Genomic DNA, 144,179 nt, shown 5'->3' with positions numbered 1-144,179 from the left:
TAAGACACGGGGCAGGGGCCAATGCATATATGTAAACAACAGCTGGTGCACGATATCTAAGGAAGTCTCTAGGTCTCTAGTCCCTAGATTTAATACCAAAGAGTATCTCATGATAAGCTGTGAACCACACTATCTACCTAGAGAGATTTCATCTGTATTTTTCATTGCTGTCGACATACCTCAACAGACCGATGCTGGCACTAAAACCATGCTCAAAGAGCTGTATATTTAAGCAAACAGGAATCTACTCACCCAGAGGCGGCGCTCCAAGTAGCCGGGGACTTTAATGCAAGGAAACTTAAATCAGTTTTACCTCATTTTCACATGTGCGATCAGAGTGAAAACAAATTCTAGACAACCATTACTCCACACACAGAGATGCGTCCCTCACCAGTGTACTGTTCCAACCCTGCTGTTGTTTCTGTTCTGGAGGCAGAATGTTTGTGGTGTTACTAAGCAACGGGCCTTCAAAGCTCTCCCTCGACCCTCCATCTGGCAAATCTGATCATAATTGTATCATCCTGATTCTGCGGACAAGCAACAATTAATCAAGGAACCACCAGTGACCCACATCTATAAAAAAAAAAGAGATCTGATGAGGCAGATGCTAAACTACAGGACTGCTTTGCTATCACAGACTGGAATATGTTCCGGGTCCTCTGATGACATTGAGGAGTACACCACATCCGTCATTGGCTTTATCAATAAGTACATCGACGTCATCCCCTCAGTGACCATACGTACATACCCCAATCCGAAGCCATGGATTACAGGCAACATCCGCACTGAACTAAAGGCTAGAGCTGCCGCTTCAAGTAGCATCACTCTAACCGGGGAGCTTAAAATAAATCCCACTATGCCCTCTGACGAACAATCAAACAGGCAAAGTATCAATACAGGACTAAGATCGAATCATATCATACTACACCAGCTCCAATGCTCTTTGAATGTGGCAGGGCTTGCAAACTATTACACACTACAAAGGGAAGCAAAGATGATAGCTGCCCAGCGACATGAGCCTACCAGATGAGCTAAATAACTTCTATGCTCGCTTCGAAGCAAGTAACACTGAAACATGCATGAGAGTATCAGATGTTCTGGAATACTGTGTGATCACGCTCTCCACAGCCGACGAGTGTAAGACCTTCAAACAGGTCAACATTCACAAGCCGCAGGGCCAGACGGATTACCAAGATGTGTACTCCGAGCATGCGCTGACCAACTAGCAAGTGTCTTCACTGACATTTTCAACCTTTCCCTGTCTGAGTCTGTAATACCAACATGTTTCAAGCAGACCACCATAGACCCTGTGCCCAAGAACACTCATGTAACCTGCCTTAAAGACTACCGACCCGTAGCACTCACATCGATATCAATGAAATGCTTTTAAAGGCTGGTCATGGCTCACACCAACACAATTATCCCAGAAACCCTAGACCCACTCCAATTTGCATACCGCCCCAACAGATCCACAGATAATTAAATCTCTATTGCACTCCACACTGCCCTTTCCCACCTGGACAAAAGGAACACCTATGTGAGAAAGCTATTCATTCAGGAAGTCAGAGACCTAACCGTGTGGTGCAAGGACAACAACCTCTCCCTCAACGTGATCAAGCCAAAGGAGACGATTGTGGACTACAGGAAAAGGAGAACCAAGCATGCCCCCATTCTCATTGACGGGGCTGTAGTTGAGCAGGTCGAGAGCTTCAAATTCAAAAAACTAACATGGTCCAAGCACACCAAGACAGTCATGAAGAGGACACGAAAAAACCTATTCCCCCTCAGGAGACTGAAAATATTGTGCCTGTGTCCTCAGAACCTCAAAAGGTTGTCATGATGTTGTATTGATTAATGTGACGACTATTGCTCATCGAATGATTATACATTTCTAATTACGTGATTAACTGAATGTATCAAGTTTCTATTTCCCAAATTAAGTCAAAGAATATCAGAATATCGATTTTACAACAGCCGCTAATTAACCAGTTGCCTCTATCAGTCTCATAATCTGAACGTCGTATAGCCCTTGAATCTGCACGGACCCGGGTCTCAACACACTATGGCGAATCTTACCCACAATGGGAATTTCAGAAGAGAGAGAAAAAGTACACGAGAAATATACATTTGGGTGAATTTGTCAGCTATGCTAATCTAAACCTAGCCTTGCCTCAAACTGCCGCCCTCATGGGTCAGAATATATAATGATGTAATTACGTGGGAGGTGATCTCCCGGGATTCCCTGCGTGGACCATTCTGTTGTTTGATGACGTACTTCTCCTGCGCAACTCGTCCCGGTATCCATGTCCTTTGTGGCTTAGGAGTCTGTTCCCTCATCCCTTTCTCTGGAAGGGGTTTTCTGAGGACAGACAGCTCTGTAGCTCAGAGCTCACAGCATAGGAATGAAACCCTTTAGAAACCACGATTTGATGGGAGATGGAGGCTAGGTGGTTCGACTTGAATTCACCCGTTTAGACACAGCTACTCATTCGTAGCTTGGGTAGAAAAGGATTTCTTTGTCCTCAAACTTGCGTTGCGTTCTGGGTTATTTGACTTTTCAGACCCTGCTGCAGCTGGGGTCACATAGTCTTGTCGTAAATTCTATACTCACAGGTTTTGTACCCTTTGGTCAGAAGTGGGCGTAACCTCCTTTAGGGCAATTCTCTGGGCGAACCAAGTTAATGAGGCAAGGTCTAGATTTTATTCAAATCCAATTTTAGACAACTAACTTAACATTTCATCTTCCCAAAACATTCTCTTTGATTTGGATATTTTCCATACAACGTACAATGTGTAAACATCAAACATATATTAGGAAAACCCTTCACATTACAATGTTTTTGTAATAACGTCATCTATTAACCTTTAATAACAGAAAAAAATGACATACATTTTCATATTCCATCTATCATCATGACCACCATTGTGGCTGACGGAAACCATTGTTCCAAAGTCCCTTTATTTCATGTTTAATGTTCTGAGGCTGGTTCTCCATAGTAACAGGACAAAGGAATTTGTCTGTGGCCTGAGATTTACCAGGGGCGTGAGGGGTCATAAAACCCCCACATCTTCAGACCCCTAGATCTCTCCTCCTCTGTTGAGGTTGAGAGATAATCTGTAGGGTTGTGGTCTCCTGTAACCTGACCTGATCAAGACAGTCATGACAAGCTTCTACAGCTGCACCATCGAGAGCATCCTGACAGGTTGCATCACTGCCTGGTATGGCAACTGCTCGGCCTCTGACCGCAAGGCACTACAGAGGGTAGTGCGTACAGCCCAGTACACCACCGGGGCCAAGCTTCCTGCCATCCAGGACCTCTATACCAGGTGTTGTCAGAGGAAGGCCTCCAGTCAAAGAGTGTTCTCTCTGCTACTGCAGGGCAAGCGGTACCAGGGCGCCAATTCTAGGTCCAAGAGGCTCTTAAATAGCTTTTACCCCTAAGCCATAAGACTCCTGAACAGCTAATCAAATGGCTACCCAGACCATTTGCATTGCCCCCCCCCTCACTTTAGAACGCGGCTGCTACTCTCTGTTATTATACATGGACAGTCACTTTAATAACTCTACCTACATGTACATATTACCTCAATTACCTCGACACCGGTGGCCACGACCCCCTGTATATAGCCCCGCTATTGTTATTTACTGCTGCTCTTTAATAATTCTTATCTCTTTATTTTATTTGTAATTTTGTATATTTTATTTAATTTTTCTGAAAAAAACTTCATTGTTGGTTATGGGCTTGTAAGTAAGCATTTTTTCACTGTAAAATCTACTACACATGTTGTATTCGGGCGCATGTGACAAATAGAATTGGATTTGATTCGGGTGCAGGATATCCTCATGGAGAAGGATGAGTTAGCGTTAGCGATGAAGGCAGACATGGTGACCAAGTTGTCGGAGGGAAAAGGCCCAGTGATAGATGGTAGATAAAGAAAGTCCAGTATGAGGACAGTGTACTTGGTGCTGATAGGATGGACTGGGACGTGAAGGGGCGGGAAAGGTCATCACAGAGGGACTAGGGGTTGGTAGGGGGTCTGACTACGGCCTGAATCTCACATAAGGTTGCCGGAATGGATGAGTATGGCCCTTCTGGACCATTCAACTAGAAGAGCTGCAACTCATACAGGGCGAAGGAGGGGGGCTGTAGGATAGGAGGCAAGTTCGGGAGGCAATCTGGCAGCAAACCACCGACTGCTGTAGAAACCCCCAATACCCGATGGAAGGTGCAACATCGGTAAGCAGCTGAAAGTCTTCAGGACAAGAGACACATTCATCATAGAGAAAGCTGTTTCAATGACAGAAGAGAAGGTGCCAGGCCTGAGCTCGGAGACATGAGGAAGGTGCCAGGCCTGAGCTCGGAAACATGAGGAAGGTGCCAGGCCTGAGCTCGGAGACATGAGGAGTTGAACCAGCCTTCCCAGCAGACTCAGAAGAGATGCCATATGTGAATATATATTTTTTATATTCTGATTCACATGTGATCCCAGTCCCACAGAGTTGTGTGTGTGAGCATGTGTGTGTGCCGATCTGTGTGTGTGTGTGCCGATCTGTAAGTGTATGTGCGAGAGTGTGTGTGTGTATGTGCGAGAGTGTTTGTGTGTGTGTGTGTGTGTGTGTGTGTGGGAGAGTGTGTGTGTGTGTATGTCTCTCTCTATGTGTGTGTGTGTGTGTGTGTGTGTGTCTGCAGCTGCTGAATATTATCTCTCTCTCCCTCACTCTCCCCCATCTCATGTGCCCAATTACCCAGCATGCCCCAGCAGCCCACGCCCAACTCCACTGCTCAACCTGATTACCAGGTTAATACCAATATTCCACATTTAGCCTGCTCTACCCTACAGAACTCTGTTGAAATTGTATTTGTAATCTTTCAAACACTTTAGATGTGTTTTGATGCAGATAGCCTGATGCAATAGACACAATGGAATAGTCCCAAAAGTGCAACATTCCAACGTGTCCTATCTTGCAATCCATTGAACCCATCGTTCCCTCTAATATATGAAGCTAGAGCAAGATACAGTGCATCTGTCTCCCTGCTACTCTGTCCTCTAATGTACATCGTTGGAGCTTCTCTCTCTCTCTCTCTCTCTCTCGCTCTCCGTCCCTCCCTTCTCTCTCTCTCTCCCCCCTCTCTCTCTCCCTCTCCGTCCCTCCCTTCTCACTCTCTCTCCATCACTCCCTTCTCTCTCTCTCTCTTCCCCCCCTCTCTCTCTCTCCATCACTCCCTTCTCTCTCTCTCTCTCCATTACTCCCTTCTCTCTCTCTCTCTCTCTCTCTCTCTCGCTCTCTTCCCCCCCTATCTCTATCTCTTTCTCTCTCTCTCTCTCTTCCCCCTCTCTCTATCGCTCACTCTCCGTCCCTCCCTTCTCTCTCTCTCTTCCCCTCTCTCTCTCTCTCTCTCTCGATATCTCTCTCTCTCTCCGTCCCTCCCTTCTCTCTCTCTCTCTCCCTTCCCCCGTCTCTCTCTCCCTCTCCGTCCCTCCCTTCTCAATCTCTCTCTCTATCACTCCCTTCTCTCTCTCTCTCTTCCCCTCTCTCTCTCTATCACTCCCTTCTCTCTCTCTCTCTTCCCCTCTCTCTCTCTCTCTCTCTCGGTCTCTCTCTCTCTCTCCGTCCCTCCCTTCTCTCTCTCTCTCTCTCCCTCCCCCCGTCTCTCTCTCCCTCTCCGTCCCTCCCTTCTCACTCTCTCTCTCTATCACTCCCTTCTCTCTCTCTCTCTTCCCCTCTCTCTCTCTCTCTCTCTCGGTCTCTCTCTCTCTCTCCGTCCCTCCCTTCTCTCTCTCTCTCTCTCCCTCCCCCCGTCTCTCTCTCCCTCTCCGTCCCTCCCATCTCACTCTCTCTCTCTATCACTCCCTTCTCTCTCTCTCTCTTCCCCTCTCTCTCTCTCTCTCTCTCGGTCTCTCTCTCTCTCTCTCTCCGTCCCTCCCTTCTCTCTCTCTCTCTCTCCCTCCCCCCGTCTCTCTCTCCCTCTCAGTCCCTCCCTTCTCACTCTCTCTCTCTCCATCACTCCCTCTCTCTCCCTCTCTGTCCCTCCCTTCTCACTCTCTCTCTCTCTCTCTCTCCCTCACTCTCCCCCATCTCATGTGCCCAGTCCCTCCCTTCTCTCTCTCTCCCTCTCTCTCTTCCCCTCTCTCTCTCTCTCTTCCCCTCTCTCTCTCTCTCTCTTCCCCTCTCCCTTCCCCTCTCTCTCTCTCTCTCTCTCTCTCCCCCCCTCTCTCTCTCTCTCTCTCTCTCTCCCTCTCCCTCTCTCTCTCTCCCTCTCTCTCCCTCTCGCTCTCTCTCTCTTCCTCTCTATATCGCTCTCTCCCTCTCTCTCTCTTCCCCCTCTCTCTCTTCCCCTCTCTCTCTCTTCCTTCCCTCTCTCTTCCCCCTCTCTCTCTCTCTTCCCCTCTCTCTCTCTCTCCCCCTCTCTCTTCCCACCCACCCTCTCTCTCTCTCTCTCTCTCTCTCTCTCTCTCTTCCCCCTCTCTCTCTCTCTCTCTCTCTCTCTCTCTCCCTCTCTCTCTCTCTCTCTCTCTCGCTCCCTCTCCCTCTCTCTCTCTCTCTCTCTCTCCCTCTCTCTCTTCCCCTCTCTCTCTCTCTCTTCCCCTCTCTCTTCCCCCTCTCTCTCTCTCTTCCCCTCTCTCTCTCTCTTCCCCTCTCTCCCCCCTCTCTCTCTCTCTCTTCCCCTCTCTCTCTCTTCCCCTCTCTCTTCTCTCTCTTCCTCTCTCTCTCTCTCTTCCCCTCTCTCTCTCTCTTCCCCTCTCTCTCTCTCTTCCCCTCTCTCTCTCTTGCTCTCTCTCTCTCTCTCTCTCTTTCTCCCTCCCTCACTCTCCCCCATCTCATGTGCCCAGTGGAAAACATCCTTATCATTGATGTGCCATGGGATGAGAGAGAATATTGGCTCTGCTACACATCACTTCACAATATAATGACTTCTCTTTCTGTCCTTTACTTTTTTTCTAGCTGCTTTCTTGTCATTGGGCCAGTTTTCACACCTGTCTGGTTAAGGGGATGTGGTCTGTACCCTTTTTAATGACAACCATAACCACTCTTAGACAGTTATTTTTTGTTGTTATTGCTTTGGTACCATTTTCACAAGTATGTGTTGCTTTTCAAACTTCTCAGTACAAAAAACAAAACCTCTAAACTGGTAACACAGCAAGTCTTACATTTAAAATATTTCACCACAACACTATTCATTGGAAAATAGAAGTTAACTGTGAAATACAAGTATGTTGGTTTAAATCCCCGAAACACAACGAAGTAATACCATATTTATCACTGCATTGTTGCAATAAAGGCATTACATTGTATTACATGTGATCGTGATATGTGAACTCGAAAAAGACCACAGATACTTCATTTTGAATAGATGTTTACTGTATAAAGCAGGGTTCTCCAACATGGCGGCCCACGGGCCGGAGGAATGGGACAGGGAGAGAGAAGGGACAAACCATGTGACTCTGAGGACCTTCAGGATCATTTTAACTATCGCGGTGTGCTCTGGTTGTCAATTACCTAACTCCCATTGAGGGTGACGATGTCTTTTGTTATTTTGTTCGGGGAAAACTTTCATTTTTGAATCTATCTATTACTTTCTCCAGTCTGTATCAATGGTCCCTGAACAGAGAGGTCCTGGGTTTTACCATGGTAGTCGCCTGCTCCACTGGGCTGGGAAACTGCCCTGTATCAATGGTCCCTGAATAGAGAGGTACTAATTTTCACCATGGTAGTCCCCTGCTCCACTGGGCTGGGAAACTGCCCTGTATCAATGGTCCCTGAACTGAGAGGTCCTGGCTTTTACCACTGTAGTCCCCTGCTAGAGGTCCTGGGTTTTACCATGGTAGTCCCCTGCTCCACTGGGATGGGAAACTGCCCTGTATCAATGGTCCCTGAACAGAGAGGTCCTGGGTTTTACCATGGTAGTCGCCTGCTCCACTGGGCTGGGAAACTGCCCTGTATCAATGGTCCCTGAACAGAGGGGTCCTGGCTTTTACCACTGGTCAAAACTGGCTTCAATGTTGACAAATAATAGTTGATGTCTGTGCTCCGGAATCTAATTAGCAAAATACAACAATCCCCATAAAATGGCATGTATTCAAAGATGCCAAGGGAATCCAGGCTTCCCTAAATATTGTATTTAAACAATATATATAGTGAGGCCAGTAATGAGGCCAGTAATGAGGCCAGTAATGAGGCCATGTTGTGAGGCCAGTAGTGAGGCCAGTAGTGAGGCCATGTTGTGAGTCCATTAGTGACGCCATGTTTTGAGGCCAGTAGTGAGGCCATGTTGTGAGGCATGTTATGAGGCCATGTTGTGAGGCCAGTAGTGAGTCTATTAGTGAGGCCAGTAGTGAGGCCAGTAGTGAGGCCAGTAGTGAGGCCATGTTGTGAGGCCAGCTGTGAGGCCAGTAGTGAGTCCATTAGTGACGCCATGTTTTGAGGCCAGTAGTGAGGCCAGTAGTGAGGCCATGTTGTGAGGCCATGTTATGAGGCCATGTTTTGAGGCCAGTAGTGAGTCTATTAGTGAGGCCAGTAGTGAGTCCATTAGTGAGTCCATTAGTGAGGCCAGTAGTGAGCCCATGTTGTGAGGCCAGTAGTGAGGCCATGTTGTGAGGCCATGTTGTGAGGCCATGTTGTGAGGCCAGTAGTGAGGCCATGTTGTCAGGCCATGTTATGAGGCCATGTTGTCAGGCCATGTTTTGAGGCCAGTAGTGAGGCCAGTAGTGAGGCCATGTTGTGAGGCCATGTTATGAGGCCATGTTGTGAGGCCAGTAGTGAGTCCAGTAGTGAGGCCAGTAGTGAGGCCAGTAGTGAGGCCAGTAGTGAGGCCAGTAGTGAGTCCATTAGTGAGGCCAGTAGTGAGACCATGTTGTGAGGCCAGTAGTGAGGCCATGTTGTGAGGCCATGTTGTGAGGCCATGTTGTGAGGCCAGTAGTGAGACCATGTTGTCAGGCCATGTTATGAGGCCATGTTGTCAGGCCATGTTATGGTGCTATGTTGTGAGGCCAGTAGTGAGTCCATTAGTGAGGCCAGTAGTGAGACCATGTTGTGAGGCCATGTTATGAGGCCATGTTGTAAGGCCATGTTGTGAGGCCAGTAGTGAGGCCATGTTATGAGGCCATGTTGTGAGGCCAGTAGTGAGTCCAGTAGTGAGGCCAGTAGTGAGGCCAGTAGTGAGGCCATGTTGTGAGGCAAGCTGTGAGGCCAGTAGTGAATCCATTAGTGACGCCATGTTTTGAGGCCAGTAGTGAGGCCAGTAGTGAGGCCATGTTGTGAGGCCATGTTATGAGGCCATGTTGTGAGGCCAGTAGTGAGTCTATTAGTGAGGCCAGTAGTGAGGCCAGTAGTGAGGCCAGTAGTGAGGCCATGTTATGAGGCCAGTAGTGAGGCCATGTTGTGAGGCCATGTTGTGAGGCCATGTTGTGAGGCCAGTAGTGAGGCAAATGTTGTCAGGCCATGTTATGAGGCCATGTTGTCAGGCCATGTTATGAGGCTATGTTGTGAGGCCAGTAGTGAGTCCATTAATGAGGCCAGTAGTGAGACAATGTTGTGAGGCCAGTAGTGAGGCCAGTAGTGAGGTCAGTAGTGAGGCCATGTTGTGAGGACAGTAGTGAGGCCATGTTGTGAGGACAGTAGTGAGGCCATGTTGTGAGGACAGTAGTGAGGCTATGTTGTGAGGCCAGTAGTGAGGACAGTAGTGAGGGCAGTAGTGAGGCCATGTTGTGAGGACAGTAGTGAGGCCAGTAGTGAGGCAAGTAGTGAGGTCAGTAGTGAGGCCATGTTGTGAGGCCAGTAGTGAGGCCAGTAGTGAGGGCAGTAGTGAGGCCATGTTGTGAGGACAGTAGTGAGGCCAGTAGTGAGGCAAGTAGTGAGGTCAGTAGTGAGGCCATGTTGTGAGGCCAGTAGTGAGGCCATGTTGTGAGGCCAGTAGTGAGGACAGTAGTGAGTCCAGTAGTGAGGCCGTGTTGTGAAATTGTTAGATATTACTTGTTAGATATTACTTGTTAGATATTGTTAGATATTACTGCACTGTTGGAGCCAGAAACACATCTGCTAAACTCGTGTTTGTGACCAATATCATTTGACTTGATTTCATTTGAGTTTGGTTTTGGCTTCATACCAATCAAATCACATCCTAAGCAAAACTTCATAATTGTCAGACAAACGTGTCTGTTTCTGGTCTGCTTGTATGGATGTCCTGCAGTAGATAGCTTTCTAAATCAGAATCAAATCAAATCAAATGTATTTATATATATTTATTTATATAGCCCTTCGTACATCAGCTGATGTCTCAAAGTGCTGTACAGAAACCCAGCCTAAAACCCCAAACAGCAAGCAATGCAGTGCAGCCCTTTACCATGAATGGAGATGAGGATTTGGACTTGTGGCATTGACTTTTTTATTTAATTTTAATTTATCCTTTATTTGACTAGGCAAGTCAGTTAAGAACAAATTCTTATTTACAATGACGATCTACTCCGGCCAAACATGGACGACGCTGGGCCAATTGTGCGCCGCCCTATAGGACTCTCAATCATGGCTGGATGTGATACAGCGTGTATGAAATTAAAAATTTGTTCTTAATTGACTTGCCCAGTTAAATAAAGGTTTAAAAAAAAGACTGATGTTCAGGTCTCTCTAGTAGCAGACTAATGTTCAGGTCTCTCTAGTAGCAGACTAATGTTCAGGTCTCTCTAGTAGCAGACTAATGTTCAGGTCTCTCTAGTAGCAGACTAATGTTCAGGTCTCTCTAGTAGCAGACTAATGTTCAGGTCTCTCTAGTAGCAGACTAATATTCAGATCTCTCTCTAGTAGCAGACTAATGTCCAGGTCTCTCTAGTAGCAGACTAATGTTCAGATCTCTCTAGTAGCAGACTAATGTTGAGGTATCTCTAGTAGCAGAATAATGTTCAGGTCTCTCTAGTAGCAGACTAATGTTCAGATCTCTCTCTAGTAGCAGACTAATGTTCAGCTCTCTCTCTAGTAGCAGACTAATGTTCAGATCTCTCTCTAGTAGCAGACTAATGTTCAGATCTCTCTCTAGTAGCAGACTAATGTTCAGATCTCTCTCTAGTAGCAAACTAATGTTTGGACTTGCCGATGGGTGTGGTTTACAGTTTTGGGACTATTCTATAGGTCCATTAAAAGCCAGGCAAGATCAAGCACATCTAAAGAATTAGAAATGATTTCGAATAGTATTTGAACCCAGGTCTGAATGCTATTTCCCAGGCAGGCAGGATGGAGAGCTTTCACCATTTATTTATAATTATTATTATTATTATTCAAGAAATTACTTTTCCCCCTCTTTCCCCTTATCTAGAAAGCAAGGTGTCACACATGTTTATAGTCAAAGTCATATGATAAACGTTATTATAAATGTTAGAACTTTGTAAGCTAACATTAGCTAGCTAAACAGAAAAAAGCTAGTCTACTTTAACCAAGGTAATGTGCTGTAAGTGCTGGTTCCAATATGGAGGGATGTTATATAACACAATAAGATGCATCTCCAACAACACACTCACATATCACACTCTCAGAAAATACCTCCTCTCAGTCAACAACAGTCCCCTTAATTGACTTCACACTGAAATACTGAAAGTAACAATTAGAGTAATTGTCAATGTCATTCTGGGTCTTCTGGGCACTATTTGGGCATATCCTATATTAAATAAATGTATATATTTAATATAGGATATGCCCAAATAGTGTGTGTGTATAAAGCTAGGCATCTTTAATTTGACACTTTACAAGCTAGCCAGGTAACTCTTTCATATATATATATATATATGCTTGTAAAGTGTCAAATTAAAGTAGCCTAGCTTCTTTCTGTTTAGCTAGCTAATGTTAGCTTACAAAGTTGAACCATTTCTAATCACATTTATCTTATGACTTTGACTATAAACATGTGTGACACCTTGATGAGATGCATCTTATTGTGTTATATAACATTCCTCCATATTGGAACCAGCACTTACAGCACATTACCTTGGTCAAAGTAGACTAGCTTCTTTCTGTTTAGCTAGCTAATGTTAGCTTACAAAGTTGCACCATTTCCAATAACGTTGAAACTGTATTTATTTAGTTTATCATTTGACTTTGACTTCATATATTTGAATTAAACCTGTTGTGTTCGTTTCAAGTAATTTAATTCTGTGTTCCCGGTCCAACATGGCCGCCCCATTATAGCTGATTATATAGCCATAATAATACATTTATTCTCACCTAATGTTGTGTTAGATCTTTATATTAACTTAGGTTCTTGTGAACACTACACGATTTGATATTAACTTCTATTTGCTATTTCTGGCCTGTAGGCCTCATTGACCTAAGCTCATACAACTTGTTTTTGAGTAAAAAGACTATATCAAATACTCAGATGAAAAATATTGTGCTATTTACCACAGACGACTTTGTGTCAAAGTTTAACAAGGACTCTCTCCTCCTCACCAGTGTCATGATCAAAGATTTGATCAAGAGCCTCACATACAGTATATTGTTTGGTCATTGTGCTGCCACAGAATGAATTGTGAGCAAGGCCTCAAAAAAAGCTTTTACATACCAGAGCTGTGAGAAGAGTTCTATATATTTTTGAAACAATGTTGCGATATTTTTTAAGAATGCCAACAGGGGGGGTTCCTGTGGGGGAACGATTCTATTGGGGAAACGTTCCGGTGGGGGAAAGATTCTATTGGGGAAAGGTTCCGGTGGGGGAAAGATTCTATTGGGGAAAGGTTCCCGTGGGGGTTTCCATGGAAGCCAAAAAGGAGTGAGGTGTGTGTGTGTGTGTGTGCTCAAACACACATGCATGTGGGGGCCTGGGAGAGGAAGTGTGTCCATCTGATGAATGGGCATGTGCCTGAACCCATTTTTATACACTAATTGTAGTCTCACCCATGTATTTCTAATGACACCACAGGTGTACTAACGTTAAATAAAACACCCAAAATGTTATGTAAAATCATCAACATGTATTTTGTGTGTTTAGATAGCCTGTGTGGACAAAGTCATGGAAACGTATGAACATCAGATTAAATTAACTGCATATTTCAGAGAAAACTTGTAAATCAGTCCAATTCGACCGGAACACAGCAGGAGGGTTAAATAATCAACTTTGCTTACCTTAGTACATTGAATGGCTTAAGGCTACTTGCAAGCTGGTTCAGTCACAGTCATTTTGCATTGTCATGCTGGAATGGTAATTAGTTTTGAATCGGAATGGCAGTTAAAAACCTCTTACTTCTACCCCCTCCTTTTTCGAACATTCTGTTAAGAATCGCGCAACTTTTCAGCGTCCTGCTACTCATGCCAGGAATATAGTATATGCATATGATTAGTATGTGTGGATAGAAAACACTCTGAAGTTTCTAAAACTGGTTAAATCACGGCTGTGACTATAACAGATTGTGTGTTTCATTGAAAAACGCAAGAAAAACTGCTCTCTGAAAGCTAAAAATAATTTCCATAAGTCACTTTCATGGGCTGTTAAAAGGGGACAAAATTTAATATTGACCTGCATGCAATTCATACAAATTCCACACGATGTCGCCATTGTCGTCATTTTCAATTGAATTTTTTGTTGGAAAATCCAACTATCTGGATTCCGTTTCTTCCGGTCTCCAACAGGATGGTTTGAATGTGGACATTGGCAGCCATTGATTTGCAGACGAGGAGCTATTGAATATACATCGCCCTGTAATCATTTTGATAGATTATAAACGTTTACTAATACCTAAAGTTGGATTACAAAAGGATTTCGAAGTGTTTTGTGAAAGTTTATCGTCAACTTTTTTAATTTTAAAAAATGACGCAGCGTTTAAAAACAATGTTTTTTTCTGAATGACACAGCTTCCATAGAAAGCTATTTTGGGTATATATGGACCGATTTAAACAAAAAAAAGACCCAATAGTGATGTTTATGGGGCATATAGGAGTGCCAAGAAAGAAGCTCGTCAAAGGTAATGAATGTTTTATATTTTATTTCTGCGTTTTGTGTTGCGCCGGCTAAGCTATATCTTTGTTTACATCGCATTCAGGCATTTTGAGGTGTTGCATGCTATCAGATAATAGCTTCTCATGATTTCGCCGAAAAGCATTTTCAAAATCTGACTTGTTGGCTAGGTTCACAACGAGTGTAGCTTTAATTCAATACCCTGCTTGTGAATTTTGATCAAGGTTTGAGTTTTAACGAGTACATTTAGCATTTAGCGTAGCGCATTTGCATTTCCTGGTGCCTAGTTGAGACATTTGCGTCTCAAGTAGAATCAAGAAGTTAAATTTGAATTGACCAAAAGGTTCTATATACAGTAGAACCACCTTTTTTTATCTAATATTTATGCTTTTCTCTCGCTCTCTGGTTCCCATCCAAACAACCAAAAGGTTATATACGGAACCCCAAACAACCAAAAGGTTCTATACAGAACCGCAAACAACCAAAATGTTCTATAAGGAACCCCAAACAACCAAAATATTATATGCGGAACCCCAAACAACCAAAATGTTCTATATAGAACCCCAAACAAACAAAATATTATATGCGGAACCCCAAACAACCAAAAGGTTCTATGTGGAACCCCAAACAACCAAAAGGTTCTATATGGAACACCAAACAACCAACATTTTCTATAAGGAAACCCAAATAACCAAAAGGTTCTATATGGAACCCCAAACAACCAAAAGGTTCTATGTGGAACCCCAAACTACCAAAAGGTTGTATACATGGAACCCCGAACAACCAACATGTTCTATTTGGAATCTCAAACAAACAAAAGGTTCTATGTGGAACCCCAAACAACCAAAATGTTCTATACGGAACCCCAAACAAACAAAAGGTTCTATATGGAATCCCAAACAACCAAAAGGTTCTATATGGAACCCCAAACAACCAAAAGGTTCTATACGGAACCCCAAACAACCAAACGGTTATATATTGAACCCCAAAAAACCAAAATGTTCTATACGGAACCTCAAACAACCAAAAGGTTATATATGGAACTACAAACAACCAAAATGTTCTATACGGAACCCCAAACAACCAAAATGTTATATATGGAACCCCAAAAAAACAAAATGTTCTATACGGAACCCCAAACAACCAAAAGGTTTTATATGGAACCCCAAACAACCAAAAGGTTATATATGGAACCCCAAACAACCAAAATGTTCTATACGGAAACCCAAACAACCAAAATGTTCTATATGGAAGCCCAAACAAGAAACATTTTCTGGAATCCCAAACAACCTTTTTTTCTAAGAGTGTACATAGAGGACTGTGAAGGACAGGAACCATAGAACAGCATTTTGTCGTGGAAATGACCAGGGACACTCGAAGTCAAACTTAAATGAATCATTGTTTATTGTCAGCTTGCTGGAGAGGTTCCAACCAACTCAATGTACCATATGTACACAAAAAAGCTTCTATCTCAAGGCCAAGGTGACTGTTAAACAGCCACCACTAACATTGAGTGGCTGCTGCCAACATACTGACTCAAATCTCTAGCCACTTTAATAATTAAAAATTGGATGTAATAAATGTATCACTAGTCACTTTAAACAATGCCCCTTTATATAATGTTCACATACACTACATTACTCATCTCATGTGTACATACTGTACTCTATACCATATACTGCATCTTGCCTATGCCATTTGGCCATCGCTCATCCATATATTTATATGTACATATAAATATATTGATGAGCGTGTACATAGGCCTTGTGTGTATAAGGTAATTGTTGTGCAATTGTTAGATCACTTGTTAGATATTACTGCATGGTCGGAACTAGAAGCACAAGCATTTCGCTACACTCACATTAACATCTGCTAACCATGTGTAGGTGACAAATACAATTTGATTTGATTTGTTTAGAGAGCTCCAATGTACTTACACATGAAGTAATATTGGCAAAATTTAGCTTATTCATCATTCATAATTAATTCATCATTAACGTTTGCTATAATTCATTTGACAGACCAATACCTCACAAGGTTTCTTCTCTCCAAGCTGAGATCTTGAAACTGAAATATCGTTCTCAAAACAAGATTCAAGGCCATACTGCCAAATTGCACAAACTACAGTGAGGATTTCTCCCAGGTATTTAAATCAGTCCCTTGCATGAACACAGCAACTGGTTATTAGAAAAGCACAAACATACACATTTCTGTAACAATTTATTTTGGTGTTTATGAATAAAACCTATTTGTAGATAATTCTGGCCTGCTTATTCCCATGGGTGTAGATCGGAAACATAAGGTATGTTGAGCTATGGTTAAATCCCCCGACTTTACATTTATTTAATCTTAATGAACATGAACAGTTACAGTGCATAGCATATAGGCTGAAGCCTTACAGATCACTGGAGCCTTACAGATCGCTGAAGCCTTACAGATCGCTGAAGCCTTAAAGATCGCTGAAGCCTTACAGATGGGTGAAGCCTTACAGATGGCTGAAGCCTTACAGATCGCTGGAGCCTTACAGATTGCTGAAGCCTTACAGAACGCTGAAGCGTTACAGATCGCTGAAGCCTTACAGATCGCTGAAGCCTTAAAGATCGCTGAAGCCTTACAGATCGCTGAAGCCTTACAGATCACTGAAGCCTTACAGATCACTGAAGCCTTACAGATCGCTGAAGCCCTAAAGATCGCTGAAGCCTTACAGATGGCTGAAGCCTTACAGATGGCTGAAGCCTTACAGATGGCCGAAGCCTTATAGATGGCTGAAGCCTTACAGATGGCTGAAGCCTTACAGATGGCTGAAGTCTTACAGATGGCTGAAGCCTTACAGATGGCTGAAGCCTTATAGATGGCTGAAGCCTTACAGATGGCTGAAGCCTTACAGATGGGTGAAGTCTTACAGATGGCTGAAGCCTTACAGATTGCTGAAGCCCTAAAGATCGCTGAAGCCTTACAGATCGATGAAGCCTTACAGATGGCTGAAGCCTTACCGATGGCTGAAGCCTTACAGATGGCTGAAGCCTTATAGATGGCTGAAGCCTTACAGATGGCTGAAGCCTTACAGATGGCTGAAGTCTTACAGATGGCTGAAGCCTTACAGATGGCTGAAGCCTTACAGATGGCTGAAGCCTTACAGATGGCTGAAGCCTTACAGTTCGCTGAAGCCTTACAGATCGCTGGAGCCTTACAGATCGCTGAAGCCTTACAGAACGCTGAAGCGTTACAGATCGCTGAAGCCTTACAGATCGCTGAAGGCTTAAAGATCGCTGAAGCCTTACAGATCGCTGAAGCCTTACAGATCGCTGAAGCCTTACAGATCACTGAAGCCTTACAGATCACTGAAGCCTTACAGATGGCTGAAGCCTTACAGATGGCTGAAGCCCTTACAGATGGCTGAAGCCTTACAGATCGCTGAAGCCTTACAGATCGCTGAAGCCTTGCAGATGGCTGAAGTCTTACAGATGGCTGAAGCCTTACAGATCGCTGAAGCCTTACAGATCGCTGAAGCCTTACAGATCGCTGAAGCCTTACAGATTACGTGACAGAAATGTAAATGTAATTTCTCATCGATCCGACATACGCAGCATTTACGGTGAATGCAGTCTCTGAGAACACCAAGATTTTTGCATTTAAATTTATGTTTAAGAAACTGAGTCTATAATTTTGAGTCGATTTTTGGTGGTATTTATTTTTTCATTCTGTATGCCATCTGATTCAGATTATTCTCAACAACTTTGCCCTGCCTTGTCTCTACAAGCAGAGTTGTGCTAAATAACAAAGTCCGTGGTGTTCATTTGTATTCATCTATACCAACAGGTGTGTGTGCTCGTGTGCGTGGTCATGTGTTCTGTGTGCGTGTGCGTGCTGTGTGTGTGTGTGTTAGTATTATGCCGGTGAGCAGCTTGCAGTAATACTGATGCAGTAATCAACGGGTAAACCTGTGTGCGACCCTGAAGATCAGCAGTGAAGCACTTAGAAAAGCCAGCAAGCATCCGGATAGCTAGGGCACAAAGCTACATCCCAAAATGGTGGTGTCCCGTTAAATTCAAAATCTGCACCTGAAACTAAACAGCCTAATTGATTTACACACAGCATGTGCTCTGCACGCCTTGAGGCCTAATATATTCACAGTGTTAATTCCCGGGTCTGCGTACAAAATAGCACACTATTCCCTACATGGTGCATTACTTTAGACCAGGGTCCATCTAATGTAGTGCACCACATAGGGAATAGAATGCCATTTGGGACGTGTTAATACTGACTTTAGACCTCATGAATAGAACATGTGTTTAGTGTAGAGCCTGAGATGGGATCGGAGGGAATATTCATTCTCAAATTCTTTCAGCCTTATGCGTGTCATGTACTGTTCCACGATGATGTGGGGGGGGGGGGGGGGGGGGGAATGAGGCTGATTGTTTTTGACCCTACTCACTCATGATGTTATGATCGCCATGACGTCTTCTATGTTCCCCTGTAGTCTTTAACTTATTTTATTTAACTAGACAAGTCAGTTATTAAAATAACAAATTCTTATTTTACAATGACGGCCTACACCAGCCCAACTCTAACCTGGACGACGCTGGGCCAATTGTGCGCCACCCTATCGGACTCCCAATTATGGCCGGATGTGATACAGTCTGGATTTGAACCAGGGACTGTCGTAACACCTCTTGCATTGACATGCAGTGCCTTGAGAGCCCTTTGATATTCTGTTTCATCCATCCTATCTCATCCCCATATTGTTATTTATTTTTTTGCTCCTTTGCACACCAGGATCTCTACTTGCACATTCCTCTTCTGCACATCTTTCACTCCAGTGTTTAATTGCTAAATTGTAATTACTTCACCACTACGGCCTATTTATTGCCTTACCTCCCTAATCTTATTTCATTTGCACACACTGTACATAGATGTTTCTATTGTGTTATTGACTGTACGTTTGTTTACTCCATGTGTAACTCTGTGTTGTTGTTTGTGTCAAACTGCTTTGCTTTATCTTGGGCAGGTCGCAGTTGTAAATGACAACTTGTTCTCAGCTGGCCTACCTGGTTAAATAAAGGTGAAATATATATATATATTTTTTTTAAATGTTATGGGTTCATGGGTTAAAGGTCATGTGCTTCTGTATGACTCACATCCTAGAATAACACAGAGACAAGATGACAGGTAACATACTCACTTTATGATATTTTATGGTTGTCTGTCATGAATACAAAATATTTGTGTAGGTAGCCTGCTATATTCATAAGTCCACCATCTTGCTTTCCAAACATGCTTCATTCCTTTCATCTGGAGGTCAAATACATTCCCCAGATCTAAACAGGATACACTCTGGATGATTCGTTATTTTCCCCTTTTCTTGTTGTTGTTAATACCTGCCCAAATCTAATTGAGTTGTTTCTTCGATGTCAAACCTTGTAGGAAGATGCTTTTGGTATGGAGGTAATAAATATCAGATTTCTCCATCCAGCAGACCTGATCGATTTCAGAGGAGTGGAGAGTAAAGTAGAGGAGGGGATGAAAGGAAGAGAGGTGAGGTGTGGAGAGGATGGAGGAGAAGAGGAAGAGAGGAGAGGAGAAAAGAGGTGAGGATGATAAGAGGAAGAGAGGAGAGGAGAGGTGAGGAGGAGAAGAGGAATAGGGGAGAGGGAGAAGAGGAGAGGAGAGGAAAAAGATGAGAGGATGGAGTTGAGGAGGAGAAGAGGAAGAGAGGAGAGGAGAGGAGGAAAAGAGGAAAAGATGACATGAGAGGTGAGGGGGAGAAGAGAAATAGAGGAGAGGAGAGGAGAGGAGAGGAGAGGAGAGGAGAGGAGAAGAGAAATAGAGGAGAGGAGAGGAGAGGAGAGGAGAGGAGAGGAGAGGAGAGGAGAGGAGAGGAGAGGAGATGAGAGGAGAGGAGAGGAGAGGAGAAGAGAAATAGAGGAGAGGAGAGGAGAGGAGAGGAGAGGAGAGGAGAGGAGAGGAGAGGAGAAGAGAAATAGAGGAGAGGAGAGGGAGGAGAGGAGAGGAGAGGAGAGGAGAGGAGAGGAGAGGAGAGGAGAGGAGAGGAGAGGAGAGGAGAGGAGAGGAGAGGAGAGGAGTAAAATAGCAGAGGAGAGGAGGAAGGAGAGGAAAGAGAGGAGAGGAGAGGAGGTGAGGGGACAAGGGATGGGAGAAGAGGTGGATTACAAGACAGAGGAGAGAGGGAAGGAAAGTCCTGTGAAAAGAAGAGAGAAAAAACAGGTGGAAAATAAACAAGAAGAGAGGAAGAAAGATTCCCATCCCGTCTCTGGAGGGACATGTTTTAAGTCATATACAGCAGGTGTACTGCACCATAATATACAGCAACAGCCTTGAACGAGTTCCCACTTTTCTGGTGGATTGCAATGAAATTGCAACTCAATTTCTACGTCTTGTTTTGAAAGTAGCAATATTTTAAGAGATGATTTTCATTTTGAAATAATAGAAATGGAGAAGTACTCTGAATGAAGGGAAAAAAGGCCATTCTTGAACACGTGGTAATCTGCTAGAGAACCAGTTTTGATTGAAGTTTAGTTTTTGTATGCCTGAAGCCTGCAGTGAGAGATACAATCAAGTCAAATTGTATTGGTCAAATACACATTTTTTTAGCAGATGTTATTGCGGGTGTAGCGAAATTCTTGTGTTTTCTACACTGCAGTAATATTTAACAATTCACAGCAATACACACAATTCTAAAAGTAAAAGAATGGAATTTTGAAAAATACATTCGGAAAGTATTCAGACCCCTGACTCTTTCCACATTTTGTTACGTTAGAGCCTTATTCAAAAAGTGATTCAATTGTTTATTTTCCAGTCATCTACACACAATACCACATAACGACAAAGCAAAAACGGGTTTTTCGAATTTTTTGCAAATTTATTCAACATAAAAAACTGAAGTTCTCAGACCCTTTACTCAGTACTTGGTTGAAGCACCTTTGGTAGCGATTACAGCCTTGAATCTTCTTTAGTGATGGCTATCTAACTGTCTGGCTATCTAACTGTCTGGCTATCTAACTGTCTGGCTATCTAACTGTCTGGCTATCTAACTGTCTGATGGCCTTGATATAGAAGTTGTTTTTCACTCTCTCGGCCCCACCTTTGATGCAACTATACTGACCCCGCCTTCTGGATGAACAGGTCGGGTGAACAGGTCGTGGCTCGGGTTGTTGATGTGCTTGATGATCTTTTTGGCTTTCTTGTGACATTGGGTACTGTAGGTGTCCTGGAGGGAAGGTAGTTTTCCCCCGGTGATGCGCTGTGCAGAACTCACTACCCTCTGGAGAGCCCTGCGGTTGCGTGGGGTGCAGTTTCTGTACCAGGCGGTGATACAGCCGGACAGGATGCTCTCAAATGTGCATCTGTAAAAGAGGGTCTTAGGTGACAAGCCAAATGTCTTCAGCTTCCTGAGGTTGAAGAAGCATTGCTGCGCCTTCTTCACCACAATGTTTGTATGGGTGGACCATTTCAGATGTGTGATGTGTACGCCAAGTAACTTGAACCTTTCAACCTTCTCCACTGTGGTCACTTCGAGGACCCAGTTACACAGGGCGGGGTTCATACCCAGGGCCCCAGAGCTTCATGATGAGCTCGGAGAGTACGATGGTGTTGAAGGCTGAGCTATAGTCAATTAACAACATTCTAACATGGGTATTATTCTTGTCCAGATTGGATAGGGCAGTGTGTAGAGCGATTGCATCATCTGTGGATCTATTGGGGCGGTAAGTCAATTGGAGTGGGTCTAGGGTGTCAGGTAAGGTAGAGGTGATATGATCCTTGACTAGTCTCTCAAAGCACTTCAAGTGAGTGCTATGGGGCGATAGTCATTTAGTTCGGTTACCTTTGCTTTCTTGGGTACAGGAACAATGGTGGACATCTTGAAGCAAGTGGGAACAGGCAGACTGGGATAGGGAGAGATTGAATATGTCCGTAAACACACCAGCCAGCCGGTCTGCGCATGCTCTGAGGACGCGACTAGGGATGCCGTCCTTTTCCAGCAGCCATGCGAGGGTTTACACGCATACAAGTCTTACTCACGTCGGCCACAGAGAAGGAGAACCCACAGTGCTTTGGAGTGGGCCGCTTCGGTGGCACTGGGTTTTCCTCAAAGCGGGCGAAGAAGGTGTTTAGCTTGCCCTGGGGGAAGTCATCGGTGTCCGCGCCGTGACTGGTTTTCCCTTTGTAACCCATGATGTTTGTAGACCCTGCCACATATGTCTCGTGTCTGAGCCATTGAATTGTGACTCCACTTTTTCTCTATACTGATGTTTTGCCTGTTTGATTGCCTTTTGGAGGGAATAACCTAACTGTTTGTATTGAACCATATTCCCAGTCACCTTGCCATGATTAAATGCGATGGTTCACGCTTTCAGTTTTGCATGAATACTGCCATCTACGGTGTCTGGTTTGGGTAGGTTTTAATAGTCACAGTGGGAACAACATCCCATATACACTTCCTGATGAACTCAGTCACTGTGTCCGTGTATACGTCATTGTTATTCTCAGAGGCCACATCCCAGTCCACCCCAGTGCCAGTCCACATTATCAAAACAGTCTTTAAGCATAGTTTCCAATTGGTCAGACCAGTGTTGAATAGACCTTAGTGCGGGTACTTCCTTCTTGAGTTTCTGCCTATAAGAAGGGAGGAGCAAAATGGAGTCGTGATCTGATTTGCTGAAGGGAGGGTGGGGGAGGGCCTTGTAGGCATTTCGAAAAGGGGAGTAGCAGTGGTTGAGTGTTCTACCAGCGTGAATACGCAGACAGACACAGATATGCAGACAGACACAGATATGCAGAGAGACCCAGATATGCAGAGAGACACAGATATGCAGTCAGACACAGGTATGCAGACAGACACAGTCTGCATACCTGTGTCTGTCTGCATACCCGTGTCTGTCTGCATACCAGTGTCTGTCCGCATACCTGTGTCTGTCTGCATAGCTCCGTCTGTCTGCATACCTGTGTCTGTCTGCATACCAGTGTATGTCTGCATACCAGTGTCTGACTGCATACCTGTGTCTGTCTGCATAGCTGTGTCTGTCTGCATATATGTGTCAGTCTGCAAACCTGTGTCTGTCTGCATAAACGGGTCTGTCTGCATATCTGTGTCTGTCTGCATATCTGTGTCTGTCTGCACATCCGTGTCAGTCTGCACACCTGTGTCTGTCTGAACACCTGTATCAGTCTGCATATATGTGTGTGTCTGTATATCTCTGTCTGTCTGTCTGTTTATATGTGTCTGTCTGTATATATGTGTCTGTCTGTATATATGTGTCTGTCTGGATATATGTGTCTGTCTGTATATCTCTGTCTGTCTGCATATCTCTGTCTGTCTGTATATCTATGTCTGTCTGTATATATGTGTCTGTCTGTATATCTCTGTCTGTCTGGATATATGTGTCAGTCTGCACACCTGTGTCTGTCTGTATATCTCTGTCTGTCTGCATATCTCTGTCTGTCTGCACACCTGTGTCAGTCTGCAAATATGTGTCTGTCTGTATATATGTGTCTGTCTGCATAGCTGTGTCTGTCTGCATATCCGTGTCAGTCTGCACACCTGTGTCTGTCTGCACACCTGTGTCAGTCTGCATATATGTGTCTGTCTGTATATCTCTGTCTGTCTGTATATCTATGTATGTCTGTATATATGTGTCTGTCTGTATATCTCTGTCTGTCTGGATATATGTGTCAGTCTGCACACCTGTGTCTGTCTGTATATCTCTGTCTGTCTGCATATCTCTTTCTGTCTGTATATCTCTGTCTGTCTGTATATATGTGTCTGTCTGTATATCTCTGTCTGTCTGCATATCTCTGTCTGTCTGTATATCTCTGTCTGTCTGTATATATGCGTCTGTCTGCATATTTGTGTCTGTCTGCATACCAGTGTCTGTCTGCATATCTGTGTCAGTCTGCACACCTGTGTCTGTCTGCATATATGTGTCTGTCTGTATATCTCTGTCTGTCTGTATATATGTGTCTGTCTGTATATATGTGTCTGTCTGCATATCTATGTCAGTCTGCACACCTGTGTCTGTCTGCATATCTGTGTCAGTCTGCACACCTGTGTCTGTCTGCATATCTGTGTCTGTCTGTATATCTCTGTCTGTCTGTATATCTCTGTTTCTCTCTATATCTCTGTTTGTCTGTAGATATGCGCCTGTCTGCATATCTGTGTCTGTCTGCATACCAGTGCCTGTCTGTAAATCTGTATCTGTCTGCATATCTGTGTCTGTCTGCATACCTGTGTCTGTCTGTATATATGTGTCTGTCTGCATATCTATGTCAGTCTGCACACCTGTGTCTGTCTGCATATCTGTGTCAGTCTGCACACCTGTGTCTGTCTGCATATCTGTGTCTGTCTGTATATCTGTGTCTGTCTGTATATATGTGTCAGTCTGCATTACAAATGATAGCAAATTATATACATCCTGTGAGATATCATGCGATTCGTTCTGAACACAGCGAATTAATGCATAGATCAGACCGTTTGAAGGCAGCTAGGAAACGATGCTATTCAGATGTAGCTACAGAGTTCGCATGCCAAATATCAGCCTTTTCCCTATGCATTCCCTATGGGACCTGGTCTAAAGTAGTGCACTATATAGGGAATAGGGTGCCATTTGTGATGCTTACCCTAGCGTGCATAGCAGACATCTCGTCTTGACAAAGTAAAACTGCAATTTGGTTCAATAAAAGCACTAATGAGATCTGTGCTAGCATTGGGTTTGATGGATGAATTCTTTCTATCATTGATTGGTTTTCTCACTGCAACACTGGGTTTTAGCATCCCAAATGGCATCCTATTCCCTTATATAGTGCACTACTTTAGACCAGGGTCCATAAGTGCTCTGTTCAAATGTAGTGCACTGTGAAGGGATTAGGGATGCCATCTGTGACACAGCCCTAGGCATCGCTAGCTGTTATGGTATCAGGTCTTCTTGTCATTGATAGCTAGCTGTCTCAATCGTTCAGAAAAATATATATATATCTTGATACATATATCAAATCTGCGGGAATAAGATTACATTTATGTACTGTGAAATACCATATTTTTTTTTCAGTAATGGTTGACAGTTTTGCATAGTTCTCTCTCCATCACCCTCTCTCTTTCTCTCTCCATCTCCCTCTCTCTCTCTACCCCTCTCTTCCCTCTCCTTTTCTATCTCTCTCGCTCCATCTCCCACTCTCTCCCCACCCCTCTCCCTCTCTCTCTCCCTCTCTCTCCATCTCTCTCTCCACCCCTCTCTCTCTCTCTCTTTCACTTTCTCTCCACACCTCCCTCCTCTCTGTCCTAAGTGACTGTAATGCGTTTAATGTTCTTGTTCTCTGCGTGAGTGCAGCTCTAGCTAGGGCCTCTGACTGTGAATGAAGAACTGTGTGTGTGTGTGTGTGTGTGTGTGTGTGCGTGTGTGTGTGTGTGTGTGTGTGTGTGTGTGTGTGTGCGTGTGTGTGTGTGTGTGTGTGTGTGTGTGTGCGTGTGTGTGTGTGTGTGTGCTTAGCAGCAGTACAGGAAATGGGACATGCTGTCGTCACAGCAGCCGTAGAGGGCACTGCTGGGCTGACACCTACAAGGCACACACATGATCTGGGGCAAGAGAAATCAGATTGTCATCCCAAAGACACACATTTTTAGGCAACCAACATGTAGTAAGTTAACCCAGAAACCAGTAAGGTAAACTATTTACCTAGTAACCAGTAAGGTAACCCAGATACCTAGCAACCAGTAAGGTAACCTAGATACATAGTAACCAGTAAGGTAACCCTGATGCCACGTAACCATCGAGGTAACCCAGATACCTAGTAACCAGTGAGGTAACCTAAAGTAGATGCATACTGGTAAAGCAACCAAGATAACCAGACATCAGTAAGGTAACCAAGACAACCAGACATCAGTAAGGTAACCTAGCCAACCAGACATCAGTAAGGTAACCTAGATAACCAGACATCAGTAAGGAAACCTAGCCAACCAGACATCAGTAAGGTAACCTAGACAACCAGACATCAGTAAGGTAACCTAGCCAACCAGACATCAGTAAGGTAACCTAGATACCTAGTAACCAGTAAGGTAACCTAGATAACCAGACATCAGTAAGGTAACCTAGATAACCAGACATCAGTAAGGTAACCTAGACAACCAGACATCAGTAAGGTAACCTAGCCAACCAGACATCAGTAAGGTAACCTAGCCAACCAGACATCAGTAAGGTAACCTAGACACCTAGTAACTAGTAAGGTAACCTAGATAACCAGACATCAGTAAGGTAACCTAGATAACCAGACATCAGTAAGGTAACCTAGCCAACCAGACATCAGTAAGGTAACCTAGCCAACCAGACATCAGTAAGGTAACCTAGACAACCAGACATCAGTAAGGTAACCTAGACAACCAGACATCAGTAAGGTAACCTAGACAACCAGACATCAGTAAGGTAACCTAGACAACCAGACATCAGTAAGGTAACCTAGACAACCAGACATCAGTAAGGTAACCTAGATAACCAGACATCAGTAAGGTAGCCAAATGTCTGTAATGTTTTGTGTTGTTATTAACACAAGTGTTTCAGGTGTTGAACTCTGATGAAACACACACATTCACATCAACTCAAAATGTTCAGTTAGGCTGAAGTACTGCCTGGCCTGCCATCCTGTGATGTACTGCCTGGCCTGCCATCCTGTGAATTACTGCCTGGCCTGCCATCCTGTGAAGTTCTGCCTGACCTGCCATCCTGTGAAGTACTGCCTGGCCTGCCATCCTGTGATGTACTGCCTGACCTGCCATCCTGTGAAGTACTGCCTGGCCTGCCATCTTGTGATGTACTGCCTGGCCTGCCATCGTGTGAAGTACTGCCTGGCCTGCCATCCTGTGATGTATTGCCTGGCCTGCCATCCTGTGAAGTACTGCCTGGCCTGACATCCTGTGATGTACTGCCTGACCTGCCATCCTGTGAAGTACTGCATGACCTGCCATCCTGTGAAGTACTGCATGGCCTGCCATCCTGTGAAGTACTGCATGGCCTGCCATCCTGTGAAGTACTGCATGGCCTGCCATCCTGTGAAGTACTGCATGGCCTGCCATCCTGTGAAGGACTGCCTGACATGCCATCCTGTGAAGTACTGCCTGGCCTGCCATCCTGTGAAGTACTACATGGCCTGCCATCCTGTATTTCTGCGTGGCCTGCGATCCTATATTTCTGCGTGGCCTGCCATCCCATATTTCTGCGTGGCCTGCCATCCTATATTTCTGCGTGGCCTGCCATCCTATATTTCTGCGTGGCCTGCCATCCTATATTTCTGCGTGGCCTGCCATCCTGTATTTCTGCGCGGCCTGCCGTCCTATATTTCTGCATGGCCTGCCATCCTGTATTTCTGCGTGGCCTGCCTTCCTATATTTCTGCGTGGCCTACCATCCTATATTTCTGCGTGTCCTGCCATCCTATATTTCTGCATGGCCTGCCATCCTATATTTCTGCGTGGCCTGCCATCCTGTATTTCTGCGTGGCCTGCCATCCTATATTTCTGCATGGCCTGCCATCCATTATTTCTGCGTGGCCTGCCATCCTGTATTTCTGTGTGGCCTGCCATCCTATATTTCTGCGTGGCCTGCCATACTATATTTCTGCGTGGCCTGCCATCCTATATTTCTGCATGGCCTGCCATCCTATATTTCTGCATGGCCTGCCATCCATTATTTCTGCGTGGCCTGCCATCCTATATTTCTGCGTGGCCTGCCATCCTATATTTCTGCGTGGCCTGCCATCCTATATTTCTGCGTGGCCTGCCATCCCATATTTCTGCATGGCCTGCCCATCCTATGATTCCAAAACTTTAAATCCCAAATAATCATTTCTCAGTCTAAAGCAAGAAATGAACAAAAATGATTCTAAAGCACCCAAAATATATTTTCAAATATTTGTTGTTCTTGTCACAGACCGCTTTCCAATCATGGGAGATCTAAAGTCTGATAAAATACAAAATGTACACTTCAGCATTATCTACAGGATATTAGGCCGGCATTAGCAGCAGAAACAGGTCTGTTTCTGTGATTAATCAATTGATTCCTGTTTTTCCTTCCTCGCAAGCCTGAAGATTGACATCAACCTAATCAATACCAAGTTTGTAACTACACCCTCAAATACAACCGTTTGTAAAAAAACAACAATACATTTAAACCAGTGCATTAACAAGGTCTAACCCTTTTCCTTAACGCTGAACTCAATACTCTGGCTTTACCTAAGATGTTACATATTACGCTCAGAACAACTGACCCTATTCTCTCACTTCTGCCATCATGAAGTGCTTTGAGAGGCTGGTCAAGGACCATATTACCTCCACCTTGTCCGACACCATAGACCCACTACACCGCCCTGTTCCACCTGGATATGATGAATACCTACGTGAGAATGATGTTCATCGACTACAGCTCTGGTTTCAACGACATCACTAAACTCAGAGCCCCGGGGTCTGAACCCCTCCCTGTAAAACTGCATCCTGTACTTCCTGATGGACCATCAGACTGTTGAGCAGCTTCTAATACCAGACCATCAGACTGTTGAACAGCTTCTATTACCATCAGACTGTTGAACAGCTTCTATTACCATCAGACTGTTGAACAGCTTCTATCACCATCAGACTGTTGAACAGCTTCTATTACCATCAGACTGTTGAACAGCTTCTATCACCATCTGACTGTTGAACAGCTTCTATTACTATCAGACTGTTGAACAGCTTCTATCACCATCAGACTGTTGAACAGCTTCTATCACCATCAGACTGTTGAACAGCTTCTATCACCATCTGACTGTTGAACAGCTTCTATCACCATCAGACTGTTGAACAGCTTCTATCACCATCAGACTGTTGAACAGCTTCTATCACCATCAGACTGTTGAACAGCTTCTATCACCATCAGACTGTTGAAGAGCTTCTATCACTCAGACTGTTAACTTGGGTCAAATGTTTCAGCCTTCCACAAGCTTCAAAAAATCAGTTGGGAAATTATTTTTACGTCCAAAATACCTCCATTTGTTTGGCGCGTTATGTTCAGAAATCCATAGGCTCGAGCGGTAACGACATCGCAGACAAAAATTAGTATCCGTAATGTCCACGGAAATTTGTCAAACTTTTTTAAATAATAAATCATCAGGTTGTTTTAAAATATATAATCGATAATATATCAACCGGGACTGTTGCTTTTTCAAGAGAGGGAGACACAATGGCTGCCACACTCCCCCACCAACTGTTAAGGAAGGAAAACTCTGCGAACACCCAGCTATCCACTAACGCAATGTTATCTTTCTCGCTCATTTCCAAAACAAAAGCCTGAAACTATGTCTAAAGACTTGACACCTTGAAGAAGGCATAGGAAAAGGAATCTGGTTGATATCCCGTTAAATGGAGGCAAGGCATCCAATGGAACAGAGAGGTTTCAGGAAAAACAGCACTTCCTGTTTGGATTTTCCTCAGTTTTCCGCCTGCAATATCAGTTTTGTTATACTCACAGACAATATTTTGACAGTTTTGGAGACTTTATGTCACGTTCTGACCTTTATTTCCTTTGTTTTGTATTTAGTTAGTATGGTCAGGGCGTGAGTTGGGTGGGCAGTCTATGTTTGTTTTTCTATGATTTGGGTATTTCTATGTTTCGGCCTAGTATGGTTCTCAATCAGAGGCAGGTGTCATTAGTTGTCTCTGATTGAAAATCATACTTAGGTAGCCTGGGTTTCACTGTGTTTGTGGGTGATTGTTCCTGTCTCTGTGTTTGCACCAGATAGGACTGGTTTGGGTTTTCACGGTTCTTGTTTTTGTTAGTTTGTTCATGTGAAGTGCTTTATTAAACATGAACCAAAATAACCACGCTGCGCTTTGGTCCGCCTCTCCTTCAAGTCAAGAAAATCGTTACACTTTAGAGTGTTTTTTATCCTAATCTGACAATTATAAGCATATTCTAGTTTCTGGGGCTGAGTAATAGGCAGTTTCAAATGGGTACGTTTTTTAGCCAAAAACGAAAATCCTGCCCCCTACACTCAAGAATTTAACATACATACTGTACTGGACTTCCATCCGTCCTGGAAGCAAGACATCTATTCAAGACATATCAGACAATACAGTGTTCCATTAAGTGGAATCGACCACCTTTTAAAATAAACAATCCCAGAATCCCTTTCCAGTAACCCTATCAGTTTAACCTGTTGCATTAGTTTAGTAAAATACAAAATTGTTGTTTAACAAATGTAGAACCTTCAAAATGTTGGTGCTGTCTAATGAGCTTGATAGTCAATACTTATTTCATTCTGCTTGTATTCCTGGACACTGTTCCACGTAACAGAAACAGAATATAATTACTAGAATACATTAACTTCCCGCTCAAATTCACTGGTGACATAAAACTATAAAACCGAGGTAACGTTTCTCAAATCTCTACTTCAAATATCCCACTACCTGCTTGCTGTCAACCACAGCGAATCTTTCTTTAACAAGCTCAAGGCTCAATCCGTCTACTCATCCTATAACCTCGTATAGAAAACTCAGCTTTTCAAAATTACTAAAATATTGCATCGTTAGAGTGTTATAAAAATACACTAATAATATATTAGCATTCACATACTGTCAACACTCATTACGTTTACATCAATCCTCCTATATTAGTATCACTAATCACTGCTTCACACTCATTAAAATGTTCACCATTCCAAGATGAACCTGTAATGAGCCAAATGTAGAAAATACATCAGCCAATTCTTAATCAATCCAAACAATTCAAATTCGAAATCCATACCTTCCAATTGATTAACTCATGTGTGTTACCTTCCTTAGTCCACATCTCTTCCCCTTAAACTCAGAAAGCTACAATCTCAACCAGTACAATCTACAATCTCAACCAGTACAATCTACAATCTTAACCAGTACAATCTACAATCTCAACCAGTACAATCTACAATCTCAACCAGTACAATCTACAATCTCAACCAGTACATTCTACAATCTCAACCAGTACAATCTACAATCTCAACCAGTACAATCTACAATCTCAACCAGTACACCTCTCTTTTCGGACGTTTATGTTACCAGGTGAATTTATATTTCAATTATAGTCAAAACAAACCTAATTCTACTTTTTAATTCTACTATTATCTCTTCCTCCCTTATGTAAATTCAATAAATCTATTTAGAATAACAAAACAAAGACTCACGAGTTTCAAACTACTAGGATTTTCTTCTTGAGTAGCATTGGTCCTCAAAACCCCCCAAAATATGTTCTCGTTTCATCAGTAGTACTTTACCACAGCTATAATTCCTTGTGTCCCTGCTCTACCACATAGTTTACATAATGAATCAACATAGAACCTCCAAATTTAAAACCTTTAGCGATTGTTTGATACAAAGTTAGACTATTCGTAAACATTATTTGTGCTCTCGCCCCATATATACTGCCCATTTAAATATGTTTCCTAATATCCACTGTCCTTGATTCTCACAAGGATTATTCATCCCCAAAACCTGCTAAGAACAGGGTTGATCCAAACTTTCTGAATCAGAATACCTAATATTAATAATAATAATATTAATATTATACCTATAATTACCACAAGGCAGTTAAGCACCCAAGCTAACTGGCTAAAGTTGGCTAGATAATTTAGCTAACACCACTTCCAGATATAAACAAGAGAATACATCTTCACCCTCCATTCTACTCACCTCGAAGAGCGAGTTAGGCTCTTTACTTGTTGTTAAAAATGATGGTGACAAACTGTGCTACTGGCAATAATTCAAATTACATTATAAACCTCAATTTTTTACTGACATCGGCAATATTCAATCCGACTTTAAGCATTTGTAAATTCATCAGTTATTCTGCACTCTGGCACATCCAAACTAGTGCTTTGAAATCTGAATAAAATTGTCTGAATGACTTTACTGTGTACCCCATTTTACACATTCTTAAAATAGTCCGGTTAGTGCAATTACGCTGATAGAACTCTAACATCAACACGCTGTTATATTGAGCTTATGATTTCTGGTTATATGTGATTGTTCCAATTCATAATTGCCTCCCTGAATTTTTCATTTGAAAATGAATCTCCATTATAAACTTCTTATGTCTGCAGCGGCAGTATTGAGTAGCTTGGATGAAAGGTGCCCAGAGCTGCCCAGAGTAAACAGCCTGCTCCTCAGTCCCAGTTGCTAATATATGCATATTAGTATTGGATAGAAAACACTCTGGAGTTTCTAAAACTGTTTGAATGATGTCTGTGAGTATAACAGAACTCATATGGCAGGCAAAAAACCAGAGAAGAAGTCCAAACAGGAAGTGGGAAATCTGAGGTTTTGTCGATTTTCAACCCCGCCCCTATTGAATACACAGTAGGATATTGGTTATGTTGTACTTCGTAAGGCTTCCACTAGATGTCAACCGTCCTTAGAAACTTGAATGAGGCTTCTACTGTGATGTGGGGCCGGATGGGAGCTGTTTGAGTCAGTGGTCTGGCGGAGAACAAGGTCCTGGTCACGCGCATTTCACATGATAGCGACCTGCGTTCTATGGCTTTTCTACAGACAATGGAATTCTCTGGTTGGAACGTTATTTAAGATTTATGATAACAACTTCCTAAAGGTTGATTCTATACTTAGTTTGACAAGTTTCGTCGACCTGTAATATAACTTTTTGAAGTTTTTGTCCGAAGTTCGGCTGGACTTGCACGAGCAATTGGATATGTGTACTAACGACCCTAACAAAAGTAGCTACTTGGACATAAATAATGGACATTATCGAACAAATCAAACATTTAATGTGGAACTAGGATGCCTGGGAGTGCATTCGGATGAAGATCATCAAAGGTTAGTGATTAATTGTAACATAATCGTTTGTGGTGCTTTCGCTGTAAAGCCTATTTGAAATCTGACACTGTGGTGGGATTAACAACAAGATTACCGTTAAAACGATATAAGATACATGTATATTTTCCAAACCTCTCCTGTGTTATTCTTATTTATTCTTTGCTCCCTAGTTTTGTTTTATTGTGCTATTCACTTCATTAAAACCACTTCATCGTATTCTTATATTACTCCCTACAGATCCAGGGCTGAAAATCTTTAATGATCTGTTCACGCCCCAAATACTTTGACCACATCCTATTCTCTCCTATTTGTATCCACATTATTTTTATTTCTCTGATTATTGTACTTGGTCTATTGGTTATTGCCCCTGTTTCTAAGTTTTTATAATTGTTCTCTCTTTTTGAGTATATTCTTTCTTCAAATGTTACAATTTCTATATACTGTATACAGTGGGGCAAAAAAAGTATTTAGTCAGCCACCAATTGTTCAACTTCTCCCACTTAAAAAGATGAGAGAGGCCTGTAATTTTCATCATAGGTACACTTCAACTATGACAGACAAAATGAGAAAAAAAATCCAGAAAATCACATTGTAGGATTTTTTATGAATTTATTTGCAAGCAGCCCCATAAACATACAAATCCCCTAGACAAGGCTACACACATACATCACCCATGTCACACCCTGACCTAACCAAAATAACAAGGAAAACAAAGAACACTAAGGTCAGGGCGTGACAGTATATTCTTCCACCTTGCAGTACGGTATGCAATTTTCAATGGCCTTACCGAGCAATCGCTGATGTCATCTTGACATTCATTACTAAGTTACTGTAATGTTTATGTATTTTACAATTTATCCTAACTGCTCAATCTTTTAGTATCATATTCCTTTAATGGGTATTTATGTACCAATCACATTCACCTAGGGCAGGACTGGATGCGTCCCCTCCATCAGATCACACTCAAGTGACGGTTCAGGGGAGGCGCTCAACCTTTTTATCCCACAACAGCAGAGAACCTTTCACACTCACTTTTATAAACTTTTCACACTTTTCCTAAGCAACCTGATTATACAGTACTCCTCTGATTGACTTCATCGACGCAGAAAAGGCAATATTATACAGGATTTTCACCTATTTAAATAACAATATCGATAAACTTCCTCACCATGATAGGCATTCTTATTGGATTTCTATTTAATTTTATTTGACCATGCAGATAGCCAGTTGCCACTCCAAACTAGATTGAACAGAACAGTCAACAGGATCAGACAGATTCGAGACTGAACATCCATTCCAACTGAGCGGCTCAGTGAGCCGGATGAATTGAATGAACCACCTGACTCGGACTGACTGAATAAGATAAATGGCCTGCGTTTTGAGCGCAAACTAAAACAGGTCTAAACAAACAAGTCCAGCCAAACTGAATCAGACAACATGGTCACAACTCAAACAGACTGAACAAACTGGTCAGGTGAACCACCGGAAAAAAAATCAGATGAGCCAGTCAAGACAGATGAAGCACATTACATCTCCCTCTGCCATTGGTCACACACACCAATTACTCTATTTTCACTGTTGCAACCCTCAAAAGGTTGAAATTCCCCCTATATTTTCGCATTTCATTGAACTCAAAAGCTCCCACTATTTCTTTGGTTCGTCAATTTTGGAGAGACGCACTCGGTGACATACCGCTGAGACAGATTCCTAGATTCCACATCCTATTCTCATATACATCAATTCCGTTAAGCCCTGCACAACTAGCGTGCTGTTTCCCATTTAACAACAGCAACAGAAATAAATGATGCTCAACTGGGACCACTGGCTGATGTGATTTACTTGGAGAAAACACAACGCGAGGAGAGTACGATATACATCTGTTATCTGTTCCTAGAGGACCACACAAAATGCAGCAATCGGCTTACCGTCTTTGTTGTTGTTGTTGTTGTTGTTGTGCAGTCTGTCCAAGAAGCTCGTCTGCAGCTGTAGATTTTCACCGTCTTTGGTCCCTCTTTGTCACTGCTGGCAATCTCATCATTTACGACACGGGAAATAGTCAGTCAATAATAATTTTTCAAAATACCGGAGCCTGTGAGTTCAAATAGACTTGTATTACAATATAATACAAGCCGAGCTGGTTCTACCTTTCCAGTCTTGGTACACACTCTTTAGACAAGTTACATCTTCTTAAGTACCCCGACACACACAGTAACTTCTCTTTGTGCTTAATCTCCTCTGGCATCTAGCCACCGTTGTCCTTTGTCCGTTGTCCTTTGTCCGTTGTCCTTTGTCCGTTGTCCTTTGTTGCTTGCACTAATTTGAATTTGGTTTCACAATGGGTCATGGAAACTTTATAGCTATTGCAATAGTTCAAAAAATAAACAGTCATGTCCACTCCCCAGACAGTGTCACGTCCACTCCCCAGACAGTGTCATGTCCACTCCCCAGACAGTGTCATGTCCACTCCCCAGACAGTGTCATGTCCAGTCCCCAGACAGTGTCATGTCCAGTCCCCAGACAGTGTCATGTCCACTCCCCAGACAGTGTCATATCCACTCCCCAGACAGGGTCATGTCCAGTCCCCAGACAGGGTCATGTCCAGTCCCCAGACAGTGTCATGTCCAGTCCCCAGACAGTGTCACGTCCACTCCCCAGACAGTGTCATATCCACTCCCCAGACAGTGTCATGTCCAGTCCCCAGACAGTGTCATGTCCACTCCCCAGACAGTGTCATATCCACTCCCCAGACAGTGTCATATCCACTCCCCAGACAGTGTCATATCCACTCCCCAGACAGTGTCATATCCACTCCCCAGACAGTGTCACGTCCACTCCCCAGACAGTGTCATGTCCACTCCCCAGACAGTGTCATATCCACTCCCTAGACAGTGTCATGTCCACTCCCCAGACAGTGTCACGTCCACTCCCCAGACAGTGTCATGTCCTGTCCCCAGACAGTGTCATATCCACTCCCCAGACAGTGTCATATCCACTCCCCAGACAGTGTCATGTCCACTCCCCAGACAGTGTGATGTCCACTCCCCAGACAGTGTCATGTCCAATCCCCAGACAGTGTCATGTCCTGTCCCCAGACAGTGTCATGTCCAGTCCCCAGACAGTGTCATGTCCACTCCCCAGACAGTGTCATGTCCACTCCCCAGACAGTGTGATGTCCACTCCCCAGACAGTGTCATGTCCACTCCCCAGACAGTGTCATGTCCACTCCCCAGACAGTGTCATGTCCACTCCCCAGACAGTGTCACGTCCACTCCCCAGACAGTGTGATGTCCACTCCCCAGACAGTGTGATGTCCACTCCCCAGACAGTGTCATGTCCACTCCCCAGACAGTGTCATATCCACTCCCCAGACAGTGTCATGTCCACTCCCCAGACAGTGTCATGTCCACTCCCCAGACAGTGTCATGTCCACTCCCCAGACAGTGTGATGTCCACTCCCCAGACAGTGTCATGTCCACTCCCCAGACAGTGTCATGTCCACTCCCCAGACAGTGTCATGTCCACTCCCCAGACAGTGTCACGTCCACTCCCCAGACAGTGTGATGTCCACTCCCCAGACAGTGTGATGTCCACTCCCCAGACAGTGTCATGTCCACTCCCCAGACAGTGTCATATCCACTCCCCAGACAGTGTCATGTCCACTCCCCAGACAGTGTCATGTCCACTCCCCAGACAGTGTCATGTCCACTCCCCAGACAGTGTGATGTCCACTCCCCAGACAGTGTCATGTCCACTCCCCAGACAGTGTCATGTCCACTCCCCAGACAGTGTGATGTCCACTCCCCAGACAGTGTCATGTCCAGTCCCCAGACAGTGTCATGTTCACTCCCCAGACAGTGTCATGTCCACTCCCCAGACAGTGTCATATCCACTCCCCAGACAGTGTCATATCCACTCCCCAGACAGTGTCATGTCCACTCCCCAGACAGTGTCATGTCCAGTCCCCAGACAGTGTCATGTCCACTCCCCAGACAGTGTCATATCCACTCCCCAGACAGTGTCATGTCCAGTCCCCAGACAGTGTCATGTCCACTCCCCAGACAGTGTCATATCCACTCCCCAGACAGTGTCACGTCCACTCCCCAGACAGTGTGATGTCCACTCCCCAGACAGTGTCATATCCACTCCCCAGACAGTGTCACGTCCACTCCCCAGACAGTGTGATGTCCACTCCCCAGACAGTGTCATATCCACTCCCCAGACAGTGTCATGTCCAGTCCTGAGACAGTGTCATGTCCAATCCCCAGACAGTGTCATGTCCACTCCCCAGACAGTGTCATGTCCACTCCCCAGACAGTGTCATGTCCACTCCCCAGACAGTGTCATGTCCACTCCCCAGACAGTGTCATGTCCACTCCCCAGACAGTGTCGTGTCCAGTCCAAAGACAGTGTCATGTCCACTCCCCAGACAGTGTCATGTCCAGTCCCCAGACAGTGTCACTTCCACTCCCCAGACAGTGTCATATCCACTCCCCAGACAGTGTCATGTCCAGTCCCCAGACAGTGTCATGTCCACTCCCCAGACAGTGTCATGTCCAGTCCCCAGACAGTGTCATGTCCACTCCCCAGACAGGGTCATGTCCACTCCCCAGACAGTGTCATGTCCACTCCCCAGACAGTGTCATGTCCACTCCCCAGGCAGGGTCATGTCCACTCCCCAGACAGTGTCATGTCCACTCCCCAGACAGTGTCATATCCACTCCCCAGACAGTGTCATGTCCACTCCCCAGACAGTGTCACGTCCACTCCCCAGACAGTGTGATGTCCACTCCCCAGACAGTGTCATGTCCACTCCCCAGACAGTGTCATGTCCACTCCCCAGACAGTGTCATGTCCACTCCCCAGACAGTGTCATGTCCACTCCCCAGACAGTGTCATGTCCACTCCCCAGACAGTGTCATGTCCACTCCCCAGACAGTGTCATGTCCACTCCCCAGACAGTGTCATGTCCAGTCCCCAGACAGTGTCATGTCCACTCCCCAGACAGTGTCATGTCCAGTCCCCAGACAGTGTCACGTCCACTCCCCAGACAGTGTCATGTCCAGTCCCCAGACAGTGTCACGTCCACTCCCCAGACAGTGTCATGTCCACTCCCCAGACAGTGTCATGTCCACTCCCCAGACAGTGTCATGTCCACTCCCCAGACAGTGTCATGTCCAGTCCCCAGACAGTGTCATGTCCACTCACCAGACAGTGTCATGTCCACTCCCCAGACAGTGTCATATCCACTCCCCAGACAGTGTCATGTCCACTCCCCAGACAGTGTCATGTCCACTCCCCAGACAGTGTCTCGTCCACTCCCCAGACAGTGTCATGTCCACTCCCCAGACAGTGTGATGTCCACTCCCCAGACAGTGTCATATCCACTCCCCAGACAGTGTCATGTCCACTCCCCAGACAGTGTCATGTCCAGTCCCCAGACAGTGTCACGTCCACTCCCCAGACAGTGTCATGTCCAGTCCCCAGACAGTGTCACGTCCACTCCCCAGACAGTGTCATGTCCACTCCCCAGACAGTGTCATGTCCACTCCCCAGACAGTGTCATGTCCACTCCCCAGACAGTGTCATGTCCAGTCCCCAGACAGTGTCATGTCCACTCCCCAGACAGTGTCATGTCCACTCCCCAGACAGTGTCATATCCACTCCCCAGACAGTGTCATGTCCACTCCCCAGACAGTGTCATGTCCACTCCCCAGACAGTGTCATGTCCAGTCCCCAGACAGTGTCATGTCCACTCCCCAGACAGTGTCATGTCCACTCCCCAGACAGTGTCATGTCCACTCCCCAGACAGTGTCATATCCACTCCCCAGACAGTGTCATGTCCACTCCCCAGACAGTGTCATGTCCACTCCCCAGACAGTGTCACGTCCACTCCCCAGACAGTGTCATGTCCACTCCCCAGACAGTGTGATGTCCACTCCCCAGACAGTGTCATATCCACTCCCCAGACAGTGTCACGTCCACTCCCCAGACAGTGTCATGTCCAGTCCCCAGACAGTGTCACGTCCACTCCCCAGACAGTGTCATGTCCAGTCCCCAGACAGTGTCATGTCCAGTCCCCAGACAGTGTCATGTCCAGTCCCCAGACAGTGTCATGTCCAGTCCCCAGACAGTGTCATGTCCAGTCCCCAGACAGTGTCACGTCCACTCCCCAGATAGTGTCACGTCCACTCCCCAGACAGTGTCATGTCCACTCCCCAGACAGTGTCATATCCACTCCCCAGACAGTGTCATGTCCACTCCCCAGACAGTGTCATGTCCACTCCCCAGACAGTGTCACGTCCACTCCCCAGACAGTGTCATGTCCACTCCCCAGACAGTGTGATGTCCACTCCCCAGACAGTGTCATATCCACTCCCCAGACAGTGTCACGTCCACTCCCCAGACAGTGTCATGTCCAGTCCCCAGACAGTGTCACGTCCACTCCCCAGACAGTGTCATGTCCAGTCCCCAGACAGTGTCACGTCCACTCCCCAGACAGTGTCATGTCCACTCCCCAGACAGTGTCATGTCCACTCCCCAGACAGTGTCATGTCCACTCCCCAGACAGTGTCATGTCCACTCCCCAGACAGTGTCATGTCCACTCCCCAGACAGTGTCTTGTCCACTCCCCAGACAGTGTGATGTCCACTCCCCAGACAGTGTCATGTCCACTCCCCAGACAGTGTCTTGTCCAGTCCCCAGACAGTGTCATGTCCAGTCCCCAGACAGTGTCATGTCCAGTCCCCAGACAGTGTCACGTCCACTCCCCAGACAGTGTCACGTCCACTCCCCAGACAGTGTCATATCCAGTCCCCAGACAGAGTCATGTCCACTTCCCAGACAGTGTCGTGTATGATGGTGTCTCATTACCCAGCGAACATATAGAAAGCATTATTCTTTCTGGCTCCTCTGGAATGCTTAATGGCCACACATTTTCTGGAATATCCCCCAAAAGATCTGTCTGTATATCTGACTGTAGATCTGACTGTAGATCTGACTGTCGATCTGTCTGTAGATCTGACTGTAGATCTGTCTGTAGATCTGTCTGTAGATCTGACTGTAGATCTGTCTGTAGATCTGACTGTAGATCTGTCTGTAGACCTGTCTGTAGATCTGACTGTAGATCTGTCTGTAGATCTGACTGTAGATCTGTCTGTAGATCTGACTGTAGATCTGTCTGTAGACCTGTCTGTAGATCTGACTGTAGATCTGTCTGTAGATCTGTCTGTAGACCTGTCTGTAGATCTGACTGTAGATCTGACTGTAGACCTGTCTGTAGATCTGACTGTAGATCTGACTGTAGATCTGTCTGTATATCTGTCTGTAGATCTGTCTGTAGATCTGTCTGTAGATATGTCTGTAGATCTGACTGTAGACCTGACTGTAGACCTGACTGTAGACCTGACTGTAGACCTGACTGTATATCTGTCTGTAGATCTGATTGTAGACCTGACTGTAGATCAGTCTGTACATCTGTCTGTAGATCTGACTGTATATCTGACTGTAGACCTGTTTGTAGACCTGACTGTAAATATGTCTGTATATCTGTCTGTATATCTGTCTGTTGATCTGACTGTAGATCTGTCTGTAGATCTGAATCTAGATCTGACTGTAGACCTGTTTGTAGACTTGACTGTAGATCTGACTGTAGATCTGTCTTTATGTCTGTCTGTAGATATGTCTGTAGATCTTACTGTAGATCTGAATCTAGCGTTGTATGTAGATTTGACTGTAGACCTGCCTGTAGATCTGAATCTAGATCTGACTGTAGATCTGTCTCTAGCTTTGTCTGTAGATTTGACTGTAGATGTGTGTGTATATCTGTCTGTAAATCTGTCTGTAGATCTGACTGTAGATCTGAATCTAGATCTGACTGTAGATCTGTCTCTAGCTTTGTCTGTAGATCTGTCTGTAGACGTAGGTGTAGATCTGAATGTAGATCTGTCTGTAGCTCTGACTCTATATCTGACTGTAGATCTGTCTGTAGATTTGTCTGTATATCTGTCTGTAGATCTGACTGTAGATCTGTCTCTAGATCTGTCTGTAGATCTGACTGTAGATCTGTCTGTAGATCTGACTGTAGACCTGTTTGTAGACCTGACTGTAGATCTGACTGTAGATCTGTCTTTATGTCTGTCTGTAGATATGTCTGTAGATCTTACTGTAGATCTGAATCTAGCGTTGTATATAGATTTGACTGTAGACCTGCCTGTAGATCTGAATCTAGATCTGACTGTAGATCTGTCTCTAGCTTTGTCTGTAGATTTGACTGTAGATGTGTGTGTATATCTGTCTGTAAATCTGTCTGTAGATCTGACTGTATCTCTGTCTGTAGACCTGCCTGTAGATCTGAATCTAGATCTGACTGTAGATCTGTCTCTAGCTTTGTCTGTAGATCTGTCTGTAGACGTAGGTGTAGATCTGTCTGTAGATCTGTCTGTAGATTTGTCTGTATATCTGTCCTTAGATCCGACTGTAGACCTGACTGTAGATCTGTCTCTACCTTTGTCTGTAGATCTGTCTGTAGATGTGTCTGTAGAACTGACTGTATATCTGTCTGTAGAACTGTCTGTTGGTCTGTCTGTAGATCTGATTTGTTTATCTGTCTGTATATCTGTCTGTAGAACTGACTGTAGATCTGTCTATAGGTCTGACTGTATATCTGTCTGTATATCTGTCTGTATATCTGTCTGTAGATCCCTCTGTAGAACTGTCTGTAGATCTGTCTGTATATCTGTGAATCTAAGATGATACGAATGTCTTTTACTAGCTGATGTCTTCCCTGATAGTGGAGAGATGCTTGTAATAACCTCAACTCTTGGCTTTCAGAGAAGATATCAATTAATAAAATACATTTCTATTGTCCTAGAGTGATTTTGTTTTCCACCAATTGATTGTCAGCAGCATAATCATATTGCATAGACACATACACAGAGCACACACACGCACGAGTGCACACACACAACTGTATGAAAGCACACGCACACATGCACACAAACACACACACACAGACACAGACAGAATATTTCTTTACAGATACAGATATCCGTATATCAAACGAACGCGGAGAAGAATCGGTGTAGAGACGAGGGAATAAACATCCCCTCAGCGTCTCAAAGCAGAAAGCCTTCAGATTCTCAAAGCAGAAAGCCTTCAACGTCTCAAAGCAGAAAGCCTTGATAACAAACAACATACAGAAACAGAGGACATTTAAAAATTATTTACAATGACCATCAAAGCAGCATGTTCCGCTCTCTCTCCTTCTGTCTTTCTGTCTGTCTCTCTCTCTCTTAATTTCTCCATCTCCTCTCCTCTCCTCTCCTCTCCTCTCCTCTCCTCTCCTCTCCTCTCCTCTCCTCTCCTTTCCTCTCCTCTCCCCCTGCTCTTGTCCCCTCCTCTCCTCTCTTCTCCTCTCCCCCTGCTCTTGTCCCCTCCTCTCCTCTCTTCTCCTCTCTTCTCCTCTCCCTTTCTCTCTTCTCCTCCCCTCCCCTCTCCTCTCCTCTCCCCTTTTCTCCTCTCCTCTCCCCTTCTCCCCTCTCCTCTCTCCTTTTCTCCTCTCCTCTCCCATTTTCTCCTCTCTCATTTTCGCCCCTCCTCTCCCCTTCTCTCCTCTCACCCCCTCCCCTCTCCCCTTTTCTCCTCTCCTCTCCTCTCCTCTTCTCCTCTCCCCTTTTCTCCTCTCCTCCCCTCTCCTCTCCTCTTTTCTCCTCTCCACTCCTCTTCTCTTCTCTCCTCTCATCTCCTCTCCTCTCCCCTTTTCTCCTCTCCACTCCCCTTCTCTCCTCTCCTACCCACTAATTTCCTCTCCTATCCCCTTTTCTCCTCTCCTCTTCTCTCCTCCCTTCGCCCCTTCTCTCTTCTCCTCTCCTCCCCTCTCATTTCCTCTCTTCTCCTCTTCTCTCCTCTCCTTTCATTTCCTCTCTTCTCCCCTTCTCTTCTCTCCCCTTCTCTCACCTTCTGTCCCTTGCTCTCCTCTCCTCTCCCCTGCTCTCCTCTCCTCCCCCCTCCTCTCCTCTCCTCTTCCCTTCTCTCCTCTCCTCTGACCTTTTCCATTTCTTCTGGCTGAAATGAAATGTTCAATTAAAGAATCAAGAGAAATGTCGAGTGCTTGGCGCTCCATTCATTCATTACCGCTTTAGTCCTGTCATAGTGAGGCATGATGAGGCCCTTTCTTTCTCCTAGGGTTCTGTCCCAAATGGCACCCTGTTCCCTTTAATTGCACTACTTTAGACCAGGACCCTATAGATCTCTGGTCAACAGTCGTTCACTGTGTACGGAATAGAGTGCCGTTTGGAACTCGTATTTACTGTAATTATGTGTTACAGGTAATAGAGATAATACAGATAACCCCTGGAGTCCATTGATGCGCCGGAGCTTCCATCTAATTTACATAACAAACAAAAAAAATCCCCATCAAAATGTATCAAAATGTGGGAATAAAAATATAGAGATCTGAATTCTTTCCGAATGCATTGCTGTAGGCCATATCTATTGGTTATATAGATATATAGGATATACAGTACAGTGCAAAAGGTTTTAGGCTGGTGTGAAACAAATGCTGTAAAGTAAGAATGATTTCAGAAATAGACATGTTAATAGATTATATTTATCAATGAACAAAATGCACAATGAGTGAATAGAAGACAAATCTACATCAAATCAATAATTGGTGTGACCACACTTTGCATTAAATACAGCATCAATTCTTCTAGGTACACTCGCACAAAGTCAGGGATTTTGTAAGGCATACAGTCAAGGTGTATTATTAAACAATTATACCAAACAGGTGCTACTTTTCCTCATTCCATTAAATAGGTTGAAACACAAATCTTTAACTGAAACAGAAACGGCTGTGTAGGAGGAATACAACTGGGTGAGGGAACAGCCAAACTCAGCTAACAAGGTGAAGACAGTTCACTGTCAAAAGTCATACACCATGGCAAGACTGAGCACAGCAGCAAGACAGAAGGTATTTATACTGCATCAGCAAGGTCTCTCCCAGGCAGACATGTCAAGGCAGACGGGGGTTTCCAGATGTGCTGTCCAAGCTCTTTTTGAAGAAGCACAAAGAAACGGACAATGTTGAGGACCGTAGACGCAGTGGTCGGCCAAGGAAACTTAATGCAGCAGATGAAAGACACATCATGTTTACTTCTCTTCACAATCAGAAGCCATCAGCTCAGAATTGGCAGAAAACAGTAGGACCTAGTATACCAATCTACTGTCTGGAGAAGTCTGGTCAGAAGTTGGCTTCATGCAAGACTCGCTGCACAAAAAAAAAACATACTGTACCTCCGATGTGGAGACAAGGCCAAGCGCCTCAACTATGCACGAAAACACAGGAACTGAGGTGCAGAAAAATGGCAGCAGGTGCTCTAGACTGATGAGTTAACATTTGAAACATTTGGCTGCAGCAGAAGGCAGTTTGTAGGCGAAGGGCTGGAGAAGGGATGAAACCTTCGCCACAGGGCTGGAGAAGGGCTGGAACCTTCGCCACAGGGTTGGAGAAAGGCTGGAGAAGAGCTGTAGAAGGGCTGGAACATTCGCCACAGGGCTGGAGAAGGGCTGGAACCTTCGCCGAAGGGCTGGAGAAGGGCTGGAACCTTCGCCAAAGGGCTGGAGAAGGGCTGGAACCTTCGCTGAAGGGCTGAAGAATGGCTGGAACCTTCGCCACAGGGCTGGAGAAAGGCTGGAACCTTCACCACAGGGCTGGAGAAGGGCTGGAACCTTCGCCAAAGGGCTGGAGAAGGGCTGGAACCTTCGCCGAAGGGCTGGAGAAGGGCTGGAACCTTCGCCACAGGACTGGAGAAGGGCTGGAACCTTCACCGAAGGGCTGAAGAAGGGCTGGAACCTTCGCCACAGGGCTGGAGAAGGGCTGGAACCTTCACCGAAGGGCTGAAGAAGGGCTGGAACCTTCGCCACAGGGCTGGAGAAGGGCTGGAACCTTCACCAAAGGGCTGGAGAAGGGCTGGAACCTTCGCCAAAGGGCTGGAGAAGGCCTGGAACCGTCGCCACAGGGCTGGAGACGGGCCGGAACCTTTGCCACAGGGCTGGAGAAGGGATGGAACCTTCGCCAAGGGGCTGGAGACGGGCCGGAACCTTTGCCACAGGGCTGGAGAAGGGATGGAACCTTCGCCAAGGGGCTGGAGACAGGCTGGAACCTTCGCCACAGGGCTGTAGAAGGGCTGGAACCGTCGCCACAGGGCTGGAGACGGGCTGGAACCATCGCCACAGGGCTGGAGATGGGCTGGAACCTTCGCCAAAGGGCAGGAACACAAATGACTGTCTGCATGCATCAGTGAAGCATGGTGGAGGTTCCTTGCAAGTTTGGGGCTGCCTTTCTGCAAATGAAGTTGGGGATTTGGTCAGAATGAATGGTCTCCTTGTCACGTTCTGACCCTAGATATTGTGTTAATTGTTTGTTTTAGTTGGTCAGGACGTGAGTTGGGTGGGCATTCTATGTTTTGTGTGTCTAGGTTGTTTTTCTGTTCGGCCTAGTATGGTTCTCAATCAGATGCCGGTGTCGTTAGATGTCGCAGATTGAGAATCATACTTAGGTAGCCTGGGTTTCACTGTTGTTTTGTGGGTAATTGTTTCCTGTCTTTGTGTCTATGCACCAGACGGTACTGTTTTCAGTTTTCGTTATTCACGTTACGTTCATTGTTTTGTATGGAGTGTTCAGTTTATGTGTTTAATAAAAAAAACATGGACACTTACCACGCCGCATATTGGTCCTCCGAAGAGGAGGACGAAAACCCTTACACTCCTCAATGCTGAAAAGTACAGACAAATACTTATCCATCACGCAATACTATTAGGGAGGCATCTGACTGGCCCCAAATGTATTCTGCAACATGACAACGACCCCAAACGTACATTAAGAACTATATTTAGCGTAAATTAGAACAAAGAGTCCTGGAAGTGATGGCATTGCCCTAATCTCAACATCATGGGAGTCTGTCTGGGATTACATGAAGAGGGAGAAGCATCTGAGGCTGCCTAAGGAACTGTGGTTAGTTCTCCAAGATGTTTGGGCCTACCTACCTGCAGATTTCCTTCAAAACCGGTGTGCAAGTGTACCTAGAAGAATTTATGCTGTTTTTAATGCAAAGGGTGGTCACACCAATTATGGATTTGATGTAGATTTTTCTTCTGTTCACTCGCTTTGCATTTTTATCACTGATGAATATAAACTATTAAAATGTCTAATTCTGAAAGGGTAGCATTTGAAAACATTCTTACTTTACAGCATTTTTCACACCTGCCTAAAACCTTTGCACATAACTCAATATCTATTGCCTATATATATATATATATATATATATATATATATATATATATATATATATATATATATATATATATATATATATATATCTACAGGCTATATCTATGTCAATAGGCTATATCTATATATGTAGGCTATATCTACATCTATAGGCAATATCTATATCTACAGGATATATCTATATATTCGGTCTATATCTATATCTATAGGCTGTACCTATAGGCTATATCTATATGTATAGGCTATATCTACATCTATAGGCAATATCTATATCTACAGGATATATCTATATATATAGTCTATATCTATATCTATAGGATATATATATATATATATATACATATATATATATATATATATATATATATATATATATATATATATATATATATATATATATATATATATATATATATATATAGGCTATATCTAAATCTATAGGCTGTACCTATATCGAAAGGTTATATATATATATATATGTATATATAGGCTATGTATATAGGCTATGTCTAAATGTATATATAGGCTATATTTATATATCTAGGTTATATATATTGTCGATATCTGTTGGCTATATCTATATGTATAGGTTATATCTTTAGGCTATATCTATATCTCTAGGACATATCTGTAGGCTATATATAGACTATATCTATATCTATAAGATATATATCTGTCATGTACTGTCATGTTGTCTTGTCTCTGTCCTTTCCCTTCACCCTGTCTCCCTCTGCTGGTCGTGTTAGGTTACCTTTTCTCCCCCGCTTTCCCCCAGCTGTCCCTTGTCTCCTCTAACTACCCATTCACCCCGTTCCCCACCTGTTCCCTTTTTCCCTCTGATTAGGTCCCTATATCTCTCTCTGTTTCTGCTCCTGTCCTTGTCGGATTCTTGTTTGTTTGTGTCATTCATGCCTGAACCAGACTGCCGTCATGTTTGCTGTAACCTTGTCCTGTCCTGTCGGAATCTGCCGGTCCATCTGAGCCTACCTATGTTTGGTAATTAAAGAAGCTCTGTTTAAGTTGATTCGCTTTTGGGTCCTCATTCACGCACCGTAACAGAAGAATCCGACCAAGAATGGACCCAGCGACTTCGGATCCTCTCCACTCAGCCGTCGAGATCCAGGGAGCGATGCTAGGCAGACACAAGCAGGAATTGTCTGCTGCTCGACATGCCGTTGAGACCCTGGCCACCCAAGTCTCCAACCTCACAGAACAGGTTCACCATCTCCGCCTCGATCCACCGGCCACTTCCAGGGCTTTCGAATCTCCGGAGCCCAGAATCAATAACCCGCCGTGTTACTCTGGGGAGCCCACTGAATGCCGCTCGTTCCTCACCCAGTGTGATATTGTGTTTTCTCTCCAGCCCAACACTTACTCCAGGAGCACTGCTCGTGTCGCCTACGTCATATCTCTCCTTATTGGACGGGCTCGTGAGTGGGGCACGGCAATCTGGGAGGCAAGGGCTGAGTGTACTAACCAGTATCAAGACTTTAAGGAGGAGATGATACGGGTTTTCGATCGATCTGTTTTTGGGGAGGAGGCTTCCAGGGCCCTGTCTTCCCTATGTCAAGGCAATCGATCCATAACAGACTACTCTATTGAGTTTCGCACTCTTGCTGTCTCCAGTGGCTGGAACGAGCCGGCCTTGCTCGCTCGTCTTCTGGAGGGTTTCCGCGCAGAGGTAAAGGATGAGATTCTCTCCCGGGAGGTTCCTTCCAGCGTGGATTCCTTGATTGAACTCGCTATTCGCATTGAGCGACGGGTTGATCTTCGTCACCGAGCTCGTGGAAAGGAGCTCGCGCTCTCCGTCGCCTCCCTCTCCGCATCACTACCATCTTCCTCTGCCGGCTCGGGTGCTGAGCCCATGCAGCTGGGAGGTATCCGCATCTCGACTAAGGAGAGGGAACGGAGAATCACCAACCGCCTCTGTCTCTATTGCGGTGCCGCTGGTCATTTTGTCACTTCATGTCCAGTAAAAGGCCAGAGCTCGTCAGTAAGCGGAGGGCTACTGGTGAGCGCTACTACTCCTGTCTCTCCTTCAAGATCCTGCACTACCTTGTCGGTCCATCTACGCTGGACCGGTTCGTCAGCTTCCTGCAGTGCCTTAATAGACTCTGGGGCGGAGGGCTGTTTTATGGACGAGACCTGGGCTCGGGAACATGACATTCCTCTCAGACAGTTAAAGGAGCCCACGGCCTTGTTCGCCCTGGATGGTAGTCCTCTCCCCAGGATTCAGCGTGAGACGCTACCTTTAACCCTCACTGTTTCTGGTAATCATAGTGAAACCATTTCTTTTTTAATTTTTCGTTCACCTTTTACACCTGTTGTTTTGGGCCATCCCTGGCTAGTTTGTCATAATCCTTCCATTAATTGGTCTAGTAATTCTATCCTCTCCTGGAACGTCTCTTGTCATGTGAAATGTTTAATGTCTGCTATCCCTCCTGTTTCCTCTGTCTCTTCTTCACAGGAGGAGCCTGGTGATTTGACAGGGGTGCCGGAGGAATATCACGATCTGCGCACGGTGTTCAGTCGGTCCAGGGCCACCTCTCTTCCTCCACACCGGTCGTATGATTGTAGTATTGATCTCCTTCCGGGAACCACCCCCCCCCGGGGTAGACTATACTCTCTGTCGGCTCCCGAACGTAAGGCTCTCGAGGATTATTTGTCTGTAGCTCTTGACGCCGGTACCATAGTCCCCTCCTCCTCTCCCGCCGGAGCGGGGTTTTTTTTTGTCAAGAAGAAGGACGGGTCTCTGCGCCCCTGCATAGATTATCGAGGGCTGAATGACATAACAGTGAAGAATCGTTATCCGCTTCCTCTTATGTCTTCAGCCTTCGAGATCCTGCAGGGAGCCAGGTTTTTCACTAAGTTGGACCTTCGTAACGCTTACCATCTCGTGCGCATCAGGGAGGGGGACGAGTGGAAGACGGCGTTTAACACTCCGTTAGGGCACTTTGAATACCGGGTTCTTCCTTTCGGCCTCGCTAACGCTCCAGCTGTCTTTCAGGCATTAGTCAATGATGTCCTGAGAGACATGCTGAACATCTTTGTTTTCGTTTACCTTGACGATATCCTGATTTTTTCACCGTCACTCCAGATTCATGTTCAGCACGTTCGACGTGTCCTCCAGCGCCTTTTAGAGAATTGTCTTTTTGTGAAGGCTGAGAAGTGCACTTTTCATGCCTCCTCCGTCACATTTCTCGGTTCTGTTATTTCCGCTGAAGGCATTAAGATGGATCCCGCTAAGGTCCAAGCTGTCATTGATTGGCCCGTCCCTAAGTCACGCGTCGAGCTGCAGCGCTTTCTCGGCTTCGCGAACTTCTATCGTCGTTTCATCCGTAATTTCGGTCAGGTGGCAGCTCCTCTCACAGCCCTTACTTCTGTCAAGACGTGCTTTAAGTGGTCCGTTTCCGCCCAGGGAGCTTTTGATCTCCTCAAGAATCGTTTTACATCCGCTCCTATCCTTGTTACACCTGACGTCTCTAGACAGTTCGTTGTCGAGGTTGACGCGTCAGAGGTGGGAGTGGGAGCCATCCTTTCTCAGCGCTCCCTCTCTGACGACAAGGTCCACCCATGCGCGTATTTTTCTCATCGCCTGTCGCCGTCGGAACGTAACTATGATGTGGGTAACCGCGAACTGCTCGCCATCCGGTTAGCCCTAGGCGAATGGCGACAGTGGTTGGAGGGGGCGACCGTTCCTTTTGTCGTTTGGACTGACCATAGGAACCTTGAGTACATCCGTTCTGCCAAACGACTTAATGCGCGTCAGGCGCGTTGGGCGCTGTTTTTCGCTCGTTTCGAGTTCGTGATTTCTTATCGTCCGGGCTCTAAGAACACCAAGCCTGATGCTTTGTCTCGTCTCTTCAGTTCTTCAGTAGCCTCCACTGACCCCGAGGGGATTCTCCCTGAGGGGCGTGTTGTCGGGTTGACTGTCTGGGGAATTGAGAGGCAGGTAAAGCAAGCACTCACTCAAACTCCGTCGCCGCGCGCTTGTCCTAGGAACCTTCTTTTCGTTCCCGTTCCTACTCGTCTGGCCGTTCTTCAGTGGGCTCACTCTGCCAAGTTAGCCGGCCACCCTGGCGTTCGGGGTACGCTTGCTTCCATTCGCCAGCGTTTCTGGTGGCCCACCCGGGAGCATGACACGCGTCGTTTCGTGGCTGCTTGTTCGGTCTGCGCGCAGACTAAGTCCGGTAACTCTCCTCCTGCCGGCCGTCTCAGGCCGCTTCCTATTCCCTCTCGACCGTGGTCTCACATCGCCTTAGATTTTGTCACCGGACTGCCTTCGTCAGCGGGGAAGACTGTTATTCTTACGGTTGTCGATAGGTTCTCTAAGGCGGCTCATTTCATTCCCCTTGCTAAGCTTCCTTCTGCTAAAGAGACGGCACAAATCATCATCGAGAATGTTTTCAGAATTCATGGCCTTCCGTCAGACGTCGTTTCGGACAGAGGTCCGCAATTCACGTCTCAATTTTGGAGGGAGTTTTGCCGTTTGATTGGGGCTTCCGTCAGTCTCTCTTCCGGCTTTCACCCCCAGTCTAACGGTCAAGCAGAACGGGCCAATCAGACTATTGGTCGCATCTTACGCAGTCTTTCTTTTCGCAACCCTGCGTCTTGGTCAGAACAGCTCCCCTGGGCAGAATACGCCCACAACTCGCTTCCTTCGTCTGCGACCGGGCTATCTCCTTTTCAGAGTAGCCTCGGGTACCAGCCTCCGTTGTTCTCATCTCAGTTCGCCGAGTCCAGCGTCCCCTCCGCTCAGGCTTTTGTCCAACGTTGCGAGCGCACCTGGAAGAGGGTCAGGTCTGCACTTTGCCGTTATAGGGCGCAGACTGTGAGAGCTGCTAATAAGCGTAGAACGAAGAGCCCTAGATATTGTCGCGGTCAGAGAGTTTGGCTCTCCACTCAGAACCTTCCCCTTAAGACGGCTTCTCGCAAGTTGACCCCGCGGTTCATTGGTCCATTCCGTATCTCTCAGGTCATTAATCCTGTCGCAGTGCGACTTCTTCTTCCGCGATATCTTCGTCGCGTCCACCCGGTCTTCCATGTCTCCTGTGTTAAGCCCGTTCTTCGCGCCCCCGCTCGTCTTCCCCCCCCCCCCCCCCATCCTTGTCGAGGGCGCACCTATCTACAGGGTCCGTAAAATCTTGGACATGCGTCCTCGGGGCCGTGGTCATCAGTACCTAGTTGACTGGGAGGGGTACGGTCCTGAGGAGAGGAGTTGGGTTCCCTCTCGGGACGTGCTGGACCGTGCGCTGATTGATGATTTCCTCCGTTGCCGCCAGGTTTCCTCCTCGAGTGCGCCAGGAGGCGCTCGGTGAGTGGGGGGGTACTGTCATGTACTGTCATGTTGTCTTGTCTCTGTCCTTTCCCTTCACCCTGTCTCCCTCTGCTGGTCGTGTTAGGTTACCTTTTCTCCCCCGCTTTCCCCCAGCTGTCCCTTGTCTCCTCTAACTACCCATTCACCCCGTTCCCCACCTGTTCCCTTTTTCCCTCTGATTAGGTCCCTATATCTCTCTCTGTTTCTGCTCCTGTCCTTGTCGGATTCTTGTTTGTTTGTGTCATTCATGCCTGAACCAGACTGCCGTCATGTTTGCTGTAACCTTGTCCTGTCCTGTCGGAATCTGCCGGTCCATCTGAGCCTACCTATGTTTGGTAATTAAAGAAGCTCTGTTTAAGTTGATTCGCTTTTGGGTCCTCATTCACGCACCGTAACATATATCTATATCTAAAGGCTATATCTATAGGCTACATCTATATGTATAGGCTATATATCTATATCTATAGGCTATATATCTACACTACCATTCAGTAGTTTGGGGTCACTTAGAAATGTCAATGTTTTTGAAAGAAAACCCATTTTTTTTGTCCATTAAAATAACATAAATTTAATCAGAAATACAGTGTAGACATTGTTAATGTTGTAAATGACTGTTGTAGCTGGAAAAGGCTGATTCTTTATGGAATATCTACATAGGCGTACAGAGGCCATTATCAGCAACCATCACTCCTGTGTTACAATGGCATACTAGATAACCCTTCTGCAATTACGTTAGCACAGCTGAAAACTGTTGTCCTGTTAAAGAAGCAATAAAACTGGCCTTCTATAGACTATATGAGTATCTGGAGGGCTCGATTACATGCTCAAAATAGCCAGAAACAAAGATCTTTCTTCTGAAAGTTGTCAGTCTATTCTTGATTTTAGCTATTCATGAAATTGTTATTCAATGCGTTTCTACAGTGTGGGCTTTCATTTTTCTATATATCTTTTGAAAGCTAAAGTTGTCTTAAAATTCCAAATCAAATAGCAGAATGATCCTTAGTATGACCTTCTTAAAACAATTCCATACGTTAGCTTTGTATCCCCCTCCCCCAATGTCGTAGACTCTCATTTTCAGATAATGCAGAAAATGCAGATTATGCAGCTAAAACAGGAATTGAAATAAAAGGAGAAAGAGAGAGAGAGGTCCTGCATGAGAGAAGGGTGATTTGTGTTTGTCATTTTAGTGTATTTTCATTAGAGGGAACGGTATTGTCATCTGGCTTGTTTTAAGATGTCCCCTCAGAGAACCCTTTTTGAAAATGTGGGTTAAGACACTACCTGTACTTGTTTTCCCTTCCCACTGCCAAGTCAACCATAGACTCCAACTACAGAGTGCTCAAAGCTAAAGCTCTGAGAGAGATATGGAACACAGTGACATGCTTTAGACATTCTAGCGTTCCAGCATGCCACCTCAAAGCTCTAGAACTCTGCAGTGGAAACAGTCGACTCATGAGAGTGATCAACCAACCAGATGGATACATTTGAAATTCAAACAATTCTAAAAATATGTTGCTTTGCGTCACCCGCTTCTCTCCTGGGCTCAGAATCAGACGATGGACCCATCTACATAGACGATGTTATGTACAGCCCCAGCTAGCCCCGCAGGAGCAGAGCAGAGATATTTAAGGTTAATTTAAATTAATTTATATTTAAATTAATTTGTAGACAAACTGGATATTGAATTGTCAAGACGGGAAAAGGGGGTGAGGGGATGTGGGGAAGAGAGGATGAGGGGAAGAGAGGATGAGGGGAAGAGGAGAAGAGGAGAAGAGGGGAAGAGGGGAAGAGGGGAAGAGGAGAAGAGGAGAAGAGGGGATGAGGAGAAGAGGGATAGAGGAGAAGAGGAGAAGAGGAGAGGAGGGGAAGAGGAGAAGAGGAGAAGAGGAGAAGAGGAAAAGAGGGGAAGAGGGGAAGAGGGGAAGAGGGGATGAGGGGATGAGGAGAAGAGGAGAAGAGGGGAAGAGGGGATGAGGGGATGAAGAGAAGAGGAGAAGAGGGGATGAGGAGAAGAGGGGATGAGGGGATGAGGAGAAGAGGAGAAGAGGGGATGAGGAGAAGAGGGATAGAGGAGAAGAGGAGAAGAGGAGAGGAGGGGAAGAGGAGAAGAGGAGAAGAGGGGATGAGGAGAAGAGGGATAGAGGAGAAGAGGAGAAGAGGAGAGGAGGGGAAGAGGAGAAGAGGAGAAGAGGGGATGAGGAGAAGAGGGATAGAGGAGAAGAGGAGAAGAGGAGAGGAGGGGAAGAGGAGAAGAGGAGAAGAGGAGAAGAGGAGAAGAGGAGAAGAGGGGAAGAGGGGAAGAGGAGAAGAGGAGAAGAGGGGATGAGGAGAAGAGGGATAGAGGAGAAGAGGAGAAGAGGAGAGGAGAGGAAGAGGGGAAGAGGGGAAGAGGAGAAGAGGAGAAGAGGAAAAGAGGAAAAGAGGAAAAGAGGAAAAGAGGGGAAGAGGGGAAGAGGAGATGAGGGGATGAGTGGATGAGGAGAAGAGGGGATGAAGGGATGAGGAGAAGAGGGGATGAGGGGTAGATGGGTGATGGGAAGAGGGTGTGTGTTGCCGTCTCTCTCCTTTGTTTGTCTTGTTAGGGAGGCTCACATCAAACATGTCAACCAATCAATGCTCCAATTAGACTGGTCTGAGGTTGGTTTTCAGGCCTCAGAAGTGAGACAGGCCAGGTGTGTGTGTGTGTGTGTCTGTGTCGTGTCCCTCAGGCTGTGCATCAAATGCTACCCTATTGCGTATTATACCCTGGTCAAGAGTAGTGCACTATGTAGGGAATAAGGTTCTGTTTGGGATGCAGAGGTTAGTCCACTTTTATCAGTTAACAAGGTCATCCAGCTAGCCACACAATGGCACCCGGTGTGAGAGAGGAGCAGAACAGAGAGAAGGAGCCCAGCATCTAGGATAAACTGTATACCGGCAGCACCAGCCACAGAACACACAACAAAAGTTTTTGGCCATTTCTTCCTTTGAAAAAACTCAGAAATAAAACATGTAGCGTAAGCTAACCCCATTCTGATCAAAAGTGCGCAACCGCGACATTCAAACGAGGCTTCAAAGAAAACGAATGGCGACTGTGTTGACATCGAACATCTGGGGTGTGAACTACGTTTCTATTCAAGCTTTGATTGACATGGTAAACGGCTCTATAGTATTGGAGAAAACTGACCCCTCCGACGCTGTACGTTACATCTTGACGTGTCACGGCATTAAGCAACTCATTCTGTCTTACAGCATCTATCCACCAGGTGTAGCACTTCTCTACCCGTTTAAAAACAAGAAAAGGGGCGGGGACAGGGTAAGGGGGCGGGGACAGGGTAAGGGGGCGGGGACAGGGTAAGGGGGTGGGGACAAGGTAAGGGGATGGGACAGGGTAAGGGTAAGGGGAGGGGGACAGGGTAAGGGGAGGGGGAGGGGGACAGAGTAAGGGGGCGTGGACAATGTAAGGGGGTGGGGACAGGGTAAGGGGGTGGGGACAGGGTAAGGGGGTGGGGACAGGGTAAGGGGAGGGGGACAGGGTAAGGGGTGGGGACAATGTAAGGGGGCAGGGACAGGGTAAGGGGGTGGGGATAGGGTAAGGGTAGGGGGACAGGGTAAGGGGAAGGGGACAGAGTAAGGGGGCAGGGACAGGGTAAGGGGCCGGGGACATGGTAAGGGGCGGGGACAGGGTAAGGGGGCGGGGACAGAGTAAGGGGAGGGGGACAGGGTAAGGGGGGAGGATACCTAGTCATTTTTGGGCGTCATCACTGCATGCGATCATGACTCTCAAAAGTTTACTCCTGAAGATCTCTTTAGACACCGCTCTAAAAACCCGATTCAAATTCGACACAAACCTTCAAATAGGTCTGTAATGACACATTATATAAACTATTTATATTGTTTTATTTACATTTTAGAGGTGATAAGGTGATAAGTTGGACAGATCGAGTGAATAAAAGCTGTTTCCCCACATCTCACTATCACGCAATAGGTTCCGCCCCCCCTCCCACCATTTTTAAAAAGACCAGACGGAGCTCATTGCCTTCTTGACTCATACAGAGATGGGTATCATGAAGGTCTCATCATTGATTTTGTTGGACAGGGGAGAAAGTGTGTTTTACAAATGGTATTGATATTACAGTTGATCTGGAATAAGGTCAATTGTATGGACCAGGGCGATGTACAACGTGAGTTTACGTCATGTCTTCTTAAAGTTGAAATTAAAGTTTCAAGTTATATTAGTTGTATGTACAGGATACAGCAGCATTGAATGGAAGAATTTTGACAAAAAACAATGGATATATGTTTCCCTAAGAGTTGGACAACGTTGATAGGAGTCCAAGCGAACCACAGATGCTTCTCTGCGGGTGAAGACTTGTCCAATTATTCATATTTCAATTATGTTATATTTTTTTCTCCAACATTTTGGAAATATTCAAAACTTTCTTTGGTTTTGAAAATGTGGAATAGGTTGTATAGATTTGCAGGGTGTAATCCCTTTTTAGATTGAATTTTAAAGTGTGTGTGTGTGTGTGTATACAGTCTGACGGACTGGTAATAGAAGCTGTTCAACAGTCTGATGGTGATAGAAGCTGTTCAACAGTCTGATGGTGATAGAAGCTGTTCAACAGTCTGATGGTAATAGAAGCTGTTCAACAGTCTGATGGTGATAGAAGCTGTTCAACAGTCTGATGGTAATAGAAGCTGTTCAACAGTCTGATGGTGATAGAAGCTGTTCAACAGTCTGATGGTAATAGAAGCTGTTCAACAGTCTGATGGTGATAGAAGCTGTTCAACAGTCTGATGGTAATAGAAGCTGTTCAACAGTCTGATGGTGATAGAAGCTGTTCAACAGTCTGATGGTAATAGAAGCTGTTCAACAGTCTGATGGTGATAGAAGCTGTTCAACAGTCTGATGGTAATAGAAGCTGTTCAACAGTCTGATGGTAATAGAAGCTGTTCAACATTCTGATGGTGATAGAAGCTGTTCAACAGTCTGATGGTAATAGAAGCTGTTCAACAGTCTGATGGTAATAGAAGCTGTTCAACAGTCTGATGGTAATAGAAGCTGTTCAACAGTCTGATGGTGATAGAAGCTGTTCAACAGTCTGATGGTAATAGAAGCTGTTTAAACAATTTAAAGGCAATGCTACCAAATACTAATTGAGTGTATGTAAACTTCTGACCCACTGGGATTGTGATGAAAGTAATACAAGCTGAAATAAATCATTCTCTCTACTATTATTCTGACATTTCATATTATTAAAATAATGTGGTCATCCTAACTGACCTTAGACAGGGAATTTCTACTAGGACTAAATGTCAGGAATTCTGAAAAATGGAATTTAAATGTATTTGGCTAAGTTGTATGTAAACTTCCGACTTCAACTGTACCTGAATTGTGTAAATGTATCATTGGCAGGAGGCGAGATGTTTGAGACAGAATGTTTACATAGGGCTGTTTTTTAAATATTATGAATTAGTGATCTTGCCATAAGAATAGAGTCTGTTGTCAGGAAATGACCCATGTCTCTCAGTGTGTATGTCCTCAGGTGAAAGCAGCACATTAGGAGCCAGAGATAATCAAGGACATGGGCTGAATTCTGGAGATTGAGTGTACATCAAGAGATACCAGGCGGTGGGTGCTGGGACACTGTTGGTCTGGTCCACACATAGTACTCCTTACTGCACCTACAGCAGTAAAGATCATCATGTCTCTTCTCTGTGGGTGCATAGTTCAAATCAAATCAAATCAAATTGTATTTGTCACATACACATGGTTAGCAGATGTTAATGCGAGTGTAGCGAAATGCGTGTGCTTCTAGTTCACGACAATGCAGTAATAACCAACGAGTAATCTAACATAACAATTTCACAACAACTAACTTATTCACACAAGTGTAAAGGGATGAAGAATATGTACATAAAGATATATGAATGGGTGATGGTAATGAACGCATAGGCAAGATGCAGTAGATGGTATAGAGTACAGTATACACATGAGGTGAGTAATGTAGGGTATGTAAACATTTTAAAGTGGCTAGTGATACAATTTTACATCAATGTTTCCATTATTAAAGTGGCTGGAGTTGAGTCAGTATGTTGGCAGCAGCCACTCAATGTTAGTGGTGGCTGTTTAACAGTCTTATGGCCTTGAGATAGAAGCTGTTTTTCAGTCTCTCGGTCCCTGCTTTGATGCACCTGTACGGACCTCGCCTTCTAGATGATAGCGGGGTGAACAGGCAGTGGCTCGGGTGGTTGATGTCCTTGATGATCTTTATGGCCTTCCTGTGACATCGGGTGGTGTAGGTGTCCTGGAGGGCAGGTAGTTTGCCCCCGGTGATGCGTTGTGCAGACCTCACTACCCTCTGGAGAGCCTTACGGTTGTGGGCGGAGCAGTTGCCGTACCAGGCGGTGATACAGCCCGACAGGATGCTCTCGATTGTGCATCTGTAAAAGTTTGTGAGTGCTTTTGGTGACAAGCCGAATTTCTTCAGCCTCCTGAGGTTGAAGAGGCGATGCTGCGCCTTCTTCACGATGCTGTCTGTGTGGGTGGACCATTTCAGTTTGTCCGTGATGTGTACGCCGAGGAACTTAAAACTTACTACCCTCTCCACTACTGTTCCATCGATGTGATAGGGGGGTGCTCCCTCTGCTGTTTCCTGAAGTCCACAATCATCACCTTTGTTTTGTTGACGTTGAGTTCTCACAAAAAGTAAGGTCAGCTGCACAATGGGTGAGCTTGGAGACACCATGACAGAGGAAGAGGAGCTAAAGCAAAAGAGAAAGAGACTAGATTCCACTGTAGACATACATGCAGATGGGTTGGGTCTTGTAGGTACAATCACATCACATCTGGGTTAGCTGTTTTATTGCTTAATGCATCATTGGGGAGGCAGGTAGCCTAGAGGTTAGAGCGTTGGACTAGTAACCGGAAGGTTGCAAGATTGGAGCTGACAAGGTAATAATCTGTGGTTCTGCCCCTGAACAAGGCAGTTAACCCACTGTTCCCCTGAACAAGGCAGTTAACCCACTGTTCCTGGGTTGATTTTCCTGGGTTGATTCCTGGGTTGATTTTCTGTTCCTGGGTTGATATTGATTAGGGATACGCACTTGCCTATCAGGTGATGTGGCAATAAAGGAGATGGGGGAACAAAGTGAAAATGACATGGGTTGGGAACAACTCTTGGAACCTGGAGCCAAGAAAGGGGAAGATTGGGTGAAAGTATGAAGAAGCTTTTTAGGGCCATTATTATTTTGAGTCCAGCAAAAAAAGTGTCCTGGAGGCATAGAGTCAGGTGAAGAGAGAGTGGGCATTGTCATGATCTCAAACTTTGGTTTTCATGCATACATAAATATGCATATCTTACCACATTGTTAATACTGTTATGTTTTGTGATTTTCGTTGCTATTCAAGTCTTGTGCTATCACTCTCTTAGGAACCAGGAGAAAGTGGAGGTGTGATGAGATATGGAAATAAGATTGTGTAATCATAAAACAGACGCCATAAGTCTCTGAGTTTGAAAGCCTCACGGAAAGAAGGCAAAAGCCTGAACCAGGACCAGAGGTTCCACGTCCGGTAATCCCAGGGGAACAGGTCCGAGTTTTCCGGAGGAAGTGGAACAAGCCAAGGCGTAAGGGTACTGACAAAGAGGTCCTAGCCAACACCAAAAGCCGTCCAAATGAAAGGAAGAACTACGTGGTACCATCTAAACCACTGTACCAGAATTCCGGAGGAGATCGGCGAGCAGCCATAGAGCCATGAGGTAGCAGAGGATATTGATACACTAGGCAGGAGCCTGGAGGAAACAGAAGGAGAAAAGGATCACGGCACAAATCCCAGTAGTCAACAGATCGTCTGAAGATTCAGAGAGTCCAGAGTCCAGAGTTACAGCCAAGCTGGTAACATCATACCCAAGAAGACTCAAGGCTGTAACCAAAGGCGCTTCAAATCTAATTTTATTGGTCACATACACATCTTTAGCAGATGTTATTGCGGGTGTAGTGAAATGCTTGTGTTCCTAGCTCCAACAGTGCAGTAGTATCTAACAATTCACAACAATACATACTCATCTAAAAGTAAAAAAATGGAATTGAGAAACATATAAATATTAGGACAAGCCATGTCTGAGTGGCATTGACTAAAACACAGTAGAATACAATATATACATATACATACATATATACATACACATATGAAATGAGTAGAACCGTATGTAAACATCATTAATGAGACTAGTGTTCCATTTAAAGTGGCCAATGATTCCATGTCTATGCATACAGGGCAGCCTCTAAGGTGCTCATGACAAACCTACTCTGTCAGATTCCCCTGACAGAGGCGCTGTCAAAGGGGATGGAGAAACAACGACAGGAGAATGGGAAGGAAAGTTTCCTACCATCGAGACAGTGGAAATATAGAACGGTAGAATGGCCTTGACAGCAACAGAGGCAAACCTGGAAGACTGTGAAAACACCTGGCACTTGTACACCAACGGAGACAATGGTCAAAACCACAAGAAAGTGGGTTGATGCAGAAAAATCTGGACATCTGGTACCAAAATGAAGAAACTACCCCAGAATCTGACATTGATCATAATTTAGACATGAAAAAATGGCTGATATAAGTGGGCTCAGTGGGGCAGCAGGAACAAATGGACAGAATGGACATTTTTTTCCTGTGCAGCAAATCCCCAGGTATAGTAATAGCACCTAAACCAGCAAAGTTTAACGTTTGTGCAACTAGTGCAAACTAGATGATGTAAATCCTGGACATTTTTTCATTGTGCCATGTGTAAAAAAGGGGGACTGTCATTTATGATTATGTTTAGAGTATACAGAAATTATAACAGCATAAACCATGTACTCAATGTAACAGTTGCTGAATGACAAATTATGTTAGACCTTCTGAATATCAGTTTGCTTAGACTTGTAAGTAAGATAGGGTTTTCCGTTTACAAGAGTCCACAGACCACAGTCTTAGAGGATTAACAGGTTTTTTCATTAATGACCAAATAGTTGTTGGAGAGGTGTCTGTGAGGGAGGGCCATGTGTTTAGGTGTCATATTGAGAACGACGTTTTAAGGGTTTCTGAGGTTTAGTTTCATAGTTTTGATGTTTCTGTTGTTTCTCTTTTCTCATACATAACTAAAAATCCCTGGCAAGGCTAAGATATGCTTTTACACTGTATGTTGAAGGATGATTGGCTTGAGGATCTTATACTTCTTTCTAGCTATGTGAGGGGATATGTTTGGTTCTGCCTCCTATGTACGAATGGGAAAGGGGGGGAGCAGAGGTGCTTCGCTTCTCACGAGTACTGGGTTGAATTTTGAGGTGTGTGGCTTTTTAGCCCCAGAGTAGGGATATATTGAGATTTTTCCAGAACATATGTGGCAATTCTTTATATCAGAAGGAGCCGGCAAAACTAGTGCTCTCTATATGTGCTCTGGTTCATTAGACACCATTAGACATGCACCTGTCTGGAGGTTGGACACAACTGGTTATTCCTGTAACTGTGTTATGGCCTGATATGTACTGTTGCTATGGTTATACCTCTTGGGTCTTTTCCAGAACATGGGTGTTCCTTTTCAGAGGAGTTAGCAGGATGACATGTCTTGTTATTTCTGTAAAGTGCCAAGGACTGTTGCTATGGTCCTACATGCATGAAGCTGTCTTAAGCTGAGTAGATGTCTGAACTAATGGTGTGGCTCTACAGTTTCCATGCCCTCTTACAAAACAAAACTAAACTTAGTGCAAGGCAATAAGATAACGGTGGCTAAATGCCAGAGGGGATGAGCCATTTAAGAGGAGTTACTATGGGTGTGCCGTAAGTTGGAAACATGTATAAAAAGTGCAGAATGTGCCAAGACTGGAAAGGAGTTGCTTCATGAACCAGCACAGCTTTTATCATGCTGTAAAAAAGTATATTTGAACTCACAGGCTCTGTTATTTGAGAAATATGTTTGAATGAATATTTCCACCAAGTCTACAGTCAGATCTACAGACAGATCTACAGACAGATATACAGTCAGATCTACAGACAGATCTACAGTCAGATCTACAGTCAGATCTACAGACAGATCTACAGTCAGATCTACAGACAGATATACAGTCAGATCTACAGACAGATCTACAGTCAGATCTACAGTCAGATCTACAGACAGATCTACAGACAGATCTACAGTCAGATCTACAGACAGATACACAGGCAGATCTACAATCAGATATACAGACAGATCTACAGACAGATCTACAGTCAGATACACAGACAGATACACAGACAGATCTACAGACAGATCTACAGACAGACCAACAGACAGATATACAGACAGACCTACAGACAGATCTACAGACAGATCTAAAGCATTGACAGATTGTCTCTGTCTTTGTCTCTCTCTCTCTCGCTATCACTCATTCTCTCACTCTGTCTGTCTCACAATGCTTTCTCCTGTTCTGTTTCGCTCCCTTGCTACTCTCCTCGCCCGATGCACTGCACACCTCCCGAAATGCTGCACGACAGTGTTTACACCAGCCAGCCATCTGTCTACAGAGAGCAGAGTTGCTAGCTCCTTATCCACCAGATATTAAATTACACATTTAAAGCTAGAGTCCTTCATTGAAACGATAGCAAAGCGCTCAACCCACCTCAGTTTTGGAGAAACGTAACCACTCTCAGATTCATAGACAGAGCCACAGATGCAAGAACTAAGCATCCATGATATCAACATTGTAGTTTTAACCTTATTTTTTTCAGTTTATTTACATTTACATTGTTGACAAAAATTGGAGCATCTTGGCTTCTGATGGGGTAAAACAGAAGGAACTCAATTCATGAGGCTTTTCTAAGTTATATTTGTTAAATGATTCAGTGGGTATACTGTATATAATTAATTTACAAGCCCAAAAATGGATGTAGCAAACTCAGGATTCTAGCTTTAATCCATCACAACAAACCACAAGCCTCCTCAGCCTCCCACAATAAACTGTCATTAAACCTTTACAATGGATTAAGAAGAACGGTTGGAAGGAGGAATACAGGGAGGGAGAACAAACTGCATACCTGCAGAAGAAGAGAGAACAACTCAAGACATCCCCATACTGGAGCAATACCAGTATGGACAGATTGATACCAGCCCTCATACTGAAGCCATCACAGTACAGACAGATTAATACCAGCCCTCATACTGGAGCCATCCCAGTACAGACAGATTAATACCAGCCCCTCATACTGGAGCCATCCTAGTACAGACATATTAATACCAGCCCTCATACTGAAGCCATCCCAGTACAGACAGATTAAATCCAGCCCTCATACTGAAGCCATCCCAGTACAGACAGATTAATACCAGCCCCTATACTGGAGCCATCCTAGTACAGACAGATTAATACCAGCCCCTCATACTGAAGCCATCCCAGTACAGACAGATTAATACCAGCCCCTATACTGGAGCCATCCTAGTACAGACATATTAATACCAGCCCCTCATACTGGAGCCATCCCAGTACAGACAGATTAATACCAGCCCCTGTACTGGAGCCATCCTGGTACAGACATATTAATACCAGCCCCTCATACTGGAGCCATCCCAGTACAGACAGATTAATACCAGCCCCTGTACTGGAGCCATCCTGGTACAGACATATTAATACCAGCCCTCATACTGAAGCCATCCCAGTACAGACAGATTAAATCCAGCCCTCATACTGGAGCCATCCCAGTACAGACAGATTGATACCAGCCCTCATACTGGAGCAATACCAGTACGGACAGATTAATACCAGCCCTCATACTGGAGCCATCCCAGTACAGACAGATTGATACCAGCCCTCATACTGGAGCAATACCAGTACGGACATATTAATACCAGCCCTCATACTGGAGCCATCCCAGTACAGACAGATTGATACCAAACCTCATACTGAAGCCATCCCAGTACAGACAGATCAATACCACCCCTCATACTGGAGCCATCACAGTACAGACAGATTAAATCCAGCCCTCATACTGAAGCCATCCCAGTACATATAGATCAATACCAGCCCTCATACTGGAGCCATCACAGTACAGACAGATTAAATCCAGCCCTCATACTGAAGCCATCCCAGTACATATAGATCAATACCAGCCCTCATACTGGAGCCATCCCAGTACAGACAGATTAATTCCATCCCTCATACTGAGGGGAGAGAAGGAGGGGGATATGTATGGGGTTCAGAAAACACACTTATGCTGTAATAACCAGGGGAATTGACCACCTGAGATGAACAGGAGATTGCAGAAGTTATTACTAATATCTATTTTATAGACAACCACAAAACAATATAGCCAGCATGTGTCCTTAATTGACACCCTATTCCCTATATAATGCACTGTTTTGACCACGAACTATAGGGCCCTGGTCAAAAGTAGTGCACTAGGCAATGAATCCGGTGCTTTTGAGACATAGCCCAAGACAATACAATCATATCAGTGGGTAATGGTTCTGTTTGAGAATCCCTAAACAGTTCTTTATGAGAGTCATAGATCATTGTGTAAAAAAATAAACAAAATAAAATGAAACAACTAGACAACATTACACACAGCTAGCTGTAAAAAGAGAGGAAGAAAGAAATGAATTGACAATCTGAAATATTTTAACTGTATATTAAATTGTGATGTACTCCCCACTGAGAGTCAATGACTACATCATTAAATGGTTTGTCTTCCTGTGTGTGTTTGTTTTATAGACTGTATTTTTCTTCAATATACTGTGGTTGTTGGGAGGTTTGCGTAGTGGGGGGGGGTGGGGGGAGGGGGGTTATTCCAGGTTATACCGTCATGGAACACAAACCATGGAAGGACACTAACTCATTCTTCTATTAATTTTTTGAGGGTCATCACTTTAAAAGCATTGGGGTCAGCCAATAATATGGATTTAATTAGACCATTAAAAACAGATAAGTTGGATGATGTCAGGTTGGAGGACGCCAGTCTTGGCCCTGCATTCCCAAGGGGACCCTATTCCCTATATAGTGTACTACTTTTGAGCAGAGAAGGGTACCATTTGGGAGACATCCTGTAGGTTGGAGGATGCCCGGTGGGGGGGGGGGGGGGGGGGGGTAAAACAAGATAAAAGGTACTAATAATTTACAGCTTATTTTCCCAACGCTGTGGGATAGTTTTTTGCATAGCAACCGGCTCGAAGGATGAGATCACAACTACAGGAGGAAGGAGTTCAGCATAATGCTGATTTTCAACATAGCCCACAAATAAAATATGACACCTCCGCTTCCACTGTTCTCACCTCTCACTCATAGTGCTCATTAATCTGGATACCTGTTGATTTGGTCTCATTAATCTGGATACCTGTTGATTTGGTCTCATTAATCTGGATACCTGTGGATTTGGTCTCATTAATCTGGATACCTGTGGATTTGGTCTCATTATTCTGGATACCTGTTGATTTGGTCTCATTAATCTGGATACCTGTTGATTTGGTCTCATTAATCTAGATACCTGTTGATTTGGGCTCATTAATCTGGATACCTGTTGATTTGGTCTCATTAATCTGGATACCTGTTGATTTGGTCTCATTGACCTGGGTTCCTGTTGATTTGGTCTCATTGATCTGGATACCTGTTGATTTGGTCTCATTGATCTGGGTACCTGTGGATTTGGTCTCATTATTCTGGATACCTGTTGATTTGGTCTCATTAATCTGGATACCTGTTGATTTGGTCTCATTAATCTGGATACCTGTTGATTTGGTGTCATTAATCTGGATACCTGTTGATTTGGTCTCATTAACCTCTCTGATCTCCCCATCCAGGATCCGGTATCGTGAATACAGACTCAAGCTCATTACCATAACGCAACGTTAACTATTCATGAAAATCGCAAATGAAATGAAATAAATATGCCATCTCTCAAGCTTAGCCTTTTGTAAACAACACTGTCATCTCAGATTTTCAAAATATGCTTCTCAACCATAGGAAAACAATCATTTGTGTAAAAGTAGCTAGCTAGCGTAGCATTTAGCGTTAGCATTAGCGTTAGCATCCAGCACGCAACATTTCAACAAAAACATAAAAGCCTTAAAATAAAATAATTTACCTTTGAAGAACTTCGGATGTTTTCAATGAGGAGACTCTCAGTTAGATAGCAAATGCTCAGTTTTTTCCAAAAAGATTCTTTGTGTATTAGAAATAGCTCCGTTTTGTACATCACATTTGGCTACAAAAAAACCCCGAAAATTCAGTCCTCAAAACGCGAACTTTTTTCCAAATTAACTCCATAATATCGACTGAAAACATGGCAAACGTGGTTTAGAATCAATCCTCAAGGTGTTTTTCACATATCTCTTCGATGATATATCGTTCGTGGAAGCATGGTTTCTCCTCTCAATCAAATGGAAAAATACTTGCACCTGGCTTTGCGCACCAATTTCGACGCAGGACACCAGGCGGACACTTGGAAAATGTAGTCTCTTATGGTCAATCTTCCAATGATATACCTACAAATACGTCACAATGCTGCCGACATCTTGGGGAAACGGCAGAAGGTCTAAGCTTATTCCTGTCGCATTCACAGCCATATAAGGAGACATTAGAAAACAGAGCTTCAGAAATTCTGCTCATTTCCTGTTTGACGTTTCATCTTGGTTTCGCCTGTAGAATGAGTTCTGGGGCACTTACAGACAATATCTTTGCAGATTCTGAAACTTCAGAGTGTTTTCTTTCAAAAACTGTCAAGAATATGCATAGTCGAGCATCTTTTCGTGAAAAAATATCACGCTTAAAACGGGAACGTTTTTTATCCAAAAATGAAATAGCGCCCCTAGAGATCCAACAGGTTAATCTGGATACCTGTTGATTTGGTCTCATTAATCTGGATACCTGTTGATTTGGTCTCATTGACCTGGGTACCTGTTGATTTGGTCTCATTGATCTTGGTACCTGTGGATTTGGTCTCATTGACCTGGGTACCTGTTGATTTGGTCTCATTGACCTAGGTACCTGTTGATTTGGTCTCATTGACCTGGGTACCTGCTGATTTGGTCTCATTGATCTGGGAACCTGTGGATTTGGTCTCATTGATCTGGATACCTGTGGATTTGGTCTCATTGACCTGGGTACCTGTTGATTTGGTCTCAATGACCTGGGTACCTGTTGATTTGGTCTCATTGATCTGGGTACCTGTTGATTTGGTGTCATTGACCTGGGTACCTGTTGGTTTGGTCTCATTGATCTGGGTACCTTTTGATTTGGTCTCATCAAATATATATAGTTTTTAATTGTATATATCACATGCTGGGCTTCCGACTATCTCAGCGGTCTAAGGCACTGCATCTCAGTGCTAGAGGCGTCATTACAGACCTTGGTTCGCTTTCAGGCTGTATCACAACCGGCCGTTGTTGGTAGTCCCATAGCGTGGTGCACAATTGGCCCAGCGTAGTTAGAGTTTGTCGGGGTAGACGGTCATTGTAAATACAAATGTAATCCTAATTGACTTGCATAGTTAAATAAAGTTTAAATAATATAAATGTTTTAACCTCTAGCGTCGAGCAATCCCGTATCCGGGAGCGTAATCATAGCCTCAAGCTCATTACCATAACGCAACGTTTCCTATTCATGAAAATCGCAAATTAAATGAAATAAATATATTCAAACACAAGCTTAGCCTTTTGTTAATGTTTTATCGTGCGATCGATAAATTTACACAAACGCTTGGGATCACTTTTGTTGTAAAGCATAATTTAAAAATCTGACACGACAGTTGGATTAACAAAAGGCTAAACTCTGTTTTCCTATATTGCACTTGTGATTTCATGAATATAAATATTTATAGTAATATTTATTGTATGTAGCGCTATGCTATTCAGCGGGTGTTGATGACACTTATCCCGATATCGGGATTGCAGCCATAACAAGTTAAATAAGACCTAGTTAAATAAGACCTATTCACCCCCCCCCCCCCCCCAAAATCATTACTTTGCAGAGTCACATTTCGCAGCAATTACAGCTACAAGCCTCTTGGGGTTTGTTTCTATAAGCTTGGCACATCTAGCCACTGGGATTTTTGCCCATTCTTCAAGGAAAAACTGCTCCAGCTCCATCAAGTTGGATGGGTTCGGCTGATGTACAGCAATCTTTAAGTCACACCACAGATTCTCAATTTGATTAAGGTCTGGGCTTTGACTAGGCCATTCCAGGACATTTAAATGTTTCCCCTTCAACCACTCGGGTGTTGCTATAGCAGTATGCTTATTGTCATTGTCCTGCTGGAAGGTGAACCTCTGTCCCAGTCTCAAATCACTGAAACAGGTTTCCCTCAAGAATTTCCCTGCATTTAGCGCCATCCACCACTCCTTCAATTCTGACCAGTTTCCCAGTCCCTGCCGATGAATAACATAACCACAGCATGATGCTGCCACCACCATGCTTCACTGTGGGGATGCTGCCACCACCATGCTTCACTGTGGGGATGTGTTCTCGGGGTGATGAGAGGTGTTGGGATTGTGCCAGACACAGCATTTTCCTTGATGGCCAAAACTCTACATTTTAGTCTCATCTGACCAGGGTACCATCTTCCATATGTTTGGAGAGTCTCCCACATGCCTTTTGGCGAACACCAAATGTGTTTACTTATTTTTTTTGTTTAAGCAATGGCTTTATTCTGGCCACTCTTCCGTAAAGCTCAGCTCTGTGGAGTGTACAGCTTAAAGTGGTCCTATGCACAGATACTCCAATCTCAGCTTTGGAGCTCCTTCAGGGTTAGCTTTGGTCTCCTTGTTGCCTCTCTAAACACGCATCCCCTACACAGTAAATATGCATCCCCTACAAATTAAATATGCATCCCCTATATTCATTTTATTTTTTAATTTACCTTTATTTTACCAGGCAAGTCAATTAAGAACAAATTCTTATTTTCAATGACGGTCTAGGAACAGTGGGTTTAACTGCCTGTTCAGGGGCAGAATGGCATATGTGTACCTTGTCAGCTTGGGGTTTTGAACTTGCAACCTTCCGGTTACTAGTACAACACTCTAACCACTAGGCTACCCTGCCTATAGTAAACATGCATCCCTATATAGTAAACATGCATCCCCTATACAGTAAACCTGCATCCCTATATAGTAAACATGCATCCCTATACAGTAAACATGCATCCCTATATAGTAAACATGCATCCCTATATAGTAAACATCCATCCCTATATAGTAAACACGCATCCCTATATAGTAAACACGCATCCCTATATAGTAAACACGCATCCCTATATAGTAAACACGCATCCCTATATAGGAAACACGCATCCCTATATAGTAAACACGCATCCCTATATAGTAAACATCCATCCAAAATGAAGTTGCGGTGTCAGTTAATCCGTAATTTATTTTTTGTGACCACAGTGGGAATCGAACCCACAACTCATGTGTTGCTAGTGCCATGTGCTTATGATCTGAGCCACATATAGGACCACTACAATACATACATACAATATGAATACTGCAAAACACAATGCATGATTACAATAAAGGTGGAAGATGTATGATTGCCATCCCCATGATAAGTCCACTCTCCTTCAGGCCATGGATGAAGCATGCAATGATTTCAATCCAGACCTATGTCAGGTTTGGATTCGCCGTGCGAAAAGGTTTTTCCCCAGGGACATGAATAATGATGACATTGACTGCAATTGGAGATGAGAACCTGTGGCCAAATGCTCAAGAGAGGTTTGATGCAAATTAGCACCTGTTAAAAGTTATGTTCCTTTCATTAATCCAATTTGTTTCATTTTTTGAAAAATGTATCGTGCATGTTGTGACCATATAATTAAGTTGTGTTTTGGTGATTAAATCAATGTTCTTATGGGTTTTAGGGATTGGGTTCATTTTTGGTTTATAATTTTGTGCCTGCTCGTCATTATTGGTGAGAAATAACAGCATTTTTGATTTGGTGCCCATACCCTGTGCTGCGTCAGCACAGACTGACGGGGTACAGAGACAAGGGACACCCTTTGTGTGAGAGGTTTACCAATGGTTTGCCAACCAGGTTTGCCAATGATGTCCGATCATCATTATTGGTGGGTAATAACAGCTCTGATCATCATTATTGGTGGGTAATACAGCTCTGATCATCATGATTGGTGGGGAACAACAGCTCTGATCATCATGATTGGTGGGTAATAACAGCTCTGATCATCATGATTGGTGGGTAATAACAGCTCTGATCATCATGATTGGTGGGTAATAACAGCTCTGATCATCATTATTGGTGGGTAATAACAGCTCTGATCATCATTATTGGTGGGTAATAACAGCTCTGATCATCATTATTGGTGGGTAATAACAGCTCTGATCATCATTATTGGTAGGTAATAACAGCTCTGATCATCATGATTGGTGGGTAATAACAGCTCTGATCATCATGATTGGTGGGTAATAACAGCTCTGATCATCATGATTGGTGGGTAATAACAGCTCTGATCATCATGATTGGTGGGTAATAACAGCTCTGATCATCATGATTGGTGGGTTATCTAAACTGAACGGACACGGCTTCGAGATGTTCTGTCTAGCGTCTGACAGCGCAACGACGATGTCTGCATATTTTTTTATTTATTTTTATTTTTATACTTTATTCTAATGATAATGCCAATATACTGATATCACTTCATTCTAATGATAATGCCAATATACTGACATCACTTCATTCTAATGATAATGCCAATATACTGACATCACTTCATTCTAATAATAATGCCAATATACTGACATCACTTCATTCTAATGATAATGCCAATATACTGACATCACTTCATTCTAATGATAATGCCAATATAACGACATCACTTCATTCTAATGATAATGCCAATATACTGACATCACTTCATTCTAATGATAATGCCAATATACTGACATCACTTCATTCTAATGATAATGCCAATATACTGACATCACTTCATTCTAATGATAATGCCAATATAACGACATCACTTCATTCTAATGATAATGCCAATATACTGACATCACTTCATTCTAATGATAATGCCAATATACTGTCATCACTTTATTCTAATGATAATGCCAATATACTGATATCACTTCAATCTAATGATAATGCCAATATACTGACATCACTTCATTCTAATGATAATGCCAATATAACGACATCACTTCATTCTAATGATAATGCCAATCTACTGACATCACTTCATTCTAATGATAATGCCAATATACTGACATCACTTTATTCTAATGATAATGCCAATATACTGATATCACTTCATTCTAATGATAATGCCAATATACTGATATCACTTCATTCTAATGATCATGCCAATATACTTACATCACTTCATTCTAATGATAATGCCAATATACTGATATCACTTCATTCTAATGATAATGCCAATATACTGATATCACTTCATTCTAATGATAATGCCAATATACTGATATCACTTCATTCTAATGATAATGCCAATATACTGACATCACTTCATTCTAATGATAATGCCAATATACTGACATCACTTCATTCTAATGATAATGCCAATATACTGACATCACTTCATTCTAATGATAATGCCAATATACTGACATCACTTCATTCTAATGATAATGCCAATATACTGACATCACTTCATTCTAATGATAATGCCAATATACTGACATCACTTCATTCTAATGATAATGCCAATATACTGACATCACTTCATTCTAATGATAATGCCAATATACTGACATCACTTAATTCTAATGATAATGCCAATATAACGACATCACTTCATTCTAATGATAATGCCAATATACTGACATCACTTCATTCTAATGATAATGCCAATATACTGACATAACTTCATTCTAATGATAATGCCAATATACTGACATCACTTCATTCTAATGATAATGCCAATATACTGACATCACTTCATTCTAATGATAATGCCAATATACCGATATCACTTCATTCTAATGATAATGCCAATATACTGATATCACTTCATTCTAATGATAATGCCAATATACTGATATCACTTCATTCTAATGATAATGCCAATATACTGACATCACTTCATTCTAATGATAATGCCAATATACTGACATCACTTCATTCTAATGATAATGCCAATATACTGACATCACTTCATTCTAATGATAATGCCAATATACTGACATCACTTCATTCTAATGATAATGCCAATATACTGACATCACTTCATACTAATGATAATGCCAATCTACTGACATCACTTCATTCTAATGATAATGCCAATATACTGACATCACTTCATTCTAATGATAATGCCAATATACTGACATCACTTCATTCTAATGATAATGCCAATATAACGACATCACTTCATTCTAATGATAATGCCAATATACTGACATCACTTCATTCTAATGATAATGCCAATATACTGACATAACTTCATTCTAATGATAATGCCAATATACTGACATCACTTCATTCTAATGATAATGCCAATATACTGACATCACTTCATTCTAATGATAATGCCAATATACTGACATCACTTCATTCTAATGATAATGCCAATATACTGACATCACTTCATTCTAATGATAATGCCAATATACTGACATCACTTCATTCTAATGATAATGCCAATATAATGACATCACTTCATTCTAATGATAATGCCAATATACTGACATCACTTCATTCTAATGATAATGCCAATATACTGACATGACTTCATTCTAATGATAATGCCAATATACTGACATCACTTCATTCTAATGATAATGCCAATATACTGACATCACTTCATTCTAATGATAATGCCAATATAACGACATCACTTCATTCTAATGATAATGCCAATCTACTGACATCACTTCATTCTAATGATAATGCCAATATAATGACATCACTTCAATCTAATGATAATGCCAATATTCTGACATCACTTCAATCTAATAATAATGCCAATCTACTGATATCACTTCATCCTAATGGTAATTCCAATATACTGACATCACTTCATTCTAATGATAATGCCAATATACTGACATCACTTCATTCTAATGATAATGCCAATATACTGACATCACTTCATTCTAATGATAATGCCAATATACTGACATCACTTCATTCTAATGATAATGCCAATATACTGACATCACCTCAATCTAATGATAATGCCAATATACTGACATCACTTCATCCTAATGGTAATGCCAATATACTGACATCACTTCATCCTAATGGTAATGCCAATATACTGTCATCACTTCATTCTAATGGTAATGCCAATATACTGTCATCACTTCATTCTAATGATAATGCCAATATACTGACATCACCTCAATCTAATGATAATGCCAATATACTGACATCACTTCATCCTAATGGTAATGCCAATATACTGACATCACTTCATCCTAATGGTAATGCCAATATACTGTCATCACTTCATTCTAATGGTAATGCCAATATACTGTCATCACTTCATTCTAATGATCATGCCAATATACCGACATCACTTCATTCTAATGATAATGCCAATCTACTGACATCACTTCATCCTAATGGTAATTCCAATATACTGTCATCACTTCATTCTAATGATAATGCCAATATACTGACATCACTTCATTCTAATGATAATGCCAATCTACTGACATCACTTCATTCTAATGATAATGCCAATCTACTGACATCACTTCATTCTAATGATAATGCCAATATACAGCATTTCAAGTTAAGCCTAGCCGAACACAAAGGTTTGCAACTCTGTGCTACCAAGCTGGTTTTGGCAATCCTGTCTGCTTCTCAAACAGCATCTTGTTCCCTATATAGTGCACTATTTTCGACTAGGCCCTTGTCAGAAGTAGTGTGCTTTATAGGGGATAGGGTGCCATCTGGGACTTAAACCTCCATTCTTACTGGGGACTGAAACCTGATTGATCCTGTATCTCTGAGGGCTTTCTTTAGAAGGGGTTAGGGGTGGGGGGGGGGGGGGGGGTTGAGCTCTCTGGACCGTGTAATAGAAGCTGAAGAATTTCACGGCTTAGATACTTTGAGATACTTCTCTTGTCTTCTCTCCGTGTCCTTTTCCCTTTTCTTCCAGGGCAGCCAGACTGAGTTAGTGATCTCACAGTATAGCATTGTATCCCAAATGGCACCCTACATAGTTTTCCAAATGACATTGGAAAATGACATGATTTCAGGTCTTTTCAAGTGATTTCATGTGTTTTGGGAGCACTTCACAGGTGAAATTCATATGGTTTTTCTGTGTGGGTCCAGGGTCCTCTTGTTGACAAAAGGATCGGCCCCCTTTTTTTTTTCTTCTAAAATGACATACCCAAATCAAACTGCCTGTAGCTCAGGACCTGAAGTAAGGATATGCATATTCTTGATACCATTTGAAAGGAAACACTTTGAAGTTTGTGAAAATGTGAAAGGAATGTAGGAGACCAACCGTTTGTTTGTATTTTCTTTGTACTATCATCTTTGAAATGAAAGAGAAAGGCCATAATGTATTATTCCAGCCCAGGTGCAATTTAGATATCAGCCACTAGATTGCAAAAGTGTGTGTGCAAAGTTTTAGTCTGATCCAATGAACCATTGCATTTATGTTAAAAATGTTGTGTCACGACCACCCAAATGTGCCTAATTTGTTTATTAATAACTTTTCGTGTTCAAAACTGTGCTCTCTCCTCAAACAATGGCATGGTATTATTTCACTGTAATAGCTACTGTAAATTGGACAGTGCAGTTAGATTAACAATAATTTAAGCTTTCTGCCAATATCAGATATGTCTATGTCCTGGGAAATGTTCTTGTTACTTACAACCTCATGCTAATCGCATTAGCCTATGTTAGCTCAACCGTCCCACAGGGCACCCACCAATCCTGAAGAATTAAAAGTAACGCTGTGTTTAGGGAATAAGGTGGCACTTTCTATGGAGCCTGTTGTAAGAAAATGAAGAATGGTAGCAGCTTATGATTTTAGGGATCTGTAATTTAGTATCCAGCGTATTACACTACTGTGCAATGGGTCTTCATCATATTGAACAATAAACATTTTCAATGACTAACATCAGGCCTTCGAACAGTGCTTTGGTCAAAAGTAGTGTACTATGTGGCATTGTATTTTGTGACAAATCTTCACATTTTACAGTGGCCTTTTATTGTCCCCAGCACAAGGTGCACCTGTGTAATGATCATGCTGTTTTATTTTCTTCTTAACATGCCACACCTGTCAGATGGATCGACTATCTTTGCAACGGAGAAATGTTCACTAACAGGGAGGGGTATCCAGATCAATGACACCAAATCAACAGGTATTGCCGGAGAGGATGGCTGGCGTTTTATGGGCTGATAATCAACTGTACTTTGTTGTTTGTTTTATCATGTTGTTTGTAACATTTTGGGGGACTTATTTGGTACATAATGTTGCCGCTACCATCTCCTATGACCGAAAAGAGCTTCTGGACATCAGAACAGCAATTACTCACCTCGAAGTGGACAAAGATTTTTTATTTAACGAGTCCAACACTGCTTTCATGAGACCAGGCCCATACCCCTGTCATTTGCGTGAAGGATAAACAAAAAAGGGTGCATAGGTCAAGCTGCCTTCTGAGAATTCGTAGGCGGGTGTGTAAACTTCCACTACCATCCATCCATACTATTGGCCAACGTGCAAATACTGAAAAATAAAATGGATGATCTACGATTAAGAATATCCTACAAACGGGACATACAAACAGTAATATCTTAATTTTCACAGAGTCGTGGTAGAACGACGACACAGATACTATAATGCTGGCTGGGTATTCCGTGCATCAGCAGGACAGAGAAGCTACGTTTGGTAAGACGAGGGGCAGACTATCATGGTCCAACCACACCAAGACAGTCGTGAAGAGGGCACTGCAACACATTTTCCACTTCAGGAGAAAGAATAGATTTGGTCCCCAGATCCTCAAAAAGTTGTACAACTACACCATCGAGAGCATCCTGAACGGTTGCATCACCGCCTGGTATGGCAACTGCTTGGCATCGGACCGTAAGGCGTTCAGATGTTGGTTAAGGGCTTGTAAGTAAGCATTTCACAGTAAGGTTGTATTTAACCTCTTCGATATAGGGGGCGCTCTTTTCATTTTTGGATAAAAAACGTTCCCGTTTTAAACAAGATATTTTGTCACGAAAAGATGCTCGACTATGCATATAATTGACAGCTTTGGAAAGAAAACACTCGGACGTTTCCAAAACTGCAAAGATATTGTCTGTGAGTGCCACAGAACTGATGTTACAGGCGAAACCCAGATAAAAATCCAATCAGGAAGTGCTGCATTTTTTTAAACCGCCTCATGCCAATGACTCCTTATATGGCTGTGAAGGAGCTAGGAGTCAGCTTACGTTTTCCACGTTTTCCCCAAGGTGTCTACAGCATTGTGACGTATTTGTAATTATATCATTGGAAGATTGACCATAAGAGACTACATCCACCAGGTGGTCGCTTGGTGTCCTCCGTTGCAATTATTGCGTAATCTCCAGCTGCAGTATTTTCCGTTTGCTTTTGATGAGAAGCCAGCTGCCACCACTGATAGATTATCAAATAGATATGTGAAAAACACCTTGAGGATTGATTCTAAACAATGTTTGCCATGTTTCTGTCGATATTATGGAGCTAATTTGGAAAAAAGTTTGGCATTGTAAGTGACTGCATTTTTCGGTCTTTTTCTTTCCGGTCTTTCTTGATGAACAAAACGGAGCTATTTCATCTATACAAATAATATTTTTGGAAAAAATGAACATTTGCTATCTAACTAAGAGTCTCGTCATTGAAAACATCCGAAGTTCTTCAAAGGTAAATTATTTTATTTGACTGCTTTCCTTGTTTTTGTGAAAATGTTGCCTGCTTAATGCTACGCTAAATGCTATGCTAGGCTATCAATACTCTTACACAAATGCTTGTGTAGCTTTGGTTGAAAAGCATATTTTGAAAATCTGAGATGACAGTTTTGTTAAGTACACTTAGCATCAGGTAGCTCGGTCACGAAAATCAGAAAAGCAATCAAATTAATCGTTTGCCTTTGATGATCTTCGGATGTTTTCAATTAAGAGACTCCCAGTTACACAACAAATGTTCCTTTTGTTCCATAAAGATAATTTTTAGATCCAAAATACCTCCGTTTGTTTGTCGAGTTATATTGATATCTCAACCCCATCACTGATATCTCAACCCCATCAGTGATATCCCAACCCCATCACTGATATCACATCCCCATCAGCGATATCCCAACCCCATCACTGATATCCCACCCTATCAGTGATATCTCAACCCTATCACTGATATCTCAACCCCATCAGTGATATCCCAACCCCATCAGTGATATCCCAACCCCATCAGTGATATCCCAACTCCATCAGTGATATCCCAACCCTATCAGTGATATCCCAACCCACATCAGTGATATCCCAACCCTGACACTGATATCTCAACCCCAATACTGATATCCCACCTCGTCACTGATATCTTAACCCTTTCACTGACACTGATATCCCAACCCCTATTAGTGATATCCCAACCCTTTCACTGACACTGATATCACAACCCAGTCAGCAATATCCCAACCCCATCACTGATATCTCAACCCCAACACTGATGTCTCAACCCTATCACTGATATCCCAACCCTGTCAGTGATATCCCAGCCCTGACACTGATATCTCAACCCCAATACTGATATCCCACCTCATCACTGATATCTCAACCCCAACACTGATATCCCAACTCGTCACTGATATCTCAACCCTTACACTGACACTGATATCCCTACCACGTCACTGGTATCCCAACCCCATCACTGATATCTCAACCCTAACACTGATATCCCACCTCGTCACTGATATCTCAATCCTTTCACTGACACTGATATCTCAACCCCATCACTGATATCCCAACCCCATCACTGATATCCCAACCCCAACACTGATATCCCAACCCCATCACTGATATCCCAACCCCATTACTGATATCACAACCCCATCACTGATATCCCAACCCCATCACTGATATCCCAACCCCATCACTGATATCTCAACCCCAACACTGATATCCCAATCCTGTCACTGAAATCCCAATCCAATTCCTGATATCCCAACCCCATCAGACAAACTGTTATTCATAGCTCAACGATAGTATAATAATATATATACTTTATATCATACTACTATAAAACCCTGGAGGAATAGTTTTAAAACAATCTGTTTTTAAGCAGACCAGTCTCATTTTTTGTTCATGTCCGCAGCCTGCGCTTAACCAGAGTACTATTGATCTATGGTCTAACATGAGTCATGTTCTCCTGTAGAGCAGAAAGAGATAGCCTTCATCTTGTACACAGTGCACACAGGGTGTACAGTATAATATTACTGAACCTTCACACAGCGTTGGATTTATTTTGAAGGCAAAAGAGGCACAAGAATCAACTCACTTTGAAGGCTAGAAAACTCTACTGAAGGTTATTCAATTGAGCCATAGAATTTTAACAACAGAAACGGGTGTCTAAGAGAAAATATTCTTCACTGGGGAGCGGCTGGTGCAACAGGCAGGAAAGAAGAGAGATGAGGAGGAGATTAGGAGGAGGAGATGATAAGGTTGAGGAGTTGAGGAGGAGGAGGGAGAGATGAGGAGGAGGAGAGATGAGGAGGAGGAGGAGGAGGAGGAGGAGGGAGAGATGAGGAGGAGGAGGAGAGAAGAGGAGGAGGGTGAGCCCATGGTCATGGAAGGGAGGAACAAGAGGAGTGCAGGGCGATATTGCTAACGGGAAATAACCCTGGATAATCGTTATTCTGTTGTCCCTGGATCCACAACTCCACCAATCAGTGTACTACTTACTATTCACAGACAAACTAACAGGGGGAACTAACAGGGGGACACTGACGTAGCCATGGCCAAGGCCCAAAATCCTCCAGATACAATGAAAATCTCTATGTAAGACAGTCTCATAGTCTCCAGCACTGACGGGCTTCATCTCCCTCTACCAATTACTGAGCCATCAACTGCAGAAAATAACAATGAATTGTTAATGGGAGAGAAATACCAAATATAAACTCATGATCAGCAGACACAAATATGGACACCCCAATTAGCAGATTCACAAAAGTCATTATAAAAGGGAAAATGGAGGCGATCGACTGTTAGTGACAGTGAGTTTGTTGTAGCTGATTATTTGGCTTGCTGTGTGTGTGTGTGTGTGCGTGTGTGTGTGTTTCTGTGTGTGTGGGTGTTTCTGTGTGTGTGTGTGTGTGTGTGTTTCTGTGTGTGTATGTGTGTGTGTGTGTGTGTGTGTGTGTGTGTGTGTGTGTGTGTGTGTGTGTGTGTGTGTGTGTGTGTGTGTGTAGTCAAAGGCCCAGCTGCAGTTCACTATTACTGCTGCTGGCATCTCCCCTGCTGTTTAGTAGGCAACCACAATGATTACACACCTGATTAATATGGGGAGATTGGACGTCCTAGGCACACACACACACACTCGTGCACACACGCACGCACACAGCCTAACACGGACTTCTCAGCATCCCCACCATCACCAACACATACTGCACACACAAACTCACACCCAAACACACACACACACACACACACACAGAAACACACACACAAACAAATACACACCACCTCACACATATCCTAACACAGACACACACAGCATAACACAGACAATTCTCAAGTCTGAACTGGTACACAGAAGGCTACAAATCTAATTACATAGTTTACTTCTAACGTAGGCCTACTCCTGAGCTGGGTTAAGTTGGGTTGATATGTCACTCTGGTGACGGGAGGACCCGTTTTCAGCCAATAGGTGGCCTAGGCTAGACGAGACAGAGTGCGCTGCCTGCTAGCCAGCTGCACAGAAAGATAGATTGGGACACGTTTACAATGCACTGGTATTTACCTACGTTATGTATCGATTGTAGGACTCTAGCCACTGAATTCTGATAGTTTTTACTTGAAAGAATAAAACCATCAATCATAATATTGTGCAACTGGCACATTACAGCCAATGCAATGGCTGCCTCTCGCCTGGCTCGCTGACTCAGCAAACTGTCAGGCATTTCTACCCAGCTAGCAAGCTAACACTCGTCATGGAAATGTGGGCGGTGACAATTTGGGTTTCATTCCCTGACAACCCATATATCAAAAAGTAACTATGAAGCTCTACTCTGCTACGTTTTTCTATTTTTTGTGAAATCATCTGAATGACAGAAGCAAGGGGTGGGGAAACCATGTTTTCATTCAAAAGGCGTCTGAAGAAAACAGCCAAGCTAACTCTCACCGCCCAGACATTTACCAGGCCCTCCAGCTTTCCTGCTGCACTAAACATTAGGATTATCAAGGTAATAGAGCACGTCTCTTTTTACTGATAGACAATCTCTTTATTTGTTTATCTATCCGGGTAGACTGGAGACATGGACCTTTCTAGAAGCTAGGGCACCAGGGAGGAGTCATTGATAATAATCTGCTAATGTTTTAAGATTTAAGATATTCATGAGTTGATTTAAAAACCTATGTTAAACCCTTTATCGTGGTTGGCGTCTTGACGGATATGTCCAAAATCGTTTATATCTACATTGAGTACTCTCTAGGGTTTTAGGCTGAGTTTCTGTATAAGCACTTTGTGACATCTGCTTATGTAAAAAATAATTTATAAAATACATTTGATTGATTGATTGATGGCAGTGTAATACGTTCTTATATCACATGTTAAGCATTAGTCAGTTAAATTAGACCTTGAACCCTGTAAGAATCCTGGATCTAGCTGTCAGGCATTTTTTTTTATTTTTTATAATAGAGATCTCAGAAATGTCGTGTAACTAGATAACATTTCGTGTCGCATTATGTGACGGGGCGAAAATAGTTTTCATGGGCACACAAATGCTAAATATTATATGCACTACAGAATTGAATGCTTTTAATTGTAAGAGTCACCTTACCTTGATACTTAAAACCTAAATCAATACTGTAATTAACGTGTGTATAAGACTTGGATGCGTACTTCTTTTGATTAGTTAAGATATTTTCACACATCATCATCTGATCCAGGAAGGAATGTTTCCTTATTAATGACAGCCAAGTGACAAACAGCTGTTGTGATAAAGCATGCGATACAACAATGGCTCAAAAAAAGGCAAACGCGAGGAATGTCCACAATATTTTGGTGTCTCATATAAAACAGTTGTTCATGGATCCATGTTAAATCTAATATCCCTAGTGAATTGATGTTGATTATCTGTTGTTTTCTGATTGATTCACAGCAAGGTCTTATTAGATTTAACCGAGAAAGCATCAAGGTAATGAGCTAATGTTTTTAGATGTTTTTGTGATGGTCACGATAATAATTGCCATTCACATAGAAGTAAATCCTGTAGGATCAGTGTAGTAAAGTCCATGAAAATAATTTTAAAAAGTGTATGCTGCCATCTTGTCAATTGGCTTCAACTAAGGGGGATCAACAACAGAACAAAAGGCAAGTCTGCTCTCATTGGTCGAGACAGGTGGGTGTTTACCCCAAAGTGTTTATCCCAAAGTGCTGCATGTCATTATGACAGACCCCTGTCCCGATCAATGAGAGCAGAAATGAAATAGACAAGATGACATCATACACATTCTTGTATTCCTTCATAGAGGAAAACATACATATATTGTATTAGTGAATACTTTTCTAAATTCAAACTGACCCCTGCAACTGGACACAGACATTTTATGAGACTCCTGTTTCCACAAATTTGAGGACAAAAACAGAGACAAGATAAGGTTGGTTGAACATTTTCTGTGCTACACCAACAGTACCTATCCTGTAACTCCCAGTAACGGATACCAAAAATATTTGGTTAAATCACATTATCTGGGTTAACAATCTGTAACTAAGAAAACTGGTGATAAGGATTGGAGAGGTGGTCATGATGCATTTGCCATTCACAAATAAACATACAGTAAGAAAATACGGCATGATCAGTATAGTAAAGTTCAGGTACAGCTGTGGGAGGAATGTTGTCATGAACAAACTACCATTCAGCCCCTCTTGAGTCATTTTCTGCTTGAAATGCAGCATAATGTCCAATCCATTTACAGGGATACAGTTCTGCTACAATGACACATGCAGGCAAAATTATTCTGTTTCTCTCATTCTCTATAGAATACATTTCAGGAAGAAGCCCAGGCACCAAACGGCATTGTCTGTAAGACAAAAAAAAGATAATAAGTTATACTCTATTGTAAAGTTTGAACAACAGTTGAACTAGTGCCAGCATAACATCAACATTAGGGACGAATAATTGAACATGCATACATTTGCACAGGCACAGAGATTACATTTAGAACAATTTCCAGTCTAATATCAATAAATATGCCGTAACCCTCAACCTCTGCACAGTGACCAGACCGTACAAATGTACCTAGGTAGGTAGACAGACAGCATCTAGCTTGAGCCATGTCTATCAGGCGTGCGGCAGTTGGTGATCATTGTTGTTTTCATCTGTTTGGAATCCTATCTTGCATCATGGGATCATAATCATAACCAATGTCAACCCTACATAGCTAGCTAGTAAACTGATATACAGTTTCTCATGTTACACGTTTGTTAACAAGTTACAAATGCGAGAAGTGGCACATAACAAGTTACCGACCGTAATCGTCAACTGCCCTCTTGATGCTGTCATCGGCTGTAGCTTTAGCTTCTAGTTAAATCCAACTCTTTGTTCAAATCCTCTTTGCTATATTTCAGTTGAAATATGTATGGTTGAATTTCATGTGGCTAAAAGAACATCAAAGAATATTCCATTGTCGAATTTGTGTTGATGAGAGGTATCACTTCAAGCCATTGTGGTTGGGCAGTTCTTTCAGCTTTCCCCAAAGGATAGTGTTCCCCGTACTTAAAAAAAAAAAAACTATTTTGGGGAGGGACGGGACCAGAGCATGAAGCACCTCCCCAAATGAGTTGTAGTGTTTCAGAGATTGAAAACATTTTGTCAGCTTGTGTATTCAGCAATGAATCTGCCTATAGGAACATCGCTGAAATACGTCCAATGACTCTATCGAAAAAGGACAACCATATCAACACTCACAAAATCATATACTGCGAACAATATAACATAGAACCTTCACGAAAACCCAGAAAGCAGGACTACATTTATTTTCAGACCCCCATTCAATACGCCACAAGCCATTACAGGGTATAACATCTCACTGACCTATAATTCCCTCTGACATGATGATACAATCCCAGAATCCACCAGGGTGAAATTCCCCTTTAAAGTGGTAATTGCCTACCTTTTTGACAGTTTCACATGCTTTTTTGGGGGAAAGGGGGTTTCAAATTAGACCTTAAATATACAATTATATAAATTCTACAATTGCGTAACATTGATGTCCATGTAAATTACAATAAAGTGCTTCAAAAAGTCCCTGAAAGTCCTTGAATTTGTTCAACAGTCTGATGGTCTGGTGATAGAAGCTGTTCAACAGTCTGAAGGTGATAGAAGCTGTTCAACAGTCTGATGGTGTGAAGATAGAAGCTGTTCAACAGTCCGATGGCCTGGTGATAGAAGCTGTTCAACAGTCTGATGGCCTGAAGATAGAAGCTGTTCAACAGTCTGATGGCCTGAAGATAGAAGCTGTTCAACAGTCTGATGGTAATAGAAGCTGTTCAACAGTCTGATGGTCTGGAGATAGAAGCTGTTCAACCATCTGATGGCCTGGATATAGAAGCTGTTCAACCGTCTGATGGCCTGGAGATAGAAGCTGTTCAACCGTCTGATGGCCTGGAGATAGAAGCTGTTCAACAGTCTGATGGTCTGGAGATAGAAGCTGTTCAACAGTCTGATGGTCTGGAGATAGAAGCTGTTCAACAGTCTGATGGTCTGATAATAGAATCCTTTCAACAGTCTGATGGTGATAGAAGCTGTTCAACAGTCTGATGGTGATAGAAGCTGTTCAAGAGTCTGATGGCATGAAGATAGAAGCTGTTCAACAGTCTGATGGTAATAGAAGCTGTTCAACCGTCTGATGGTAATAGAAGCTGTTCAACAGTCCGATGGCCTAGAGATAGAAGCTGTTCAACAGTCCGATGGTAATAGAAGCTGTTCAACAGTCTGATGGCCTAGAGATAGAAGCTGTTCAACCGTCTGATGGCCTAGAGATAGAAGCTGTTCAACCGTCTGATGGTAATAGAAGCTGTTCAACAGTCTGATGGCCTAGAGATAGAAGCTGTTCAACAGTCCGATGGCCTGGAGATAGAAGCTGTTCAACAGTCTGATGGCCTGAAGATAGAAGCTGTTCAACAGTCTGATGGTAATAGAAGCTGTTCAACAGTCTGATGGTCTGGAGATAGAAGCTGTTCAACCGTCTGATGGCCTGGAGATAGAAGCTGTTCAACCGTCTGATGGCCTGGAGATAGAAGCTGTTCAACCGTCTGATGGCCTGGAGATAGAAGCTGTTCAAGTCTGATGGTCTGGAGATAGAAGCTGTTCAACAGTCTGATGGTCTGATAATAGAATATGTTCAACAGTCTGATGGTGATAGAAGCTCTTCAAAAGTCTGATGGTGATAGAAGCTGTTCAACAGTCTGATGGTAATAGAAGCTGTTCAACAGTCTGATGGTGATAGAAGCTGTTCAACAGTCTGATGGTAATAGAAGCTGTTCAACAGTCTGATGGTAATTGAAGTAGTTTTTTAGTAATTTGGTGCCGGCTTTGATGCACTTGTACTGTCTCTGTCTGCTAGATGGTAGCAGAGTGAACACACAGTGATTTGTGTGGCTGAGATCCTTGATGATGTTCTTGTCCTTCCTTTGACACGAGTGCTGTAAAAGTCCTGGAGAGCAGGCAGCATGCCTCCGGTGATACGCTGGGCTGACCGCTCCATCCTCTGGAGAGCCAGTCCGTTGAGAGCGGTACAGTTGCCGTAACAGGCGGTGATGCAGCCCGACAGAATGCTCTCAATGTTGCATCTGTAAAAGCTGATGCAGGTCTTAGGGGCAAGGTCAACTGAGTTGGTAGAGGCTTCTTCACCATGGTGTCGTTGTGGTGGGACCATTTCAGATCCTCAGTGATGTACACGCCAAGGAACTTTAAGCTTTTGAGCCTTCCCACTCTGCCCATGTGGATGCGGCCATGCTCCCTCTTCTGTCTCCTGTGGTCCACTATCAGCTCCTTTGGTTTTTTACATTGGGGAAAGTTTATTTTCCTGGCACCACAACTCCAGGGCTCTAACCTCTCACTGTAGGCTTTCTCATTGTTGTTGGTAATCATGCTGTGTTGTCAGCAGGGTTGATTGAGTTGAAGTTGTGCGTAGCCTCGCAGTCATGCAGTTCAGGAGGGGTCTGAGCACACACCCCTGGGGGCCCGTGTGTTGAGGGTCAGTGTGGCGGACGAGTTGTTGGCTACCCTCACGACCTGGGTAGCCAAAGATCCCAAGCTTGGTGATATACCAAGCATAACCCATCATACTAGTTTGAGTGTCATATCATACTAATGCTACGTCTAGCCTATGAGACCAGGTGGGTTGCAAAGGGAAGGGTTCAGACCCAGGGCCCTGAGCTAAGTGCCACGCTTGGAGGGCACCATGTTGTTGAAATGTAGTCGATGGACAGCACTCTCACATAAGTATTCCTCTTGTCCAGGTGGGACAGAGCGATGTGCAGTCCAATGGCAATTGCATTGTCCATGGATCTGTTGAGGCAGGTTGCAAATTGTAGTGGGTTTAGGGTGTCGAGTAAGGTGGAGGTGTTATTATCCTTGATTAGTCTCTCAAAGCATTTCATGACGATACAGGTGAGTGCTACTGGGATAGTAATTTTTGTTCAGTTACCATAACCCTTAAACTTTGTGTAGTCTTAATATTCTGTACACTCCCCTTGTCCTGAGGGTAAAAAATGACCCGCCTTCCATAAATCAAATCAAATGAAATGTATTTATATAGCCCTTCGTACATTAGCTGATATCTCAAAGTGCTGTACAGAAACCCAGCCTAAAACCCCAAACAGCAAGCAATGCAGGTGTAGAAGCACGGTGGCTGGGAATAACTCCCTAGAAAGGCCAAAACCTAGGAAGAAACCTAGAGAGGAACCAGGCTATGTGGGGTGGCCAGTCCTCTTCTGGCTATGCCGGGTGGAGATTATAACAGAACATGGCCAAGATGTTCAAATGTTCATAAATGACCAGCATGGTTGAATAATAATAAGGCAGAACAGTTGAAACTGGAGCAGCAGCACGGCCAGGTGGACTGGGGACAGCAAGGAGTCATCATGTCAGGTAGTCCTGGGGCATGGTCCTAGGGCTCAGGTCCTCCGAGAGAGAGAAAGAAAGAGAGAATTAGAGAGAGCATATGTGGGGTGGCCAGTCCTCTTCTGGCTGTGCCGGGTGGAGATTATAACAGAACATGGCCAAGATGTTCAAATGTTCATAAATGAAGAGGCAGCAAGGGCGGTTCGTTGCTCCAGAGCCTTTCCGTTCACCTTCACACTCCTGGGCCAGACTACACTCAATCATATGACTCACTGAAGAGATGAGTCTTCAGTAAAGACCTAAAGGTTGAGATCGAGTTTGCGTCTCTGACATGAGTAGGCAGACCGTTCCATAAAAATGGAGCTCTATAGGAGAAAGCCCTGCCTCCAGCTGTTTGTTTAGAAATTCTAGAGACAATTAGGAGGCCTGCGTCTTGTGACCGTAGCGTACGTGTAGGTATGTACGGCAGGACCAAATCAGAGAGATAGGTAGGAGCAAGCCCATGTAATGCTTTGTAGGTTAGCAGTAAAACCTTGAAATCAGCCCTTGCTTTGACAGGAAGCCAGTGTAGGGAGGCTAGCACTGGAGTAATATGATCAAATTTTGGGGTTCTAGTCAGGATTCTAGCAGCCGTATTTAGCACTAACTGAAGTTTATTTAGTGCTTTATCCGGGTAGCCGGAAAGTAGCGCATTGCAGTAGTCTAACCTAGAAGTGACAAAGCATGGACTCATTTTTCTGCATCATTTTTGGACAGAAAGTTTCTGATTTTTGCAATGTTACGTAGATGGAAAAAAGCTGTCCTTGAAATGGTCTTGATATGTTCTTCAAAAGAGAGATCAGGGTCCAGAGTAACACCGAGGTCCTTCACAGTTTTATTTGAGACGACTGTACAACCATTAAGATTAATTGTCAGATTCAACAGATTCAACAGTTTCTTGGGACCTAGAAAAAGCATCTCTGTTTTGTCCGAGTTTAAAAGTAGAACGTTTGCAGCCATCCACTTCCTTATGTCTGAAACACATGCTTCTAGCAAGGGCAATTTAAAATATATATATATAAAACAAATAAAACCCCTAAAATTCAGCAGCTTACTTGAATTTTAAACCCACAATTTATTTTGCATGAGGAAACAACCTGTCATTTATCACAAACTTTGGGAATATCTGGGTTTTCCCTCTTCACAATGCAGAAAGTGTACACCATTTGTTTTTATTACAACACCTGTCATAATTGTTTTCTTTACTGAAGTAGTTTTGTAGGTTTGTTATTATTATTATTATTACCTAAGGTACACATCATTTTTTTTAAAAATTGCTAGCACTTGTATATATCCTATGAAAGTATCAGAAATGTCCAGAAAGTTGTTTTGAATGCATTTTATTGAAGGGAAACAATACGTCTTGAACTTTTTTGGCAACATAGTGACATATTTGTACAATGAGGAATTAATTGAATGAAAGGCTTAGTTATGTTACACCCTGACCATAGTTTGCTTTGTATGTTTCTATGTTTTGTTTGGTCAGGGTGTGATCTGAGTGGGCATTCTATGTTGGATGTCTAGTTTGTCTGTTTCCGTGTTTGTCCTGATATGGTTCTCAATCAGAGGCAGTAGTTAGTCATTGTCTCTGATTGGGAGCCATATTTAGGTAGCCTGTTTTGTCATTTTGGATTGTGGGTGATTGTCTATGTTAGTTGCTTGTGTCAGCACAGTTCTCATTATAGCTTCACGGTCGTTATTCGTTTACTGTTTTGTATAGTTTGTATTCAGTGTTCAGTGCTTTCTTTAATTAAGTAATCATCATGAACACATACCACGCTGCATTTTGGTCTACTCCTTACGACGATCGTGACATTAATTTACAAAATACTAGTCTTCTCCCATGTTTTTTAACAATTGCCCCGACCTTCAAGGTGTATAAACAACAATGCATAATAAAAAAATAAGATAATAGATACAAAACAAAAACGTGAAGAACATAAACCATCTCTAATTAGCACATGTAGGACAGTATGAAAGTGTGTGTGCATGGACTTTACAGATGTATTTCTCACATGTGCAGCACATAGTATTGTTTTACAGTCCTTCTTTGGGGGGCAGAAGTGGCATCTCCTCCTCTTGTCTGCCCCAGCTACAGCCTCAGGTGGATCAGGACAAGATTCAGCCCCCTGAACAGCTTTCACAAGCGCTGCAGAGGCTGCTGTGTGGGGAAGGCGCTCCCTTCTTTGAATGGGTGGGGTTACAAGTGCCTTTCCCAGCTGCCCCAGGAACACCCTCTTGTTCCGCTTATCTGGAATCCAGGTAGGGTTGATCTTGTTTCATGTGATAAAGGCATTGTATGAGAACACATCAATGAAGTTATGGAAGATGACCAGGGGCCAGCGGGCAGGCATTATCCTGCAGCTGTAAGTTCCAATCACCTTGTCCAGGTTGTTCACTCCTCCTCTCTTGTGGTTGTAGTCCAGGATGATGGCTGGCTTCTTGTCCTCACAATCACTGATCTCAGCCGTTTTGTGCTGTGTGCTCAGGAGGACCACATGCTTGTTCCTCTTTGGGAGGTAAGAAACTAGACTGGTGGTGGGGGTGAAGGCAAACTTTGATGAGAAGGCCTCTCTCCCCCTTGTTGTGAGGAGTGCAGGGTGATCTTGGTGATCTTCCTCTTCAGGAGCTGCTGGCAGAGTTCAATCAGTAATACACATAATCTCAATGTCTCATTGTGTCTGTGTGGCGGGTCATTTTTTGCCCCTTAAACCTCTCTATGCTAGGTGGTTATCCCACCTGACCAACATCCAGTGAAAGTGCAGGGCGCCAAATTCAAACTACACCATTGTAAATATTAAACATTCTTGAAAATGCACATGCAATATGTCAAAATAAAGCTTAACTTCTTGTTAATCCAGCCGCAGTGTCAGATTTCAAAAAGGCTTTACGGCAAAAGCAAACCATGCTATTATCTTCTGACAGCACCCACCATACAAATGCAGAATCATATTCAACCAGGCAGGTGGCAACACAAAAGTCAGAAATAACGATATATTTCATGCCTTACCTTTGAAGATCTTCTTCTGTTGGCACTCCAAAAGGTCTCCGTTACATTACAAATGGTCCTTTTGTTCGATAAAATTCAAATCAAATCAATTTGTATTTGTCACATAAACATGATGTAGCGAAATGCTTGTGCTTCTAGTTCCGACAGTGCAGTACTGACCTCGCCTTTGGATGATAGCGGGGTGAACAGGCAGTGGCTCGGGTGTTTGTTGTCCTTGATGATCTTTATGGCCTTCCTGTGACATCGGGTGATGTAGGTGTCCTGGAGGGCAGGTAGTTTGCCCCTGGTGATGCGTTGTGCAGACCACTACCCTCTGGAGAGCCTTACGGTTGTGGACGGAGCAGTTGCTGTACCAGCCGGTGATACAACCAGACAGGATGCTCTCGATTGTGCATCTGTAAAGGTTTGTGAGTGCTTTTGGTGACAAGCCACATTTTTTCAGCCTCCTGAGGTTGAAGAGGCACTGCTGCGCCTTCTTTACCACACTGTCTGTGTGGTTGGATCAATTCAGTTTGTCCTTGATGTGTACGCCGAGGAACTTAAAACTTACTACCCTCTCCAATACTGTCCCGTCAATGTGGATAGGGGGGTGCTCCCTCTGCTGTTTCCTGAAGTCCACAATTATCTCCTTTGTTTTATTGACGTTGAGTGTGTGGTTATTTTCCTGACACCATACTCCGAGGGCCCTCACCTCCTGTAGCCCTCACTTACTACCTCCTGTAGGCCGTCTCGTCGTTGTTGGTATCAAGCCTACCACTGTAGTGTCGTCTGCAAACTTGATGATTGAGTTGGAGGCGTGCATGGCCACGTAGTCGTGGGTGAACAGGGAGTACATGAGAGGGCACAGAACGCACCCTTGTGGGCCCCAGTGTTGAGGATCAGTGGGGTGGAGATGTTGTTACCTACCCTCACCACCTGGGGGCGGCCCATCAGGAAGTCCAGTACCCAGTTGCACAGGGCGGGGTCGAGACCCAGGGTCTCGAGCTTGATGACGAGTTTGGAGGGTACTATGGTATTAAATGCTGAGCTGTAGTCGATGAACAGCATTCTCACATAGGTATTCCACTTGTCCTGATGGGATAGGGCAGTGTGCAGTGTGGTTGCGATTGCGTCGTCTGTTGACCTATAGGGGCGGTAAGCAAATTGGAGTTTACCTCAGATCTGCAATCCTTCAGGAAGCTAGCCAGAAACTCCAGGAGGCTGGCCAGAAACTAGCCAGAAGCTAGCCAGGAGCTAGCCCAGAAGCTAATCAGAAGCTAACCACGGTTTGTGGTCATCGGCTGTCCTTTAGTTCGAAAATCTATCGAAAATCTATCGCCAGTTTTGTACGGCGCAGCGCGGCTCGGGAAACGGAACATACCGGACCATTTTTTTTTTCTCTCCATGTCCCTGGATTTCAACTGCTCTCTGGACGTTCATACCCGGATCTCACAGCTAGCTAGCTGCTATCCGTGTGACAGTCGGCTTTCGTCGATTCCGGAGCAAACATCGATTGTTCCGGTGCTAGCCAGCTCCGTCAATCACGCCTGAGTTCCATCATTCACTCCTGGGCTGCAGTCACCTATCCGGACCCGTTTCACTGCCTACGCGGAGCCCCACCGGGCCTTCACAACCGGACTGCCGACGTTATCTACCTGAAGGAGATCCGGCTGGCTCCTCTGTCGCGACGTTACCGGAACGCCCATCTGCGGCCCGCTAACCGTTAGCTGTCTTTCCGGCTGCTATCTGAATAGACAATCGGACAATTTATTTATTTGAATTATTATGTTTTCTTCTCGGGCCTCTATAACTATATCTATTGTTCTTATTTTTGTTGTTGTGTGATTTGGATTAATCCCCTCTACCACACGGAACCCCACTAATCTACTGACCGAACGCAAGAGGTGGCTAACAACAGACTCCATCCTATGCTAGCTTGCTACCGGTTGGCTTGGCTAGCTGTCTAAATCGCCGTGACCCTAAACCAACCTCTCCACTCACTGGACCCTTTTGATCACTCGACTAAGCATGCCTCTCCTTAATGTCAATATGTCTTGTCCATTGCTGTTCTGGTTAGTGTTTATTGGCTTATTTCACTGTAGAGCCTCTAGTCCTGCTCACTATACCTTATCCAACCTATTAGTTCCACCACCCACATATGCAATGACATCTCCTGGTTTCAATGATGTTTCTAGAGACAATATCTCTCTCTTCATCACTCAATACCTAGGTTTACCTCCACTGTATTCACATCCTACCTTACCTTTGTCTGTACATTATACCTTGATGCTATTTTATCGCCCCCAGAAACCTCCATTTACTCTCTGTTCCAGACGTTCTAGACGACCAATTCTTATTGCTTTCAGTCGCACCCTTATTCTACTCCTCCTATGTTCCTCTGGCGATGTAGAGGTGAATCCAGGCCCTGCAGTGCCTAGCTCCACTCCTATTCCCCAGGCGCTCTCTTTTGACGACTTCTGTAACCGTAATAGCCTTGGTTTCATGCATGTTAACATTAGAAGCCTCCTCCCTAAGTTTGTTCTTTTCACTGCTTTAGCACACTCTGCCAACCCGGATGTTCTAGCTGTGTCTGAATCCTGGCTTAGGAAGACCACCAAAAATTCAGACATTTTAATTCCAAACTACAACATTTTCAGACAAGATAGAACTGCCAAAGGGGGCGGTGTTGCAATTTACTGCAAAGATAGCCTGCAGAGTTCTGTCCTACTATCCATGTCTGTACCCAAACAATTTGAACTTCTACTTTTAAAAATCCACCTTTCTAAAAACAAGTCTCTCACCGTTGCCGCCTGCTATAGACCACCCTCTGCCCCCAGCTGTGCTCTGGACACCATATGTGAACTGATTGCCCCCCATCTATCTTCAGAGCTCGTGCTGCTAGGCGACCTAAACTGGAACATGCTTAACACCCCAGCCATCCTACAATCTAAACTTGATGCCCTCAATCTCACACAAATTATCAATGAACCTACCAGGTACCTCCCCAAAGCCTTAAACACGGGCACCCTCATAGATATCATCCTAACCAACTTCCCCTCTAAATACACCTCTGCTGTCTTCAACCAAGATCTCAGCGATCACTGCCTCATTGCCTGCATCCGTAATGGGTCAGCGGTCAAACGACCTCCTCTCATCACTGTAAAACGCTCCCTGAAACACTTCAGCGAGCAGGCCTTTCTAATCGACCTGGCCGGGGTATCCTGGAAGGATATTGACCTCATCCCGTCAGTAGAGGATGCCTGGATATTTTTTAAAAATGCCTTCCTAACCATCTTAAATAAACATGCCCCATTCAAGAAATTTAGAACCAGGAACAGATATAGCCCTTGGTTCTCCCCAGACCTGACTGCCCTTAATCAACACAAAAACGTCCTATGGCGTTCTGCATTAGCATCGAACAGCCCCCGTGATATGCAGCTGTTCAGGGAAGCTAGAAACCATTATACACAGGCAGTTAGAAAAGCCAAGGCTAGCTTTTTCAAGCAGAAATTTGCTTCTTGCAACACTAACTCAAAAAAGTTCTGGGACACTGTAAAGTCCATGGAGAATAAGAACACCTCCTCCCAGCTGCCCACTGCACTGAAGATAGGAAACACTGTCACCACTGATAAATCCACCATAATTGAAAATTTCAATAAGCATTTTTCTACTGCTGGCCATGCTTTCCACCTGGCTACTCCTACCCCTGTCAACAGCACTGCACCCCCAACAGCAACTCGCCCAAGCCTTCCCCATTTCTCCTTCTCCCAAATCCATTCAGCTGATGTTCTGAAAGAGCTGCAAAATCTGGACCCCTACAAATCAGCCGGGCTAGACAATCTGGACCCTTTCTTTCTAAAATTATCTGCCGAAATTGTTGCCACCCCTATTACTAGCCTGTTCAACCTCTCTTTCGTGTCGTCTGAGATTCCCAAAGATTGGAAAGCAGCTGCGGTCATCCCCCTCTTCAAAGGGGGGGACACTCTTGACCCAAACTGCTACAGACCTATATCTATCCTACCATGCCTTTCTAAGGTCTTCGAAAGCCAAGTCAACAAACAGATTACCGACCATTTTGAATCTCACCATACCTTCTCTGCTATGCAATCTGGTTTCAGAGCTGGTCATGGGTGCACCTCAGCCACGCTCAAGGTCCTAAACGATATCTTAACCGCCATCGATAAGAAACATTACTGTGCAGCCGTATTCATTGATCTGGCCAAGGCTTTCGACTCTGTCAATCACCACATCCTCATCGGCAGACTCAACAGCCTTGGTTTCTCAAATGATTGCCTCGCCTGGTTCACCAACTACTTCTCTGATAGAGTTCAGTGTGTCAAATCTGAGGGTCTGTTGTCCGGACCTCTGGCAGTCTCTATGGGGGTGCCACAGGGTTCAATTCTTGGACCGACTCTCTTCTCTGTATACATCAATGAGGTCGCTCTTGCTGCTGGTGAGTCTCTGATCCACCTCTACGCAGACGACACCATTCTGTATACTTCCGGCCCTTCTTTGGACACTGTGTTAACAACCCTCCAGGCAAGCTTCAATGCCATACAACTCTCCTTCCGTGGCCTCCAACTGCTCTTAAATACAAGTAAAACTAAATGCATGCTCTTCAACCGATCACTACCTGCACCTACCCGCCTGTCCAACATCACTACTCTGGACGGCTCTGACTTAGAATACGTGGACAACTACAAATACTTAGGTGTCTGGTTAGACTGTAAACTCTCCTTCCAGACCCATATCAAACATCTCCAATCCAAAGTTAAATCTAGAATTGGCTTCCTATTTCGCAACAAAGCATCCTTCACTCATGCTGCCAAACATACCCTTGTAAAACTGACCATCCTACCAATCCTCGACTTTGGCGATGTAATTTACAAAATAGCCTCCAATACCCTACTCAACAAACTGGATGCAGTCTATCACAGTGCAATCCGTTTTGTCACCAAAGCCCCATACACTACCCACCATTGCGACCTGTACGCTCTCGTTGGCTGGCCCTCGCTTCATACTCGTCGCCAAACCCACTGGCTCCATGTCATCTACAAGACCCTGCTAGGTAAAGTCCCCCCTTATCTCAGCTCGCTGGTCACCATAGCATCTCCCACCTGTAGCACACGCTCCAGCAGGTATATCTCTCTAGTCACCCCCAAAACCAATTCTTTCTTTGGCCGCCTCTCTTTCCAGTTCTCTGCTGCCAATGACTGGAACGAACTACAAAAATCTCTGAAACTGGAAACTCTTATCTCCCTCACTAGCTTTAAGCACCAACTGTCAGAGCAGCTCACAGATTACTGCACCTGTACATAGCCCACATATAATTTAGCCCTATCAACTACCTCTTTCCCAACTGTATTTAATTTATTTATTTATTTTGCTCCTTTGCACCCCATTATTTTTATTTCTACTTTGCACATTCTTCCATTGCAAAACTACCATTCCAGTGTTTTGCTTGCTATATTGTATTTACCTTGCCACCAAGGCCTTTTTTTGCCTTTACCTCCCTTCTCACCTCATTTGCTCACATTGTATATAGACTTGTTTATACTTTATTATTGACTGTATGTTTGTTTTACTCCATGTGTAACTCTGTGTTGTTGTATCTGTCGAACTGCTTTGCTTTATCTTGGCCAGGTCGCAATTGTAAATGAGAACTTGTTCTCAACTTGCCTACCTGGTTAAATAAAGGTAAAATAAAAAAAAAATAAATAAAAATGGGTCTAAGGTGTCAGGTAGGGTGGAGGTGATATGTTCCTTGACTAGTCTCTCAAAGCACTTCATGATGACTGAAGTGAGTGCTACGGGGCGGTAGTTGTTTAGCTCAGTTACCTTAGCTTTCTTGGGGAACAGGAACAATGGTGGCCCTCTTGAAGCATGTGGGAACAGCAGACTGGGATAGGGATTGAGTATGTCCGTAAACACACCAGACAGCTGGTCTCCGCATACTCTGAGGACGCTGCTGGGGATGCTGTCTGGACCTGCAGCCTTGCGAGGGTTAACTTCTTGGCGCACCCATCCCTTTAGCGGGATCATTTTTGTCAACTTCCGCTAAATTGCAGAGCGCAAAATTCAAATTAAATTACTAAAAATATTTAATTTTCATGAAATCACAAGTGCAAAATAGCAAAACACAGATAATCTTGTAGTTATTCCATCTGGCGTGTCAGATTTCAAAAAAGCTTTATAGCGAAAGCAAACCAAGCGTTTATGTGAAGACATCTCTCTCAGCAGACAAAACATTACCAACAGCTAGCAGCAAAGTAGATTGGTCACGAAAGTCAGAAAAGCAATAAAATGAATCGCTTATGATGATGATGATGATCTTTGGATGTTCACACTCGCGAGACTCCCAGTTACACAATAAATGTTCATTTTGTTCGATAAAGATTTTTTTTATATCCTAAAACCTCCATTTGGTATGTTTTGTTTAGTAATCGTGCAGGTCATTACCGGCAGACGAAAAGTAAAAATAGTATCCATAAAGTTCGTAGAAACATGTCAAACGTTTTTTATAATCAATCCCCCTTTTACAATAAATAATCGATAATATTTCAACCGGACCGTAGCTTTTGGGGGGACACAGCCATCCACTGAGGCGATGTGATCTCGCTCAATTTTCAGAATAAAAGACTGAAGCTATGTCTAAAGGCTGTTCACACCACGTGGAAGCCATAGGGAAAGGAATATGGTTGATATTCCTTTACATGGATGGAAGGCATGCAATGGAACAGGGAGGTTTCAAAATAATAGTTGTTGTGGGAACGACATCGCCGATGCACTTGCTAATAAACTCGCTCACCGAATCAGCGTATTCGTCGTTGTCGTTTGACGCAATGCAGAACATATCCCAGTCCACGTGATCGAAGCAATCTAGAAGCGTGGAATCAGATTGGTCGAACCAGCGTTGAACAGACCTGAGCGCGGAAGCTTCCTGTTTTAGTCTCTGTCTATAGGCTGGAAGCAACAAAATGGAGTCGTGGTCAAATTTTCTGAAAGGAGGGCGGGGGAGGGCCTGATATGCGTCGCGGAATTTAGAATAACAATGATCCAGGGTTTTACCAGCCCTAGTAGCTCAATCGATATGCTGATAGAATTTTGGGAGTGTCGTTTTCAGATTAGCCTTGTTATAATCCCGAGCTACAATGAATGCAGCCTCAGGATATGTGGTTTCCAGTTTACATAGAGTCAAATAAAGTTTGTTCAGGGCCATCGATGTGTCTACTTGTAGGGGGAATATATGCGGCTGTGATTATAATCGAAGAGGATTCTCTTGGTAGATAATGTACAGAAGGACTTGTGTTTCTGTATGTTGTTATGATCACACCACATCTCGTTAATCATAAGGCATACCCCCCGCCGCTCTTCTTACCAGAAAGATGCTTGTTTCTGTCAGCGCAATGTGTGAAGAAACCAGCTGGCTGTACCGACTCCGATAGCGTGTCTCGAGTGAGCCATGTGTCTGTGAAGCAAAGAATGTTACAGTCTCTTATGTCTCTCTGGAATGCTACCCTTGCTCGGATTTCATCAATCTTGTTGTCAAGAGACTGGACATTGGCGAGTAGTATGCTCGGGAATGGTGCACGATGAGCCCGTCTCCGGAGCCTGACCAGAAGATCGCTTTGTCTGCCCCTTTTACAGCGTCGTTGTTTTGGTTTGCCGGCTGGGATCCGATCCATTGTCCTGGGTGGTGAGCAAAACACAGGATCCGCTTCGGGAAAGTCGTATTCCTGGTCGTAATGATGGTGAGTTGACGTTGCTCTTATATCCAGTAGTTCCTGTATGTAATAAAACCTAAGATTACCTGGGGTACCAATGTAAGAAATAACACGTAAAAAAAAAAAAAAAATACTGCATTGTTTCCTAGGAACACGAAGCAAGGCGGCCATCTCTGTCAGCGCCTGAATTCTTTTTTTATATCCATTAAAACTCAGTTGTAAGGGATTTCCTCCTCTTCTTCCGAAGAGGAGAGGCGAGAAGGATCGGAGGACCCATATGCGGCGTGGTAAGTGTCCATGGTTCTTTTAATAAGAAATAGTACACATGAACAACTGAATACAATAAACAATAAACGTGGAACGAACGAAACCCAAAACAGTACCGTGTGGTGAAAAACAGACACGGAAACAAACACCCACAAACACACAGTGACACCCAGGCTACCTAAGGATGATTCTCAATCAGAGACAACTAATGACACCTGCCTCTGATTGAGAACCATACTAGGCCTAAACATAGAAATCCCCAAATCATAGAAAAAACAAAACATAGACTGCCCACCCCAACTCACGCCCTGACCATACTAAATAATGAAAAAACAAAGGAAATAAAGGTCAGAACGTGACATCAGTTCAGCTGGCGCGCTTCTGTCAATAATCCATCGGTCAAAAGGCATACAAAATGAATCCCAAAGGTTACAAATAAACTTATCCAAGCAAGTCAATCAATGTTTATAATCAATCCTTAGGAATGATCAATCAATCTTAATCAACCCTAATATGCAAATTAACAATACAATTTAAGACGGAGAATCGTTATTATTATATATCATATTATTGTTATTGTTATATATTATTATATATTATATACCCTTTACCGGAGAAAAAACAAAAAAATAACGCGCTCTCTCGGCCATGTGCATGGAAACACTACAGCCAAAATGGGAGCCCTTAGAAAAACAACATCTTCTCCCTCATTTTTCCAAAAAAACAGCCTGAAACTCTTTCTAAATACTGTTGACATCTAGTGGAAGCCCTACGAACTGCAATCAGGCATGATTTCGACCTATTATATAAGTGCCAGCCATTGAAATCAGTGGTAGGATGATTTTTTTTTTTTTTTGGGGGGGGTGGTTTGTCCTCGGGGTTTCACCTGGCATTTCAGTTCTGTTATACTCACAGACATTATCTTAACAGTTTTAGAAACTTTTGTGTTTTCTCTACATATATTATATGCATATCCTAGCTTCTGGGCAGTTTACTTTGGGCACACTTTGTCCACTACTACTTCCATTTATAACCCATGATTGTCTGAAGTCCCTGCCATATGTATCTCATGTCTGAGCCATTGAATTGTGACTCCACTTTATCCCTGTAATGTATTTTTGGCTCTTACGGAGGTCGTAGCTGGCCTGTTTGTACTTGCCCGTGCTCCCAGGCACCTTACCGTGGTTAAATGTAGTGGTTTGCATTTGCATTATTGTGTTTTGGCTAAGTTCAAATCTTCACGGAAGGAACAACATCCTCCACTTCCTAATGAACCAAAATACAGTAGGTGTAGTCTTCTATGTTATTCCCAGAGGTGACCCGGGACATATCTTAGTCCACGTGATCAACACAGTCTTGTACCATGGATTCCGATTTGTCAGATCAATGTTGAACAGACTTTACCACAGGTTCTTCCTGCTTTAATTTCTGTCTTTAGGTGGGGAGGACAGAATGGAGGCGCGATCTGATTTCCTGAAGGCTGGCGGGGGAGGGTCTTGTAGCCTTTTCGGAGAATAGCAGAGGTCAAGCTTCTTCTCTTCATGTGTGGCACAGGAGATGTTTTGGTGAAATATTAGTTAATATTACTTTTCCTCAGATTTCCTTTTTTAAAGTCCCCAGCTTCAACTGGATCTGTTGTTTCCAGTTTCCTCAAAGTCCTGTATATTTCCTTGAGTGCCACCGAGGTGATGGCTTGAGAGGGGATATGAACGGCCATGACAATAACGATGTGAATTCTCTTAGGAGGTATTGGGGTTGACATTTGAGTGTGAGGTATTCCAGATCGAGATCAAAAGGTATTCAGTTGTGTACGCTGCCATCGTCACAACATGAGTTGTTAATCATGAAACATGCCCCTCCACCTTTGGTTTTCCCATAGAGTTCGTTCTTCATGTTCGTGCGATGTACGGAGAAGCCTGTTGGCATCCTCTGGAAGGAGATCCTCACCCTGAGCATGTCTACTTTATTGTCCAGAGACTGTACATTAGCAAGTATTATACTCAGAAGTGGTGGTTGGTCCAACAGAGTCTGACCAGAACACCAGCTCTACTTCCTCTCCTTCTGCAGCGTCTTTTTGGTAGAGCGTCTGTGAGGAGCTTCTTCATACAGTCTGAACAAAGGCTCCAGGTCTGGGATCTGCGAATTTGTGGTGATTGATCTCTGATCTAATGTCTAGAAGTTCTTGTCACTTATAAGAAATAATTCCATGAATGTTCGGAGGAAATAAAGTAAGAATACCACAAAAATGTAAAATACTGCAAAGAAACAGAATGTCTATCGGGAACCATCCTGCATTATTGTTCTCTACATTGATGACACTGAACGCACTCACTCAGCCAGGCTCCTGTCAGGCAGGTTATTGATTGAGACAGGTAGTTGATTGTCAGGCAGATCATTGGTAGCCTTGGCTAAGCTGACTGACTGTGCTGGAGATTTGAAGGTACATGTCTGTGCCAGACTTGTGAATGGGCTGGGCTGCCGTTTGATTGTGACACAGACAAACACATGACTGCGGCTTTAATATTGTGTGATGTGTTGGGGCCCAGGGAGGTGATGTTGGGATTTTAATGGGATTAATTTAATAAACCGACTTGCCTTCAGCCAGGGAAAATAGTTATTCTTAAGCAGTCGCCTAGCAACCTGTGATTGGCTAAAGGAAGTAGGCCCCATAGGCTTATAGTGAATTGGAAGAAATAACCGGAACTAAAGAGAACCAAACTACTGCCCTTTGATTTAGGCAAATGATACCGTGCAATACTAATACGTATCCCCTGGCACACAGATAGGGTTTGATGTCTGATGAGTTTGGTGTCTTGAAGCCTTTTGAAATGATTCAGGGCTATTAGTGGATCACCTGCCACCAGAAAATATTCAATCAGTTGATAAACGACATACAACTCCAAATGATTCTGCTGAGAATGTAGAATATAGAAAATATCTCGGTCAGGTCTCCCCCTCCCTTGTTACATAAAGGTACCACAAACAAATCAAATACGCATTTTAGTTAAGTTACAGCAGACTTTTTACTCCATTTGTGTGTTTTATGTGTTAGGTTTGTTTTTGCGGCTTCAGTTCCTAGATCAGCAATTTATTGGTGTCATTATGTGAGCACAGCCCATTTAACTAGGCAGCTGGCCACTTGGAAGGCTGGATACTGAGCAGACACCTTTGCTGTAGACACCAATTAGCTACTGCAGCACATGAAGGAGAGGGGGAGAGAGAGAGAGATAAAAAGAGACGGAAGAAGAGGGAGAAAGAAAGTTAGAGAGTGAGGCAAAAAAAAGGAAGAGAGCGAGAGGGAGAAAGAGAAGGGAGAGAGAGAGGGGAGAGAGAGGGAGAGCAAGATGGAGAGAGGCAGAGGGAAAGAGAGAGGCAGAGTGAGAGAGCGAGAAAGAGTTGTGAGGGGAAGAGAGACGGAGAGAGACAGAGAGATGGCGAGGGATAGGGAGCGAGACGGAAAGACTGAGAGAGAGGTAGAGGGAGAGAAAGTGAGGGAGACAGAGAGAGACAGAAAGAGGGAAAGAGGGAGAGATGAAAAAAGAGAGAGAGAGCGAGAAAAAGGGAGAGACAGAAAGAGAGAGAAAGCACTGGGTGAAAAGGGTCAATATCAAGGGATATCTTTATCTATATACAGTGTATCTGACATTTTAACAGCTCAAAGGAGTAAACATGCATGTCCTTAATTTCATTCTGGATTGGGGCAGTTTCTACGTGAATTCAATCCGGATGTCAGAAATCTCCCTGCTACTGAGAAATCTCCCTGCTACTGAGTCCAGAGATGTGAGTCCTGGGAGATATCTGGGGTGAGATCCCTTACATCCTGTACATATTTGCTGATTTTTTAAACTAAGGAAAGGTTATGTGTCAACACGCTGACATATCTAAACTTGTACACATGAACGAATCCACATACTTTCAGAAATGTATCTGTAGTCATTACCTGATCATTTATGTATCAGTATTTCTGACAAAATTCATAATTTCAATAGATATACTATATTTACAAAAGTATGTGGATACCCCTTCAAATTAGTGGATTTTGCTATTTCAGCCACAGTCATTGCTGACAGGTGCATAAAATTCAGCACACAGCCATGCAATCTCCATAGCCAAACTTTGGCGGTAGATTGGCATTACTGAAGAGCTCAGTGACTTTCAACATGGCACCTTCATAGGATGCCACCTTTGCAACAAGTCCGTTTGTCAAATTTCTGCCCTTCTAGAGCTGCTGTATTGTGAAGTTGAAACGTCTAGAAACAACAACGGCTCAGCCGCAAAGTGGTAGGCCACACAAGCTCACAGAACGGGACCGGAGATTGCCAGAGCGCGTAACGCGTACAAATCATCTGTCGTTGGTTGCAACACTACCGAGTTCCAAACTGCCTCAGGAAGCAATGTCAGCACAACCTCCTCCACTGCAGTCCCGTCGATGAGAATGGGGGCGTGCTCGGTCCTATTTTTTCCTGTAGTCCACAATCATCTCCTTTATCTTGATCATGTTGAGGTAGAGGTTGTTGTCCTGGCACCACACGGCCAGATCTCTGTCCTCCTCCTCCTGTCTAGCTGCTGTCGGTGATCAGGCCTACCACTGTTGTGTCATCGGCAAACTTAATGATGGTGTTGGAGTCGTGCCTGGCCTTGCAGTAATGAGTGAACAGTGAGTACAGGAGGGTAATGAGCATGCACCCCTGAGGGGCCCCAGTGTTGAGGCGTGGCGGATGTGTTGTTACCTACCCTTACCACCTGGGGGCGGCCCGTCAGGAAGTCCAGGATCCAGTTGCAGAGGGAGGTTTTAGTCCCAGGGTCCTTAGCTTAGTGATGAGTTTTGAGGGCACTATGGTGTTGAATGCTGAGCTGTAGTCAATGAATAGCATTCTCACATAGGTGTTCCTTTTGTCCAGGTGGGAAAGGGCAGTGTGGAGTGCAATAGAGATTGCATCATTTGTGGATCTGCTGGGGAAGTATGCAAATTGAAGTGGGTCTAGGGTTTCTGGGATAATAGTGTTGATGTGAGCCATGACCAGCCTTTCAAAGCACTTCATGGCTACAGACGTGAGTGCTATCTGTCGGTAGTCATTTAGGCAGGTCACCTTAGTGATCTTTGGCACAGGCACTATGGTGGTCTGCTTAAAAAACATGTTGGTGTTACAGACTCTGGGAGAGGTTGAAAATGTCAGTGTAGACACTTACCAGTTGGTCAGTGCTCACAGTACATGTCCTGGTAATTCGTCTGGCCCTGCGGCCTTCTGAATGTTTACATGTTTAAAGGTCTAATTCACATCAGCTGCGGAGAGTGTGACCACACAGTCCTCCGGGAGAAGCTGGTGCTCTCGTGCATATTTCAGTGTTATTTGCCTCGAGGCGAGCATAAAAGTAGTTTAGCTCATCTGGTAGGCTCGCGTCAATGGGCAGCTCTCGGCTGCACTTCCTATTGTAGTCTGTAATGGTTTGCAAGCCCTGCTACATCCAACGAGCGTCAGAGCCAGTGTGGTACGATTCGATCTTAGTCCTGTATTTGACCCTTAGTCCTGTATCAACGTCCAGCGATCAAATGATTTTACCTGTTCAGGTGCCCGAAAATCGTTGTGGTTCTTCACAAGGTGACATATCTAAGCATACATTTACACCATGTTCAGCCTACTCTACAAGGAACGGAAAAGCAAACATCGTCACATTTAATCCAAATTGCTATTTCCAAAGCACGTCTCTGCTATTTCTGTTTTAAAAAATGTATTATAGCAAATCCAGAGATCCAACCACAGCGAGTTTTCTATAAAGATGAAAGCCTATGCCAATCTTTGCAACAAAAAAAAAAGGTTTTATTTAACTGAAAATAAAAGTTGCACACCCTCAATTGTCCTGCCAACCCAATGGATTCAGATGCACCAGTGGCAGTCCAAAGTAGTGTTGGTCTGTGATCCACTCCAAACTGTTATATAAAACAACATAAAACATTAATCAAAATTGTGTTGATATAGCAAGAAATGAATGTCATTTTTCATAACCATACCACAAGTTATCTACTCTACCTGCTTCATTGGGGTGGCATGTAGCCTTGTGATTAGAGTGTTGGACTAGTAATTGAAAGGTTGCAAACCGAGCTGACAAAGTAAAAACCTGCTGACAAGGTAAAAATCTGCCCTGAACAAGGCAGTTAACCCACTGTTCCAGGCCGTTATTGTAAATAACAATTTGTTCTTAACTAACTTGCGTAGTTCAATAAAGGTAAACAAATATGTATAACACCTTAGATATAGTTAAAAGAAGGTTAAAAAAAAAATATGATGAGAAAATGAACTGGAACAAGCCTTGTTGCTAGCTAAGTTAGTTAGCAAGTTATCTTAAATTAACCAGTTATACAAAATACACTGAAACGTTTTTAAATGTTAGCTGTCATCTTGAGGCTTGATGGGGTAAAAAAAAATCCTTATGGGAAGGAAATGTTGTTAAATTGTATCTAGCTAGGCTACCAGTTAGCTTTCATCACCCCTATCAAGCTAGCCCTACTGGCTGCTTGCCAAATTAGCTAATGTTCTTAATTCTAGTTACTAAGATAAATAAAACATCTCAAATGAGCTACTCACTTTAGCGTTAATAACTTCTTTTCGGTATTTTCTGAATAGCTTCTCACTTCTTTGTTTCTCCAGTTGTCAGTTCGAACACACATAATTTACAAACTCATTTGTAGCGCCCCAATTTAAAAAAAATGACAGTTGGAACTCCACAGCAGAAAATAGGTGACTATTGTTGCTAGGCTACCAGTTACAGTGATTTTAGCTTGCAGTTTGTGCCTGACTTAATGGAGATGGAATAGAAAAATGTCTAACTATTGTCTGAATATGTATCATATGTATTTAATATTTGTCAAGTTATGAAACATGTCCTAAAAACTCAAAATAATAATCTGAAATTGTCCTTATTTAGCATATCAAACACCATATCAAGATCCTGAAATGCACCTCAGTCAAGAGACTATGCATTGTATGTGATTAGAAAAACATACAAATATACTCTGTAGGCCCTCTATCAGTATTTGTCATCATATAGAGAAAATAAGATGTCCATATAGGCCTATCTCAGGATATCTAATGAGGCAATATCTCTTCTCCCTCACCGATCTCCCTGTCTCTTCTCCCTCCCCGATCTCCCTCTCTCTTCTCCCTCCCCGATCTCTTCTCCCTCCCCGATCTCCCTCTCTTCTCCCTCCCCGATCTCCCTCTCTCTTCTCCCTCCCCGATCTCCCTCTCTCTTCTCCCTCCCCGATCTCCCTCTCTCTTCTCCCTCCCCAATCTCCCTCTCTCTTCTCCCTCCCCGATCTCCCTGTCTCTTCTCTATCTCTTCTAATGATATGATTGGGGTGGTAGGGTAGCCTAGTGGTTAGCGCGTTAGGCTAGTAACCGGAAGGTTGCAAGTTCAAATCCCCTAGCTGACAAGGTACAAATCTGTCGTTCTGCCCTTGAACAGGCAGTTAACCCACTGTTCCTAGGCCGTCATTGAAAATAAGAATTTGTTCTTAACTGACTTGCCTAGTTAAATAAAGGTAAATAATAAATAATATCTCAGGATATCTAATGGAGGGAATCATAAAATGATTTCTGCATGATAGAAAAATCTGACCGATCGGCTTGGCAAAATTTGAAATAGTTTTTTTTTTTCATTTGATAAAATTTAGACCTAGAAAAATACACTGCAGGAACAAGGGGAAAGTAATTCTGCTTTAAAAGTTGATGAACTTGTAACCTCAATGGCTTTTGAATGTTTTGGTACACTTACTGGAGAGTTCCTCTTTGTCTACATCCATTCAGCATCATTCACACACTCTTAATCTTTAGCCCCACACATCAATAATTAAAAAGGGGTTGATCCTAGCGTTCTGTCGTAACAACAGCAGTCAAGCATCCAAGCTAACTGGCTAACGTTGGCTAGCTTGCTAGCTACATCCAGACACAAATGAGAGAATAGCTCACTGACCATTTTACTCACCCAAGCAGAGCTGGTTAGGCTGTTTTTTATGTTATCCAGCGTGTTGGTGACTGCAACTGTGCTGCTAGCAACAATTTACACTTTTTGCCAACGTTTACTGACACCGACCATATTCAATGGGTGGTGAGCGTTCGTCAGTTATTTTGAGCGAATGTAGAAGCTACATCTATCAACAGTTGTCACAGTGACAATCTACTGAAATGGTTACATGCATAGTAGACTATTTTTTATGACATGTGGCTAGCTATCTACAGTGATTCTGCCTTTTAAAAGTTGTGCCTTGCAGGCTGCCGTAGAATTCTATGGCATGTTATTTAATTGTCAGTTATTGTTACCATTAATGCTAGTTACTGCTAGTTTGACCAACAGAGGGCATCTTTGAGAAGCATTTGATAGCCTTCTATATTGGCTCTACTAGAGAATATACATTTTTTTGTAAGAACATAATATATGGGTTAGATTTTAAGAAATGTAGCTTGATTAATATGTTGATTAATGCTGTTTCTATTCCAAGAAAAATGAGAAACAAAACCCTCAGGGTTTCCATTAGGATGGAAAATATGGCGCTGCACAACGTGATGGTCGGGATTAGACAACAGTACTATGAGCATAACATTTCCACACACTAATTGTAGTCTAACCAATACTCAAATTGAGATTCAGTGAAAATAAAAATCTCAATGATTTATCAAGACCATTCCCCATGCTTGTCTCAGAGAAGGGCTATATGGTGCTGAAATAGTTGACCACAGCAGGTAGGCTGATGCTTCAAATCCTATTGCTTCTAACTTCAACAAGCTCTTTAAATAAATAAGACCTACACCACTTTTAGCAGCACATTACTCAAAATTAGTGAGACTCATGTCACCTTGGGTAGGCCTACAGTGTATCTAAATTATTTTTTTTTCAATGTCGAGACTCTACATCAAGAATTACATTTAGATGATTGGAGAATTTCTAAATTAATATCTAAGGTGCATTTTCCATTAGGATCTGAGAGATTATCTAAGAGGCTTTTATATAAATCGAAATAAATTAATAATAGTTGTGCATCGCCCTATGGGACTCCCAATCACAGGCGGATGTGATACTGCCTGGATTCAAACTAGGAACTGTAGTGATGCCTCTTGCACTGATATGCAATGCCTTAGACCACTGCACCACTCGCGAGCCATGATCAATATGACCAATCTATATTGGTCTGCTAATAGCCCATCCATGAAACATTGTTTGCGAAATTCACAGCCTGCTACGCTTGTGAATAACAAGGTTAATAATAATAATAACAGTAATAATTATACTTTTCCCCCCTTCCACTTGTTAAAGGTTCCAATTGATAAAGTTTGTTTTAATCAATTAGAATATTTGATTTTAACAATATTTGTTGTATTATTTGTTTTGTCTTTTCTGGTGGATTAAACTGAAATTGCAACCAACTTTCTATGGCTTGTTTGAAAAATAACGATATTTTGGAGATAATTTTATTTTCAAATAACCTCAAGTGAGCGAGAAAAAGGCCATTCTTGAAAATGAGGTGAAGCATTGTTACCAATTTGTAAATAAAGTCATTTTGTTATTTGGAATGATTTATTTTCCGTTTTTTAGAGGGAGAGAAACTAAAAGTATACCGTCTCCTGGGTATTGTCTTAGAACAGTGTCTTAGAACCACTCAGGTGTGATAAAACCGGTCGGGAGTAGGCTACAGCAGTACAGGATGAGCAAAATAATCCTAACATTTCCACACCCTAATTGTAGTCTAAATTTATCTTGGAATTGAAACCTTAGTGTAACAACCGTTTTAGCAAGTAATACTAACAAAATAATACGTGCATTTGTCCAGGGTGATGCGTGTGCAGGACAGAGGAATAGCAATTCTTACACTATTGTTCTAAATTCAATCACGTTCTTCATCCTCATCATTCAGTTCATTGAAATTGAATTTTGAAGTCGTTCACAATTATCAGTTTCTATTTGGTTTACGTCACCCATTCATTGTCAGTTAGAGACACAGTAGCGCCTTGGGACCCAAAAGCATAATCAGTGCTCTAACTCCCCTTGCTCTGGTCTGGAGCAATGAAGTAGTGATGCAGGGTACCATACTATAGCACAAATTACCTCTAAATCCTGCAGCATAATCACAAAACTTTTACATGAGCAACCACTGTAGGTAAACAATGAACTAGAATCCTAATTTATGATGTTACAACCCTGTATGAATCCAAAGGAAGTCAACCAAACAGGTTCAATGTTAGCTAGCTAACATTAGGCTATACCTAGCAGATCAAATGGCTCCGAGATACGTATGACATTTTTAAACAGATCATACACGTAATGTTAGCTTGCTAGCTAACAGTACACTTTAATTTGAAATTAAAAATACTTTCTGTCAAAAATAGAAAAGTTTGATTTCTGAAAATGTAGCTAGCTAGATTATTTTACCTGTATACATTATCTTCTCCCTACCGCGGTTTGCCATGGTTGCCCTTAGTTTGATTGAAGATGTAATCCGGAGACAGGTGTTTCTCCATTTCCTTTCATACTCTAATTCCACTGATTTTCAAAACACTTATGCATTTCTGCTACGTGATATATTTTTTTTATAGTCGTGAAAGGATTACCTACACATTCTGACCAGCTCAAATAGACAGAAGTATTCTACATGTCCGACCAATCCGAACTCTTCTCTCTGCATGTCCAGCCTACTCTTTATCTCAGCCAATCATGGCTAGCAGGAAGGTTGCTGACTTTTTCTGTTGCTAAACCAACTAGGCTCGTAATTTAACCATTTTATTGAGAGGAATATGTTAGTTAATGTAGAGACAAACATTTCTGAATATTTTTTTTGTCGTAAAGTTACTTGATGAAAATCGCTAATTAGCAAGTTATCTGATTAGCTAAAATTATCCAGCTAGCTAGTGTTATGAAAGGATAGTTAGTTTGTAATTCATGTTGTTTAATGTTTTAGGGACTTCTGAGAAAACCATTCAAACCAGGCTGTCGTCTTCTGAAACAGTGGATGTAAAGACTCTAGCTAGCTAAAACATTTACTGCAAATTGAATGTTCAATTGTGTAAGCTTGCCTTGCTGTGCAATGCAGCTGAAGTAACATAGCTAGCTAACTATTTACTTGCTTGTTGTGTGGTGGAGGATACAAATAACTCTATGCCTATGGGTGTGTAGCTAGCTACAGTATGTTGCCGATCTGTGTATGGACCCTAAAACATTAGGTTCCGAACTAATATTCATACAAATCTATGAACCTCAGCTATCATAGTTGTCGTATCAACTTCAAGTCTGAATGGCATCAATGAAGCCTATGGAATAGTAGAATATAATAACTTTATTGTGCAACGGATGCAAGCCCTATTTACATGTACTGTATGTCACGACTCCTCCCCTTCCTGTTCGGGTGGCTCCCCTTCCTGTTCAGGTGGCTCCCCTTCCTGTTCGCGTGGCTCCCCTTCCTGTTTGGGTGGCTCCCCTTCCTGTTCGGGTGGCGCTCGGCGGTCGTCGTCACCGGCCTACTAGCTGCCACTGATACTTTCTCCCCTTTCTGTTTATTGGTTTCACCTGTTTGTGTTTAGGCTGATTAGTCGGGCTATGTTATTTACCAGTAGGCACGCCTGCTCTGTGTGGGGGTTGTTTTGTGTAACTTTTGTGCACGTCTGTGGGTTACCTGTTTCCCATTTCCTGCTGGACAGTTTAAGTCCCCGTGTTTGGGGCATTTGTTTTATTGTGCGCCCTGTGTTTTCGTGGGGTTGGCTTATGTTGGCAGTTTTGTGCATTAAACGTAGCACTTCCTGCGCCTGACTTCTCACCCACTACACCCAGAAAGTTACACTGTAGTTTTTACCATGCATGAGATTCCCACATTATTGCCTGTACATTGAATATATTCACTGATCATGCACTCTTCCTTGGCAAATAAAGGTGCGTTTCAGGTATGAATCTCTGAGACATTATTTTTCAGTCATATCAAACTTCATTATTTGAATGATGCTGGGTCTGCATGTATGTATTACAATTGTACACTTCAACAGTGTTTACCACTCCTGCTCCTGGGACATCAATGATTACACATTGTAACTAAGCAATAGACTAGAAACATGATTGATTTGTAATTTATATATACAGAAAAAAACAACATCTGCATTAATCTGAGGACACAGGACAGTATTTCAATGAGATTCTTAATTTCAAACAGTAGAGAATGTGAAACGCTTTATTGAAAGAAGTTCATTATCCAGGTATTATAAATACATAATGCATTATAATTATGATAATTGTAATATTATATTATAAATACAAGTTCAATCTGTATTTCAATGCACGTATGGTGTCCATTATAAAATGAGGAAGAAAGACGAGGTGGGTAGAGAGGTGTAGAGGACAGAAAGGGAAAGAGGTAAGAACAGAGGCAGACAGCAAATGATTAATGAATTACAGTGCTACCCTAATATTCTCTCAGTTCGTCACTCCTAACCAACCTTGGGCCCTCAGTTGGCCCGAAGGTTATCTTAAGCGCGGGTGAGGTGGTGATGACGGGACTGGCTTCCTCTCTCACATCAAAACATACCTGCAGACAAGAGACATATGGATAGAGAGAGAGCATGGAAGAGGGAAAGGAACGAGATGGGAACAACAATTTGTGTTGCAAGTTGGGGAGGGGGGCTAATAGCTGAAAAATAGACTATTCAACCTTTACTAAAGAATCGTTCTAATAGCCGAGCTACGTGTGAAAACCCCCCTCCTATCACAGACCAGATTTGCCATCACGACCAAGGGGTCGCTTGCTACTCAATGTAATTAAGTTATGACTTTTCAAGTAAGTTACCTTACACGTTATGTTGGCTGACAATTTTTCAGCTACGCTGTCCTTACGAACCGCGTAGCATATCATTACAGCAGTATGTACCGGTATGTTAGCTAGCTACCTAACGTTAGTCATTATATATCAAACTTGCCAGTATATGAACTACTGGCCATCTAACTACCCAATGTTTATTGACTTGATTATTCCAGTCGTTCTTAGCTTAGCTAAATGGTATAGTCATTGTGCGTTCTCAATGGACATTTGGGTGCTTTCGTAAATTCGCTCTGGCTATCTATAGGCTGGACAATAGAACGAGTCAAAATTCACCCAAGGCTAACAAATGGCTTAAGAACTTTGGCTAAGCTGGAGCCTGTTTTGACTGGAGTGATGCTTAGAATTCCATTTAGCCTAAATGGCACAAAAAAAAATGGATCCCTTTTTATTTTACCACTGTGATTTTACCACTACAATCTGTTCGTAGGACGAAACTGGAAAAAAAAACTTGTGTAGAAAGTAAACAAACGAGCTCGCTGCCCAGACTTACATAACTACAAAGAGGAGATTCTCCTGATTTAAAATGGTGCCCGACTTGAAAAAAAATCTAAATATACACAGTGAGATATTTGGCGAAATAGAGCGGCATGCCTCTCCATAGGAAAACAATGGGGGGACTCAGCGATCCAAGGGCAAAAAGTATTTTGGGGCTAGAATTTAATGACAACCGAGCTAGCTTCCCAGGCTTACATAATTAGAAAGAGGAGATTCTCATGATTAATATGGCGTCCAACATGAAAAAAATGGAAATATACACATTGCGAGATATTTGCCGAAATAGACAGACATGTCTCTATTTCCCCCATAGCAAACAATGGGAAGACCGCAGAGTTCCAATATAATTTATTTGTTGTTTACATTTTAACTCTAAAACAACGTGAGCAGGTCTCATTAGCAACAATAGTGAAGCAGGTATTGTGACGTTGAACAATAAGCTGGGAATAGAACGTTCGGAAGGCGAGTTGGTGCCACAGTGATCAATAGAACTAATAGGAGCTGGCAGGGTGAAACATGCACTAAAATAAGGGCTGTTTTTTTTCACGATTACTTCAAAATCATGGCAAGCAGCTTGGAAATATATTATGTCATATTATGAAACTGGGCTCCACGGTGGATACAATGAACTCGTTTTTATCAGAATAGAACGTTGTTAAAAAGTGTATTTGTCCAGCCTACTATCGACACGGATTTCAGAGCACTCTCGTCTGAGTATACCAAAGCGCAGAAAAATTCATTTATGAGCGCTCAACACCCGTTGAATATGGTCGGTGTCAGTAAAAGTCAGAAAAAAAGTGTAATTAAATTGTTTCCAGCAGCACATTTACAGTCACCAATGCTCTGGTTAACAAGAAAATCGCCTTACCAGCACAGCTAGGGCAAAATGGTCAGAGTGGTGTCATTTGTGTCTGGAAGTAGCTAGCAAGCTAGCCAACGTTAGCTTGGGTGCTTGACTGCCGTTGTAAGGCAAGAATGCTCAAATTAACCCTACTCCTCGGCCCGAACGTCCATGGCTCCGAGAGAAAAATGGTCTGAATTTAAAAACTGTCAATCTGACAATACTCTGAATTTTTGAGCGTCACTTTGTACAGCGCCATATTTTCTGTTCCATCCTAACGTAATTCCTTTTTCATTTTTCATGGAATAGAAACACCATAATATAATCAAATTTGGACACACCTACTCATTCCAGGATTGTTCTGTATTTTACAATGTTCTACATTGTAGAATATTAGTGACGGCATCACAACTATGAAAAAACACCAGACTCCAGGGTGCTCTGCATTCTGTAGTACAGACATGGCCTGCCCTCTCTTATGTAAGGAATTAGGCACTTTCCCATGTTTACTAAAGTATGTATTGTAGACTGCACAGTAGCCTAATAAACAAATTAACACATTTTGTTAATAAAATAATTACATAAAATACTCTTTCAAAATGTAGATGTTAATTTAGTTATAGATCCGTAACTTACTATGGAAATAAATATCACTGATTTGCAGAAATATCGGAACAAATTTGTCTAATGAAGGCAAACAATTTGGAATCCTCCAATCCTGTAGCCTACTCCAGACAATCACGTTGTACAACGCATCATTTTCCATTCCATCCTATCGGAACCCTGAGGGTTTCGTGTTTCATTTTTCACCCAAATAGAAACACCATAATTTTAATTACAATTTTTAAGCCAAATTTCTTTAACTCAATCCCATATACTATGTTATTACAAAAAAGGTTTTAAATTCTCTGGAAATGTCAATACGGAATACTATCGAATGCTTCTCAAAGATGCCCTCTGGTGGTCAAACTAGTAATGACTTGCAATAACAGAAAAAATGGCTGACAATTAGATAACGTGCCACCGAATGCTGCAGCAGCCCGCAAGGTGTGCCGCAGTATGATGCAACTTTTAAAGGGGGAACCACTGTAGTCAGTTGTACCACTGAATGCATTCAACTGAAATGTGTCTTTCTCATTTAACCCAACCCCTCTGAATGAGAGGTGAGGTGGGCTGCCGTAGGAGATACGGTTGTTAGTGAAGTTGTGGCAGGAGACCGCATCATGTCAAAAGTAGCCTAGTGGTTAGAGCGTTGGAATAGGAACCGAAAGGTTGCAATTTCAAAACCCAGAGCTGACAAGGTACAAATCTGTCATTCTGCCCCTGAACAGGCAGTCATTGAAAATAAAAATGTCTTAACTGACTTCCCTAGTTAACTTGTTATGGCTGCAATCCTGATATCGGGATAAGTGTCATCAACAACTGCTGAATAGCATAGCGCTAGATACAATAAATATTCATGAAATCACAAGTGCAATATAGGAAAACACAGCTTAGCCTTTTGTTAACCTTTTGAGGGCATGGCAGATTTACGCCCCCTTTGGAGAAATTGGGTACCCCTAGTAAACTGAAAAAAAAAATATCAAAAATTGCTAATATATGCATATAATAATTATTATTGGATAGAAAACACTCTAAAGCTTCTAAAACCGTTGGAATTATGTCTGTAAGTATAGCAGAACTCACAGGGCATGCATTCTTCCAAACTAGTTTTTGTGGCCATGAAAGTTGGAGCAACTTTGACGTCATGGCCCCCACCCTTCCCGACCACTTATGGATCTGGGGACACTTTCCATCTCTTCCACTAGATGTCCTCTTTCTTTAGAGCGTTCAATCGTTCAAATCGCGCGAGAATTGGCCCTATAGGAGTGATTGGAGTAAGTGTCGCGAGAAAAAAACCTGTGCGTTAGGGCGCGAATTGGTCACAGCCATTCCTTTGTTCCAGCACTCCTGGGAAGAGCAAACGATGCCCGGTTGAATTGAAGTTTGTTTTGCACGTCTAAAACATCATAAAGCTTGCTTCTGCACTTAGTTTGACCTGTTTAGTCGACATATAATGTGTAATTTTGAAGTTTTGATGCGCAACTTATCCGGACCGGAGGACGTTTTGGGTGCATTTCAGCTGATGTTATTAGCAGTAGCTAATACAAAGACGCAAGACTTGAAACCAAACGATGTATTGGGTAAGTATGAACCCTTCCAGAACATTCTGAACGAAGACCATCGAAGGTAAGGGAATATTTATGCTTAAATCTGTGTTTCTGTTGACTCCAACATTACGTGGAAATGTAGCTTGGAACTGAGCGCTGTCTCAGCATATGGAATAGTGTGCGATTTCTGTAACGTTAAAAATAAATCTAACACAGCGGTTGCATAAAGAAGCAGTGTATCTTTCTAACTATATGTAGAACATGTATATTTAGCCAAAGTTTATGATGTCTATTTACGTTATCTTGCCGAGCTACCTAGATTTCCTGCGGGCATTTTTGAGTAATTTCTGAACATGAGTACATTGTAAATGGACATTTATGGATATATATGGCATATTATTGAAAAAAAAAAAATTACTGTGTAACATGTCCTATCACTGTCATCTGATGAAGATTTTCAAAAGGTTAGTGAGCGATTTATTTTTTAATCCTGCTTTTATAATTTTATATTTTCTGGGACAAAATGGCTGCCGCTTGTCTTTGTTTCGGTGGTGGTCTAATATAAATGTGTGGTGTGTTTTCGCCGTAAAACATTTAAAAAATCTGACATGCTGGGTAGATGAACAAGGTGTTTATCTTTCATTTGAGCTATTGGACTTGTTAATGTGTGGAGGTTAAATATTTCTAAGAATATTTTTGCGTTCCATGCGCCACCGTTTGAGCTGAACGGTGGGGGAGGATGTTCCTCCAGAGGAACTCCTGACACCTGTCGTGTCAGATTTTGAAATTATGCTTTACAGCGAAAGCGATCCAAGCGTTTGTGTAAGTTTATCGATCGCAAGATAAAACATTAAGGACACTTAGCATCAGATAGCTCCATCACGAAAATCAAAAAAGCAATCAAATTAATCGTTTACCTTTGATGATCTTCGGATGTTTTCACTCACGAGACTCCCAGTTAGACAACAAATGTTCCTTTTGTTCCATAAAGATTATTTTTAGATCCAAAATACCTCAGTTTGTTTGTCGCGTTATGTTCAGAAATCCACAGGAAAGAGCGGTCACGACAACGCAGAGAAATTACAAATAGTTTCCATAATGTCCACAGAAACATGTCAAACGTTTTTTATAATCAATCCTCAGGTTGTTTTTAAAATAAATAATCAATAATATATCAACCGCAAATGTCTTTCACAGTAGGAGATTGAAAAGCAATACCTATCCAAACTGTTGCGCGAGCAAAACTCTTTTGACCACTTGACGCAATGTTATTGTTCTGGCTCATTTTTCAAAATAAAAGCCTGAAACCATGTCTGAAGACTGTTGACACCTTGAGGAAGCGATTGGAAAAAGGAATCTGGTTCATATCCCTTTAAATGGAGCAAAGGGAGGCTATGGAACATGGAGTTTTCAAAATAGAAGCCACTTCCTGCTTTGATTTTCCTCAGGGTTTCGCCTGATAAATCAGTTCTGTTATACCCACAGACAATATTTTGACAGTTTTGGAAACTTTAGAGTGTTTTCTATCCAATACTAATAATATGCATATTTTAGCAACTGAGACTGAGGAGCTGGCCGTTTACAATGGTCACCTTTTCATCCAAGCTACTCAATACTGTCCCTGCTGCCATAAAAAAAGTTAAATAAAGGTAAAATAAAAAAAAATAACACAGTGTTAGCTTTCATTCAGTAACTGTTTTTGTTATTACATAGGTATTACATTGCCTGAAGGATTTGCTTTGCTGCACATTATGCATTCCAAAGGTTTGTTGGTGGGATTTGTAAACATTGTGCAGTCTAGAACGTGATGACGCTCCATAAATGATTCCAAGGACCTTGTTAGTTGACATTTTCATTGACTAAAAGCCAATCTGACTTTAAAAAATTCTTATATGAATGTTGATCTGAATACATTCAACTGTTATTGTTATGCTATTTTATAGTTTTAAAACATATTTGAAGGATAGTGCAAGATTATGGCAGATTTTTTTTTTTTAAATCCACCCAAAGTCAGATGTACTCGAGGATGCATTTTTTTTGTCTCTGCATTTAGTTTGAAGGATGTTGGAATTAGTTTTGCAAGCCAATGCTAACTAGTGTAAGGGAATGTTAGCGCAATGACAACGTCTACAGGTGTGCTAAAATGATGCTTAATTAACAGAATTTTGCACAATCTCTATAATTGTTTGTAACTTTTATTTCATACTTTTTTCTAGGTATATTTCTTAAAACTGCATTACTGGTTAAGGGCTTGTAATTAAACATTGCACTAAGGTCTACATCTGTTTTATTTCGGCGCATGTGACAAATATAACTTGATTCGATTTTTGATTTGATTTAATAAGGTTTGTGCAAGCATAATCAGAAACTTTACTTAGTGCTCGATTCAATAGCTGGCATTTTGATGGTGTCGGAGGTGGAACTGCATTGTAGCTGTTAAATCCACAAGGCATAATAACTGAAGTGGACATTGCCATTGGCTGCACGGAGTCACATTGAGAGAAATCCCAGTGAGATGTAATATACACCTCAACTATTTTGTTTAACAAGAACTGAACTTTCTGTCAATATCAGATATGTCTACATCCTGGGAAATGCTCTTGTTTCTTACAACCTCAAGGTAATCGCATTAACCTACAGTGCCTTGCGAAAGTATTCGGCCCCCTTGAACTTTGCGACCTTTTGCCACATTTCAGGCTTCAAACATAAAGATATAAAACTGTATTTTTTTGTGAAGAATCAACAACAAGTGGGACACAATCATGAAGTGGAACGACATTTATTGGATATTTCAAACTTTTTTAACAAATCAAAAACTGAAAAATTGGGCGTGCAAAATTATTCAGCCCCCTTAAGTTAATACTTTGTAGCGCCACCTTTTGCTGTGATTACAGCTGTAAGTCGCTTGGGGTATGTCTCTATCAGTTTTGCACATCGAGAGACCAACATTTTTTCCCATTCCTCCTTGCAAAACAGCTTGAGCTCAGTGAGGTTGGATGGAGAGCATTTGTGAACAGCAGTTTTCAGTTCTTTCCACAGATTCTCGATTGGATTCAGGTCTGGACTTTGACTTGGCCATTCTAACACCTGGATATGTTTATTTTTGAACCATTCCATTGTAGATTTTGCTTTATGTTTTGGATCATTGTCTTGTTGGAAGACAAATCTCCGTCCCATTCTCAGGTCTTTTGCAGACTCCTTCAGGTTTTCTTCCAGAATGGTCCTGTATTTGGCTCCATCCATCTTCCCATCAATTTTAACCATCTTCCCTGTCCCTGCTGAAGAAAAGCAGGCCCAAACCATGATGCTGCCACCACCATGTTTGACAGTGGGGATGGTGTGATGAGCTGTGTTGCTTTTACGCCAAACATAACGTTTTGCATTGTTGCCAAAAAGTTCAATTTTGGTTTCATCTGACCAGAGCACCTTCTTCCACATGTTTGGTGTGTCTCCCATGTGGCTTATGGCAAACTTTAAACAACACTTTTTATGGATATCTTTAAGAAATGGCTTTCTTCTTGCCACTCTTCCATAAAGGCCAGATTTGTGCAATATACGACTGATTGTTGTCCTATGGACAGAGTCTCCCACCTCAGCTGTAGATCTCCGCAGTTCATCCAGAGTGATCATGGGCCTCTTGGCTGCATCTCTGATCAGTCTTCTCCTTGTATGAGCTGAAAGTTTAGAGGGACGGCCAGGTCTTGGTAGATTTGCAGTGGTCTGATACTCCTTCCATTTCAATATTATCGCTTGCACAGTGCTCCTTGGGATGTTTAAAGCTTGGGAAATCTTTTTGTATCCAAATCCGGCTTTAAACTTCTTCACAACAGTATCTCGGACCTGCCTGGTGTGTTCCTTGTTCTTCATGATGCTCTCTACGCTTTTAACGGACCTCTGAGACTATCACAGTGCAGGTGCATTTATACGGAGACTTGATTACACACAGGTGGATTGTATTTATCATCATTAGTCATTTAGGTCAACATTGGATCATTCAGAGATCCTCACTGAACTTCTGGAGAGAGTTTGCTGCACTGAAAGTAAAGGGGCTGAATAATTTTGCACGCCCAATTTTTCAGTTTTTGATTTGTTAAAAAAGTTTGAAATATCCAATAAATGTCGTTCCACTTCATGATTGTGTCCCACTTGTTGTTGATTCTTCACAAAAAAAGACAGTTTTATATCTTTATGTTTGAAGCCTGAAATGTGGCAAAAGGTCGCAAAGTTCAAGGGGGCCGAATACTTTCGCAAGGCACTGTATGTTAGCTCAACCATCCTGTGGAAGGGACAGCGATCCAAAATAATTTTTTAATGATTTTTAATTTGAGCTTCATTATTTCTTTATGTAGCCTACACTTCCTTGTTATGAACTTCTAACACCCTTTCTGAAGAAAACAAAATGGGAAAATGTCTTCAACAGTGGAGAATAAATTAATCAGACTTGTTATGACTGCTAAAACTTTAGAAGTTAATCTGAGCTCTGATCTCTTCGTTGGTTGGCTGCTTCTCTCTGCGACTTCTCTTGTTATCTTCCCTCTGTTGGACTGGTGAGAAGGGACAAGGGGAATCCATGCATGGAGAATTGACAGTGTATATGTCATTGTCAGCCGTGTGTGTGTATGTTAGGCTAGCGAGGCTGAATGAAAATACTATTATGTTGATTAGAATATCTCTGGGCTTTTCACTGTTCATCCAAAACTTCCATCTTCCCATTCCCGTCCATACATCAATGAGAACCTATTACAATGCCGTGATCTCCCCCTAGAAATCAGCACAGCAAGATGTCAAGACCCCTGAGGTGTCAAACGATACATTTTAACATGGGGTTTTATGGTTTCCTGCCCCGAAATCCATCACAGCTCATCTCTCAACACAAGGATTGCAGCTAGTATCTATCTCGACCCCAGGAAAGTAGTTTCCTATCAATTTTTTATCATGTGGACAGTTGTAAGGAAAATAAGCTCTGCTATGAGTGATAATGATTATAGACAGAGGAGAGGTTCGACATGATGATGAGAATCTGTGATGTATTCAATGTAAACGTGTTTAGACTCAATGTATATGGACAATACATACAGCATAGAAATCTCCTTTTTAGAATAGATGTGTTTCCCAAATGGAACCCTATTCTCTACATACTGCACTACTTCAACCAGAGACTATGGGTTCTCATCAAACGTAGTGCACTAAACATGGAATAGGGTGCCATTTGAGACGCAAACCTGTAACACATTCCTTTCAGTATTTATTGAATGCATTTTCTCTGTCTCTGACTGACTCAGCCAAAATCAATCTGTTTCCAGCAATGGTTTAAAATATGTATTTTTTGACTGTTTTGAACATGTATGAATGTATGAATATGAATAGTAGCCTACCTACAGTACATAGTTGTCACAGGTCAGGGTTTGTTCCTGGAGTATACTACCTGTGGTTGCCACTGAAGAGCACCTTTGGTTTTCCTCCAGGATCCAGGTGACCCCGATTGGGTTTATTGGGATCACCGGCTGGATGATTATTGAGGTTCCTCTGTGGACTGGGCCAGTTGCTCAGGACTCATGTTTTGTTCAGTGTTTCTCGTGTGTACTTGCTTTGTTGTTTCGCGATGAATACCTTAAGTAAATATTCTGGATTTCTCTACGCCTCGGTCCAATTTCGTACTCGCACTATGGTCACAATAGTGTTATAGCATCTTAGTAGCGTTGCATCAGACTGTCGGTTATGTGAAACCTTTTTGTTGACAGTGTGTCTTTACTGAATACATTTAACTAAATTAGTAAGGTGTCCAATCACCGGAGTGGATGAAAACGCGCTTTGGTGATGACATTTCACCTAACCATTCAGCTGGGTCTTTATTTAGCATATCATTAGCATCGTATCCCAGAAAGTCCAATTTAATGAATACATGCAGTAATAATCACGCTCTTGTTGACATAGTGGTGCAGGTTTCTCCCAACAACTTTTAAAGATTTAACATTTTGTGGTCGTCGTCTTCAAAGTAGTTTCCGAAGGTCACAAATAAGCAAAATTAGCACGAGCTGAATTAAATGTAAAAGGCTTTTAAACCCCCCCAGTAACTACAAGGTTGCTAGATCAAATTCCCGATGTGACAAGGTAAAAATCTGTCTTTATGCCCCTGAACAAGGCAGTTATCCCACTGTTCCTAGGTTGTCATTCTAAATAAGAAAGTGTTCTCATCTGAATTGCCTAGTTAAATAAAAATAATACAAAACATATACAAAAGAACAAACATAGGAAGCGAGAGAGACATCTAAGGATTGATGAAAGCAGAGGGCTTAAAAAAAGGGGGAGTAATCAGGGATGAAGTCCAGGTGTGTCTAATAACGGGCACAGGTGTGTCGAAGACCGCCATGAATCTCTCATAGGAACCCAAGCTCCTCCTCTCAGCCAGACGGCCGTAGCCCACTCCAGCGCCCGTTCAGTCAGCAGGGAAATGACCTTGGACAGCTCGGTGGTGGGGTCTCTCTGTCTGATAGGCAAAATAAAGGGAGCACTGGAGAAGGAGGCCAAGTTAGTTTGATGGAGTGCCTTTCAGATTTTTCAGGAAGGGACAGTCGGGCATCGCTGACCTGTACGGACAGCTGGGTAGGCTGGGAGGCTGGGTGACTGTGAAGACCTGTGGTAGGAGGCCCTCTGATAGGTGTCGAGGTGGTCGAGGTGGATTTAAAAATAAACGTAAGTATTCAGACCTTTTACTCAGTACTTTGTTGAAGCACCTTTGGCAGAGATTACAGAGTAATTTCTTCTTGGGTATGAAGCTACAAGCTTGGCACACCTGTATTTGGGGAGTTTCTCCCAATCTTCTCTGCCGATCCTCTCAAGCTCTGTCAGGTTGGATGGGGAGCATGGCAGCACAGCTATTTTCAGGTTTCTCCAGAGATGTTCGATCGGGTTCAAGTCTGGGCTCTGGCGGGCCGTTCAAGGACATTCAGAGACTGGTCCCGATTCCACTACTGCGTTGTGTTGGCTGTGTGCTTAGGGTTGTTATTCTGTTGGAAGGTGAACCTTTGCCCCAGTCTGAGGTCCTGAGCACTCAGAAGAAGGTTTTCATCAATGATCTCACTGTACTTTGCTTCATTCATCTTTACCTCGACCCTGACTAGTCTCCCAACGCCTAACGCTGAAACACTTCCCCACAGCACACTGCCACCACCATGCTTCACTGTACGGATGATGCTAGGTTTCAACCGGACATGATACTTGGCATTCAGGCCAAAGAGTACAAATCTAGGTTTCATCAGACCAGATAATCTTGTTTCTCATGGTCTGCAAGTATTGAGGTGCCTTTTGGCAAACTTCAAGCGGGCTGTCATGTACCTTTTACTGAAAAGTGGCTTACGTCTGTCCACTCTACCATAAAGGCCTGGTTGGTGGAGTGCTTCAGAGATGGTTGTTCTTCTGGAAGGTTATCCCATCACCACAGAGAAACTCTAGAGCTCTGTCGGAGTTACCGTCGGGTTCTTGGTCACAACCCCGACCAAGGACTTTCTGCCCCAATTGCTCAGTTTGGCCGGGCAGCCAGCTCTAGAAATAGTATATTTGGTTCCAAATGTTTTCCTTTTACTAATGATAGAGGCTGTTCTTGTGGACCTTAAATGCTGCAGAAATGTTTTGGTGCCCGGGGCTCTACAGACAATTCCTTTGACCTCATGGCTTGGTTTTTCCTCGGGAGTGCACTTTCAACTCTGAGACCTTATATAGACAGGTGTGTGCCTTTCCAAATCATGTCCAATGAATACAATTTACCACAGGTAGACTCCATTCCCGTTGTAGAAACATCTCAAGGATGTAAATAAATGGAAACAGGATGCACATGAGCTCAATTTCGAGTATCATACTGTAGCAAAGGGTCTAAATACCTATTTAAATTAGGTATTTCTGTTTATTTTTAATAAATTAGCTAACACTTCTAAAAACAACTCGGTCCAGGAGTATTCGTGTCTTTTGGATTTTCCGCTGTGCAGCGTATGTCCCAGTACATTTTGGAGTGTTTTACGCCTGTGTTCGGCGTCACCCTCTTTGTGCGCTGTGATTGTACGGAATAAAGTGTTTTTTTTCCCGAATCCTCTGCTCTCTGCGCCTGACTCCACACCCATCACTCTTCGAAGCCTGACAGAAAAAGTCAAGGGGTCTGAATAGTTTCCGAAGGCAAATATTTAATATCAATAGTTTTTTGTCTGTTTGCACAATGGTCGACCTGGTTCATGTGAGTTTTGCTGAATAGTCACATGGGCAGACCTGGTTTATCAGAGTATTGGGACATAGCCACAGGTGGAAACCAGGTTGGTATTGTCATTTGGGGCTGAGATATGCTGGCATATATCTGGTTTATATTATATCCTCCTGATTTCTGCTTACAAGCAAAAACTAAAGCAGGAAGTACCAGTGACGCACTCGATAAGGAAGTGGGTCAGTTGACACAGATGCCACGCTTACAGGGCTATTTTGATAGCACAGACTGGAACGTTGTCCAGGATTCATCCAATGGCATTATGGAGTATTCCACTTCTGTCAACGGCTTCATCAACAAGTGCATGACGACGTTGTCCACACAGTGACCGTGCGTACATATCCCAACCAGAAGCCATGGATTACACGCAACATTCGCAATGAGCCAAAGGCTCTCCGAACCCTTATAAGAAATCACGCTACTCCCTCAGATGAACCATCAAAAAGGCAAAGCATCAATACAGGACTAAGATTCAAACCTTCTGCACTGACTCTGATGCTTTTGGATATGGCAAGGCTTGCAAACTACTTTTGGATATGGCAAGGCTTGCAACTGTGTTCACACTTTACATAGCTAATATGAGGAAGACTTTAATCCTCCATAGTCACGGTAGTCCGAACGTGTTATGGTAACTTTGAAAATGACACAATATCTAGAAATACTAAGCCATTACTATGTAACACCATGTTACTGCAGTAATTTTTGTGATCAATAGTCATGCCAGTTTTGTCTTCCCATTTGCGTCCGTCACACCTCTCTTGCTCCTGAGGTACAAAGCCGCAATCATCTAGCTGCTATATAGAAACTGTTTGTTCTAATTATAACAATTACAAACAGGAGCTTTGTCCAACTGGAAATAATGTTTGACCTTGAGCTAGAGCTCTGGCTTGAGCTTCCTGACTAGGTCTGGAGCCAGGGTTAGGGCTCTGGCTGGAGATTCCTGACTAGGTCTAAGATGGTCTAAGAGGTCTAAGATGACCACAGTATAAAACCTGTGGTCATCTTGGTAACTAGGAGGCTGAGATCTATCTATCAGCCCCTACAGTATAAAACCTGTGGTTATCTTGGTAGCTATGGGCTGAGATCTATCAACTACAGTATAAAACCTGTGGTCATCTTGGTAGCAACAGGCTGAGATCTATCAACTACAGTATAAAACCTGTGGTCATCTTGGTAGCTAGGTGGCTGAGATCTATCAACTACAGTATAGATCTTGTAGTCATCTTGGTAGCTAGGAGGCTGAGATCTATCCATCAGCCACTACAGTATAAAACCTGTGGTCATCTTGGTAGCTAGGGAGCTGAGATCTATCCACTACAGTATAAAACCTGTGGTCATCCTGGTGGCTAGGAGGCTGAGATCTATCAACTACAGTATAAAATATGTGGTCATCTTGGTAGCTACGGGCTGACATCTATCAACTACAGTATAAAACCTGTGGTCATCTTGGTAGCTAGGGAGCTGAGATCTATCCACTACAGTATAAAACCTGTGGTTATCTTGGTAGCTACGGGCTGAGATCTATCAACTACAGTATAAAACCTGTGGTCATCTTGGTAGCTAGGAGGCTGAGATCTATCGATCAGCCCCTACAGTATAAAACCTGTGGTCATCTTGGTAGCTAGGGAACTGAGATATATCCACTACAGTATAACACCTGTGGTGTCTTGGTAGCTACGGGCTGAGATCTATCAACTACAGTATAAAACCTGTGGTCATCTTGGTAGCTACGGGCTGAGATTTATCAACTACAGTATAAAACATGTGGTCATCTTGGTAGCTAGGGAGCTGAGATCTATCAACTACAGTATAAAACCTGTGGTCATCTTGGTAGCTAGGAGGCTGAGATCTATCAACTACAGTATAAAATATGTGGTCATCTTGGTAGCTACGGGCTGAGATCTATCAACTACAGTATAAAACCCGTGGTCATCTTGGTAGCTACGGGCTGAGATCTATCAACTACAGTATAAAACCTGTGGTCATCTTGGTAGCTAGGAGGCTGAGATCTATCAACCACAGTATTAACAAGTTTTCTAGCATTGAGTGATTTTGTATCACCCTTTGGTAAGCTCATAGTTAGCAGTGACGTATGTTTGTCAAAGTATGATATGCAGTAAGTTGAAAAATAGCAAAAATAACACTTTATAGTTTTTAAAGTTGAGTTTAATACTGTCTCAGTTTTTTTAATGTAACAATGTTTTCCCACAGATTGGACATCTCTGAGAGGGCATTCCAAGAAGGTGTTCAGAGAGAGAGAGAGAGCACTGCACATAAAACCTGTTATTATTTCTGAACTAAAGTCAGCGTGTCTCGACCTTCAAGCACCTTTTTGATTTGGTGAATAGAAACATCAAAGAAAAAAGAATGAAATACAATCTGCTGACTTCTAAACCCCTTAAAAAAAAACGTATGTCCCTTTATTGGAACACTTTGAGCCAACCGTAGACAAAAGGACAGATCCCAAAGGGTCCAAATGAAGTGAACTACATAGGGAATAGGGTGCCATTTGGGATGCAGTTATATATTTTCCTCTCAGAAGTTAGACAGGAGAAATGTCTAAAAGCGTCAAAAGTTCTAGTATAAGTGTTCTTTCTCAAGATATTTTACTCTTCATCAATTAAACATTTGGGGCAGTTTACAGCCATTTCAGTTAGGATGTTTGTAATAAAGGCTAAGCTGGCTCGGTAGGCTATGCAGGCTAGGTAGGCTAGATAGGCTAGGTAGACTAGATAGGCTAAGCAGGCTCGGTAGGCTATGCAGGCTAGGTAGGCTAGATAGGCTAGGTAGACTAGATAGGCTAAGCAGGCTCGGTAGGCTATGCAGGCTAGGTAGGCTAGGTAGGCTAAGCTGGCTAGGCAGGCTATGCAGGCTAGGTAGACTAGATAGGCTAAGCTGGCTAGGCAGGCTATGCAGGCTAGGTAGACTAGATAGGCTAAGCTGGCTAGGCAGGCTATGCAGGCTAGGTAGACTAGATAGGCTAGGTAGACTAGATAGGCTAAGCAGGCTCGGTAGGCTATGCAGGCTAGGTAGGCTAGATAGGCTAGGTAGACTAGATAGGCTAAGCAGGCTCGGTAGGCTATGCAGGCTAGGCAGGCTATGCAGGCTAGGTAGGCTATGCAGGCTCGGTAGGCTATGCAGGCTAGGTAGGCTATGCAGGCTAGGTAGACTATGCAGGCTAGGCAGGCTATGCAGGCTAGGTAGGCTAGATGGGATAAGCAGGCTAGGTAGAAAATGCAGCCTAGGCAGGCTAGGTAGAGTAGGCAGACTAGGTAGACTAGGTAGGCTATACAGGCTAAGGTGGCTAGGTTGGCTAGGCAGGGTAGGTAGGCTAGATCGGCTAAGCATGCTAGGTAGACTAGGCAGTCTAGGCAGGAAAGGCAGACTAGACAGGCAAGGCAGGATAGGTAGGCTAGGCAGGGTAGGCTAGGCTAGGTAGGCAGTCTGTGTTTACAGTATGTGAGTTAATGTGTGTGTGTGTGTGTGTGTGTGTGCGCGTGTGTGTGTGTGTGTGTGTGCGTGCATGTGTGTGCGTGTGTGTGTGTGTGTGTGTGTGTGTGTGTGTGTGTGTGTGTGTGTGTGTGTGTGTGTGTGTGTGTGTGTGTACAGTTTGTGTGCACGCACACAAATGGGCGGCACCGTATTCATCAATATATGTTAAAATATCACCAACATATGTTGAACAAGGGAGTCATTGGAATGGAGTCAATGGAATGGAGTCAATGGAATGGAGTTATTGGAATGGAGTCAATGGAATGGAGTCATTGGAATGGAGTCAATGGAATGGAGTCAATGGAATGGAGTCATTGGAATGGAGTCAATGGAATGGAGTCATTGGAATGGAGTCAATGGAATGGAGTCAATGGAATGGAGTCATTGGAATGGAGTCAATGGAATGGAGTCAATGGAATGGAGTAAATGGAATGGAGTCATTGGCATGGAGTCATTGGAATGGAGTCAATGGAATGGAGTCAATGGAATGGAGTCAATGGAATGGAGACATTTAAATGGAGTCAATGGAATGGAGTCAATGGAATGGAGTCATTGGAATGGTGTCAATGGAATGGAGTCAATGGAATGGAGTTATTGGAATGAAGTCAATGGAATGGAGTCAATGGAATGGAATCAAACACATCAAACACCTGGTTTCTAAGCTGTTGATACCATTCCATTCACTCCTGCCATTATTATGAGCCATCCTCCCCTCAGCAGCCTCCACTGGTAGCCTTGGAAATAAGGTTTATAAAATGAATAACTTGCTAACATCATCACTGAGACTCATTTAGATAAATAATTTGATGATACAGGAGTAGCAACACAGACATATAACATCAACAGATGAGACAGGAATGCCTATGGTGGAGGTGTTGCTGTATATATTCAGAGCCATACTCATTTAAAGTTTAGAGAGGATCTCATGTAAAATGCTGTTGAAGTGTTGTGGTTGCAGGTTCACCTAAAGCCTCTTCTTTTGGGGTGCTGCTATAAGTGCTGACAGTCAGTATTTGGATAATATGTGTAAAATGTTTGATAGTGTGCGTGATGTTGACAGAGAAGTCTATTTTCTGGGTGAACTGTTTCTATTCAAGCTGTCCGCTTATTAAGAGGAAGTTGCTTATTGTAACCAGTGCCTGTAATCTGGTTCAGATTATTAATCAATTTACCAGGGTGTTTACAAACAGTACAGGAACTAGATCATCCATGTGTGTTGGATGAAATATGGATCACATGTTTACCAATGCTGTAGATCTATGCTCCATACCCATTGGATGTACTGACCCTAATATTGTGACCATGTCTAGAACTGCCAAAGTTCCAAAGGCTGGGACTGAAATAGTGTTATAATGTATCATATCAACAGTTTTGTACTCTGATGTCGAAGATATAAAACATATGTGTTGGTCTGATGTGTGTAATGAGGAGCATCTGGACATGATGCATTTATGAAATCGTTTTTTTCCCAGTTATTTATAAGCATGCACCTATTAAGAAACTGACTATTAGAACTGTTAAGGCTCCGTGGATTGTTGAGGAATTGAAAAACTGTATGGTTTGAGAGGGGGATGAGACACAATTAGTGGTGAATATGTCTGATTGACTGACTTACTGTAAATTTTGAAATGACATTATTAAACTGAACAAAAATAAGAAATTGTAATCTGAAAATAACATAAGTGACAAGGTATGGTGAAAAATACTTTTAATTCATTTTGGGCAGTTATTCATCTCCATATTTTATTGAATCAGATGTCTTCTTTAACACAAAACCTTTTGATGTTGCCAATTAATTGATTGACCATTTCATTAGCAAAGTAGGTCAATTTAGGTATGCAATGCAAAAACAAACTGTGAGCCATCACGTTCATGCATAACATACCTATTAATAAGGGGAAATAATTGTATTCCAGAATGTTGTTAGCTTGGGTGAGGTGGAAAAATTAGTTAATTAATAATGAGAAACCACCTGGTATTGAAACTTAGATTGGAAGCCACTGAGGTAGCAGACGTTATTGCCACTCCTATTTGTCATATCTTTAATCTGTGTGGAGAAAAATGATGTCCTCAGACCTGGAAGGAAGCCAAAGTCAATCCTCTACCCGATAATGGTAAAGCACCATTTAGTGGTTCTAACAGCCGACCAATAGGCTTATGCCGACTCTTAGCAAACTTTTGGGAAAAATTGCGTTTACAATGCTATTTCTCAGTAAACGAATTAACAACAGACTTTCAGCATGTTTATGGAGAAGGGCACTCGACATGTACTGCTGTGACAGAAATGACTGATGATTCGTTGAAGTAAATCGATAATAAGAAGATTGTAGGAGCTGTACTGTTAGATTTCAGAGCAGCCTTTGATATTATTGACCATAACCTGTTGTTCAAAAACGTATGTCTTATGGCTTTTCAACCTCTACCATTTGTGGATTCAGAGCTACCTATCTAATAGAACACAGGATTTTAGTTAATGGATGATTCTCTAATGTTAAACATATAACGTGTGGTGTACCGCATGATAGCTCTCTAGGCCCTTTACTATTTTTTATTTTCACTAATGACCTGCCACAGGCATTAAAACCTATTCAGGCTAGGGTCTTTTTTTCAGAATTTCCGCCTGACTGACGTGCCCAAAGTAAACTGCCTGTTTCTCAGGTCCAGAAGCCAGGATATGCATATAATTGGTATCATTGGAAAGAAGTTTGTAGAAATGTTAAAATAACGTATGAAACTATAACACAATTGATATGGTAGCCGAATATCCAAAGAAAAAACAACCAGAAATGTTTCTATTGAACATACTTCTTTCCATATGAAATATTATACTGTAGTTTAATTACATTTTAGGGAACCTGAGGATTAAATAGAAACATAGTTTGACTTGTTTGAACAAAGTTCAGCGGTATCTTTTTGGATTCCTTTGTCTGCATGTTGAACGAGTGGATTACTGAAATCGATGTCGCCAACTTAAGAAGGCCAGTTTTATTGCCTCTTTAACCAGAACATCAGTTTTCAGCTGTGCTAACATAATTGCAAAATATTTTTCTAATGATCAATTAGCCTTTTAAAATGATAAACTTGGATTAGCTAACACAACGTACCATTGGAACACACGAGTGATGGTTTCTGATAATGGGCCTCTGTACGCCTATGTAGATATTCCATTAAAAATCAGCCCGTTTATAGCTACAATAGTAATTTACAACATTAACAATGTCTACACTGTATTTCTGATTGGTCTGATATTATTTAAATTAACAGACCACAAATGTGTTTTTTTTTCAATAACACAAACATTTCTAAGTGACCCAAAACGTTAGTGAGTACATATCTATCTATTTATTTATGTTTACATGTATTTCTTTTCTGGACTCCGACATCGCTCCTTCTGATATTTTCATAATTGATTTTTTTTCACTTTTTTGAATGAAGTGTACTGTGTTGAGCTCTGCTAGGTATTACTGATTGAGCTAGAAACACAATCATTTCACTGCACATTTGTGTACGCGACCAATCATCTTTGATTCGATTTTAATTATTGTAACTTAACATTCATGTACATGTTTCTTACAGCCTTTCACCTTTAAAGTTTGACCTATGATTAGGCAATAAGGCACGAAGGACCTGTGTGGTTTCTCCAGGGAGTGCCTAAGAACAGCTAGGTTCTATAATGGTGAGAGGCAATCAATAAATATATAAATACATTTAATAAATGATAAATTATCTAATAAATAAATAATAATTTAATAAATAAATAATGATTTAATAAATTATAAATGATTTAATAAATCATTTAAATTTGGCAACAAGAACCTCAGCAAATAAGGATTTGAAAAATAATGTGTAGACAGGTAAAAAAAAAAACAGCTGATTGTCAAGTCAATAATATAGTTATGGAGGATAGCCAACTTCTCCTTTACTAGCTAGCCAACTAGCCAACGTTACTTCTCCTTTACTAGCTAGCCAACTAGCCAACTAACACACAATCTCTTCAAATAGCTGAAAACTATGTTCATTTTCATTTGGTTTACCTTAGTATCTATATTGCCATTCATTTAGATATATCCATTTTAATGACCCTGATACATTAATTCACCTGGTATAGAGAAGCTGTCATGGCATAGTGGAGATTCCGCAAGGTCGGAAAATCACACAGTGAGGCTTATATTAACCCCACGCTGTGCCAAACTAAATGCCAGGCTTATATTAACCCCCCGCTGTGCCAAACTAAATGCCAGGCCTAAATTAACCCCCCGCTGTACCAAACTAAATGCCAGGCTTATATTAACCCCCCGCTGTACCAAACTAAATGCCAGGCTTATATTAACCCCCCGCTGTACCAAACTAAATGCCAGGCCTAAATTAACCCCACACTGTGCCAAACTAAATGCCAGGCCTAAATTAACCCCCCGCTGTACCAAACTAAATGCCAGGCTTATATTAACCCCACTCTGTACCAAACTAAATGCCAGGCTTATATTAACCCCACTCTGTACCAAACTAAATGCCAGGCTTATATTAACCCTTCGCAGTACCAAACTAAATGCCAGGCATGTAGCATGGGGAAATATGTTATTTTCTTCCCCAGGGGAAATTATAAATTGACTGGTTGGGCTGTGGGACAGTGGATGCGCCGGTTGTGGTGCTATAACTCTTTGCTATCAACCAATCAGCATCCAGAATCTAAACAACCTGTTTTATAAAATGCATTGCATGCTTGTGATTCTGCCCAGTGAGCAAATATTGTATTTTAGCTTCTGTTGTGTTTGTTTACTGGGGCTGCCCAAACTCCACTCCACAGCTTGACAGGGAACTTTGGGGGGGGAGAAAGCAAATTAATCAACATGAAAATAATGCCAATAAAATGTTTGCTCATTAATTTCAGCCTTCTTCCCCTAGAGAGGAGTTCCGTTGTTTGTTTGTTTTACCCACAGTGTGTGTGTGTGTGTGTGTGTTTTGTTTTTCCTGCAGCCAATGATCAATCAGGTCTCTGCTGCTGAGGATGCTCGCAGAAACAAAGGGAGAGAGAGCACAGTTTCACACCACACACACACACACACACACACACACACACACACACATGCACACAGCTCAGTCCAGTCCAGGCCAGCCGACAAAACAACCAGCCAAACAATTCCCAGCCAACAGCAAGGCCAGTCATAAACAAAACTGTCATCATCATTTTACAACCGTTTCTCACATTGTTGTTGTACCTGCTGAAAAAGCGCCAAGAAAGAACCATCTTGGAGCCAGAAATTCCCAGTGATTCAGCAACGACTGTATGAAAATAACACTCAGTGGAAATAGTAACCAAATAATAACCACATATTTACCAAATATTAACCAAATATTAACTAAACAATAACCAAATATTAACCAAATATTAACCAAATATTAACCAAATATTACCTAAATAATAACCATTATTAACCAAATATTAACTACATAATAACCAAATATTAACCAAATATGAACCAAATGTTAACCAAATAATATCCAAATATTAACCAAATAATAACCAAATATTAGCCAAATAATACCCAAATAGTGCCAGTGCCACATGAACTGTCTATGGATGAGCGGACTGCGTCACAGTGGTTGTATTAACATTATTCCCGAGAATGACATTTCATTCAATTGACTTCTCATCTCACAACACAAATGTATACACCTAGAAGGACAGTTATTCAATCTTATGACTAGCCATTCATCTTGCCATGCACTGCTACTTAATATAACGTAGCTACTGGTCTCTCCTCTCTGTCTCCTCAAGTCTCTCCTCTCTGTCTCCTCAGGTCTCTCCTCTCTGTCTCCTCAGGTCTATCCTCTCTGTCTCCTCAGGTCTCTCCTCTCTGTGTCCTCAGGTCTGTCCTCTCTGTCTCCTCAAGTCTGTCCTCTCTGTCTCCTCAAGTCTCTACTCTCTGTGTCCCCAGGTCTCTCCTCTCTGTCTCCTCTCTGTCTCCTCAAGTCTCTCCTCTCTGTCTCCTCAGGTCCTTACTCTCTGTCTCCTCAGGTCTGTCCTCTCTCTCCTCTCTGTCTCCTCAGGTCTGTCCACTCTGTCTCCTCTCTGTCTCCTCAGGTCTCTCCTGTCTGTCTCCTCTCTGTCTCCTCAAGTCTCTACTCTGTGTCCTCTCTGTCTCCCCAGGTCTCTCCTCTCTGTCTCCTCAGGTCACTCCTCTCTGTCTCCTCAGGTCTCTCCTCTCTGTCTCCTCAGGTCTCTCCTCTCTGTCTCCTCAGGTCTCTCCTCGCTGTCTCCTCAGGTCTATCCTCTCTGTGTCCTCAGGTCTGTCCTCTCTGTCTCCTCAAGTCTCTACTCTCTGTGTCCTCAGGTCTGTCCTCTCTGTCTCCTCTCTGTCTCCTCAGGTCTCTCCTCTCTGTCTCCTCAGGTCTCTCCTCTCTGTCTCCTCAGGTTTCTCCTCTCTGTCTCCTCAGGTCTCTCCTCTCTGTCTCCTCAAGTCTCTACTCTCCTGTCTTCTTTCTTTCACCTCTTCTTTCCCCCCAGAAGTGTAAGACTCCACCTTCCAGAAGCTACGCTACTGACTAGCTGATTGTTTTATTTTCACATGAAATTTAGAATTTAGACTTTCTTGATGTATACATTTAATGAATTTCAATTTACAGCTTACATAAGGAGAATGTTAGGAGTGATATTTCATTCATATTGCAAAGAGATAGGTAGGTATATACTCTTTGATACTGTGGGAATCAATGTTCTAGAGGATGATGTCCTCTGCTCTGCCACGTAACCTAGCTACATTGAAACAGCTTCTTTCAGACTCTTTCTGAAGTCCGGATGAATCATATATGAGTCCAAAAATGCACCATATACCCTATATAGTACACTGCTGTTGACTACAACCAATAGGGCTCTGGTCAACAGTAGTGCACTGCTAAAAGGGAATATGGTGCCATCTGGAACACATGGAATGTATACGTCCATCACTGAAGGGTCTTGCCTGGGCTACAATCCAAATGGCAACCTATTCCCTGTTTATTCCACAGGTGGGTCTAACCGTGGATGCTGATTGGTTAAAACCGCATTCCAGCTAGAATCTATTCCACAAGTTACCACCGGCTAAATCTATGACGTTAAAATGCCTATTTATTTATTATTTTCCATCTGACTGCGCAATTCAATGTCTTATCAGCCCAGCAGGGCAATTTACAGTGCCTTGCGAAAGTATTCGGCCCCTTTGAACTTTGCAACTTTTTGCCACATTTCAGGCTTCAAACATAAAGATATAAAACTGTATTTTTTTGTGAAGAATCAACAACAAGTGGGACACAATCATGAAGTGGAACGACATTTATTGGATATTTCAAACTTTTTTAACAAATCAAAAACTGAAAAATTGGGCGTGCAAAATTATTCAGCCCCTTTACTTTCAGTGCAGCAAACTCTCTCCAGAAGTTCAGTGAGGATCTCTGAATGATCCAATGTTGACCTAAATGACTAATGATGATAAATACAATCCACCTGTGTGTAATCAAGTCTCCGTATAAATGCACCTGCACTGTGATAGTCTCAGAGGTCCGTTAAAAGCGCAGAGAGTATCATGAAGAACAAGGAACACACCAGGCAGGTCCGAGATACTGTTGTGAAGAAGTTTAAAGCCGGATTTGGATACAAAAAGATTTCCCAAGCTTTAAACATCCCAAGGAGCACTGTGCAAGCGATAATATTGAAATGGAAGGAGTATCAGACCACTGCAAATCTACCAAGACCTGGCCGTCCCTCTAAACGTTCAGCTCATACAAGGAGAAGACTGATCAGAGATGCAGTCAAGAGGCCCATGATCACTCTGGATGAACTGCAGAGATCTACAGCTGAGGTGGGAGACTCTGTCCATAGGACAACAATCAGTCATATATTGCACAAATCTGGCCTTTATGGAAGAGTGGCAAGAAGAAAGCCATTTCTTAAAGATATCCATAAAAAGTGTTGTTTAAAGTTTGCCACAAGCCACCTGGGAGACACACCAAACATGTGGAAGAAGGTGCTCTGGTCAGATGAAACCAAAATTGAACTTTTTGGCAACAATGCAAAACGTTATGTTTGGCGTAAAAGCAACACACCATCCCCACTGTCAAACATGGTGGTGGCAGCATCATGGTTTGGGCCTGCTTTTCTTCAGCAGGGACAGGGAAGATGGTTAAAATTGATGGGAAGATGGATGGAGCCAAATACAGGACCATTCAGGAAGAAAACCTGATGGAGTCTGCAAAAGACCTGAGACTGGGACGGAGATTTGTCTTCCAACAAGACAATGATCCAAAACATAAAGCAAAATCTACAATGGAATGGTTCAAAAATAAACATATCCAGGTGTTAGAATGGCCAAGTCAAAGTCCAGACCTGAATCCAATCGAGAATCTGTGGAAAGAACTGAAAACTGCTGTTCACATATGCTCTCCATCCAACCTCACTGAGCTCGAGCTGTTTTGCAAGGAGGAATGGGAAAAAATGTCAGTCTCTCGATGTGCAAAACTGATAGAGACATACCCCAAGCGACTTACAGCTGTAATCACAGCAAAAGGTGGCGCTACAAAATATTAACTTAAGGGGGCTGAATAATTTTGCACGCCCAATTTTTCAGTTTTTGTTTTGTTAAAAAAGTTTGAAATATCCAATAAATGTCGTTCCACTTCATGATTGTGTCCCACTTGTTGTTGATTCTTCACAAAAAAATACAGTCTTATATCTTTATGTTTGAAGCCTGAAATGTGGCAAAAGGTCGCAAAGTTCAAGGGGGCCGAATACTTTCGCAAGGCACTGTATATATGAGATCTACACTATAAAAAACATCTACACATTATCTCATTATCTCATATCTCACATTTCTCCATATGGAATTATTAGTACAAAAATGTATTTTTCTCGACATAGGTACAGTGTGAATGTCACGACTTCTACCGAAGTCGATGCATCTCCTTGTTCGGGCAGTGCTCGGCGGTCGACGTCACCGGTCTTCTAGCCATCATTGATCCATTTTTCCTTTTTCCATTGGTTTTGTCTTGTCTTCCCACACACCTGGTTTCAATCCCATTCATTACCTGTTATGTATTTAACCCTGTGTTTGCCCTCATGTCTTTGTCAGAGATGGTTAGTTATTGTTTTGGTGTTGTTTGTAGTGGTGTTGTCGGGTCCTCGTACCCACGGTTTTTTGTGTCATTAAACTACTCCATTTTACCAAGATAAATGATCCTGCGCCTGACTTCCTTGCCACCAATACACACGCCTCTGATAGTTGAATATACATACAGACAGACATACATATACACAGACATACAGACAGGCAGACGGACGGACGGACGGACAGACAGACAGACAGACAGACACTCCTCTTCCTCTTCTCAGAACCTCCTCTTCCTCATGGGAACAGACCAGTCAAACCTCAATTCCAAATCGAATAGCTAATTTTTCCATGGTATGGCCAACTTAAAGCAATTCCAAATCTAACAGCTAATTTATCCGTTATATGGCCATCTTAAAGCAATTCCAAATCTAACAGCTAATTTATCCTTGGTATGGCCATCTTAAAGCAATTCCATATTTTAGCTCGTTAGAAACCCAGCCCCGGGGCCAATAGACCTGAGAGGGTTTTAATGATGTCATAACAGTACATGAGTCATAACATCATTTGATGTCAGTTCAAGTAAAGCGTTATGATATTTTTTTAGGTCAAGATATTGGTGAGATCCGTTCAAGCAAACCATCTGTAGATCTGGACGGCTACGCCAACAACCTTGCCCGAGGGGAGAGAAATCTGAGAGTCGGTTAGACAGGCATTTAAATCACTGGAGACGTTAGAACAACGTTCAACTCTTGCTCTCTCTCTTGTAAGTTTACTTTTTTATTTCGCGCTCTGTCACAGCCAAATTCCCAAGTACACTCAGCTTTGCTAGGCCTATATTATGGTCATTTCATATCTGATAGTGTAATTGGGAGAGATGGACACAGAGGAATGTTAGACAGAGAGGGATGTCAGATAGAGGGATGTTAGAGGGATGTTAGACAGGGGAATGTTACTGCCACTGTTACTGACACTGTTACTGCCACTGTTACTGACACTATTACTGACACTGTTACTGACACTACTACTGACACTGTTACTGCCACTGCCACTGTTACTGTTACTGTTACTGTTACTGTTACTGTCACTGTTACTGTTACTGCCACTGTTACTGACACTGTTACTGCCACTGTTACTGACACTGTTACTGTTACTGTTACTGCCACTGTTACTGTTACTGCCACTGTTACTGTTACTGTTACTGTTACTGTTACTGCCACTGTTACTGTTACTGTTACTGTTACTGCCACTGTTACTGTTATTGTTACTACTACTGTTACTGACACTGTTACTGTTACTGTTACTGTTACTGACACTGTTACTGACACTGTTACTGCCACTGTTACTGTTACTGTTACTGTAACTACTACTGATACTGACACTGTTACTGTTGCTGTTAATGTTACTGTTACTGCCACTGTTACTGTTACTGTTACTGTTACTGTCACTGTTACTGTTACTGTTACTGCTACTGCCACTGTTACTGTTACTGCCACTGTTACTGTTACTGCCACTGTTACTGTCACTGTTACTGCTACTGTTACTGTTACTGTTACTTTTACTGTTACTGCCACTGTTACTGTTACTGCCACTGCCACTGTTACTGACACTGTTACTGCCACTGTTACTGTTACCGCCACTGTTACTGTTACTGCCACTGTTACTGTTACTGTTACTGCCACTGCTACTGCCACTGCTACTGTTACTGCCACTGTTACTGTTACTGCCACTGTTACTGCCACTGCCACTGTTACTGCCACTGTTACTGCCACTGTTACTGCCACTGTTACTGTTACTGCCACTGTTACTGACACTGTTACTGCCACTGTTACTGACACTATTACTGACACTGTTACTGACACTATTACTGCCACTGTTACTGCCACTGTTACTGTTACTGTTACTGTTACTGTTACTGCCACTGTTACTGTTACTGCCACTGTTACTGACACTGTTACTGCCACTGTTACTGCCACTGTTACTGTTACTGTTACTGCCACTGTTACTGTTACTGCCACTGTTACTGTTATTGTTACTACTACTGTTACTGACACTGTTAATGTTACTGTTACTGTTACTGCCACTGTTACTGTTACTGTTACTGTTACTGCCACTGTTACTGTTATTGTTACTACTACTGTTACCGACACTGTTACTGTTACTGTTACTGTTACTGCCACTGTTACTGACACTGTTGCTGCCACTGTTACTGTTACTGTTACTGTTACTACTACTGATACTGACACTGTTACTGTTGCTGTTACTGCCACTGTTACTGTCACTGTTACTGCTACTGTTACTGTTACTGTTACTTTTACTGTTACTGCCACTGTTACTGTTACTGCCACTGCCACTGCCACTGTTACTGACACTGTTACTGCCACTGTTACTGTTACCGCCACTGTTACTGTTACTGCCACTGTTACTGTTACTGTTACTGCCACTGCTACTGCCACTGCTACTGTTACTGCCACTGTTACTGTTACTGCCACTGTTACTGTTACTGCCACTGTTACTGCCACTGCCACTGTTACTGCCACTGTTACTGCCACTGTTACTGCCACTGTTACTGCCACTGTTACTGTTACTGTCACTGTTACTGACACTATTACTGACACTGTTACTGACACTGTTACAGACACTGTAACTGTTACTATTACTGTTACTGTTAAGGTTACTACTACTGTTACTGTTACTGTTACTGTTACTGCCACTGCTACTGTTACTGTTACGGTTGTTGACACTGTTACTGACACTATTACTTACACTGTTACTGTTACTGTTACTGCCACTGTTACTGTTAATGTTACTGCCACCGTTACTGTTACTGCCACTGTTACTGTTACTGCCACTGTTACTGTTACTGTTACTGTTACTGTTACTGCCACTGTTACTGCCACAGTTACTGTTACTGCCACTGTTACTGCCCCTGTTACTTTTACAGTTACTGTTACTGCTACTGCCACTGTTACTGTTACTGTTAATGTTACTGTTACTGTTACTGCCACTGTTACTGTTACTGCTACTGTTACTGCCACTGTTACTGTTACTACTACTGTTACTGCCACTGTTACTGCCACTGTTACTGTTACTGCCCCTGTTACTGTTACTGCCACTGTTACTGTTACTGTTTTTGTTACTGACACTGTTACTGCCACTGTTACTGTTACTGCCACTGTTACTGCCCCTGTTACTGTTACTGCCACTGTTACTGTCACTGTTACTGTCACTGTTACTGCCACTGTTACTTCCACTGTTACTGTTACTGCCACTGCCACTGCCGCTGGTACTGTTACTGCCACTGTTACTGCCACTGTTACTGACACTGTTACTGCCACTGTTACTGTTACTGCCACTGTTACTGCCACTGCCACTGTTACTGTCACTGTTACTGTTACTGCTACTGTTACTGTTACTGTTACTTTTACTGTTACTGCCACTGTTACTGTTACTGCCACTGCCACTGTTACTGACACTGTTACTGTTACTGCCACTGTTACTGTTACTGCCACTGTTACTGTTACTGTTACTGCTACTGTTACTTTTACTGTTACTGCCACTGTTACTGTTACTGTTACTGCCACTGTTACTGTTACTGCCACTGTTACTGTCACTGTTACTGTTACTGCTACTGTTACTGCTACTGCCACTGTTACTGTCACTGTTACTGTTACTGCTACTGTTACTGTTACTGTTACTGCCACTGTTACTGTTACTGTTACTGCCACTGCCACTGTTACTGTTACTGCCACTGCTACTGTTACTGTCACTGTTACTGTTACTGCCACTGTTACTGCCTCTGTTACTGTTACTGCCACTGCCACTGTTACTGCCACTGTTACTGTTACTGCCACTATTACTGTTACTTCCACTGCCACTGTTACTGCCACTGTTACTGTTACTGCCACTGCCACTGTTACTGCCACTGTTACTGTTACTGTTACTGTTACTGCCACTGCCACTGTTACTGCCACTGTTACTGTTACTGCCACTGCCACTGCCAATGTTACCGCCACTGTTACTGTTACTGCCACTGCCACTGCCACTGTTACTGCCACTGTTACTGTTATTGACACTGTTACTACCACTGTTACTGACACTGTTACTGCCACTGTTACTGCCACTGTTACTGCCACTGTTACTGCCACTGTTACTGCCACTATTACTGACACTGTTATTGCCACTGTTACAGTCTGCAAGACTAGAGAGATCTGCCGTAGTGTATTTTGGATGGAAAGACACATTGGGATGCTAGAAAGTTACTAATTATTTTCGAGCCCAACCTATCAGATCACATGAAGCCACAGTTACCTCTCATGGCGAGAGAGAGAGAGAGAGAGAGAGAGAGAGAGAGAGAGAGAGAGAGAGAGAGAGAGAGAGAGAGAGAGAGAGAGAGAGAGAGAGAGAGAGAGAGAGAGAGAGAGAGAGAGAGAGAGAGAGAGAGAGAGAGAGAGAGAGAGAGAGAGAGAGAGAGAGAGAGAGAGAGAGAGAGAGAGAGAGAGAGAGAGAGAGAGAGAGAGAGAGAGAGAGAGAGAGAGAGAGAGAGAGAGAGAGAGAGAGCACACTCACAGAGAATAATTTTCCAGCTCCCTGACAGAAAACAGGCAATTTGGAGGTCAGGCCAGTTTAAAGTGTTAATTAGGGCAATATTTCAAGTCCCTGTGTTTCTCTGCCAGATAAATCAATGGGTTCTAGAGGACTAGAAAACAAAACAAATAAAACCAGAGAGGGCCAGAGGCTGATCAATCCCTTGGTCTTAATTATTATCTCTGTCTTCTGTTTTGAGAAAGAGAGTGAGACGGAGACTGAGAGGGTGAGAGAGAGATAGAGACTACTTTGTCAATGGTAGGTTATCGCGGGACTCTTTGGGGAGAGCCACAGCACAGTAGACTATATGATCACAGACATTGACCCCTTCTCTGTCAGCTCATTCACCGTCAAACCACTAACTCCTCTGTCTGATCACAGCCAAATTACATTGTTCCTCAACAGAACAGACATGGAAACAACCACACATTCACAACCCAGTAAGCTGTACATCAGAAATTCATACAGATGGGCCCAAAACAGCACAGAAGAAAACCAGAAAGCAACCAGTAACCAAAATATCCAAACACTCTTAGATAACTTTCTGGATACCACATTCACTCACAGTAAAGAAGGCATCAATCTGCAGAACAAAACATCAACTATATATTCAGACAAATGTTCACTCACAGTAAAGAAGGCATCAATCTGGCAGTACAAAACATCAACTATATATTCAGACAAATGTTCACTCACAGTAAAGAAGGCATCAATCTGCAGAACAAAACATCAACTATATATTCAGACAAATGTTCACTCACAGTAAAGAAGGCATCAATCTGGCAGTACAAAACATCAACTATATATTCAGACAAACGTTCACTCACAGTAAAGAAGGCATCAATCTGGCAGTACAAAACATCAACTATATATTCAGACTAACGGCAAAAGAAGCACAACTGAAATTGATAAAAACAACAAACAAAAAGACCACAGATGACAACTGGTTTGATGCAGCTTGTAAAATTATAAGGAAAAAACTTAGAACACTGTCCAACCAAAGTACAGAGACCCAAATAATGGTGAATTATGCCTTCATTACTGTGAGACTTTACAACTCTATAAATGTACATTGTGAACCAAAAAAAAAAACAGTACAACATCAAGCAGCTGACACTAATCCATAAACACAAACAACTTCTGGAAAAAAAAATGTAAAAAAGAAAAAATCTTAACAATAAGAATTAGCGATACAAAATGGTGACATACGGATAAACCATTTTTAAAACACTCTACAACTCCGTTCAAATGAACACAAACGCAGAACAACGCTAAATTCATGAGAAGTTGAATGGATTAGAAAAATCTATAAAGCACATTCAAAATACATCGGACTCCCTACCTTACTGACCAGGAGCTCTATAAGAAACGTCAAGCCCTCAAATTTAAAAAAGCATGCAGACCTGGTGGCATCCTAAATTAAATGCTCAAACTCACTAGTGCAAAATTTCAATTGGCTTTAATTTGATCCTGAGTGTACGTTATTTCCCTGACATCTGGAATCACAAACTCATAACCCCAATCTTTAAGAACGGAGACAAATTTGACCCTAACAATTACAGAGGTATTTGTGTGAACAGTAACCTGGTTTCTGTCATATTATACATGGAGGAGTTATAAACTTACTTAATAACCACAATGTCTTGAGTAAAAGCCAAATTGACTGAAACGCTGATCATATTTACACCCTACACACCCTGATAGATAAACATGTCTACCACCATAAGACCAAAATGTACGCTGGCTTTGAAGCATTTGATTCTATTTGGCATACAGGAAAAAATATTGAAAGAGGTGTAGGGGTTAAACATATGACATAATTAAACTTGTTACAGCTTGGGTTCTTTGTTTCTCAATTTCCGTCTGACTGACGTGCCTGAAGTAAACTGCCTGTTGCTCAGGCCATAAAGCCAGGATGTGCATATAATGGTACCATTGGAAGGAAAACACTTTGAAGTTTGTGGAAACAGCACATGGTCTACAGCAGAGCCTGGAGGAGCTAGAGCAGTACTGCCAGACCTGGGCCCTGGCAGTAAACCCCCACAGCACATGGCCTACAGCAGAGCCTGGAGGAGCTAGAGCAGTACTGCCAGACCTGGGCCCTGGCAGTAAACCCCAAAAATACTAAAATAATATTTTCCAGAGAGGATCCAGATCTCAGGGAAATAGACCAAAGTTCTAAATTTGTATAAAATATATAGAGTACTGCACACACTACAACTACTACTTAGGTTTAATAATAAGCTCAACTGGACAGCTTTATGATGCAGTGAATGAACGGGCTAGGCATCCCGCTAGCGGGACAACTTCCGATGAAACTGGAGGGCGTGCAATTCAAATAAACAATCATAAAAAATTATGGAACCTCATGGAACCTCCACCTACAGTCACATACCTCTTTACCTCCACCTACAGTCACATACCTCTTTACCTCCACCTACAGTCCCATACCTCCACCTACAGTCACATACCTCTTACCTCCACCTACAGTAACATACCTCTTTCACTCCACCTACAGTCACATACCTCTTTACCTCCACCTACAGTCACATACCTCTTTACCTCCACCTACAGTCCAATACCTCTTTACCTCCACCTACAGTCCCATACCTCCACCTACAGTCCCTTTACCTCCACCAACTGTCACATACCTCTTTACCTCCACCTACAGTCCCATACCTCCACCTACAGTCAGATACCTCTTTACCTCCACCTACAGCCACATACCTCTTTACCTCCACCTACAGCCACATACCTCTTTACCTCCACCTACAGTCACATACCTCTTTACCTCCACCTACAGTCCCATACCTCTTTACCTCCACCTACAGTCACATACCTCTTTACCTCCACCTACAGTCACATACCTCTTTACCTCCACCTACAGTCCAATACCTCTTTACCTCCACCTACAGTCACATACCTCTTTACCTCCACCTACAGTCCAATACCTCTTTACCTCCACCTACAGTCCCATACCTCCACCTACAGTCCCTTTACCTCCACCTACAGTCCCATACCTCTCTACCTCCACCTACAGTCCCATACATCCACCTACAGTCACATACCTCTTTACCTCCACCTACAGTCCCATACCTCTATACCTCTACCTACATTCCCATACCTCTTTCACTCCACCTACAGTCCCATACCTCTTTCACTCCACCTACAGTCACATACCTCTTTCACTCCACCTACAGTCACATACCTCTTTACCTCCACCTACATTCCCATACCTCTTTCACTCCATGGGGAGTTGAGTGTAGCAGGGTGTTGCGTTTCCTCCACCAAGAGGCATGTGTAACAGGTACCAATTATATGCATATCCTGGCTTTATGGCCTGAGTAACAGGCAGTTTACTTTGGGCACATCATTGAGGTCGGAAATTAAGAATAAAGGGGTCTAGCCCTAATAAAACAATTTCATATTCCTATTAAAATTTGACTAAAACTAATTGAATGTGTCATTGAACCAATTGCACTTCATGGCAGCGAGGTATGGGGTCCACTTGCAAAACAAGATTTCACCAAACGGGACAAACAGCCAATTGCAACCCTGAAGAGTTCTGTAAGATTATCCTACATGTCCAGAGGAAAACTACAAACAATACATGCTGGGCAGAATTAGGCCAATCCACTAATGATAAACTCAAAAGAGCTATTAAGTGCTAGAAACATCTAAAATACACTGCCCCTGTCTCATATCATTACCAAGCCCTGGAATACCAAGAGCTGAGCATAGAAAATAGTCCCCTCATCCAGCTGGTCCTGTGGCTAAGTTCACAAACCTGTTCTACTAACACACTGAACCCTCAGGACCAGAACATCCTATCAATAAGAATAAAACAAGTTACAACACATTCAAAACAAAACTACATTGCTTATTGGGAAGCACAAGCACAAAGCAAAATGCGGTGCTAGCTATTAGACCGTGGTTACTGATCAAAACCTTGTAAAAACCCTGACAAAGTACAGGCTCAGTGAGCACAGCCTTGCCATTGAGAAGGGTAGACACAGGAACACCTGTCTCCCTGTAGAGGAAAGGCTGTGCAACCACTGCACAACAGCAGAACATGAGACAGAGCTACACACCTGAACAAATTTTAAAAATATAAAAAAATTAGACTGTCATTTCCCAAAGACCTCTCTCATGAGAGGAGGCTCCCATCCTGTTGGGGGAGGACGCAGAGAGCTGTGGGTTGGCAGCCACTACATTGCTACCTGTCATAATATGAGGGACAATGTCTGACAGACCAACCAACCTGCACATGTCATCTATGCTTATTGTTATTGTTGAATGTATGGTTATTTTGACACTTGGTTTTTGTTGTTACTGTTGTCCCGTTGACAATTTTGACTCTTATTATTTTAATATTGTAAACATCCAAAGTAAGCTTTGGCAATATGGGCATCGTTACGTCATGCCAATAAAGCAAAGTGAATTGAATTGAGAGACAGAAAGAGAGAAAGAAATGCTGCTGTGGAAATAAAGTCTGATTATTTCCAGTGTCTTTGGACAAAAGCTCCATCAAATCATCTTTTTTCCCCTCGTCTCCCCTCGTCTCCCCTCGTGCTTCGTGGGTCATTATTACAACCACTCATGATGAATGAATGACTCATAAAAGGAAGACGCAAATATAGACACTAGTATCTATAATATAAAAATTATGATCATCTGAGATAAATGTTTCCTGTCAAGTCTAGTTCATTATAGTAATTTGTGTAGAAAACACTTTTGGTATTTTTCACTGTGACAAGAGTGCAAAAGAAAAGCCACTGTAAACGGTAAAAGAGTACTGCTAGTCAAATCAACGTTTATTTATGATACCACTTGTAAGCTACACAATAAAATGAAATGCCTACTCACAATAAAGATCTCCTTGCAAACAGTGCAATGATTTTAAACTTGTTGTCAAGCCCTGATCTGTTTCATGTGTCTTGGTGATTGTCTCCACCCACCTCCAGGTGTTTCCTGTTTTCCCCATTAGACCCCAATGTATTTATCCCTGTGTTTCCTGTCTCTCTGTGCCAGTTCCTCTTGTTTTCCCCATTAGACCCCGATGTATTTATCCCTGTGTTTCCTGTCTCTCTGTGCCAGTTCCTCTTGGTTTCCCCATTAGACCCCGATGTATTTATCCCTGTGTTTCCTGTCTCTCTGTGCCAGTTTCTCTTGTTTTCCCCATTAGACCCCGATGTATTTATCCCTGTGTTTCCTGTCTCTCTGTGCCAGTTTCTCTTGTTTTCCCCATTAGTCCCCAGTGTATTTATCCATGTGTTTCCTGTCTCTCTGTGCCAGTTCCTCTTGTTTTCCCCATTAGTCCCCAGTGTATTTATCCCTGTGTTTCCTGTCTCTCTGTGCCAGTTTCTCTTGTTTTCCCCATTAGACCCCGATGTATTTATCCCTGTGTTTCCTGTCTCTCTGTGCCAGTGTCTCTTGTTTTCCCCATTAGACCCCGATGTATTTATCCCTGTGTTTCCTGTCTCTCTGTGCCAGTTCCTCTTGTTTTCCCCATTAGTCCCCAGTGTATTTATCCCTGTGTTTCCTGTCTCTCTGTGCCAGTTCCTCTTGTTTTCCCCATTAGTCCCCAGTGTATTTATCCCTGTGTTTCCTGTCTCTCTGTGCCAGTTTCTCTTGTTTTCCCCATTAGACCCCGATGTATTTATCCCTGTGTTTCCTGTCTCTCTGTGCCAGTTCCTCTTGTTTTCCCCATTAGACCCCGATGTATTTATCCCTGTGTTTCCTGTCTCTCTGTGCCAGTTTCTCTTGTTTTCCCCATTAGTCCCCAGTGTATTTATCCCTGTGTTTCCTGTCTCTCTGTGCCAGTTCCTC

Source organism: Oncorhynchus mykiss, chromosome 17 (assembly GCF_057628025.1).
Source record: "Oncorhynchus mykiss isolate SJ-2025 chromosome 17, ASM5762802v1, whole genome shotgun sequence".
Lineage (NCBI taxonomy): Eukaryota > Metazoa > Chordata > Actinopteri > Salmoniformes > Salmonidae > Oncorhynchus > Oncorhynchus mykiss.
Note: the sequence above shows the minus strand (reverse complement) of the source record.